The sequence below is a fragment of the Lepus europaeus genome, chromosome 1 (assembly GCF_033115175.1).
Source record: "Lepus europaeus isolate LE1 chromosome 1, mLepTim1.pri, whole genome shotgun sequence".
Taxonomy (NCBI): domain Eukaryota; kingdom Metazoa; phylum Chordata; class Mammalia; order Lagomorpha; family Leporidae; genus Lepus; species Lepus europaeus.
Genome location: NC_084827.1, coordinates 24,947,807 through 25,087,070, shown reverse-complemented (window position 1 = coordinate 25,087,070; position 139,264 = coordinate 24,947,807). Strand labels below are relative to the sequence as shown.

Sequence of the window (139,264 nt, the reverse complement as noted above, 5' to 3'; positions counted from 1 at the left end):
GTGAGTAGTAATAAGTTTCTAAATTAAACATTAAGCCTGAATTTGGTGTCATATGATATATAAATATTATATATAATTAAAATTAAATATGCTCATATAAAATGTTCAGTTAGCGCTATTTTGTGATTACAAATAGAAGTACCTATACAAACATCCTGAAATACGAATAATTCCTGAAATTACCTAAGTCCTTCTGAGATCTGGGGATAATTAAAGTAAGAAAACAATTGGTGGGGTTTCTCAAGTCTCTTGAATATGAATTGCCAAAAGTATACAAGTCATAAGCAATGTCACTACTTTTAGGAAGTGGGATCTCCCTCTATTACAAAGTGTTGGGCTGAAGTAGGGGCCAGGTACAGGTATACTTAGGGGTCTGTGATGCCCATGAACAGTACTAACAAGTATCTGCCTTCTGGCACAGCTGCTTCTGTGATTTTGGGAGATACTGATGAGTTTTGCTCACTCTCAGGTTGGCTATCTATTAATACAGGACTGGTATATTTGTCTGTTTTTAAGAAGGCAAAGTACGGCTGTGAGGGAATGTCAGCGATGTCCTCTTAACACTAGATGATAATAAAGTCCCAGACTCCTTGATAGAGCCCTTCAAATGAAAGATATTCATCAACTATAATAACCTGCCAAATATTATGCTAGTGGCTTTAAAAAAATGGGGAGAGCAAGATAGCAAAACAATTTCTTTAAAATAATAAATGAGTCAGGCCATTTTGTCTCATCTCCGCTGACTCCCTACCTTAATTCCAAAAGAGTTCAGCATTGGCTTTGGTTCCCACACTCCTGTGTGTTTGCTCTGCCTGGAAAGCTCTTCATCCACTTCTGCACCTTCTCAGACTCCACCCATATTTTCATCTGTGCGCCACAGCTCTTCTCTCCTTGGCGCCTGGTTGGAGTTATCACAGCACTGTCTTGTTGTCAGCTGCCTGCCTCTCTCCCATGAGCATGAACTCTTGGAGGGCAGAGACGGACTGCGCTGATTTCTATTTCTGTTTGTAATCCTAGCTTCTAGCACAGACCTAGCCTGGAGTTGGTAACTGGTAAATGTGTGTTGAAAAAACAAACACACACATAATAATATCTTCAAAAAGAAACAGAAAGGCAAAAAAAGATTGAAAAAGGAAGTTCTATTTTCACTTAAAAATCAATGGTCAATATATTAGGAGATGGTGTCTGAATCAAGAATTAAGAAAAAAAATTCCCTAAGATAGACTTTTTCTTAAACAAAAAGTGCTAATGTTCAAAAGGCTTGTTGTATTTGTGACTCAAAAAAAAAAAAAAAAAAAAAACAAAAAAAACAACAAAGCTCCAATTCTGCTCTATAACAAAATATGACACGAATTAGAAATTTCAAAATAAAAATACTGATGGTTGAATACATATGTTTGGATATTTTCAATATAGAGAAGGTTCCAAGACAATTTAAATTATTCACCACACTTATGTCCAGCCAGAAGATAGCTTTGTTCACACAGCAGAACTGTCTTGCATAAATATAAAGTTTCTGGAGGGAACTTACAGGAAGATCCCTTGAACTGAGGTCATCCATGAGTTGTGGTCATTGTCACAATCAGTAACTTGTATCAAATATACTGTGATTTGTATCAAATCTACTAATATACAGACATAAGGAATCTCCAAAAAGCTCATGGGAAATGTATATTATGAAAATAAAACTATGCATTGATTTAAATTTTTTGGCGCTAAAATAAACTTCTATTTGAACTTCATTTTTCCAAGAACTTTTGATATTCTTACAAATGGCTGTTATTCTTAAGTTCTTAAGATAGTGTCCTTGGAAGGCCATAATTTTTTCTGTGATTTTGCTGCAAACACCTCAATGCCTCCTCAGGAGTCATTTTCAGAATCTCTATGGAACACCCAAGATTTGACAGAAGAAAATCACAAGATTATAGTTATTATGGGTTGTTACAGTAATCAAAACAAAAACTATGAGCTTATTTTTTACAAGATCACTTTAATCAGTTTTAACACAGTAAGAAGTAAAATTTTCTAAGGATTGGAGCCATCCAAAAGTAAGAAGGAGCTTTGGAAATGGACTATTTTCACTGGTGATGTTCAAGTAAATACTAAATAATAAAGTGAGTATTAATATTTTAAAAAGTCCTTTGGAATCTGAGAATCTGTGATTCTAAGAATATTTGAATGTTTTATAGTCAAACTAAATGTGTACTATAATTTGTAAGTACCAAGCCCTTTGTTCTCCACGTCTGTGTTCCAGTGTTAGAGATCTTCCTGCATTAAAGAGTAGCTCCTACAATCTTTCTTTCCTCTTCTTTAGCTCTGTTTTTCTCCATAGAATTTATGTCTGATGGGTTCTGCATTTGCATGTTCATTTATATATTGTCTTTCTCTTTACAAGCTCCAGGAAGGAAGGGACTTTGTGGGTTTTTTTCTCTACTTTAATACCAGTAGCTAAATTAGAATTTGGCATGAAATAGTCAAATAAGAAATAGACCAAAAAATTACAGACAAATCATAAACTTGAGAGAGAAAAATAAAACATAATTCCACTATTATTTGTACAAAATGACATACCCCAAAACTTTCACTATGGTCACTATATCATATATGCCAAACACTTTAATTGTTGGAAAAATAAACTTGTGCCATGACTACATGCATTTTCGTCTCCTCTTTTTCTCAACGAACACATAAATTTTACATAGCTATAAGCATTGTTCATCTTTTTACCTAAAATGTCTTTATACAGCTAAATAACTCATCTCAGCTACAGATTTGGTTGTCATGGCTTGACGGCATTGCCAAAAATCAAATACATTTTCAAATAAAAAAGATGTGTTTCTACTGAGGCTATGTGGAAATAGATGCTAAGGCTATAAAAAAACCAATGAACTCATCATTTCCAATTTCAACATCATCTCTCTCATTAGCATCAGTGAAAAGTGCCATGATTATTCTTGGAGGCAGAAAATCATAATGAGTCCAGATCAAAATAACCAAAACATTCTTGCAAAAGAACAAAATTAGAGAATTCACACTTGTTTTGTACAATTTTTTTTTTTTTTTTGGACAGGCAGAGTGGACAGTAGAGGGAGACAGAGAGAAAGGTCTTCCTTTTTGCCGTTGGTTCACCCTCCAATGGCCGCTGCAGTAGGCGCGCTGCCGCCGGCACACCGCGCTGATCCGAAGGCAGGAGCCAGGTGCTTCTCCTGGTCTCCCATGGGGTGCAGGGCCCAAGCACTTGGGCCATCCTCCACTGCACTCCCTGGCCACAGCAGAGAGCTGGCCTGGAAGAGGGGCAACCGGGACAGGATCGGTGCCCCGACCGGGACTAGAACCCGGTGTGCCGGCGCCGCAAGGCAGAGGATTAGCCTACTGAGCCATGGCGCCGGCCTGTTTTGTACAATTTTTAAACTATTTATTTGAGAGGCAAAGAGACACACACACAAAGAGTGAGACTGAGAGAACACTTTCATCCGCTGGCCCACTCCTCAAATGCCCACAAAGAAGTCAGCAGCCAGGAACTCAATCCTGGTCTCCCCAGTGGGTGGCAAGAACTCAACCACTTGAGCCATCACCACCACCTTCCAGGGTGTGCATGAACAGGAAGCTGGATCCAGGTCTCAAACTCACGTTCTCTGGTGTGGGACACAGGCAATCGAATCAGCATCTTAACTGCTAGGCCAAACACCCAATCCCAGAAGATTTAAACTTCTTAATTTCAAAATGTACTAACACAGTACAGTAATTAACACCATGTGGCATTGGCATAAAATTGACAAATAGATCAATAGAATAGAATTTAAATAAAACAATCCCTTGCATTTAGTCAATTTTCCACAAATGTGCCAACACAATTCAAAAGGGGGAATCTTTTAAAAAAATAATGCCAAGAAAATTGGGTATCTGCATACAAAAAGATGAATTTATAGCCTTACCTTACATATACACAAACATTAAGTCAAAATGTATAAGCCCAAATATAAAGCTCTAAAACTATAAAGCTCTATGAAGAAAATGTGAGTATACCTCTGCGGCCTTAGGTTAGGAAATGATTTCTTTCTTTTTTCTTTCTTTTCTTTTTTTTTTTTTTTTTTTTTTTTTTTTGACAGGCAGAGTGGACAGTGAGAGAGAGAGACAGAGAGAAAGGTCTTCCTTTGCTGTTGGTTCACCCTCCAATGGCACACCGTGCTGATCCGAAGGCAGGAGCCAGGTGCTTATCCTGGTCTCCCATGCGGGTGCAGGGCCCAAGCACTTGGGCCATCCTCCACTGCACTCCCGGGCCATAGCAGAGAGCTGGCCTGGAAGAGGGGCAACCAGGACAGAATCCAGTGCCCCAACTGGGACTAGAACCCGGTGTGCCAGTGCTGCAAGGCAGAGGATTAGCCTATTGAGCCGCGGCGCCAGCCAATGATTTCTTTCTTTTTTTTTTTTTAAGATTTTTAAAATTTATTTGAAACACAGAGTTACAGAGAGGCAGAGGCTGAGAGATAGAGAGATCTTCCATCCACTGGTTCACTCCCCAGATGGCTACAATGACAAGAGCTGTACCAATCTGAAGCCAGGAATCAGGTGCTTCTTCCAGGTCTCCCAAGAGGGTGCAGGGATCCAAGGACTTGGGCCATCTTCTACTGCTTTCCCAGGCCATAGCAGAGAGCTGGATTTGAAGTGGAGTGGCAGGGACTTGAACCTGTTATGCCTCAAAGAGAAAAACTGATAAACTGGACATTGTAAATTACTGATACTTACTCTTTGACAGATGCAAAAAAAAAAAAAAAAAAAAAAAACAGCCACAGAATGGGAGAAAATTTCTGGAAGTCATGTATGATAGAGTACTTGTTTTCAGAATATAGAAAGACGTCTCAAAACTCAGTAATAAGACAACTCAATTTAAAACTGGACATAAACCTTGAACAGATATTTTACCAAAGGAGGCCTAAAATGCCAACGATCACATCAGTAGCTATTAGGGAAATGAAGAGTAAAGCTATCAACCCACACCCACTAAAATGACTATTGCCAGATAAACAATCATAGATCAGGACTGGAGAAACTGGAACTCTCATCCATCTTTGCTCATGGGAATGTAAATCGGCACAGCTATTTTGGAAAACAGTTTTGCAGTTTCCAAAAAGCCCATGTACACGGACAAGGGTTGTTACAGCTGTTAAGGTGCCCCTTGGAACACCTGCATCCCATATTGGAGTACCAGTCCAGCTCCTTCATTTCTGGCCCAGCTTCCTGCTAATGCTCCCCCTGGGAGGCAGAGATAATCGCCCTTGTGGGAGGCCGAAACTGTGTTCTTGGCTCCAGGCTTCAGCCTGCCCAGTCCTGGCTTTTGCAGGCATTTGGATAGTGAACCAGCAGATGGAAGACCTCTCTCTCTCCTCCCCCCTTTCAAATAAAATTAAGATACAATGACAATTTTTTTAAAAAAGCAAATGTACCATAGATCCCAATAATTCCACTCCTATATATCTGCCCTGGAGAGAGGGAAAATGTATATGTTCTCCAAGACTTGCACATAAATATTCATAGCACCATTATTGATAACTAAATCCTAGAAATAATCCAAATATTCACCAACTATTGAATGTATAAACACAATATATTTTATATATGTATTGATAAATGTATATTTCTATGCATACATATTTTAACATATTTTATATATCCATGTTAAAATTACATTTTAATGAAGTTTTGTAAACTATGAGGATATTTTTAAAAGTTCATGGAAAATGGCATTAAAAGATAAGATTATTTTGGTACAAAAAATTTACAAAATCTAAATATAGTTTTTTATAGTATGCATTTCTATCAACTTTTGGAAGACCCTTTGTATGTATTTTAACACATTTTAAAAAATGTGTTAAACATTTTAACACATACCCTTTTATGTATTTTAACACATTCATTTAACATTCAATTTGTGTGCATATTTATATATATATATATATATATAAATGATTTCAAATTAGCACCTCTTCAATTTTCAGTGTAGATACACATCTACATTTAAATTCTGGCTCTACCACTCTTAGCTCTATGCTCCTGGGCTATGTAACCTCTCTGCACCAGTTAAAACATGGACACAAATACACACCTTTCAAGACGGTGGGATTAAATGAGATAAAGCATGGGAAATGCTTAGCACTGGGCTGACACAGTGTCTGTCCTTAGTAAATCATACCTAGCATTACTGTTTGTATTTTGGAGATTTTTTTGTTTGCTTGTTTGTTTTTGCAAATCTAGTTATTCCCCTAATACTCTGGTACGGAGAAGCCATTTGTGTGGTGGAGCACTTGCAGCTACTAGCCTGACTTGAAATTTTTCACTTAATTTCTCAGTTGCAAAAATCTGTAAATGAGGAGCAGGTTATTCACCTCAAAGGAGTTACAACTAGGGGAAGTATAAGAAAGTGCTTTGTAAACAGCCAGGCACAATACAATTGCAAAGCACCATATTATAATGGTCCTCTGTGTCCATTCCTGCCAGCCCACCCACGATATGTTTATGGGAGAACCTGAATAACCACCCAGAGAATACTGTGGAGTCTACTTCTCAACCCCTAAGACTACAATGAAAGAAACTTTTCATGGTCATGGTAGCAGTGGTGACAAGTCATTTTCAAATTAAATCGTACTGCCCGTTTGAACACGAAGTGAAAAGAACTGTGCTGCTCCCTGTCTGAAACATCCTCTGCCTGTCCTCAAGAGCTATCAGGCTCTGCTAAATATGGCCCTGGCCAGTGTGTTAATAATCCCCGCTGGTTCTGAGACCTCCATCCACCACTGATGTGACATTCTTTGTGTTCAAATGTCTAGCTGACGTCTGATGCTTAAAACAGCCCATGCTTTCACCCTCTCTGCATTGTCACAGCCCTGCATCACCAGTCTTAAAAGGCTACGGCAGCCACTCCTAGCACCAGTTGCTGACCTGCCTGCCCACTTGCCTCCCTGCCTGCGTCTGGCTGCCTTGAATGCCTGGATCTTCAAGTTCCTTGTGGGTCTGACAAAGCAGGGACCATGTCTACCTTTGGCTACAGAAGAGGACTTAGTAAATATGAATCCATAGACGAGGATGAACTCCTGGCTTCCCTGACAGCTGAGGAGCTGAAGGAGCTGGAGAGGGAGCTGGACGACATTGAACCTGATCGCAACCTTCCTGTGGGGCTAAGGCAGAAGAGTCTGACGGAGAAAACTCCCACAGGGACGTTCAGCAGAGAGGCTCTGATGGCCTATTGGGAAAAGGAGTCTCAGAAACTCTTGGAGAAGGAAAGGCTGGGGGAGTGTGGAAAGGTAGGCTCTCGGGACTTTTCCTTGGCTGCCCCCACTTCCCCACTCCCACCCCAAACCCTGGCACCTGGGATTTCTCTAACTTCTCAGTCCTTATCACTTTAATTTTCTGTAACTCACCCGTACCTGCTACTGAAAATTTTCCAATGCTTAAATTGCCATGTAACATCCATGGCCAGCCAATCGATCTTAACAGGTAAAATGACTGACTTCAAACGGGAAAATAACTCACAGCCAAAGTATTGGTTTAATCATTTTCCAAATATGTCTTAGCGGAGTGATAAGTAGGTGATGTGGCATAACAGAAATGCTGGTACTTTGAAGAGTTTGTGGAAAATGGAACTAAATGATGGGTTTATTTGGATACAAAAGATTTTTGAAATTATACTTGGCTTTTTCATAATTCGTATTTTCCATGAACTTTCTGAATACTCATTGTGTGCATATACAATATGTTCCTTTCAGTTAAGTACATTTATTTTCTTTCGTAAAGACAAAAAAAGAGAAATCCGGTGGCTTTGAGTGTGATAGCGGTTACCAAAGAATAGCTTTGACTTTCCAACACTGAGAGGTGTGAGCTGCGGGGAGGTCAGGGACTGAGCGTCAAGGAGCCCTATTTCTAGTCCTGCACTGTCCTGAAACTCTTAGGCCTTGAACAATCGCTTCTTCAGGGTTCTTTTCCCATCTGCCCAGGGAGGGAGTCAGATTCGTTGTTTCTTCTGTGAACCAAGAACTCCTTTGAGAGTTAAAGTGCACATGTGCTTGCGCAGATGTCCACAACATTTACATACAATTTCAAAATGACGACACACATCCTAAACCCATCTGAGGACCCGGGTTAACTATGCCTATGCACACGATCCCTACGAGTCCTTTCAGCTTTTCAGTGGTGACTCTGAGGCTAGGACTTGTTTATATCGAAGCTTGGGCTTATTGAGCTGCCGTGTACTGCCAGAAAATGATTACTTTGAATTTGCCATAGGAGTCATTTACCAGAAGGAAATTCAGAAGACTACGCTCTGAGCAAGTAGTTATAGCAATAAAATGTTTGTCTAAGAGAGAAATTCCTGAATTTGTGGGAGAATGTAGGCCAGGAACAAGTTCAAAACTCTTGTGATCTGTTGAAATCGCCTAAAATCAACATGGGCCAAGCCAATGGCAAGGCTACCACAGTACTAACTGGGTGCTGTCGGATGCTTGTGAAGGGAGGAGGTGTAGGCCCATTTGCACCAAGATATATGTGAATTCTGTCCATGTCAATCATTGCAGGAAGAGCCACTGGGATCAGGCCAGGGTGTGCCAAGGCCACAGTGGCTGCCTGGATTGAAGAGCTAGAAGGAGAGGAGAGAAGAAAAGACACACATGAGATCAGCCAGGATCTGAGCCAGTCAACTCCTCCCAACCTTAATTTGAAAAGGCTTTCTTTTCTCTGATGTAGGAATGAACATCAAACATCTGGTGAAATACAATGGCCTTTTTATTTACAGTTATTAAAGAATTTCCTTTATCAAGACAAGAACATTATCTTGAAACATCCAGGACAAATAGCTCATTGTAGCAGTAACCCAACAAAGGCATTTTAATATCACATTGTCAGGAGGTCAGTGAGAATCAAAGGGTGCAGCCTGTTGTCAGCTGTTGATGAAACTCACCTGATCCTGCCAACAGGCTGCTGCTCCTTGCCAATGGCTTATCAGCTCAATTAGAGAGGCTGCTGCGCTGATGAACTCTGAATCCTTTCTCGGCTAGTTCATTTTTTCCCACCACACTTTCCCTGCTGGCCAGTTGTCTCTGTCGTCACAGGGAGGGCTGAGCAGAAGAAGCTGATGGAGGGTGTTAATCCATTTCCACCACAGCGAAAACTCAAAGCAGCTGAGGGCTGGCGTGTGCGTGTGTGGTGGGGGAGCAGCTGCAGAAGGGAAAGGCAATGGTAGCACAGACTGTGAGAAGGAGCTGGGGGTCTGAGTGGTCAGGCTGCTGGCTCTGTAACAGTTTCTGAAAATACTGCAATGGCTGTCAAATGAAAATCTGCCCAACTGGGTTTACACAAACGTAGGCTGTGTTAGAGCACCAAGGGGCCTTGGGAACCCATCGGTCTGCTTCCCTAGCTTGAGTATTTGCTGGATCGTAGGCACTCGTGCCAGTAAGTTTCTCCACATGATTTCATTTCATTCTTACCTTTCTACACATGAGAACTGAGATGAGGAGAAGTTAAGAAACTCGTTGAAGACTAACAGATTGTAAGTAGAACTGAAATTCAAATTAAGCTCTATTGGCACAGAAACCACAGCTCTCAAGTGCGTATTCTAGACCCATAGCCATCAGCAGCACCTAGGAACTTTTTAGAACTGCAAATTCTGGGAATCTTCACAAAATGCTGAATGAGAAACGCTGGGGATGGGACCCCCAATCTGTGGTCTAGCAAACCCTCAAGGTGACTGCGACACATACCAAAACTGTGACGCTCAAAACCACTCAACTATAGTTTCCTTAAGACACAGGCGGGTTTAGTGACTTGTCGAAAGTCAAACACTTCTTTATGGGCAGAACCAGAACGAAAACCAGAACCAAAAAAGACAAGCATCTTGCCACCTTGTTCATGTAATGATGCTAAGGAGAGGACCAGGACAAATGCACCAACATTCCCCTTCTCTTCATTCAGCCTTATTGCCACTTCCCCCTCCACCTTCCCTCCCTATCCCCACCTTCCCACCTCCATTCTCCAAAGAACTGGCCTCAAATCCAAAACAGTGGCCTTTTGGAGATTTATGTAATTTTTAAAAGAAGCGAGGTTTGGTTTTTGCAACATCCTACCTCCTTTCTCTAGACCCATTTCTCCCTTCTTGGTGCTTTTCTTCCAAATGTCCACCTCTTAAGTGATTGACCATCTCAGATGGTCCAGGACCATCTACAGATGTTAGCCCCAAAAACCCTGCATACTGAGAAATTCCTTGAGCTCAGGCAAATAGGGTAACCATCTGTCCCCCAGTGCCCACCTGCCCCTATCAATACTTTTTCGTAGGTCTAGATTCTACTCTCTGTGGTTATTGATCAATGTCAGCTTAGACCCATTTGGTCAACAAGTATTTATTGAAGCCCTACTACATGCTAAGCATTGTGCTAGGTGAGCAAAGCAGACAGGGCCCTTGCTCTCACCCAACTGTCTATTGGAGAAATGACAAATAAAGTGCAATAGATACTGGGGGTGGGAGAGGGGATAATGATGTGCGAAAATATGTTACAGGGATAATGTGAAGGCTTTCTGGATGAAGTGTAATTTAAATGTCACAGAACAGCTCATATTGCTGGAGAGCAGTTTTTGATATTATTTTTCCAGGTACAATTTGATGGGAAAACAGCTCTTGCAGGCAGAGCCTAAGGGGCATTAAACAACCAAAGGGGATGAAAGTTAACAGTGGCATAAAAGATAGTACACCTTGGATTTTGAGATACTTTTCCTTCAAATACTAAAACAACTAAAAATGTACATTGACAGACACACATATACTCAGCTGACACAGACTAAAATTATAGGGAAAGGGATTGGGGGTGGTGTGGGGGTGAGGTGAACTCTGCCTACAATTCTTCTTTCCGTCAATTAATCCATTTGCTCCACTTCTGGGCACATATAAAGCTTCCTGACCCTCCTCATATAGGATGAGAGGCCTGGTTATAGCCCAGCTTTTTCTTTTGTGCTGCTGGGTTATGACTTGCAGCCATCTGCCACCAAACATCACACACACACACACACACACATGCAGTGGTCCTCTCCCTGTTGCTCCTAAAGAAGTGAGTAAATTAAGACTGGACTAGTCATCCTAGGAGTGGCTGACCCCTTCCCCAGGCCATCACTTGGTGCCTGCCACTCCAAACAAGTGGATAACTCAAAGCTATTTTGTGATTGCAACTGGGCAAACAAACCTGGAGACAAGTGTGGTTTTCCAAAGCTCATCCACGTGCCCCGGGCAGCAGCAGGCCTTCGGGTCAAAAAGAATTTTCTATATAGGGAGAAGAAAGAATATGCTTCCAGGACAGAGAATGCCCCAGGGCTTTAGGGAAGATAAGGAGAACTAAAAAGACTGCATGAGGAAAAATTGGATTTTGGCAATAATCTCAAGACTTTTTAAATTACAGAAGATAACAAGAAAAAAAGAGTCACTTGGGCTTCATTACACAGCGAGTCCTATATCCAGGAAGGACAAAGATACAATGAAATTCTGTTTACTTGAAAGCCTTCCATAATTGATACATGTTAAGTAATTGAAGCCCATCAGACTGAGCGGTGGCTTTCTTCAAGATTTTTTTTTTAAGATTTATTTATTTGAAAGGCAGAGACACAGAAGGAGAGAGGAAGACACACACACACACACACACACAGATCTTCTATCCCCTGGTTCTCTCCCCAAATGGCTGCAACGGCCGGAGCTGCACAACAGCCAGAGCTTGGCTGATCTAAAGTCAGGAGCTAGGAGCTTCTCCCAGGTCTCACACGTAAGTGCAGGGAACCAAGTATTTGGGCCATCTTCCACTGCTTTCCCACGTACATTAGCAGGGAGCTGGATTAGAAGTGGAGCAGCTGGGAGGGATATGGGCACTGCAAGCAGTGACTTAACCCACTACACCACAGCAGCCAGCCCCTGCTTCAAGATTTTCTACCATTCTCTGCTGTTCCGCATTACTGGCTAGATCTAGTGCTTTCCAAGGATGGTTCTCTTTCCCACTTGGTCTCCTGCAGTCCATCTCATTTAAACCTGAGCTAGCCAAAAGTTTCAAGTTGCTGAGCCCAAAAGAGTGACATGAGTATTTTTCTGCTTAGACCCGGAGTTTGACTTCCTGCTGTCCAGAGCAGCAGCAACCCCTTTTCCAGATCAGGAACAGGTAGAGAAGCATCTCTATGGTCTGTGGAGCCTCTGAGTCCCTGTGCCCAGCTCTATTGCTGAGTAAATAAATGCTATAGGGAGCGAATGACACCCCTGCTTTGTCTTCACTGAGACAAGGCAGACAAAGAACGCATGGCTCCTATCATAACTGCTATTGACACAAATTTGGGGAAGAATTTTTGAACATTAAATAGGGGAACTCATTTACACGTTACATATTTTTGTTGTCATTTGTTTGTTTGGTATGGAGAAATAAGGAAGAACAGGGGCGTGATTCCAGAAGGAAAGGTTAAATTTGCCAAATGTAAGGAGCAAAGAGTTAAAAAGGTCAACTCTGGGAGTCAAGAGAGAGAAAAATTTATTAAGTGTTTTCAAAGTCAGGGTTCCAACTGATTTATTCAAATTGGCAAAACGATAACATATTTCTATTCAGGAAGTTGAACTTTGGATATCTGTAGGACACAAAAGAGATGTTTGTAGAAACAGCTATTGATGGTTATGCAACAGAACGTTAACCTTGGTCACACGTACTGGAGAGATCAGAAGCAGAGTATTGTTAACTGTTTTCATTGTAGACTTTCCTATTTCTTGCCAGGAATTACTTTTTTAAAAAAGATGTATTTAGGCCGGTGCCGTGACTTAACAGGCTAATCCTCTGCCTTGTGGCGCCGGCATACCGGGTTCTAGTCCCGGTTGGGGCGCCGGATTCTATCCAGGTTGCCCCTCTTCCAGGCCAGCTCTCTGCTGTGGCCCGGGAAGGCAGTGGAAGATGGCCCAAGTCCTTGGGCCCTGCACCTGCATGGGAGACCAGGAAAAGCACCTGGCTCCTGGCTTCGGATCAGCGAGATGTGCAGGCCGCAGCGGCCATTGGAGGGTGAACCAACGGCAAAAAGGAAGACCTTTCTCTCTGTCTCTCTCACTATCCACTCTGCCTGTCAAAAAAATAAAAATAAAATAAATAAATTAATTAATTAATCTGCCTGATATAAAAAAAAGATTTATTTATTTATTTGAAAGTCAGAGTCATGCAGAGAGAGAAGGAGAGGCAAAGAGAGAGAAAGACCTTCCATATGCTGGTTCACTCCCCAATTGGCTGCAGTGGCCGGAGTTGCAGTGATTTGAAGCGAGGGGCCAGGAGCTTCTTCCAGGTCTCCCACTTGGTTGCAGGGGCCCTAGGAACCTGGGCCATCAGCTACCACTTTCTGAGAGAGCTGGATGGGAAGAGGAGCAGCTGGGTCTCAAATGGGTACCCATATGGGATGCCGGCAGTGCAGGAGGTGGCTTAACCCACTATGCCTCAGCGCTGGCTCCCTTGAATTACTTTTGCAAATTAAATGAATGTGTTTAAAAATGCTAATAAAGACAACATGTTCTTTAGGTTGCAGAAGAAGACAAAGAGGAGAGTGAGGAGGAGCTTATCTTCACTGAGAGCAACAGTGAAGTTTCTGAAGAGGTGTACACGGAAGAGGAAGAGGAGCAGGAGGAGTCCCAGGAGGAAGAAGACAGTGAGGAAGAGGACAGTGAGGAAGAAGAAGAGGCCATCGAAACTGCAAAAGGTATCAATGGAACTGTCAATTGTGATGGTGTCTGTGCTGACAATGCTAAGCCAAAGATATTTAAAAGTCAAATAGAAAACATCAACCTGACCAATGGCAACAGTGGAAGGAGGGCAGAGTCACCAGCTGCCACACACCCGAGTGGACGGAGGACAGAGTCGCCGGCTGCCACACACCCGAGTGGACGGAGGACAGAGTCGCCGGCTGCCATACACCCTAGTGGGAATCCTACAGTCATCGAAGATGCTTTGGAAAAGATTAAAAACAACGACCCCGACACCGTCGAAGTGAACTTGAACAATATAGAGAACATCACAACGGAAACCCTCACCCGCTTTGCTGACGCCCTCAAGGACAACACGGTGGTGAAAACATTCAGTCTGGCCAACACGCACGCGGACGACAGCGCAGCAATAGCCATTGCGGAAATGCTCAAAGTCAATGAGCACATCACCAACGTTAACGTCGAGTCCAACTTCATCACGGGAAAGGGCATCCTGGCTATCATGAGAGCTCTGCAGCACAACACGGTGCTCACGGAGCTGCGCTTCCACAATCAGAGGCACATCATGGGCAGCCAGGTGGAGATGGAGATCGTCAAGCTGCTGAAAGAGAACACGACGCTGCTGCGGCTGGGGTACCACTTCGAGCTCCCAGGACCAAGAATGAGCATGACGAGCATTCTGACAAGAAACATGGATAAGCAGAGGCAAAAGCGGATGCAAGAGCAGAAGCAGCAAGAAGGGTCTGATGGAGGAGCCAATCTTAGGACCAAAGTCTGGCAAAGAGGAACGCCTGGCTCCTCCCCGTATGCCTCTCCCAGACACTCGCCCTGGTCATCCCCAAAACTCCCCAAGAAAGTCCAGACAGGGAGGGGCCGGCCTCCATCTCCTGTGGCCACACCCCCTCCTCCTCCTCCACCCCCTCCCCCACAGAGGCTGCCACCTCCTCCTCCACCCCCTCCCCCTCCTCCTCCTCCTGAGAAAAAGCTCATCACTAGAAACATTGCAGAGGTCATCAAACAGCAAGAGAGTGCCCAAAGGGCATTACAAAATGGACAGAAAAAGAAAAAAGGGAAGAAGGTCAAGAAACAGCCAAACAATATCCTAAAGGAAATAAAGAATTCTCTGAGGTCCGTGCAAGAGAAGAAAATGGAAGACAGTTCCCGACCTTCTACCCCACAGAGATCAGCTCATGAGAATCTCATGGAAGCAATTAGAGGAAGCAGCATAAGACAGCTAAGGCGGGTAAGTAACCCGAGAGCAAACATCCAGGCACAGAGTTAGTCAGTGGGTCGGCGGCCAATGCGTGGTGGCACCAAAGTTGCCTTTCAGATGCTGGTTAGTATTTCAGCTGTCTGGGTATGTGAGAGCAAGTGTACCCAGTCTGAAACATTAGGGCAGGAACACAAGTGAGCACATTTCCATTTGACAGCTCCTGGGCCTCCTTCTTGGTGTCTCAGTCCTCTACCGTCCAGGACCATTTAAGACACTCCCAACATCTAAAAACCCCAATTTCCCTAAAGAAAAATCAGACAGTCTAACATTGCAAAAGGATTCATTCACCACTTGTTAAACATTTTCCCAGAGTTGCATGTGACTTCAGACTTAATAATGTAAACTTTGGAAACCATGCAGCAAATCATCAGTCTGTGTTGAGTTCTTCTCCGCGAATACTGCTAGAGACATACCCTACAGATATTTTCCACTGTATCATTTGTGTTGTTTCATTGAAGAAAACTCCCTGTTTTGTAGGTGGAAGTTCCAGAAGCTCTACGATAAACACAGGATCTGTGGAAGAGGATGCAGAACTGTTTTTGGTGGCATCAAATAAAACGCATTGTGAGATGTTTCTAAGATAGCTTCTTCAATTTGAAGTGTTCCTCGACTTTACAAAGAATTTTAAGAAACAATCAGCATGTTTCTTCTGTAAATATGAAAATAAACTTTTTTTATTTTACAAGATTTGTATTGGCAAGAAGCAGTTAAAGATGCTCTTCATATCTCTGAATGTGTTGGGAACTCTGAGCTGTAACAAGGTAATGAAATGTGCTGTTATTTTTATAATCCCAATAAATTTAGATTGAGGGTTTTTTCCTTTTTTTTAAAGCTAAACTAATATTTTCCTGTGCATTTATACATCTGTCAGGAATGTATGCAACCTTGCAGATTATTAAAAATATTACATTCTCACCCAGAAAGAATTTGGGTCCTTAGCATTTGCCTTTCTTTGTGTCTTCATGTACAAAAAATCTGATCAGATTTTTTTTCTAAAGGACTGGAATAAAGAACGTCCTTAAAATACTCTTTTAAAAAGCTGAGGAAAAATATTCTTTTAAAAGGCCTAGGAAAGAACCTCCAGTGTAGCTGTTACCATTCTGGATTCACTGATGTTGGACCCAGATGAAAAGCCCCCCTATTTCCAGAAGGCTAACAGGGATCCATAAGTCAATTCATTCATTTATTACTAAAATCAACTAATGGAAAGAAAAAAAGTTGGAAATTAGGAATTTTCTTGGGAGAGAGGAAATCCATGCTGGAAGAATGACAGGAAGATAAACCCTCTAAATCCAGAGTTACCTTGTAGCAGATGATAGAGATGCACTGTGAAGTCTACCCTTGAAGTCTACTGGGATAAGCCTTAGTCCAGTGGATCTCAGCCATTTTTTTAAGTCCCATACAAATTGTGGTGATGCTAACCTCCACAAAATCACCTACAGGTGATTCCCAGCAATCATTCCACTCTATCCTGTCACTCAAGAAGTGTTAGAATCCAATGAGAGAAAGACATATCAGACATTACCTTCACTCCACTCTAGTGCTCCATTCTCAATTATGAAAGCTATAAATCTTCTGTAAAGTCCTTTGTATTAACTGTGATTAGTGATGTATCCTTTGTATCCTGCAGATTAGAGCAATGGTCTTGGCAGGCTCCCTGGGCCGCCCATTCAACAATTGTTTGCATTGTGTAAAGAGCTTTGGATTTTCTCCAATTAAGAGGATTGTACTTTGCTAGAAATTTCTCCAATCGTTCTTGGATCCATTTCTTTTTGTCTGTTTCTATGGTTGAGCCATTCTCTTTATCAATAATAATAACTACTGATGTAGCCACTTAAAGAGTTCCGGAGGTCCAGGAGCTGTCAGTGACCTGGCTTGGTGTGAGGGGGCTGGCAGGTGACTTTCAGTTTCTGAACCAAGTTGGCTACTGCACTTTTCCTAATGACATTAAATAGATGAGGAAACTGAGGTGCAGAAATGTTAAGTTGGCAGGGAGTTGAAGGTGGGTGTCTCTGACTCTAAACCCATGGCCCCTTCTGCATCGCTGCACCTTGCTGCTTCCATCCAGACTCAAATCTCCAACAGCCACCCCACCACCCCACCACCACCACTGTTAAAACAGCAGTGGGGATTCTCTTTCCTTTTGGAGTGAATTCTGTTTCTATTAGTGTTGGCAGTTTGTTAAGGAAGTAAAACCTACAGTTTAGGTTTTTAAAAGGTGTATGTGTATGTGAATTTAGAACAGAAACCCAGACAGACCATATTTTACCCTGATTCTTGCTTGTGTGCAAGCATACTGAAGGGGAGGAATGAGAGGTGAACAGCTTCCAGCTCCATTCTGATGATGCAGAGCAAATGTTTGCTCATCCTCCTGGTCGCTGAGGAAACAGTGCAGGAATCCCAAAAGCGGACTGGGTGGCAGCTCTCCTGAGAGAGCAGGGAAAGGCCAGTACTTTTCTTGCCAGCAGCTGGTTAGGGTGGAGAGCTAGGCCTGGTTTCTGACCAGAAGCGAGTGATAATAAGACATATTTTCTCCTATGCATTTTATTTTATTATTTTTTGAGATAGCACATTTTAAATTTACATTATAGCCAAAGGCTTATTGGCATCACTAAATAAACAGTTTAAAAAATAAAAAGCAAAAAGAAAATAGTCCAGCAGAAAAACAGGCACCAGCTATACACAATAATCAAAGGAAAAGATATTTAACTTCATTCATATAAAGTAAATTTAAAAATAGTCATAAAATAAAAGGCTGCCCTGGTAGAGTATTTTGTGCCTTGGGAGACAGCTGAATGCACTTACTAAGCACTTCCCAAAATAAAGATAAGGATGACAGATCAGAGACTAAATGAATCCATTTATCATTAGGGAAAAACATTGCTAGCGTGTGCTGTTCCAGAATCCAGCACTGCAAACGTGCAAGATACCATGATGGTCATTATTCAGCACAGCATGGATATCCTAGTTCATACTCTCAGCAAACTCATAGAGTTGGTATGAAAGCTCATTAGCTCATCCTCTATAAAGAGCTTTTAACTCACTGGGAAAGAGGGTGTCCAAGACCAGACAAAGTGTTTAGGCTATGATTTATACGTACTTGTCAATCTCTGAAAATATACCTCATCCTAATTTGCAATGGCGCCAGAATGCTGAGTCTCATTTGCTTCACAGGCCCTGCTGCTGTTGGTATTTAATAACTCAGTGTCAGCAGGATCTTGATTTAATAAATGCCCTGAGGCAGTTGCTACCAGTGAGTGAAAGGAAGAGGCAATAATGGTTGCAGTATCCATAATGACATGCACTAAAGACGAGGGTAAACTGATATACTCTTGAAATGACCTCACAACTACTTCCTTTCATGACAAAGTTCTGCCCTTTTGTTTCTGAGAGGTTCTTCAGGTGGACTCTTATTTCCATTAATCACCAATTAGTATTATATTGAAAGCTAAGAACATGCACAAAACTCAGAAACATGCTACTACAATGCATGTACTTAGCTTCCACAAATATTTTCTGAGTAACTGAATGTTCCAGATCCCCTTCTGGACACTTGAGATGCACAGTGAACCAAGGAGATGAAACCCCTGTCCTTGGGGAACTTACATGCTAGGGCAAGGAGGGAACAGCACCACTGCTTCACGAATCCATGTATTTACTTATCCATTGGCCCCTATCTATGAGGCACTATGTTCTGTGTTGGGGAGACCAGCTCAAATTAGAAAGTGTCCTCCAGCTCAAAGAAGAAGGAACCCTAGGGAAACCAACTCCTCTAGAAGAGTTAAAACACTCTTCTTAGTTCACAGTTTTGCAAAAACAGCTGTAGGATGGATTTGGTCTGTGAGTCACAATTACCCATAGCCCTTTGACTTAACAGACATAATAGGGTCAAGGGAAGCTTCTCAATGGTGGTGACACTTAATATGATTTTTAAAGAAAAGACAAGACCATCACTTGTGTGTGTGTGTGTGAGAGAGAGAGAGAGAGAGAGAGAATATCTAAAGATAGAAGTGGAGAATGGGGAAGGATATTTCACTTTGAAGAAACAGGGCAGCACAGAGAATGGCTGAAACTATGGGATTTAATGTAATTCTGTAAAAACAATTTGGCAAAAAGTTAATATTTCATTTTTTTCTAGTGTTGACACTTTTGGTGGGTTAAGAATACTAAAAAGATATATGTTGTATAGTTTCTGCATGAGCTTTTCTTTTTAATAAAAATATTAGATGTGATCATTAAGAAAAATAAGAACATAAATGTACATCTAAGCAAAAGAACATATAGAATCTCCATAACTCACATACACAAAATGGCTGTTGACCCTTTAGTGTATGTCTTTTTAAATCCTTAATGCATATCTGAACATGTACACAACTACTTTTTCCACAAATAGGAGAAGATAGTTTACATATCATTATGCAACCCACATTTTATTTAAGCAATTACAGTAACTGTTGAATATGTAGATTATTTTGATTGTTCCAGCTCATCCCTTATTACTTAGTTATTCCAACTTGTAGCTTTTCCAAAAATCCCTAGGAAAAAAGATTGGAAGATTAGAGCTAAAAAACTGCCTTCCAGACAGGTGAGAGTTGTGAGGCATCGATGTTGTATACGAAACTAGAAATTAGAGGTTAACCACATTGTCATGTTTACCAAGTTTCTCTAAGCCAGATGCTAAGCCTATTTGGCCCACAGATGCGTATATTAGCAAAATGCTTTTCAGAAAGTCAGGAAAATATTCTACATCTGCATAAAAAGACTGGCATGGAACACATCCTGAGCTACTCAATTATGAAAGCCACGAGGAACAGTGAAAGACTGCAAGAGGAGGAGTAGCATGATGTTTATATAGATTTTTAAAATACAATTTGTGTAACTGAGAAATGGAAGGGTGGAATCAATGAGGCCTAGGCTGGGAGCAGAAGAGCAATTAGACTGCTGTAATGATCTAAGAATGAAGGGATGCCAACTTGAAGCATGGATGCTACCCAGGTTTAGAGATCAGAACAGATAGAACAGCGATTAGGAAAGCATAAACTCCATAGAACCTAGTTGCTAGTTGAATGTAGGGAGCAGGGGGCAAAAAACAAAGGAGTCTAGATTGACATCTGCATTCCTGGCTGAGCCATATGGGTGGTCCCAAATTCCACAAAATGGGATAAGGAATATAGTACAGGCAGGTTCTGGAGTTCAGTTTAAAATACATTGCATCTGCATTACCTGTCCATTTGAATGGATGAGTCTGGAATCTTGGGGTAATTTTGCTGGAAGTAAGGATTTGGAGGTCATGTAGAGTGTCACTTGAAGAGATGGGTTTGGGAGTGGGAATTTGGCACAGCAGTCAAATCACCATTTGAGACACCTACATTCCTATATTACAGTACCTTGTTTGAGTCCTGTCTACACTGCTTCTGACTCTGTCCTACAGACGTGCACCTTGGGAATAAGCAGATGATGCCTCAAGCACTTGGGTCCCTGCCACCCACAGGGGAGACCCAGATGGAGTTCTGGGATTCCAGCTTTGGCCTGGCTTAGCCTTGGCTGTTGCAGCCATTTGGGGAATGAACCAGCAGATGGAGGGTTTTTCTCTGTCTCTCCAATAAAATGAAAATAAAAGTCCTCCCCCGCTTAAAAAGCAGGAGTTTGGATGTGAGAGAGAGAGTGTGTGTGAAGAACAGCAGAGACAGTATGGCCAAAGAGGACAGAGAAACCAGAGGAGAGTCATGTAGCAAAGCAGAGAGCTACATAAGCAAGGAGCCATTAACAGAACAAACAAACAAACAAACAAAAAAACAAACAAAACAAAAAAAAAAAAACCAACAACAGGGAGTTATAGATACCGAAAGTGTCCACTTTATTGGCCTTGGTGAGAGCAAGTTTATAGGATGGTGGAGATGGAAATTAGATCATAGGGGTCAAGTGCCATGACTCACCAAGATGAAGAGTGTTGTGCATAGCTTCAAACAATGAGTATGCTGCTGCCATAGAGAATCAGAGGGCCACAAAATCTCAGAATAAAAAGTCACATCCTCCTGGTATGTCATTTTTACTTGACAAGAGAAAAATATTTAATATATAAAAAGTATTTTATGTATGAACTTATATCTAAGATAGAGTCAACTGGAAACTTCATCCAGAAGTGACAGCTCAATGTCTTCAAGATTCCGGAGAATTCCTTGATGGATGGAAGGATGGAGCTGGAGGTTTATCAACATAGGATCATCTTTGGGTCCATTTTCTACATGTGCATCTGGTGAACCTGTGATTAATGCTTGTATCCCAAAGCACATGGACCACATCATCCCCTTTTCTTGATTTCCACACTCAATATTGCATGGAAATTTGGGAAACAAAGTTGGGATTGACATTACAGTGATACAAATGACTTCAAATTGAACATGAGATACTCTGTTGTTAAAATCCTCTATCAGAGGTATTTTTCCCACCAGCTATTTTATCCCATATAAGTCTGTGTTTTCTTGCTAGTAAGTTATTCCATCCTTCCTTTTCTCACCCTCCTAGATGACTCTTGGGAATTTCACACAGTAAATTCATTTCTCTACCTCTTCCCAAAGGCAGTTCTAGTTCTATCTTTGCAAATCCAAATTGCTCAATGTGGTCAGCAGATCAAAAGGGCTTTTTATTTAACAAGAGTCACTCTAAAGAAACAGCTGTCAATAGAATTTTTTACTCATTGGAAAATGGTACATCTTCTCATTGACAACCACAAAAACCCTTGCTAAGTCACACAATCTGTTATCTGGATTAGTGCATTGATGTTGCTTTATAATTGGTTTCTCCATCTCCATTCTCATTCACCCTCAATATGTCTTCAACATGCCAGAGTGATAATTTCCCAAAATGCAACCCTGATTACATCAGTTTCCTGCTTACAATGTTTCAGTGGTAATCCATTTTCTGTAAAGTCCAAATTCTCTTTTAGTGCCTACTACATTTTGTCTTGCCTTAAATTATCTAAGTACATGTCTTAATATTCCTCATATTCTACTGGGTTGATATCTGGGAGATCAGATACTATATCATATTTTGGTATCTTATAAATAGCAATAATACGATACAGATACCTAACTATATAGAGATAATTAGCTCAACAACAATGGCACGACTGTATCTTCTCACTACTCCCAAGGTGGCCAAATGGTATGGTATCCTTTATTTGTTTGTTTTTGAGCAATTATTAGGTGTTTCATGGTGTTGTTCAGCTATGAAAAAAGTCCTAATCAGTCATTCATCTTGGAACTTCATTATAGAAAAGATGTTATTTTGAAAAGTTTATAATTAGATATGTTGCCATACTACAATGTTTCTAAGCCAAAAAGGGAGGATGAATGTTAGGCATTTTACCCTCAAATACTTGTAATATATACTATTGTTCTCCAGGGAAATATGGTGAACTCCCTAACAAAGCAAATTAGAATACTTATAATTGCAGTATTCCATGATTTCCACCTCTTGAGGATGAATATTGAGATTTATAGATCAATCCATAGATTGCTGTTGGGCAAATCAGACCAAAAATACCCCAGAATCAGAAAATGAATAGCCCATTTGGATGGCCAGATGTGGGGACACATCCACAGAACCAAAGAAAAATTCTTCTTTATGCAGATACAGTCATTATCACCTCCCCCTAGTGGTGGTGCTGGTGAGCAGATGTGGGACATATGTAACCATGAGGTCCAATCAGAGCAAGAAGTGACCCAGACTTTGGCAACAAGGCTGGCTTACGGCTACTGAATACCATCCTTGAAAGGACAGGAGAAGGACAAGGTAAGCGGAACTGAATATCTGAACTAGCAGACTAGTAAAGAGAGTAGTTCAGACAGGTTGGGTAGACTCTAGGCATAAAAGAAGACTATTAATCACTGGTTCTGTTTGGATAGTTCAAGAGTAAATGGCCTAGAATTCCTTATAGAAAATGGTTCTCCACCATGGAGGTTGGCATTGGAGAATGGTGCACTAGGAAAGGGAACATTAAAGTCTTGGCACATTGTGTATAAACTGAAAACAATCCATAAGCCTTCAATATTGCTATTACCCACAAATACATATTTCAAATTGAAAATTTAAATGTTCATCCAGAAGGCTCACGGTTGAAAAATGAAGTTTAGAGAGGCAAGACTGGTCCTCAAGCCTAGGACACAGCAGGACCTAACCTTGGAGGCTAAGGGGTTCCAAGGAGTACATCATTAAGAAGCAGCCAATAGTGCACAGTTAGGAAACATGCTAGGCCCTGAGTTCTTTTCTTTTTTTTTTTTTTAAGATTTATTTATTTATTTATTTGAACATCAGAGATACACAGAGAGAGGAGAGGCAGAGAAAGAGAGAGAGAGGTTTTCCATCTGTTGGTTCACTCCCCAATTGGTTGCAATGGCCGGAGCTGTGCTGATCTGAAGCTAGGAGCCAGGAGTTTCTTTCAGGTCTCCCATGTGGGTGCAGGGATCTAAGGGCTTGGGCCATCTTCTACTGCTTTCCCAGGCCATCGCAGAGAGCTGGATCAGAAGTGAAGCAGCTGTGTCTCAAACCTGTGCCCATATGGGATGCCGGCACTGCAGGTGGCGGCTTTGTCTGCTAGCCATAGCATTGACCCCAGGGCCTGAGTACTAAGAATATTTGCATCTACTCTCTCTGATCCTGCTTCCTCATATCCCAGGGGGCACTGGCTGGGCTGAGTGGGAAAAAGGGGCTGTGTAGGCTTCAGTCAGGAAATTATTTGGCAAGCCAAGACTGACAATTGGAAAATGGAACTACCATTCTTGAAATTCAACTGTCTCAGGAGGTGAAATTGTAATGGTCTTTAAAACCCTAACTCTTTAGTTCATTAGGCAAATTTGTACTCTAAAGCTTAGGGTTTTACTTCGACCTGTAGTCTATCCGCATACTGGCTAATTTGCACTATTTTTCTGACAACAAATCAGTCTTTACAACAAATTGAGCAGGCTGTTAGCAATACAACCTTTTGGTGTCATATATTTAGAATTTTTAAAAATTAGACATATGACTGAAAACTACACTGGTCTCTCATCGAAATACTGTAATCATAAGTACAAACTGCTAAATTTCTCTCTTCCTGAATGAAATCCAAGATGATCTATTATTCACTGTATATACATACACACACACACACACACACAAAACAAATGATCTAGTCATTCTAGGTTACACTTTGCAAGTTGGGTTCTGAATTTATCATGGAATAGTCCCCCTTCATGCTGGAAAGGGTTGGTGGGAGTGGGAACACCCCAGCTTAAAAACCGATACATTCATGTGAACAAGTAAGTCAGCAAATAGCAGTTCAAAGGAATGCTTTACATTGAAGTAAAACTGGAAAAATGAAATAATTTTTTTAAAAAAATTATTTTCAGTTTATTTGATAGGCAGAGAGACAGAAATGGAGAGAGAGATCTTTCATCTGCTGGTTCATTCCCCCATTGCCCACAACAAGTGACAGGTCAGGTCAAAGCCAGGAGGGTAGGCTGGCGCCGCAGCTCACTAGGCTAATCCTCTACCTGTGGCGCTGGCACTCCGGGTTCTGGTCCCGGTTGGGGTGCTGGTTCTGTCCCGGTTGCTACGCTTCTGGTCCAGCTCTCTGCTGTGGCCTGGGAGGGCAGTGGAGGATGGCCCAAGTGCTTGGGCCCTGCACCCTCATGGGAGACCAGGAGGAAGCACCTGGCTCCTGGCTTAGGATCGGCACAGTGCGCTGGTCATGGCGGCCATTTGGGGGGTGAACCAACGGAAAGAGGACCTTACTCTTTGTCTCTCTTTCTAAACAAACAAACAAACAAACAAGCAAGCCAGGAGGGTAGAACTCAATGCAGGTCTCCCACATGGGTTGCACGGACCCCGTTAACTTGTGCCATCACCCGGTCTCTCCAAGGTGGCTCACAGCAGGAAGCTTGATTGGAAGTGGAGGCAGAACTTGAACTGGCACTCTGATAAGGGATGTTGGTGTTCCAAGAGGCATAGTAACCACCTTGCTGGTTGCTCATTCCAGTTTTTAAATGTTTTTTTTAAATTACGTTTAAGGGAAGAAATGAGAGAACACACTTACTTACACCTATTTGTGAAAGAGTCTCTAGAAGCTAAGCTTCCATCTCCTGCAGCTCTTGCTTTTTCAACATGTTGCCAACTGAGAGTTGTGGAGACCAGGCAGGAGACTAGCAGGCAGCTGAAAAGATCCTATTCAAGAGCAGCAAGGTAATATTCAACAACATCTTTATTTTTTTCTAAACGCTGCCAAGAATTTTTGATGATTCTTTGCAGAAACACTCAAGAAAATTTAACAGAAACCTTGACCTGTCAGAACTTGAAGTGGATTACAATTCTTTTACTCCAGAAGTTGTCACTATAAAAGCTGTTTTTAAAGAAATGAAAACTTTTTAAAAACATAAGCAAAAACCAAAACCAAAAAATGGCCATCAAATCCAAGTCATTCTTGACATCCATATATTAAAAGCCACCACTGGGTTGACAAAAGATAGCAAATGCTTAAGTTACACAAGCAGAGATTAAATTCACGAAGACTCTGAGATAATTCCAAATATATTCTTGTGTAATCAAATTTTTGAGCATTTGGGATTACACAAACATACTAGTTACCTAATCTGCTATTTCAAATGGAAAAAATGTTTTAATGGTGATGAAGTAGAGAATGAGGATGAGGAATAAGCAAAAACAAAAATTATAAAAACACTTTACTCACATATTCCAAGATTTGGAGGCAATTCTAATCTCAAAACTTGGCCTTGGCTTGCCTTAGTGACTGCTGGCTTAGCTGCCTCATGCTAACATATTTTCCTTCCTGTTGCATTTTTTTTTTTTTTTAAACAGAGAATGACAGCATTTCCCTTTGAGTCTTTGCTTCTGCACAAACAGAAAAATCTCAAGCCTTCCACATTTAAGATAAAACTACTGGAGTTACATTTTTATTTTTCATCCAGACCATCACTGGTGTTTCAATTGCCACCATATAGGCAGGATACTAAGGTGGTTAAAGGTTTCTATTTAGACAGACTGGAGTTTGAAACCCAACTCTGCCACTTATTAGCTATTTAACTTTGGGTAAATTATTTGACATTTGTTTCATTTGCTTTGGCTGAAAAGTTGGAATATCTTGCTCATACAACACATTTCATGTAGTGCCCAACACTTAAAGTGTTCCCACGAATACTGGTTAGTATTATGATGGGTGTTTTTCAACACGATCTAGGAACAAGGTGAGCACGGCCATGAGACTTTGGGAAGTCCTTTCCTTTTGATGGCTTCCTTGTTAGCAGCAAGCGGTCCAACCTGAAAAGATGTATTACAGGACCTCTGCAGAGGAGGATTTGCCTCATGATGCCTCCCCAAGGAAGTCAGAAAGCAGTCTGTAGTGGAAATGACAAATTAGGTGGGCCTGTGTCTACTGTGTCCTCCGGGGAGTGTTTATCAGAAAAACACTTCTGCTGGCTGGTAAATGCACGGCCACTACAAAGCAGGAGCAGTCTTTGAAGCTGTCCTTGCTCTTAGGAGAAGGTCATGCAATGTTCTCTGTGCTCTCCATTCTCCAGTGTCAATGCACTTACATGTTATAGAACAGACACATCCAATACCACATATACCCTGGCCCTCTTAAATTACCTTTCAATTACTACTAATTTCTGGGATGGAACAGGGGAACAAGAAGGATGAGTAGGAACTATAAAACACTGTATTGGATAATTTCTATCACAAGTGGTGTGGAAATTATGGTCCCAATATTCTGAGAAAGTGAAGCTGGAGAACAATTTGAAGCAGCAATTCTTCAAGAGAAGCAGTAACTGGAGCCTGGGAACCCATCTGCCTAATTCTGAAACCTGTTGTTCCTTGTGGTTTCCTGTTCAACCCTGTGCAGCAGTTTCTATATTTTGAGACGATTTGGCTGTGAGGGGAAGGCAGGATGCCAACGGGAATTTAGGTCTTGAAACCAACACCAGAGGAAAGCTGTTTGCTGGATTCTGAAGTTTACATAGTGTTACTTGTGTTCGTTCAGAAACCAGAACAACTCTGGTAAGTCAATTAATACCATTGTCAAGGTGTCAGGCCAGTTGTTCCAGAGGAAATAGTCAAATGTAATACCCACACACATATTTCTCAGAAGAGCATGTTGGATACTGAGATTTTGCATGTCCAAAATTCCACGTAAAGGTCCTTCCCCAAATTAAAAGAAAATGAACAACTATAAGAAGTGCTTAGGGCTGGTGCTGTGGCATAGTGGGTAATGCCACTGTCTGCTCTGCCAGCATCCTACATGGATGCCGGTTCAAGTCCCGGCTGCTCCACTTCCGATCCAGCTCTCTGCTTGTGGCCTGGGAAAGCAGCAGAAGATGGCTTAAGTCCTTGGGCCCCTGCACCCAGGAAGCTGCTCCTGGCTCCTTGCTTCGGACTGCTGCAGCTCCAGCCATTGAGGCCATTTGGTGAGTGAATCAGCAAATGGAAGACCTTTCTCTCTGCCTCTGCCTCTTTGTAGCTCTGCCTTTCAAATAAATAAATACATTTTTTTTAAAGAAGTATTGATTTAGCTTTGCATATATGTCCTGTGTTACATCAGTGATTTAAACTCTGGCCATATTTAGAGGTAAATTAGGCAGCAATTTGATATTGCCAAGCCTGTATAACCCTGTGGTCAACAATCTTCCCACTAGCCTGTTTTCACCAAGGCTCATTTGCCAGCATTGTGCATAACAAATACAAATAGAAAACTATTCCTTATCCTTTTCTGTTTTACCAAAATTCTCTGTTTGATTAGATGCTGAGTACAGTTAAGTAAATTTCCTAACAATCATGTCCCTTGGCTAAGAAGCAATTTGTCAACCTAAATGGAGCCAGCCACAGAACCTGTGTATGAATATCTCCTACTCCTACCAGGCGAGCTGTTTTTAATTTCTACAGAGCAGCGTGGTTCTATAGATATATTTTATAGACATAACAATACATAAATGTTCCTGCCCAGGTATATATTTTTTTAAAGATTTATTTTATTTATCTGAAAGTCAGAGTTACAGAGAGGTAGAGATAAGAGAGAGAGGTCTTCCATCTGCTGGTTCACTCCCCAGATGGCTGCAACGGCCGGAGCTGTGCCGATCCAAAGCCAGGAGCTTCTCCCGGGTCTCCCATGCGGGTGCAGGGGCCCAAGCACTTGGGCCATCTTCTACTGCTTTCCCAGGCTATCCCAGAGAGCTGGATCAGAAGAGGAGCAGCCGGGATTAGAACCAGCGCCCATATGGGATGCCAGAGCTTCAGGCCAGGGAGTTAACCTGCTGTACCAAAGCGCCAGCCCCGCCGCCCAGGTATATTAACACAGACATAATTCTTAAATAAAATTACATAGCTCCATGGATGGCATCTCCCTTGACCTAACAGAGAAGACCTTTTGTTTGTGCACAGGTTTGGAAGTCGTTCACTGGGGCTGAGCCACTAGTGGCCACATGAGTGTATCTACAACAGTTATTTGCAAGGCGCTTCCAGCCACCCTTTCCTTCTTCACCGTGCATGCCTTTTGGCCATTCTTTCACAACTGGTCATACATTCTATTCTATTACAAAGAAGTTTAAAACCACATTCACCTGCTAAAGTGCTGGCAGAATGGAAAAAAATGTTGTAGTTCTCAATGCGACTCTGTACTCTGTGGTCACACGAATACCCCCTCCGTGATCTTAGAGATACATTAGTACACAAAGTAAGAGATTTGTTTTATTCTGCAGTTTACTTTCAATTTGCAGTAACAATAATCATTTAAAAATAGTGTTTTAGTATAGGACATTAGGATAGCTAATCACTGCATTAGTGCATTTATCTTTGGCTTTGAAAACACATCAGATGTTTGGTAATTTTTTGAAGACTCATGAAGATGATTTAGGAGTTCAAGGTATGTTCAAGTTCCTTCTTGCTTTACTCACAGTTACATTAACAATTAAGAAACTTGGATATTTGAAAGCTTTCTGGTCTGGACAAAATTCTAAAAAAATTCCTTTATGGTTTTTATAACATGTATCTATTTTATCCTAAATTTTGTGGAAAATATTATCAAAATGAAGATAAAGCCATGGCTTTTAAAGCTGAAATTTATTATAATCCCAATAATCCACACATAGGATTACTTACTGCAATCCCAACATCACAAACCAAGACATGAAGACAATGCTTCATCTACGTGTTAACCAGCCATGCAGTGCAAAGGGCAACCATTTGTTTTCTGCATGTTATCCTATCTTCCTCCAGCCCACCAAACCTCATTTGAATTAAAAGTACATGTTTAGTGAAATAGGCTTTGCAAAGTTTTACACAATCAAAATTAACTCAAATGAACATTTTATTTGTTTCTCTTCAACTGGTGACACGAGGGTGCATTTAATAAAATTTAGATATGGGACAGATGTCTGGGGCAGCAGTTGCCACCTGGGTTCCATTCTTGCCTCCAGCTTCTTGCTAATGCAGGCCTGAGGCAATAATGTTGGCTCAAGGAACTGGGTTCCTGCTAGTGATTTGGGAACCTGGACTGGATATCTGGCTCCTGGCTTCTGCCTCAGTCTCAGAAAATGCCGGCATCTGGGGAGTAAACCAGCATTCAGGAGCTGTCTCTATGCTTCTCAAATAAAACAACTTGCATTTTAATGGTGAAGTGCAGACTGAGCTTTAATTGGTAACACAACTAAGGAAAATTTGGTGTTTAAAAAAAAAAAAAAAAAACCCTTATTAGGGCCAGCACAGTGGTGCAGCTGGTTAAGCCAACACCTGCAGTGCTGACATCCCAAAGGGGTGCCGCCAGTTCATGTCCTGGCTTCTCCACTTCTGATCCAACTCCCTGCTATTGTGCCTGTGAAAGAAACAGCAGATAGCTTAAGTGACTGGGCCCCTGCACCCAGAAGATCCTGGCTCCTAGCTTTGGCCTTGCTTTGTCCAGGCCGTGCAGCCATTTGAGGAGTGAACTAGCTGATGGAAGTTCTCTGTCTCTCCTCTCTCTGTAACTCTGTTTCAAATAAATACATCTCTTTTTCAAAGAAAAGCCAGGTGCCACATCAGGGTCTCCCATGTGGGAGGCAGGGCCCAAACACTTGGGCCATCTTCCACTGCTTTCCCAGGCCACTAGCAGGGAGCTGGATTGGAAGTAGTGGAGCTGGAACAGGAACTTGCACCCTCAAGGGAGTGGCTTTACCGGCTGCGCCACAACGCCGGCCCCAAAACTTGGTGCTTTTACATTCACACTCTTGCACAAAAAATAAACAATAAATACATGATTTAATCAATTTCCCCATTTTGTTTTCCTCCTCCAAAATGGAGACTTGGAATATATTTCTTAATTTTACTCACTAAGCATGCTCCCAATCACCAATCTTTAAAAAATGCTCACAAAGTCTCATTTCAAACATTCTCTGCCTCCAGACTACCATCTGGCTAAAAAAAAGAAAATAAATTCTTTTTAGGCCAGAAGCACTTTTAGGGCTCCAGACAACCACAGAACTGAGACACAAACAGCCTTGTTTCCCTATGATTAACTGGACATTATGCCATTTTCTTCCTTTTGTTTCAACACTACAAACAAGAAAGGCATCTTTTATTTTCCTGCCCCCTTTCCAGGAAGGTTGAAGTACAAGCATCTAGTTAAAACCTCACTTCTCTCACCAACAATAAAACTAGGACATCAGATCTGAAGAGTTCTGCTTGTCCTTATACACCTTGGAAGAACTCCTAGTCTTTGTCAGTGCAGCTGTTACCTGAAATTATTCAGAAAGATGAATATATTCTCAAATATTCTGTCAGGCAGGTTGTTATAAAGGGCTTACAAAATAATGTGTCTAAGTAAAGACAGTGCCTGCCTATTTACATATCCATAAGAAACTAATGAAAATAATTTGGATGTAGAATAAAAACCTCAATCTCATTTTAACCCAGTACCCAATGACAAAAGTACCCTGTGATGACCAAATACTTGGGCAATGCAGGTGACGGTCATCACTGGGCCAAAATAAGATCACATGCTTGTCAGAAGCTGGTTCTTCAAAGCCAGCCAGCCTTCCTGGACAGACAGGGGAACAGGATGCTGGTGGCTTCTATCAATACCCAGATGATATGTGCAGCTGCAAATCTTCAGAAACAAACAAAATCTGCAGTTTATCTTTAAGAATGGAAAACAAAGATATAGTGTTATGGTCTGAAATCAGCAGATTTGGCTTCTACATGAGACCCTTCTGACTGTGGGAACGCCAGAAGCTCTCTGAATACGGGTATTCCCACTGCAAACAGAGAGAATGGGCTTGACATTGTCCCTATGCCTATCCTGTTGAACAGGACGGCCTCCCAACGCCTTTCACTCGTGACATAAGTATTTTAAATGTAAAGGATGAAAGTATAGGTGGGACTTACCTTCCTCCACTGTTGTATCTTAATGCATACCACATACTTAGTTCTTAATAGCTGTTTGAATATCATGATATTGATGCTTAAAAACCCTTAGAAGTAGGCCTTTGTGACTATCCATTCACACACCTAGCAATAACCAAGATAAAATTAAATTTAGGTCATGATAGGCCAAAGATTCCAAGAGAGTGAAATTTGTTTTGTTCAAGTTCCATAATGCAATTTGATACTGTTAAAACCGAACTCCCTTTTAAATAGAGAAACAATTTTAAATCTCTACTAGAGTAACAGATTTTGTGGTGGTTGAAGAACTCAGGGGCCACTTCAAATTTTCTAGAAACTCCCAATACACAATTATCTTATTAGTTAGTTATACTAACTAGGGGTTGGCATTGTGATGCAGTGGGTAAACTGCCACCTGCAATGCCAGCACCCCATACTGCTCCTCTTCCAATCCAGCTCTTGCTAGTGCACCTGGGAAAGCAGTGGAAGATGGCCTAAGTACTCAGGCCCCTATATCTACATGAGAGACCAGACAGAATTCCAGGCTCCTGGCTTCAGGCTGGGCCAGCCTCAATCACTGGAGCCACATAGGGAGTGAACTACTGGATAGATCTGTCTGTCTCTTCCTCTCTGTAATTCTTTCACATAAATATTAAAACAAACAAACAAACAAAAAACTGTGTGCTACTCGTATCTTGTCAATCTTAATGGTGGTACAGATGGCCAATTTAGAGTTACACTAGAATTGTGTGAAATTAAATACTGTGTTGACAGACAGTATAATCATCAATGTATTTTTAAAAATAAAAAAGCTGGTGCTAGCTGCTGCCTGCAACACCAGCATCCCCTCCGAGTGCTCCATTTCCAAACCAGCTCTGTTAATGTGCCTGGTAAAACGGATGATGGTCCAAGTAATTGGGCCCCTGCCAGCCATGTGCAAGACCTGGATGGAATTCCTGGCTTCCAGCTTTGGCCTGGCCCAACCCCAGCCATTGTGGTCATCTGGGAAGTGAACCAGTGGATGAAGATCTCTTTCAAACAAATAAACAACAAACCTTTATATCCTAAAGCAGATGCATCTAAACATGTTTTGCTGTAAATTTTTTGATGGGTTATACATGGCAATGGAGGGTAACATGTAATACAGACACAAGGAAAAGTAGTCTTAGCATTAGTTGCAAAGTATGTTCCCCATCACACTCATTAATAGCCAGTTTATTATACTTTTTCCAGGTGGTTTTCCTAAAATAGCAAAGTTAAAAAAACCATAAATGATCAAGAGATAAGAGAACACTGTTTTGGAAGTGAGATGTGACAATGTCATTAAAATGAATGTGCAAGGTAACATCCTTCACCTTTTTCCACAGAGGATTTTCTGTGGGACTATAAATAGGCCTTATCTCTACACTTGGCCTCTAGAACTCTGTTCCAAAACCAGAGTCATTTCAGGAATCTCTCCATTGATTAGATAAACATGTGACAGCAACAATTCTGAGGTCACTTTAAAAATTATTTGGAAAGTTTGTTAATACATTCCTAATGGCTATACAAAAGAAACAGCTTTTTAATGGAACATATTTCTTGAAGTGTTTGTTAAATGTTGCTAAAGGTTTCAGAAAGCATTCTGTACCATCCTACACTCTGAATTCCATAACTCAGTTCAATCTTCAGACACCCACTTGTACCAGGGTCAGGAAAACAGAAAGTTCTATTTATCAAAAACTGAGCTCCGGTTTAAAATGAGCACCATATTTGATACTGTTTATTAAAAGCTATTAATTTACCAAACTTCTATATTGCCTATTTACTGGAACTACCAGTAAACTGTACTATCACTGTGATTTAGAAAACGTCAACATTTTTGGTATATGCAAGAGTTCCAAGCAGTGTGACCTTGCTAAGTGAAAGCTCTGCACAGCACAGCAGTGAAATCGAAGGGAGCTGCTGAGCAGCTGTCCTGTCTCCCCACAGAACAGAGTGTAACATTCCTGTGTTCACCATGTTTACTTAATGGCACACTCGCTGTGGGACTTGCAGTCTGCTGAAAACTTCAACCATGATCATTCACTGCTATGTACCCTTTGTTGTACACTGCTGTTCAAAATTATTTTTACCTATTTCTAATCTATTAACACATGAATAAAAAGCACACTATTTTATACTGTTTGGGTCAAATTAATTTTATTATGCTCCATGATGAATTGCCACCAGTGCAACATCCTATTCACTATACATTTCAAAAAAAATTCACATACTAAAACAAAATTTCAGTTGATAAATGGAAATGAATGATTGAAAGTCTTTATGAATCTCATACATACAATATGTGGCTAGCTGAAATTGTCTATCACGTAGCACTTAGATATAAAAAGCCTCATGCTAGTTTGTTAAAACGTGAAGGCTACCAGACAATCATTTAGCTGGAGTATATACGCGAGGCTTTCAGACAATGCACAGGTATAGTGCTGCTCACAATGCGAGATGGTGGAGGACTGAAACATGCAACCTTGTATCTTACTTGGTAAAGCAGATTTAATACTCATGCCTGGACTGAACTCCACAGCTGTTGTTTCAACCAATAATAGTTTAGATTGTGCAACAACAGTCTTTTTTTAATTAAAGGAAAAAAACAACACTACTCAATTACCTTTGGCAAGTTATATGCTCATTTTAATTGTTTAAAATTCTGTTTTCAACTCAAAGAGTTCTGCTCAGAGCAGAGTCTGATGAATATTTACCAAACGAAAGCTAGCTAGAAAAACTGAATTGGCCAAAAGTTAAGTGATCTAAAATTTGGCATTATCTTAAAGACATTTCTAGGAAAGTTTTTTATACTGTCAAAAATTTTAAATAGGAAGAGGTTTGATGTTATTTAAAATAATCATAATATTCTATTTACCATTTGCACAAATTCCTAATTTCATTGGTTCCTAGATGTCCAGCCACATCCACACCGACTCACTGAGCTCAAGCCACAATAAAAATGATAGTAAGCAGAAGAAGGTTTCAAGCAGCAGAGGGCACTGTTTTTGCAGGAAACAAAAAAGCCTAGAATCTTTCCCATGTGCTTAAATTACTCTTGCAAGGAAGGTAACATTCTTTGAATAACTTAACTATTTTACTGCACCACTTACTGCTTTCAGCAACAAAACCTTTTAAATTACTTCTTATGATAACTAGATGCATGATCACTAAAGATTATGTAATAACTGGTTAAAATTCAAGCCACATCTTGCAGGTCCAGCCTGTCAAGATCATGCCAATACTAGATTTTGGTCGGTACAATTCTGGATACCATAACTTTTAGTTGGATATTGTGACTACAGTAATGAAATACATTTGGAACTACATTCTGCACATGACTCAATGTGAGAAAAATATGTCTGTATTTAAATCAAATAATTTTCTACCTAAAGTTTAAAGTAGGTAGGCATGATAATTAGTGCTATAAATATGAAACAACCGCCTTTAGGCAAATTAGTGTATTACTGTAGAAAGGCAAGGAAATCCTAATTGCAACACACCATTTAGTATGCATAACAAATGTGCAGGTTGTAAAGTTTCATTTTTAAAAAGCTATCATTTAGGTATGTATTCCAAGAAATTTGACATTAGGTTAACAAATCTTTAAGGAAAATGTAACCTTTCACCTGACATTTGATGAAAATCTCAAGAAATTATTAAAATAAAACTATACAGAATGTTAGGTTCAGCATTACAGTACATACTTTTGCCAATCAGGTAAGATTTTATGTTTGGAACTTCTCAATACTCAATCTATACAAATTGCAAAATAAAATACTTAATTTCATATCATTTTAATAATATTTTGATCTCTATAGCATTTCAGACCAAATGTTGGAGTAACCATAATGCATGACCCTCTTCAGTTCATGTAGAAGAAAATTACTTTCCAAATCTCAACTTAAATCTTTTTTTTTTCAGAATAATACCAAAAATATTTTATGAATTTTTGCCAAAAAGAGTCTGCCACATTTGTTACAGCACAAACATAGCCTCAGTCAGTCGAGTACAGGCATGGAAGGGCTCCATATGATCCCAGCCTGTAAATACCATTGTACCAACAAAAGGCAACACTGCTGTCACAGGCGTGTTATTGATTCTCCCCACCAGTGTCTCTGTAGTGATTTTATGTAGAGTGTATTGCTAAAATTTGAGAAACTGTATCAGTGTGGTGATGTCTAGAGAACTGTGCAATGTATCAGCTTCAACATTCATATGTAGCATTGTATTCAAAATGAAGGGTCTAAAGAAACTAAGGTTTGCATCACTTAAAAAACAATGTAGTGCTATACTAGGTTTTTATAAGAAAATTTAGGTACAGAAAAAGTAGGGTATGAAAATAGTGTTTTCCTTCTGGCATTATAACTAAATTACATTAAGGTTTTTGTCAGTCTCACATACAATATTTAAACTCCCTTGTTGATGGAATGAAAAAATATTCACAAATCAAGTGAGCATCCTGGTGTAAACTTGCACACAAGTAACAGGGAGTAGCTTTGTAGAGTATTATGACAAACCTTTACAGATTACATGAGGTATTGCACAGATTAATTAAAAAAAAAGCAAAAAAACAAGGCAACAAAAATATACAGCAAATTGGTAGAACATTTACATGATAATTTTACAGAATCCATAGACAGAAAGTAGTGTTTAGTATTTCACCTTAAAAATATATATATAACATATAGATCAGTCTTCCCATTCATCATCATCCTCAAAGTCTTCTTCATCATCTTCTTCATCATCCTCATCTACAAGAAAACCATTAAGACAAACAATTTAAATATATGAATAAATAAAATGATGTTACATAATTCTGGGGTGGTTCCTCCAAGTATTCAATTCCTGGAACATAAAACATTGTTTTAGATTTTTATTATTTATTTTTAAATATTTGATTGAAATACAGTATACATACCAAGAAATGCCCCAAAGTATACAGATATGTGAGGTTTTTTAGGGTCATTTGATCATACTCAAAACCAACAGTCAAATTAGAACAAAGCGTTACTAGTACCCCAAGAGTCCTCATTAGTTCACACTTCCATTTCTTTTTTCAAACATGTGAAGTATGAGTGAACTGTCATTTACATAATATGATTCAGTTAAGCACTATTTATAACTATATACCAAATTATATGACATCCACACAAGTTTTATACTCTCTGCATATATTAATTACCACAAAAAAGAGAAAACACGTGCTTTTTGTCTTTTTGTCTCTGGCTGATTTTACTTATCATTATATTCTCTATTTGCATCCATTTTGTTGCAATTGTCAGGATTTCATTCTTTTTTATGGCTGAGTAATATTCTGCTGTGTATTTGTACTACATTTTCTTTATGTAGTCATTAGCTGATGGACATCTAGATTGATTCCATGTCTTAGCTAATGGGAATGGAGCTGCTATAAACATGGAAGTGCAAGTAACTCTTTTGTATGTTGGTTGATTTCATTTCCTTTGGATGTATTCCTAGGAGTGAGATAAGTGGGTCATACAATAGACCCATTTTTAGTTTTCTGAGGAATCTCCATAACCATCTTCCTTAATGGCTGCACCAGTTTGCTAAAGGCAGAGTGAGAGTGAGATCTGAGAATGAGAGAGTCAGAGAGAGAGAAAGAGAGAGAGAGGGAGAGAGAATCTTCAGCTGGCTCATTCCCCAAATGCTACAATGGCCAGAGTTGGGCCAGGCTGAAGCCAGGAGCCCAGAACTCCATCCTGGTCTCCCATGTGGGTACAGCGGTCTTTATCCAATTCTTTCCCAGGTGCATTAGTAGGGAGCTGGAATGGAAGCAGAACAGCCAGGACTTGAACCAGTACTATGATATGGGATGCCAGTGTTGCAGGCAGTAACATAACCCACTGTGCCACAATGCCAGCCTCAATCATTTGATTTCTGGAGAAATCTGTTACTAAGACAGTCTAAAACTCCAACCGGTGTCTCAATGTGTTAAAATGGTAGGTCTTTCTGAATTTCAGACTCATATATCATGAATCCAGAAGCTTTCTTGCACCTTTTCTCTTTGAAAAAAGATTCATTTTATTATGTATTTGAAAGGCAGAGTACAGAGAGAGAGAGAGAGAGAGAGAGAGAAGGAGATATCTTCCATCTGCTGGGTCACTTCCCAAATGGCCCCAACAGCCAGGACTGGGTCAGGCTGAAGCCAGGAGCCACGAACTCCATCCAGGTCTCTTACATGTGTGGCAGGGTCCCAGGTGCTTTGGCCATCTTCTATAGCTTTCCCAGGTACATTATTAGGGAGCTGGATAGGAAGTAGAGCAGCTGGGACTCAAACTTGCACTCTGATATGGGATGCCAGCATCACAGGTGGCAGCTTACCCAACTGCACCACAATGGGAGATCCAGAAAGTCATTATTCAAGAGGAATATCTGGCCACTTGCTAATGAGAATAATGTAAACTAGTAGATGGGTGTTTTCTAATAAACATTCAAAGAAATAAAAAAATAGGCCATAAAAACAACAAAAATAAAACTGGTATATTGTTCACCTATAAATTCCAGCAGTAATTTCAGTGATAAGCAGGAACTCCGTCAACACATTTTTCTTTTATTGATTTTATTATCTGAGAGGCAGAAGACAGACTGAAAGAGACATCTTCATCTACTGGTCCACTCCCCAAATGTCTGCCAACAACTGCAGCTGGATCATCACTACACCTCCAACAACCCTCCAATGACTGGGAGCCAGGAACTCAATCCAGGTCTCTGATATGGGTGGCAGGGACTCTATTACTTTAGCCATCACCTGCTGCCTCCAAGGGTGTGCATTAGCAGGAAGTTGGGATGAGGACCTGAGCCAGGACTTGAACCCAGGTACTCTGAGATATAAGTATGCAATCCTAACTACTGGCCAAATGCAAATCCCTAGTCTCTTCTCTTTTAAATCCACTGACACCACTTCTGTTGGTAAACCTAAATAAAGCCTGTCCTCATTTTTGATCAGAAGCAGATGATCACCCTGTCCTCCATCAAACATTGTCTCATTTGGCTTTACACACTCTCCAGTCCTAAGACATATTAGGCCTTCTCTTCTCTATATCCATTCTGCTGATCTCTAGTTGCATCACATTAAACACAACTGACCCAAATTTACTTAACAATTCAGACTTCCGCCTTTAATTCCAGACTCAGAACCAAATTAACATTGACATTGGAATTCCCAATAAACATCTCAAACTTAGTATGTACAAAGGCAAAACTCCTAATCTTCATCTCAAACTTGCCCCTCTTTTCTGTTTTCTTTTTCTTTTTTCTGTTAAAAACATTACAACCTTCTAGGTGCTCAGGTACAAAAACTTGGGAGTAATCCTTCACTCCTCTCTTTTGTCACACCCCATCTAGAATCCATCAGCAAAACCACTGATCTCCACATTTAAAATAAAACTAGTATCTAACCACTTCTCATTGGTGCAATAAACTTGGCTCAAACCTCCATCATCTATGGCTTGGATCATCACTACTCCTCTAACAATTGTACATCACGTTGAGAATAAAACCAACATACTTCAATCACCTCCAAAGCCTTATAAACTGGTCTCCTACTTCCTTCCTTACTACCCTTTTCTAGTCATACTGACTTCCTCATTGCTCCTCAACCTCAGGGACTCTGCACTTGATCTCCATCTGGCACACTCTTCCCCAGTTTTCTTTCTTTTTTTTTTTTAGAGATAGAGAGAGAGAAAGGCCTTCCCTCCATTGGTTCACCCTCTAAATGGCCGCTATGGCCAGCATGCTGCACAGATCTGAAGCCAGGAGCCAGGTGCTTCCTCCTGGTCTCCCATGTGGGTGCAGGGCCCAAGCACTTGGGCCAACCTCCACTGCCCTCCCAGGCCACAGCAGAGAGCTGGACCAGAAGCGTAGCAACCGGGACAGAACCGGCACCCCAACCGGGACCAGAACCCGGAGTGCCAGCGCCACAGGTAGAGGATTAGCCTAGTGAGCTGCAGCGCTGGCCCCCAGTTTTCTATACTATTCTTCCCTCACCTCTTTTTGGTCTTTTAGCAACACCTCAATTAGGCCTCATGATACCATGTCAAAACGAACCTCCCTCCTGTATCCTGAAACTCCCTATCTCCCATTTCTGCTGTATTTTTGTCCTGAGTACTTCTCACTATTTAATTAACATTTTATATATATATATAAAATTTGTTTTGTTTATGGTTTGTTTCTTTCTCACTAGAATGCATGTTTCCTTGAAGGCATGGGTTTTTGTTTTGTTAAAATTTTATTACTATTTCATAATAAATATTTATAGAATGAATTAGCCTATTCTATCCCTGTAATGTAGTAAAGGAATAAATATGTCTACTTAAAACAAATATTGCTCAAGGATCATAGATATCTACATTGCTACAGAGAAAGAAAAGGAAAATAACATTTACTTAGCACCTATCAGGTTGCTAGGTAATCTGTTGTTTATATACTATTTAATCTCACATCAATCATATGATTTGTGAATTCTCTCCATGTAACAAATAAGAAAACTGAGGTCCACAGAGATTAAATAAAAGTGCTAATAAGAATAAGATCTGATTCTAGCACATCATGCTTGAGAAGCTAGTAAACCCTTCAACCAATGTAATCAGCCAAATCTATACTCTTGTCTATTTTTAGAAACATTATTCATTTATGGGGCAGTATGTATATAGTTTAATAATATGTTTAAAATAGGTACTGGCTTAATAAAACAAGTCTTTTAGGAAACGCAAAAAAAAAAAACAACAACAAACAAACAAAAAAACAAAAACAAAAAAACCACACAACCCAAGACCAAAACATAACACCAAACTTTGAAGCAGTAGTGGAGTATGGTTCAGCCTACTGGTTAAGATGCCCACATCCTACACTGGAGTGAGTACCTGGATTTGATATCTGATTCCAGCTCCCTACTGGTAGACTCTGGGAGGCAGCAGTGATGGATGGAATCATCAGGTCCTTGCCACCCATGTGGGAAACCCATTTTCAGTTTCCAGCCCCTGGTTTGGGCCCTGGCCACTGCAGGCATTTGGAGAGTCAACCAGTGGATGACATCCTCCACTTACCTATTTCTGTCTCTCCAATAAATAAATAAATAAATAAATAAATAAATTTAGAATAAGTAAGTTAATATTCTTTACAAACTCCTTGAATGTAGAAGTCACCCAATTTCTTAGTCCTAATTCCCACAGATCAAGAAATCTGAATTTTTTATCTTGAAATGTCATAAGAATGAGGCCCAGAAATCTCAAGCCTTGTTTAAAGGTGGCTTGTCAGGAATTCTATTAGTGCTTCCTTATTTTTTTTTCCAAAGTTGTTGCTCCAATTTATGGTTATGGTTGCAGTGTCCTGGCATTCATTAGGTTTCAGGCAGACTAGTCAGAGGCAGACTGTTTAAAATATGCCCCAGTCCGGCACTGTGGTGTAGTGGGGAAGATGTCGCCTGCAGTGCTCGCATCCTATATGGGTGCCAGTTCGAGTCCTGGCTGCTCCACTTCCAATCCAGCTCTCTGCTATGGCTTGGGAAAGCAATAGAAGATGGCCCAAGTCCTTAGGCCCCTGCACCCACGTGGGAGACCCAGAAGAAGCTCCTGGCTTTGGATCTGCACAGCTCCAGCTGTTGCGGTCACCTGGGCAGTGAAACAGTGGATGGAAGACCTGTCTCTCTGCCTCTGCCTCTCTGTAACTCTGCCTTTCAAATAAATAAATCTTAAAAAAAAAAAAAAAGCCCTAGAATCTCGAACAGTAAGTTACTCAATTAGCAGAAAGAAAGCTAGCCATGACAGTGATAAAATATAAATTAAAAACAAAAACAAAACAGAACTCAAATAGTCAAGGTTTTAAAAAACACACATACCTGAGGAATGAATGGCTTTGCTCCTTTTCTGCATCACTTCCATTAATGCACCTACAATTCCCGAAGTGGGTGCAGGTGTTGGTGGTGTAGACTCTTGGCCATCAGATACCTTGGAAAGGAAAGTAAGCACAACTCAGTGAATCCTTTTCCAGAAAGTTTTATTTTCTTAGACTCACTTATCTTATAAAATAAACAAAAAATTTAAAGGGAAAACAAACTGACAATCCCAGAACAGGATTAATTAAATTAAGAAAACCTGCTGCCTTAGAAGAAGTATTTTCTTTCCTTAATGCATATGCAATCAACACTTTTCTAATTAAATCCTTTCCTGAGTAATACCTGCCCTTGCAACTGGGTTACTTCTGTTTATTCCAGCACACAAACCTTAGGTGAGGAATTTAAAGCTATTATCAAGGGACAGCATTCTTAAACCCAGAATCATACTGAAATTCCAAGAGTTGCTATACAGGTGGGAAGCTCAGGTAATATGATCTGTATGATTGGCAATTGCAGAATTTACGCCTTACTAGAAAAACTGAGCTTGTACCTTTGTATATTTATATCTCATGTGATATAATATTATAATTTTAAAAAAAGATTTATTTATTTATCTGAAAGGCAGAGTTACAGAGGGAGGGAGAAACAGAGAGGAAGGTCTTCCATCAGCTGGTTCACTCCCTGAATGGCTGTAACTGCCAGAGCTTGGCCCATCTAAAGCCTGCAACTTCTTCCAGGTCTCCAACATGAGTGAAAGGGGCCCAAGCACTTGGACCATCTTCTATTGCTTTCTCAGGCCATAGTAGAGAGCTGGATTGGAAGAGGAGTACCCAGGACAGAAACCAGCACCTATATGGGATGCCAGCACTGCAGGCAGAGACTTAGCCTACTATCCTACAGTGCTGACCCCATAATGTTATAATTAATATGTATATATTACAACTCAAAATGAACCTCTCTTCTCATAGCATATAACTTGCAAAATGTACCTTCTTTGCAAGGCACCTAACTATTCCTAAGTGAAGTACTTTGTTCTGCTCCGAACACTCAGGGAAACAAAAATATCAAAGACTCTAAGATCTAATTTCTCAGAATGACAGTCCACACAAAATTATCTCCGCTTCTAACATTCATACTTAAAAGGGAGAATACAGGAAGTCTGTTCGTGTTCAGAGAAAAAAATGCAATTCTGAAAGGACTATCCTAAATGCATTTAACTAAAATGAGTAGTTGTTTTTATATATTCATTGTAAACTTTGTCTATGGACTTACTGGTATAATTTAAAATTATAATTAACAATTTAGAAAAACTAGCACTTACACAAGTTCTTTTTTGTGTGTGTGTGTGCATGTGCGTGTGTGTGTGTATTTAACATCTATTTAAATTCTAAGTCATTTCAAAGAGAAAAGTCATTTTATTAAGACAAACTTTTTATTATGGTCTTTGTAACTCTTCCTCTGGTATTATTTGTGATTTTGGACAAAAGACCTTTTTGTAAAAAAAAAAGTGTTCAAAGGAGACCCCAGTAAGAAACAGATTCAGTCATTCATTAGTATTTATTTATTTATTTTTTTTTTTTTGACAGGCAGAGTAGACAGTGAGAGAGAGAGAGACAGAGAGAAAGGTCTTCCTTTGCCGTTGGTTCACCCTCCAATAGCTGCCACAGTCGGCGCGCTGCGACCGGCGCATCTCGCTGATCTGAAGGCAGGAGCCAGGCGCTTATCCTGGTCTCCCATGGGGTGCAGGGCCCAAGCACTTGGGCCATCCTCCACTGCACTCCCTGGCCACAGCAGAGAGCTGGCCTGGAAGAGGGGCAACCGGGACAGAATCCGGCGCCCCGACCGGGACTAGAACCTGGTGTGCCGGCGCCACAGGCAGAGGATTAGCCTATTGAGCTGGCCCAGTATTTAAGTTTTTAAAGATCATATGCTAACTATTACCAGGATAGAAGTAGCACAAATGGAAAAAATAAATTGTTTCAGAGCTTTCTATTTCTGTACAAGGTTCTCAAAGAAGTTTAACAGCAGCCAGGACATTTAGATTACCTTTAAGCATCCGATAATAAAAAGCAGATAGTACAAAGCAGGAGTACAACATTGTCATCAAACATTCTTTTTGGAGTATTTATTTGGACAAGGTGCTATTTGAGGAACTAAATACATGGAATAAAAAAAGAATTGAAGGAATTCAAAATACATGTAACCAAACACTTATATATCTCCTGCCTATACTTTAAAGTACATCTGTGGTTTTATATTGTCATTTATCACAAAATAAACTGATTAATTTATATAGAAAATTTAAAGAAATACAGCCAAATAAATTTGAACCACAAAATGGTTATTTTTAAAAGTAAAGTAAAATTATAGACTCAGATCCCATGTGTATAACAGAATCATTTATCAACTATGTAGTCTATGATAACAAACTAAATGTAATTAGAAGGAAAGTGAGTACTTGGATTAAAAAAAGGCATAGTATACTATATTTAGAACGGAAAATATTTTTCTAAAATGAATTCAGAGATCAAGGCTGTTTTTTTTTTTTTTTTTTTTTTCTGGAGACAGGAGCTTGGATGGGAAGACATGAGGAAAGTAAATAGGAAATTGAATGCTGCTACTTCTTTAGTTATATGAGGACAACATTTTCTTCATTAAAAATAAACCACCACCTTATTATAGTTAAATGAGAGAAAGTTTGTTGTGGAGAAAAGAAGAAATGGAAAAGGGAACACAACAAGTTCTGTTAGGAATGGGAGGTAGGGGAATGACACAGGAACTAGTGGTGATTCTAAGGTAAAAGCTAAAAGTAACCATATTAAAACTTGCTATTCACCTGGCTTATAGTCATTCTGACATTAACTCTCCCCACTAACCAGTATGTAAAGTTCTCCAACTGCTCTTGAGAAATGTTTAGTCTGAACTAAATGGGAGAAGGGAGCCAAGATGAATGCCCACAGGCTGATTTAAGTGTGTCCTCCTGAACACATGTCAAGGAAAGATCTAGCGGCAGGATGTTTGGCCTAGCAGTTCAGACACGTCCCTTATGAGAATGCCTGGGTTCCACTCTGGCCTCCTACTCCTAAACCCAGCTTCCTAACGCAGGCTTTGGGAAGTAGCAGTGATAGCTCAAGTGACTGCATTCCTGCTATCCATATGGGAGATCTGGATTGAGTTCTCAGTTTATAGTTCTGACCTTCAGCGAACGGTGTTACAGGACTTGCAGAACGAACTGCAATTGGAGCTGTTTGTCCCTCAAAATAAATTTTAAAAAGGAAAAGTTTCGGTTATATTTTAAAGGTCAGATGTTCTAAATCTATGCTATGCTAATGTTTGAATATTTTCATTTAATCAGTTGTTTCCTATACATCACTTTTCCTTCTACTGAGATCTAAAAATTTATCTTTAACCCCAACATCACAAATTAATTTTCAGTTAACATGTCCTCAGGCCAAGCATTTGGCATAGTGGTTAAGGTGCTGATCTGATGCCTGTATTTCACATTGGAGTGCTTGGTTTTTAGTCCTGGTTCTGCTCATGAATCTAGTTTCCTGCTAATATGTACCCTAGGAGGCAACAGGTCACGGCCAAAGTAGATGGGTCCCTGCCACCTACAGAGAGACCTAAATTGCGTTTCTGGCTTCTGTCTTTGGCCTCGCCTGGCCTGGCCCTGGCTATTGAGGGCATCTGGGGAGTGAACCAGTGATAGGATATCTCTATCCCTCAAATAAATAAAAATAAACCCAAAAGTTAAAAAAAAAAGTCCTCTGTCATTTACATTTACCTTATAGAAAAATCTAATATCTACTACCTGTCTCAAGTCCTATAGAACACATTAATTATGAAGGCTCAGAAAACACAGAGGTTAGGCCCCAGTATTGTGATTGGCAAACTATAACACCTAAGCCAAATTTATCCTATCTCCTGTTTTTGTTCTTTTAATAGCATCACCAACCAACCCTGAAAGTTAAAAATGGTTTTTATACTTTCTAATGACTGAACGAAAATCAAAAGAATATTTATGATGTGAAAGCTGTACCACCTCTCCTAATTCCGAGAATCTAAAATTATCTGGGGGCTGGCACTGTGGCATAATGGGTAAGGCCGTCTGTAGTGCTGTCATCCCATATGGGTGCTGGTTAGAGTCGTGGCTGCTCCACTTCCAATCTAGCTCTCTGTTATGGCCTGGGAAAGCAGTAAACAATGGCCGAAGTCCTTGGGCCCCTGCAACAATGTGAGACATGGAAGAAACTCCTAGCTCCTGGCTTTGGATCGAATTGGCTCAGCTCTGGTCGTTGTGGCCATTTTAGGAGTAAACCAACAGATGGAAGACCTCTGCCTCTCTGTAACTCTGCCTTTCGAATAAATAAATCTTTAAATAAAAAAACAAACAAAATCAACTGTTATCAATGTTAGAAATTCTATTAGAAGCCTTTCAAATTTCTGTGGGGTCTAATTTTCTACTAATCTAAATTTCAGAACTTGGAACTTCAGAATATGATTTAGTTTTCATAAACTTATTGGTCTGGATTTACCAAGGTAACTACAAATGAGCTATTTTTAATTCCCTATAGTTTAATAAGGATTTTCTTTGTTAAAATGCTTTTTATTTAAAAGTCTAGAACAAAAAATTGCAAAAACATTGCAAAATTCCATTTATATGAAGCTCTAGAATAGGCAAAACTAATCTGTGGCAGTCAAGAGTTTTGTTTTGCCTGCAGAACTAACTGGGAAGAGGTGTGAGAACTTTCTGGGATGACAGAAATGTTCTACACTGTGATATAGGAGCTTACCAAACTGAACTAAAAATTGCTGCTCTTCATAATTTATAACATTTTACAAATCACAGAGCTAAAAAACTAAATAGCAAGAGAGAAGTAAAAGAGTAAACTTTTCAAAGAACTAACGAATTACTTCAAATTCCACTGTGATGGATGATCTACAACGAAAAGAACAGATTACTTACAGACTTCAGCTGAATACCCTGTCGAATCTGGTCTAAAAGTGCATCCCTTCCAGAGCAGGACACCGGTCGACTGTTCTGTTCCACTTTCTTTAGCTGAGCACCCTCTCTAATTTGATCTAAAAGAGCTGCTTTGCTTCCTGCAGGAGCTGGAACTTGATGGTCCCCATCAGAAGGCAGGCCAGGGGGAGGTGGTGGCCCTGGTGGAGGAGGTGGTGGTGGTGGGGGCGGTGCCAGAATGCCTGACAGAGGTGGAGGTGGTGGTGGTGGTGGAGGCCCTGTAGGTGCTGAGGAGGGAAGGGCTGGAGGCGGAGGAGGGTACATCCTATTTGGCGGTGGTGGAGGGACTCCTACACCTGGCCTCGAAGGAGGCGGAGGTGGAGGTGCAGCTGTGGGGGCTCTTGAAGGTGGTGGTGGAGGGGCACCTCTTCCCCTGGCAGGAGGAGGGGGAGGGCCTGAGCTATGCGGAGGGGGTGGAGGAGGAGGTGGCCCTGCCCTTGATGGTGGTGGAGGTGGTGGTGCTGAAATGAAAACAGAAAAAAACAAAGTATGCTTTTCTCCCCCCTATTGAAAAGGCAATTCACTTTCACATGTAAAAAAACAAAATAATATTAAGAACAAAAAGTCTCTTCTTTGCATTTTTTTTTTTTGCAAAGCTAGCTGTGCATAGATGTTATCATAATTTTATTTGGAAATATTCAGCTTGATGATTCCCCTCCTGTTTCTCGAAAAGCAGTCCTAGCTTTTACAAATCAGTACCAATTTTGGAGGTGTGGAGAATTCTTTATGTAATAACAAAAACAACAGTGAAATCGAACATTTGTTAGTATTATTTTTCATTTAAAAAGTAATGAGTATTTTCCCTATTCGAAGAATTAAGTACATTTAGTATTTTTTTTTAAATCAATTCACACTTGTACACTTAAGAACAGAATGGTTCCTGCAGAGGCCTAAGTCAGCTGGACTACTATCCTTGCTCAGAAGGAGCCCTGTTAGTCACTTCCTGGGCACCATGGCTTTTCAACAAACCCAGGATATTCGTTTTACCTTAAAAGAAGTAAGCTTCACCTCTTAGGGTCATTATAGTAAAAATGATTAACAACCCCACTGTTTGCCTCTCTCTGTGTATAGATAACATCAGAGTAAGGGAATGTAATGTACCTACTTAATCAATATTCAAGATGGTAAACATTACCAAATATCCTCCTTGATTTTTAATGTGACTGATAATCACACATTAATCTGTCTTATTTAAACCTGATTCAGAGCACATACCAACCCTGTAGGAAAGTTATAAACTGCAGCCAAACAGAAGCCTGGGAAGCAGCCATTTCAGAAGCTTCTGAATTTAAATCCTGTTTGACTTGCTGAACAAACTCTAACAAAACTGATTATTTCAGCTGACACATTTAGAATTAATGTAATTAATGTGGTATTATCTGTTAGAATTTATTCACATTAAACTGAGCCAAAACTCAACTATGCTTTCTCTTTTAAAATACAAAGCTTTGTCATCTAATTTACATTGGTGCTTCTGATATAGTCTGATGTCCTAGATTTCTAAAAGAAAATCAGTAATTCCAGGAATGGCATAGGGAGCTTGTTTGCTCACCGGAAATGCTCATTTATCAGATGTGTATTGATTATTAACAAATTAACAAATCAACAGAATTTTTATGAACTGCAAAATTAAACTAAACTTATTAATCAAAAATTACCATTATTCTGATATCAACAATGTTTATTTACATTCTAATGTTTACATTCTCTTGTTCTATTCAAGAGAAGATTGCGGAAAACAAAGTAAAGCAACCATGTTGGAGAATAACTAAAATCTTAAAGTATTATATTTTATCTTTATTATATTTCTGTAGACATGGCTTTGTCATAACAATGTGCAGGTTGAACACCCTGATAAAAAAATCTGAAGCCTGAAATGCTTCAAAAATCTAAATTTTTTTTATGATGATACAAGTGAAAATACCACAACTGACCTCATGTGACACAGACACCCTAAAAACACTGTTATAAACCACCTTCAGTAAATATGTGTAAGGTATATTTGAAATGTAAGTAAATTTAGCGTTTAGACCCAGGTCTCAATCTAAAATATCTCACTATGTATATGCAAATATTCCAAAATCCAAAACACCACAAAATCTGAAATACTTCTGGGCTCAAGCATTTCAGACACAGGATGCTCATTTTTGCTTTATTATTTCTCCTTTTAAAGACTAAATAGAAAAATTAACTATCTTTAGGAGAAGAGAAATCCTAGTATCCATAATAGCTGTTTGCATTACTGACACAAAGTGTAAATGGTAATAATGGATATTCCTATACAATGTACTCAATCATAAATAGGTAACTCAGCTACAAATAACAACAGGTTTAGAAATTCAGTAATGCATGATAGCAGCAGGAAAAAACAAACTTACTCCAAGGGAATAAAATGGTATCTTCCAACTTCACTTGTGAAACTCATGGAAATCATGTTATAAATATTTACTACCAAATATAATTATAAATATTAACTGAAACATGCAGCAAGGCCAGTATTCACATGGGTATTGCTTCTTGGCATATAAACTTTTCAAATTGGAAATAACATATATTTGGAAGCAGGAGAATTATCCTGCTTAGTTACAGGCCATCACAATGGATGTTCCTAGGATTTATACAAGATATACTGAAAGTGTGGACACTATAGCTAAGGTTCACTGAATTCTCTAACTAGACCAAAAATAACATATTTTGCAATTAAAGGACCAAAGAGAGGCTATGGCATATATATCGTATGTATACTCCTGATAAAAAGACAATACAATAAACCTTCAAACAGATATTAAATTTCATGTTAATGTTTTAGGTTTTTTATTTTAAATCACAATATTTGTCTAGACTGGCATTTTAAAAATTTGGGCATCTGTTAATCAAGGGAAAAGGATTCAGCCTATTCTACTACATTTTGTATTAAACAAATAATTATTCCATGTGTTTTCATCAAACACTAGAACTTATAATAAGTGTATTTATTGGAATACTTTGGGGTCCAGTTAACACCCATTCAGATAGACACTAAATCATTGCCCCAGAAAAGGGAGAGCCTTAACTTATAATTAATCAATTACTAGTTACATCAAATTTGAGTACAGTATAAGTTCAGTATGTCTATTATTTTGTGACAGCAAACTTATCTATGTTTTTAGCAACTTTCAATTTTTTATAGTCTGTATTATATTTACATAAAAAGCAAAGTATGCAAAAGACATGCTATATTCCAAGGTAAAAATGTGAAAGAACTGACAGGAAAGGAAAGGAGACATGGTAGACAAAAAAGTCTTCTAAGCAGGCACTACACTCTGCAAGGAGGACATCTGACCATCTATATATTTTCAGAATTCTAAGAGCCACCAAAGGCACTAGACCCAGAATGGCAATAGTATTTTTAAGAGTTTTCAAAAATGAAATAAAGTAAAGCAAACATTAGAAAACTGCTCTTACTATCAAAGCTTAGTTAAAAAAGCTTAGTTTCTGAAGCTACAGAAAAAAAAAAACCCACACCTTATCTTGATGGCATACTATAAAGTAAGTTTGATATATTTAAACCCAATTATTATTTCAGATAAATGCTGATAGTGACTACTGACAGACAACTCTACACATTTATAAGAATTATAAGCTGCGTAACACTTAAAAGATGGACTATTATAGACTTCAGGAAACTAATTAAAGAACTATCATATACTCTCAAGATTCAAAAAAACCAGAAAAATTTTATTTGACCCAAATTTACATTTATGGGAATACTGACAACTCTCTGAGTGGGTATCTGTAACACTGTTTTTTTGTGTGTTTCTTTCTTCCTCTCTGATGCAAATTACTGTAAGAATGTAAATTGATTTTATATAGGTTATTGAAAAACTGTCAAATGTGAAAAGCAATCATTAAAAAATACTAAGAATAATTAGTAATAAACACAGGGATGCTTTGGAGGACAAGAGGTGTTTTTTTCTTTTTTAAATCCATAGAATTTCAATAAAATTATTTAGATGATAATCAAAGAATAAGCTCTGATTCATACAGAATTAATTTTTTAAAATTTTGGCATATACATTTCCAAAATATTAGTTTCACTACCAGGCAGAAAGTCTCACTGGAAATGATACAAGCAGGATATATGAGCTCTAGCTCCTCTGAAAAGGAACACATCACAACATGCATAATTTAGAGCACCAGGTTAAATAATATCCCAATACATACCACTCCATTGTGGTGGACCTACAGAACAGATTATTGTAAGTTAATGGACTTCAAACAATTGTATACACACAGAAAGGTATGTTGGAAATCGCAAGTCAAATTACTTTTTATAAATCTCATTACATACAAAGCATATTTTAAGACAATTTCTTTAACTTTTCCTTTCCTAATTTTTTCCATACTTTTGAATCTTAAATTATGTGCCCTTTCTAGATGATTTTGTGGGCCTTACACAGCCTGCAGGCCAAATGTTTCCCACCTCTAATCTGAAATGTTCCTGAGAGGGTCTTAAATACAATAAAAAATTGCTCTATCTTATACTTTATTCTCAAAAGACATTTTTAATGCCTTTGTCTTTTTTTGGTTGGTTTTATGGAATTCAATCAAGAACCCTATCTAATTTAATGTTTTAAAAGCAGGTGAAATAAAAGCAGCACCAACAAAGCTTTAAACTAATATAATCAACTAAAATATTGTCAGCTAATAGTTCAGACATTCAGGTGAGAGGTCAGCAGTATGGATGGTTCAGTAATGTCAAGATTAATTTGTAAACTTGTAAATCCAGACAGCTGAGAGAGCCTGAGAACATTTGCTGCTGTGCATTTAGAGGCAAAGTCGAGAGACACACTACCATTCTTAAGACCTTCCATCGCTGCAAACCAACAGTAACTAGGACTGACATGGAGCATTTAAAAAAATCAATGGTGCTGTGCCCAAAGAATGTGCAAATGTAATTTGTTCACATAGTAAGATAAATCAACTTCTGCTAGCTTCAGTAGAAAAAGTGCTGTTTTTCTACAACAGTAATTATGAGCTTCAACTTGTTTACATATCTACTTTCACAGCAGACTGACAGCAGAAACCATATCTTCACTTCTAAATATCCTAAATCCAGTGCTGGCATAATATTAATGAATACATCAAGGAATGCATGCATGAATGAGTAAATCAAACAAATGAATTTAACAATCAAGACTGAATAGATAGCAGAGGCAAAAAAGCTCAGTCAAATATCTAATTTAAAACGATAGCTAAATTCTTCAGAAGAAGGTTTTAACTGAAGTTTTTGCTCTGCTATGGTATGAGAATGTAAATACTAGGAAGAAAAGCAATCTCATATGAACAAGGTGGCAAAGATGACTATCAACAAACAACATAATTTATCTGCATTTTACTGTGATAATTAAGATACAACTAAAATATAAGATACTTCAAATGAATCATCAGATCTTAAAACACTGCAAACTGTATTCCTAGGAACTAAACTGAACTTTTATATTTTATACAAGAAAAAAGTTTGCATTTCAAAATAAAAAGATTTACGTTTATATTCTGAAAATACCTTAATGATTAAATAACTACTAAAGTACAACCAACCTTAACAGTGGTTTCCAGGATTCATGGAGTAAATTATTTACTTAACTATAATTTTTTTTCTAAATACGACAACTGGAAAATTTTGTGTGGATTTTCATAAATTTAATATAAAACTTTAAAAACACTTTAAAAAATCATACCAAGTTTTCAGTTGCAAAATAATATAATATATAATATGATGGGCCAAATTAACTATCAATAAATTCAAATATTTTGCTCAAAACTGAAGCTGACATCAAAAGATAAAAAGAAAAATAGAAATAAAAGTTACCTTGCCTTCGCAGTTCATTTTTAACAGCTTCCACACCTCCCGTTTTTTCAATAAAGTCATATATAACTTTTGATGTTTCTCTGTCTTTAAGTTGTGCCTCTGAGATTCCACACATATCAAAAAGATTCTTCAATTCTGGATCCAAATTATTCAACTACAACAGATAAAATAACCACAAACTATAAAAATCTACCCTTGTTTATTAAAAATAAGTATGGCAAAATATAATTCTCATATGTCTTTTGAAAATATTTAAGTTAATTCTTTTTTCCTTTTTAAAAAAATATTTCTTTATTTCAAAGGCAGAAATACAGAGAGAAGGAGTAAGGGAGAAAGAGGGATAGAGGGAGAAAGATCAAGAGATCTTCGGGGGCTAGCACTGTGGCATAAGTGGGTAAAGCTGCCGCCTGCAGTGCCAGCATCCCATATGGGCACTGGTTCAAGTCCTGGCTGCTCCACTTCTGATCTAGCTCTCTGCTATGGCTGGGAAAGCAGTAGAAGATGGCCCAAGTGCTTGGGCCCCTGCACCCGCGTGGGAGACCTGGAAGAAGCTACTGGCTCTTGGCTTTGGATCGGCACAGCTCCGCTGTTGCGGCCAATTGGGGAGTACACCAGACCTCTCTCTCTTTCTCTCCTTCTCTCTCTGTGTAACTCTTTCAAATAAATAAATAAATCTTTAAAAAAAAAGAGAGAGAGAGATCTTCCATTCATTGGTTCACTATCCAAAATGCCGGGACTGGGCCAGGCTGGAGCCGGGAGCCAGGAGCTACTTCTGAGTTTTTCAGAAATGGATGCAGGGGCTGAAATACTCGAGCCATCTTCCGCTGCTTTCCCAGACACATTAGCAAGCAGGGAGCTAGATTGGCTGACACATTAGCAGGGAGCTAGATTGGCTGTGGAACAGCCGGGACTTGAACCGGTGCCCATAGGGCTGCTAGCACTACAGGCAGAGGCTTAACCTTCTATGCCACAAGTCCAGGCACAAGTTAAATAAACTTTTAATGCAGTTACAGTATTTATATGCTAACAAAATAAATGTTAATGGGGCCACCGCTGTGGTGCATCAGGTTAACGCCCTGGCCTAAAGCACTGGCTTGAGACCCAGCTGCTCCACTTCTGATCTAGCTCCCTGCTATGGCCTGGGAAAGCAGTAGAAGATGGTTCAAGTTCTTGGGCCCTTGCACCTGCATGGGAGACCCGGAAGAAGCTCCTGGATCCTGGCTTTGGATCAGTGTATCTCCAGCCATTGCAGCCAATTGGGGAGGGAACCATCGGATGGAAGGCCTCTTTCTCTCTCTCTGCCTCTCCTCTCTCTGTGTAACTCTTTCAAATAAATAAATAAATCTTTAAAAAAATAAACATTAATAAATCTAAAAGGAGACATATACTCCGATACAATAGTAATGGGGGACTAAAAGCACATTTTCATCAATGTACAGATCAACTAGACAGAAAACCAACACAGAAAAAACAGCCAAACGACACTATAGACCAAAAGGACCTAACAGATATCTACAGAACCTTTCATCCCACAGCTGCAGAATACAAATATGGAATCAACCCAGATATCCATGAACTGATGAATAGATAAAGAAATTATGGTATATATACACTATGGAATACTACTCAGCTGTAAAAAAGAATGAAATCTTGTCTCTGGCAACAAAATGGATGCAACTGGAAACCACTATACTTAGTGAAATAAACCAGTCCCAAGAAGACCAATACCATATGTTTTCCCTGATCTGTGGTAACTAACAGAGCACCAAAAATGTAATGTGTAAGAGTGAAACTGACATTTTGAGATCCATGATTGTTCTCTACTGTTGAGGAACAGTGTTTTTTTCTTCTTACTATTTGTTGACACTTTACTTAGTGTAGGGTTAGTCTTCTGAATATATAACAAACTGAAAATAGATTACTGCAAAAATGGAGAGAGAATAAGAAAGGAAGGAGGAAAAAGGGTGAGAGTGTTTATTGGAGGGAGGGTAGGATGGTAAGTGTCACTATGTTCCTAAATTTGTATATATGAAATACATGGAATTTGTTTACCTTAAATAATAATAAAAACAGAATAAATATGAACAAAGAATAGATCTTATGTTTTACCACATCTCTTTTTTGTTCCCTGACTTCAGAAGAAGGGAATTCTTGATTTCTATTAACCCATTCATGATTCAAACATCAACAATGTTAATCTATTCCACCTTGTCCCAGGTTAAGATTTAAGTATAATCAAAATAAAGACAAAAACACCAAATCAATTTGAAAATGCAAGGGTAAGGACACTCTTGTAATTTTTAGCCCTTGAATAATGCTCAACAGAAAAAGACACTCAATATGTATGAGATTAATGTGGTAATTATAACAAAAATATTGAAAATGATTTTTGAACCAAGTCACAAAAATAACTTTGTTTTTAAAGATCTAATAAGAAAGGACAGTACTATGGTTCCAAATCTCAGTAGTATACACACATAAGCACAACTCTTCCAAACAGACACTAGAAGCTGCAAACATAAATAATAATAAAGAAATAAGCCCTTTGAAAAATCTAAATGCAAGTCATAACATTCTTACATATTTATATCAATAATGTATACAGCTTGAAAAGACACTCACATCAAAGCCTGTATTTGGATCCCAACCAACATGTCCAATGTGCCTAAAGTAACAAGTAGAAAAATAAAATGCATGAAGGGCAATAAAAACATATATGTAGGAAATCCAATTCTCCCATGGAATTTTGGGTCTGAACGAACAGTTCTCACAGACATACCGGTATCCTAGGAAAAATTATATACAAGGAATTGAAAGATCAGGATTCTAGCCCTGGTCTTGCTACCAACGGAATCTTAACGTTTTTGTACAATCTCTCCAAAAACTATTTACCAAGTTAGCTTAAGAATACACAAGCATTTCATATATATGCATATATACACATTTTATAATTATGTATATATAAGCATGTATATGCATCTGAGATGACAAAAGTTTTATAAATAGCTAACGAAATAATGCATAGAAAATTATTTGAAATGTCATATAAATACCAAATGCTTTTACTGCCTTAAGGCAATACCAAGAGGCAATTTTCAAATATCCTTTACATGGTGGAGTGAGAAATTTTTTATTATTTTTGAATTTTCAAAATTTATTTGAGAGGCAGAGAGAGAGATAATAGAGCTCCCAATCAATAGTTCACTTCCCAAATGTCTGCCAGGGCTGGGCCAAAATGAAGGTAGGAGCAAAGAACTTAATCTAGATTTTCCACATGGATGGCAGGTACCCAACTACTTGAGTCTTCACTTGCTTCCTCCCAGAATGCACATCAGGGAAGCTGGAATCAGGAGCAGAGTCAGGACTCACAGTCACTCTGATATAGGATGCATACAGGTGATATGAACATCCTAACTAGTGGCTTAATTGCTAGGCCAAACACCCATTCTAAGAAATTGTTTTTATATCTATTAGTTGAAAAAGCAATTTTCTCTAATTTTTATTTTCTGATGGTTGAAAAGTAAACAAACCATTAAATTTACAGAATGACTACTGAGCAATTGCCTTTAAAAACAAAATATTCCAACAAAACCTTGCAACAACAAAAAGTATGTAAATGATAAATGTAAGCACCTTCCTCCAAAAAAGAAAACAAAACACTCCTAGTAAGTTAAAAATCAAGGAGCAGGCACTGGTGTAGCAGTTAAGATGCTGCTTAGGATGAATGCATCCCATATTAAGAGTGCCTGGATTTGAGTCCTGGTTCTACTCCAGGTTCTAGCTTCTTCAAGTGATGGCTCAAGTACTTGAGTTCCAGACAACCAAGTGGAGCTCCTAGCTCCTGGCTTTGGCCTGGCCCAGTCCTGGCTGTTATGAACACCTGGGGAGTGAACCAGAGGATGGGAGCTCTATGTGGATGGCAGCTCTGAGTATTTGCACTGCTGGCCCTCCTCAACACACGCCCCCGTCTTCTCTGCCTTCCAAATAAATAGAAATTAAAAGAAAAAAATCAAGAGCAGCAATGAATAAGTCAAAAGTGAAGATAAAAATAAAAGAACTGTCTTACTGGAAATTACTTGGAGTTCCAATATCTGCCTTGGTTAATCTCTTCTTTTTAGCTTTTCCTTTCTTCTTTTCTTTGGTATGGGATATATTGTTGACTTGTGAACCATAAAATCTATTTGTTGTGATTTCTGGGTTTTTTATGTCAACTGTAGCCATGGGTAGATTAGGACCTGCAAGCCAAGATAAAATAATATGAAAGGGATATAATTTAAGATAATAACTATATATAATTCATATTAAATCTTTTTCTGAAGTAGAATCACTTCAATACTATGAATTAAGTTTAAACTTAAACCTGAATGTTATTTTTGTAAATAATAAAGTACTGCTTAAAATTTAAAACCTACACTAAATTCTTAAACACATTAGTATAGATCAAATATGTATTTTTATCACACTAAATCTCATGAACTTCCAACTAGAATTTAAATTTAAATGATCTGACCCTTTAAATCTGTACTTTGATTGCTTCATAACCAACACACTGCTCTTTGGTGGATATCATATAATAGTAAGAGAAAACACAGCAAAAGAAAATCTACATTAGTTTTAAATTTAACAAAAATTTAGTCTTACCTCTTTGTTTCAACTTTATTAGTCCATGAAGGAAAAAGTACTTATAAAATTACTACCACCTTTTTTTCCAAAACTGCCATATATGACTCCAGTAATATTTCCTCATCAGTACACAACCTCAACTATCATACTGATGAGTTCAAAAAACTTCAAATGGAAAACATTCTTAAAACACTTATCTTTCACAAAGATCGACAGTAAAAGTAGGCATTTTTAGATATTAACAGTCTTCAGTAACACTAAATGTAGCACAAAAAGAGTGAAAGTGTGAATGCAATGTATTCACCCTAAATTTTTTTTTACAAATTTAACTGACAGGAAACATATGTTCCTTAGAGAGTTATTTACTGATTCCTTGACAAAATCCCCCAGAAGACCAAGTTCCTCTGAAATGATTACATTCACAACTTTAAAAATGCTGTATAAAATACAATCAGCATTGTGTAGAAAATGTGTTAACAAGCACATTCGAGACTATGACAGCCCTCCTTACAAGGTTAGCCTTCAGCTGGCAACTGGGAACTTGTATCTTGAAAGAGTGGGTTCACTAAGCCTAAACTGTGCTAACAAGGTGTTTATGCAAACAAGCGTTCTCCTCCTGGAAAGTTTAGAATCTTAGAATGTGCTAGGCAAAGGATGCCTGTATGATTCGCCCCTAGAAAAGACCCAGCACTAACCCAGCACTAAACTTTTTCTTTAGAGGACATTTCACATGTGTTCACAATCAATTACTGGATAAACTGATTCCACTGGGAGAACTCTAGGAAGCTTACATGTGATTTCCTAAAGACTCCATCCAACAGTCTTTCCCTTTGTTAATTTTGCTTTTTTCTTTCCACTGTAATAAATCTTTGCAATTACAACTATATACTGAGTCCTCTCAGTAAATCCCCAACCATGAGGGTAGTCTTGGAGGTTCCTAACACAACAGCAAAATGGCAAATATCTTGAAAAATCTCAAGATATTAAACACTAATACAAATTAGGTAACCACTAAATGACAATTTGAATCTAATTCTTTAACTATGCTGAAAATTCTAAACGTATTCCATTCATTAAAGCTAACAGAAAATGTTTACCCACATGGGTGAGTTATAGAATCTGCTTTCTCTCAACTTCCTTACTAAAGATGAAATTGAGATAAAATAAAATTATGAAAGCCATGTGCCACCTCAGTAGACACATAAACAAGCTAGAAAGATGTATGCTTTGAATGTCATCAAAATTTGGCTATTTTCATTCAATATTCAGTCTATTTACATGAAATGATCTATAAATGATCTGAACATTTTATTTACAATTTTATTAAAAATTCCATTGGAAAAAATAAAATTATTTCTTCTTGAAAAAAATGGAAGCTAGTGAACGTAAATAAAGTCATTAAAAGCTTTTTCGAGTTGAGGAATAACCTGAACATAACTGGATCAAGAAGTAAAGGTTAAACAATACAGAATGAATGAAAGACTGATTAAACAGTAGATAAAGACCTGGATGTTCAGATAGCACATTTCAATGTTTACTGTAGTTTCACAAAATAAGGAATTTATTGAGAATACCCAGAATCCAGGGTTACAGAGTCGAATTAGAGTCACACTCATACTTTCATACCCTTATCTAGTGATAATCAGTTTTTACTTCTCATTCTTCCCATTTTCTTATTATAATTTATCTTTACCAGTTACAGTAATACCGTCCAAAATATGATGCTACAAATTTACTCTTATGTTTATATTTAATAGAATTTAAGAATGTAATGACAGATTTAGGAGTATGAGATTTAAGCATTCTCTTGATTCATATCACTTTCCTGAAACAGGTGTTCAAAAAGCAATTATAAGGGGAAAAATCATTAAAAACAAAAAACAACCATTATTAGTTTTTAGGACAAAACTACAAAAATATTTTCCTGTTGCTTTAGTTTATTGCACTATACATGACCTAAATGGTAACAGAATTGGTTTAAGTTATTTTAAGTTATCCAAGCTAATTATTCTTTTCAAGGAAATAAATCAAGGTTCTCATAAGCCTGATTTATAATTCACTAGACAAAGTTAACTTAGCTGTCTCTGAAGAAGGTTCAAAACCTGGGCGTGCAGTGGAGGATGGCCTAGGTCCTTGGGCCCTGCACCCACATGGGAGACCAGGAGGAAGCACCTGGCTCCTGGCTTCAGATTGTCGCAGTGTGCTGGCCGCAACGCACTGGCTGTAGTAGCCACTTGGGGGGTGAACCAACGGAAAAAGGAAGACCTTTCTCTCTGTCTCTCTCTCCCTCTCACTAACTCTGCGTGTCAAAAAAAAAAAAAAAAAAAAAAAAGAAGAGGACAATAAATAATAACCTTTAACTCATAGCATAGTCAAACTGTATTTGCTCTCCTCCCTCTACCTCAAAAGCAGGCATGGATATGTTACTATGCATCTGCCATGCAGTTAAAAAGTCTGAGCATTATCTTTTTAGAGTTAATATAGATGAATTTCACTAGTACTGGTTGAAACATTATGTAAATAAGCCTATAAGGGAAAATGCAGATTGTAGGGATATATAGAAAATAAGTATTAAATGGGAAATTAGTGTTTGTTTTTTAAATCTTTCATTTTATACATGAAAACTAAGGCCTAGAGTCAGGTGACCTCAGAAGTCATATAAAGGCAAAATTGGGTACCTTGGTTCTTAGCCCACTATCCTTTCTATTAGATATTCCATGTTTTACAAAAGAGTAAAACTACAGAGTAATCACAACGCTAATTTTACAAATGTCATCACCCTTTATTTCTTCACCAGTTTATCACTTCTCTCAATTTCCAGTTTGATAACTCATCACTCAACAAATATTTACTAACAACTTGCAGGATTTATAAAAAATATTTTATATACATATAAGAAGCTAAGGTACTTGGTTATTTCTGCTGAAAGTATTTATTTTAGAATTTGAGGGTGTTGAAATAAGTTTAAAATGGTATTCTAAAGCCTAATTAAGTGTGTTTCAAAAGTGACAAATAACCTGTATGAAGTACACAGAGTAATTTTTCATTAAAGTAGTTAATGGAAGCTTTGTTAACAGATATTCTTAAGTCATCTAGTAAAATTTAATTATTCTATTTATGAAATTATTTATCTTAAGAACATATACTAATATATTAATGGAGGAGGATTCTTTCCTGCTTTTGCATAAAACAATCAAAAGACAAATTATTTCCTTTTGATTATATACAACTGTCACAGGAAAAGATTTTAAAATATTTTTGTGAACGGACATTTCTAGTTAATTTTAAATCTAAAAGAACAAACTAATACTTCCCTTTAATTACATAAAAAGCAGAGAGCTCTCACCAAGATAAAACAGTTGAGAAACAGGCGGCCCAGAGGCCTCTGATGTCAAGCAGTCATGAAGCTGAGAACAAATCATGGGAAAGCGTATAAGCTAAAATGTGGGATTGACCAATAAAGAAATCAGGAGTTAGTAAGGAAGATACCAAGATGCACTTTAGGAATATATGTAATTTCTATATGAAGTGTCTTTTCAATGATTACAGTTTGAAAAGGTCTGGTAAATTGATTCTTTAAATGAGGATCTGAGACAGAATACCCGCATGGATATTGCAGGAGAAGGTTACGGTGCCCACTGCCACCCAGTGGTGGTGCACCAAATGCAATAACACAATAATGCTACTCTAAAACAATGGTCTCCACCAAGTGGCGAAAAAAAGTCGTTGTAGAGCAGGAAAAAATATTAAAATTCCTGTTACTACTTATTTCATTCTTTATTGTACATATATGTTTCATGTTATACGTATATTTTATAAATAAATACCTATACAAATACTGGCAATACATGTTTTATAATTGTCTTTTTAATGGTTCTTAAAAAAATTACTCCATTTATTTAACGAAAAAAAGTTTGGGACTATTGCACCAAAAGTGAAAACTATAAAACTAAAGATCTAAAACAAATAGCAATGTCATAGAAAGGAATCACATTTAATTGTAAATGATTCTCTTACTAGGGATAAGAAAAATCATGAGACACCACTGCTTCACAAAGAATTTTCAAATCCTTATTCACAGAAATTAGATGTCGTTTCAGAAACACATTTTGTATGTACTGAAAAACTTGGACATTTTTAAATACTAAAGTACTGATATCCTTAATTTTAATTATATTTGTACCTCTACACTACGAAATCTCAAACTACCTTCCACAAAGTTTTTACACGCAACTACTAGGAAGCCTTCCCTTTTGGTACTGAATATATATGCTCATCAAACATAAAACAAATTCAAAGCGGTTAAAATTCTAGGGACACATCAAGCAAAAAAATTCTACCACTGCATTAAAAGGTTATAGATGAATACTTGAGACTTAGTTGCTCCTGCTTTCCTTTGCCTCCGCCACATACTATGTGTCTTGAGACATATTTTTACCCTCCCTAGGTCTCAGTTTCTCCTTCAAAATCATATTGACTTGCAAAGCAGTTAAGGGGCCAAGTCTAGAGTCATATATATGTCTTAAAACTGAATACTCCTCCTTGAGGCAGAATCCTGATATACCACCTTACTAGTTATGTGATCTTGAGCAAGTTACCTATCTGTGCCCCCAGTTTCTTCACCTACAAAATGGAGATAAAAGGAATTAATTTGGAGGACTACTGAACAGTTTCCGGAAGATAGTAAATAATCATTAAATAGTAGCTGCCAGGGTCAGAGTTATGGCATAGCAGATTAAGCTTCTACCTGTGATGCCAGAGACCCAGCTGTTCCACTTCAGATCCAGCTTCCTATTAATATGTCTGGGAAAACAGCAGAAGATGGCCCCTGCACCCATGTGGAGACCCAGAAGATGCTCCTGACTCCTGGCATTGGTTTGGCACAGCTCCAGCTGTTGCAGCCATTTGAGGAGCAGCTGCCAATATTACTGCTGTCATCATCTTCAAAACTAATATTTATTAAGCACTATGCCAAGCTCTTTAATCAATTGATTTAATCTCCACAGCCACCCTGGAAGGATTAATATTTCTTTTTAAAAGAGAAAGTCAATGTATACAATACTTGGCACACGATAAGCACTATTCAAGGTAGTTAGCCATTTCAAAAAAATTAACAAGGTAAAAAAACCCCAAGTTTAATACAGTAATATTTGGTTTATGTTTGTATATCAAGAGTACAAATTTAAGGACATCAGAGGCAATACATAATTTTAACATGCAAGCCTCAATAATCATAAACAGTTGTCATATATTAAGAAGTCTGCATGATATAACTTTTCCTTGAATAATCATTCTAAGTTATGATGAAAATATTTGAGATTCTTTTTTTTAGAGCAGCAATATTCCCTATTATAATGAAGGTTCCTGGAGCAGTGGTTCTTTATCTTCATACCCATGGACCCTATTTACATGTGATGAAAACCAGGATCCTCTCTTCAAAGAGAGAAAAGAACATAGATTAATTATAAAATGTAGCACATGGGGCTGGTGCTGTGGCGCAGCAGGTTAATGCCCTGGCCTGAAGAGTCAGCATCCCATATGGGCGCTGGTTTGAGACCCAGTTGCTCCTCTTCCAATCCAGCTCTCTGCTGTGGCCTGGGAAAGCAGTAGAGGATGGCCCAAGTCCTTGGGCCCCTGCACCCACGTGGGAGACCCCGAGGAGGCTCCTGGCTTCGGATCAGCACAGCTCTGGAAGTTGTGGCCAATTGGGGAGTGAACCATCGGATGGAAGGCTTCTCTCCCTCCCTCTGCCTCTCCTCTCTCTGTGTAGCTCTTTCAAATAAAAAATAAATCTTTAAAAAATGCAATGCAGGATGAGCATCTCTGGAATAGGTATATGGAACCCTATCTTTTATATCTTGGTATTCTGCTTTAATTCTGCTTTAATTCTGAGATATCCAACAATCAAAAAAAAAAAAAAAAAAGATCCGCAATACTTCAAGTGTTCATTATCAATCTAAGGAAGGTTATATGCAACTACAGTTAGTTTTTTATTTGTTTAAAGATTTATTTATTTAAACAAATAGTTCTAAACATACCACCAGAATGATAGGGGTTTCATGTAATTATAAATCCATTTACATGAAATATTTTGAAACAAGAATACAAACTAAAATTTTAAAATACGAAACTAGTAAAATATGCTAGGTAAAATTTATTCTTTTCAGAAAAGATTTTAAGATCAGATTGTATAGTCTACATTTAATCAACTGTGAACACAGAACTAAGATAAAATAGTGACTTTCACTCTTGGTACTCTTCCTTCACATTAGAAAGATACCAAAGATAGTACGTTTCCTAAGTCTTACCTGTGATTCATTAATTTAAAATAAGAATACAATAAATTATAGTATTTGATCACATATATGCCACTACAAGAACTGAACAACAATCTAAAATCCTTTTGATCAATAATTATCAAAGAGCTTACCATTTGGGGGATCTCGTCTTTTTTCTGTGAGAAAATAAATTAGGATAATATTATTAGACTTATGTAATACTGCATCAACATAAAAGTTAATTCACTTAAATGCCATCTTATTCCTAAATGTATGTGCAGATGATTAAGAAGGGTTTTTCTAAAGAACTGTCATATAAGCAGACATCTAAACAAACTGAGGATGAGAACAATATGTTCGAAGGCCTTAACCAGCGTACAACATAAAAGAACTATATGAAGACTGGGCTAAAGTGAGCAAAAGAAAGAGTGGAAGGAGGTAGGACAGGGAGAGTCAGGGTTTAGATTACAACAGGTCTCACAGTCCACAGTTAAGGAGTATAAGTTTTGTTCTATGTATGATACGAAGTATGAACACGGTTTTGAATAGGGCAAGTGACACAATCTAATTGATGTTTTAAAAGTTTACCCTGGCCACTATATAGAAAAGATAGTAGGGGATAGAGAGCAGAGACACTAGTCAGTAAGCAAGGACAGTTCTACAGTTGGCACATGATGGTGGCTTGGATTAGGACAGTAGCAGCAGTAGAGGTGTGAGAAATAGACTCAAGGCATATTTTTAAAGGCAAAACCGAGATTCACTGATAGGATTTATGAGGTACCATAATGTGCCTGAGTGAGGAAGTAGAGCAAACACCAGTAGAGAAGCAAAGACAAGTCTGAGTAAAAGCTGGGGATGGTAATAGTGTACATGGACCAAATGTTTTGCTCAGAGACTTAAGTCTAAAGGTTATTTTCACACTCAGTTTGAGTGGACAGTCTGAGATTCAAGGGAGAGGTCAATGCTGAAATGAATTTTTGAGAGTCATTATCACATAGATGCTTTTCAAAGTTATGGAACTAGATGAAAGCAAAAAGGGAAAGAGGATATTCAGAATTGTGAGCACTGAGACCAGAAAAACACTGAAAATCTACAGTCAATTATGAAGGAAGAAAACTGGGAGAATTTTTATCCATTTTTTTGCATTCATACTTCCATATATCACAATTGCTTAGAACAAGACATTATTTTAGCTTTCAGACAGTTCAAAAGTGACTGAATAACTTTAAATTAATTTCCAAGTATTTTCTAATACAAAACTTTTTGAAATTATAAAAATATCCATAAATAGCTGATACTATAAAGTAAGTCTATAATTAAGCACAACTCAAAACCATTAGGATTTAGTTAGTGTATTATCAATGGGAAATATAAAGGTATTCATCCATCTGATGACCACATGAAATAACAACTACCTGAAGCATTTGAAGTAAACAAGTCCTATCTATGTATATGCATGTCAATCTTCAAATTGGTGGATGACACTAATATGGAAATATACTGAGATGAATATGAAAGCTCACAGTATAAATTCTAAGAAGCAATTACTTAGATATATGATATCACCCATGCTTGAAAGACAAACACACACAAAAAAATTGGGGGGGGGGGGTGGTTAGTCACATGAATGATTACCCAACAGAGACTCAGAGTTTCTCTAATGTTACCTTTTTGCTTCTAAAACATTTTGGCTAAACATCCAGGAACTATCTAAAACAGAATTTTTGTGCCAGGTAAAATATAGCTTTAACTTACATACCAACTTCAAAATTAACTTTTTTTTTTTTTCAGTAAGGGATTTTACTTTTCAAAATACTCAACATATCACATGTTTTAACTGAAAGGAGCCCCAGAAAACCCCTGGGCTAATACTATAGCATGCCAATGAAGCAGGCACTGGATCGTAACAGTTTCAATACCATAGCATGAAATCCTTTCCTAGGACAGAATCAAGTGATAAACTTCCTTGGTTCCAAAAAGTTAAAAGAAAGTAACAGGGCTGTAACAATTCTTCTATTCAATCACTAGAAGTAGAAAATAGTAAGATCATTAAGTGAAGCAGTAACTCAAGTTTATTCTCATTTTTATGTCACCCCCTTCTTGGAAATTCTCTAAGATAACAATCAAAATGTATAAAATAGAATATATGCTTTTACATTGTTGTTTGCAACTCTTGCTTTTTGGTTTCTAAGCTTGCCAAAAGAATTTGCTTACAATGTATAAAATAATTTCAAAAATTTAGCTGACGTTGTGGCATAGGTGGTAGACGCTGCCTGCAACGTCATATCCCATATGGGCAAAAGTTCGAGTATCAGCTGCTCCACTTCTGATCCATGTGTTTGGGAAAGCATTGGAAGATGGTCCAAGTTCTTGGGTCCCTGCCACCCACATGGGAGACCAAGAAGAAGCTCCTGGCTCTGAGCTTTGGCCTGATGCAGCCCTGGCTGTTGAGGATGTTTGGGGAGTGAACCAGCAGATGGAAAGATACCGCTCTTGCTCTCTCTCTGTAATTCTTTCAAATCAGTAAATAAAAACCTTAAAAATAAATAAATAAATTACAATGCTATTAAAAATGCAAGTTTAAGAGTCAAGCTTGGTTACTAAAATGGGTCATTCAGTAAAATTGAAAAATTAGTTCTCAATAAAAATACCATTTCGTTTAAGGTAGGAACTGACAAGCTCTTTGGTAAAGGGCCAGAGAGTAAATATTTTAGGTTTTGATGGTCATACAGCTTCTGTGGAAAGTATTCAACTCTGTTATGGCTAAAAACTAGCCATAGAAAACAGGTAAACTGATATAGCAGGGTCTGGATAAAATTTTATCTATAAAATAGGCAGCGGGCCACATTTGTCCCATGAGTCAGTTTGCTGGACCATTTTAAGTAATTAAAGAAAGAAAAAAATGGTTACCAGATTTCCTTTGTCGTCGACCCAACAAATCTGTAACTGCTTTTCGGAATTTTTTTGCTTCTTCTTCATTGGCAAAATTAAGAGCTACTTGACAAGTCTGAAATATTTTAATAAAACAGGACAAACAACAAAATGCACAAATTTAGCTTTATATAAGAAAAACAATAAGGATCAACAGAAGTACATTTCTAAAAAAGGACAGATGGACTTAACTAGCAGAAAAAAAATTATTTTATGATCTGAGCTAACCCATGAAAGTAAAAAACATGGAGAAGGTAAAGCAAAACACTGCTATTAGAAAAAAATTACTGATCACAGTAGACACTCAAATTGTAAAATGAATACTTCATCAGAATAGTAAATGGAATCTGAACTTTCAATAAGTTTCCAAAAATAAAATCTGGATTAGAAAAGGCAACCAATGGAGAAATCAAACATGGTAATAAAGGAAAATATGACTTACATCTCCAGCAAAGGTATGAAAATATCCTCTAGGACTATTATATACAAAGTTATTATATAACTCTTGTTCCCACAACAGTTTCCCATCCTAGAAAAAAAGTAAAAATTCAAGTAAGAGCTACCAATACAAGCTCTAGAAATAAAGCAGATGACTCATATTAAGGTAATGGTTTGTATTAACAATAACTTTTACATACATAAGCATCATCTCATAATAACCTAATCAGCAATTTCATAATAACTATAAGCTCTGCATAGCATTTCTTTCATAAAACCTACACATCAAGTGAGATTAATTCAATATACTAAAATATAATCTCATTAGCCAAGCATTTCCACATACAGTTTCTTGGTCAGATATATAACTAGAATAATTATTTGATCATCAATGTTACATGGAAGGAGTAGGATGTTTTTGTACATACACTGACATAGTTCCATCAGCAATACTTAGACTGTGTACTATCAAATTTTACAGAAATATTTTGTTCTTCTCAATTTTGTACATGTATACTCTATACAGCTCATTAATAACTTCAAATTCTTAACTTTTACAGAATGTTTTCCTAACTAAATATAGGTTTATCTGACTTTTCATGCTGCAGAAAAAGATTGATGATTAAAACACATCAATGTTAAACTACAGATAAGAGAGTTGGGGATGACCACTGTATCTATCACCACAATGTAAGAAACATATTTAACCTTAATATAAAATGTGCCTAATTCTGAGTATTCACAACAATGTGAATATAACTGAAAATAAGTGAGAGAAACATAATCACTTATTGCTCTATTCTGAAATGCAAGGTTCCAATTAGACCACCATTTAAAACTGTAAAATACACTGCATAGACATTATGACCAGTTAATGGAATTTCTTTCTTCTTATATAGTTGTATGTGTATTCCATTCCTAATTAGTGCTTCTCATTATGGATGAGAAATACGAAAGCACTTAGGAATTTCTTTCAAACTATGCATGTGTTTCCCATCTGCCAGAATCACTGCCATAGCAGCCACTGTCATGGGAACACATGCATCTCTCAGCTGTCTTAGGGTATAGAGAAGTAAATGCTGAAAGAATTCACTTGGGGAGGGTGTTGTGATGTAGTGGATAAACTTGCCACTTGTGATGCTGGCATCCCCGATATAGGTACCAATTTGAGTCCCTGCTGCTCCGTTTTCAATCCAACTCCCTGCTAGTGTGCCTGGACAAGCAGTGAAGATGGCTCCAGTACTTGGGTCTCTGCCACCCATGTGGGAGATTGTGATGGAGTTTCAGGCTCCTGGCTAAGTCTGGCCCAGCCCTGGCTATTGCAGCCATTTGGGGAGTGAACCACTGGATGGAAGATCAATTTCTCTCTCTCTCCTTTTCTAATTCTGACTTTCAAATAAATAATTATATCTTTTTAAAAAATTCCCTTTTATTACTATGTTAATAAATTAAATCTCACTTAACCTCAATGAAATATATTGTAACAGATCCAGCCAGTCATTCCATTTTATAAATACTTAATAAGCTAAGGCCCAGAGCTGAAGAATGTTTGACCACAGCCTATCTGATCAAATTAATAACCAGGAGTTTAGTTTTTGTAATTAAAATCTCATTTTACTTATTGCCCTATGTAAATATGAACCATGAAAGATGACCTAAGGACTCAAGGGCAAATGTTGTGGTGCAGCAGGTTAAGCCACAGCATCAGCATCCCATACTGGAGTGCTGGTTGTGTCCCTGCTGCTATACTTCTGATTCAGCTTCCTGCTAATGCACTTAGGGAAGGCAGTGGAAGGCTGCCAAAGTACTTGGGCCTGACACCCATGTGCAAAAACCATGATAGAAATCCTGGCTCCAGCTTCAGCCTGGCCCAGGCCTGGCAACTGTGGTCATTTAGGGAGTTAATCAGTAGATGGAAGATTCTCTCTCTGTCACTCTGCCTTTCAAATAAATAAGTGCACATTAAAAAAAAGTAATAATATAGAAAAATCTCTGTTGTTAACAAAACCATTCTTTCAAAAAGAAAAAACAAAGGTTTTTAAAGAAGTAATTGACACCTGATCTTATCCAAAACAATAATTTCTTGTATGGCCACTACAAGAGATAAACACCTGGTAAAGAGCATCTAATCTATGACAAAGTGGATTTATGATTGAGAATGAATACAGAGCTGTAAAAATCTGAATATACCTATGATGAGAAATAATATAAGGGAAAATCAGTAATACATGTTTATAGATATTATGTAATGTTTTAAAGCTAGGCTGAAGTAAATAATAATATATACCAAGCTAAAATATTCTTTTGTTATTCCATGAGAGGACTATGTATGCTACTCTATAATGGACAAGATGAAACAGTAACTATCATAAGAAAAAGAAAAATGTTGGGAAAGCTCAAGACTCAAATGCAAAATTTTTTAAAAAGTAGCTTCAAAATGTGGTGGCTGTGGAAAAATAAAATGGTGAACTGCAGTATTCCCTTCCTGTGGGGGTTGTGTTCCAAGATATTCAGAATCCTCTATATGCTACATTTTTCTCCATACATATATACCTATGGCAAATTTAAATCATAAATTAGACATAGTGAGAGATTAACAATTGCTAATAAAACACAACAATTGTAACAATATACTGTAACAGAGTTAATTAAAATTCATGAATAGTTTATTCAGGAATTCTCCATTTAACATTTTTGGATCATGATTAATTGAAACCACAGAAAGCAAAGCTGAGGATAGAGGGAATATAGTATTCATATGGGTTAGGACATGTTCCCATTTGGTCACAATATCCATTTATCAGTAACTAAAACCAAGCTTCACCCTTCTAATGAGTTTAAATATAATTTAATTATTACATACAGATTCCATAAACCCATATTAAATTATACTTGAGTCCGACCATCTAATCTAATCTAAACCTACAGTTTAAAGATAAAGTAAAACAGAACTTACCTTAATGTCAAATATTCTTAAAAAATAAGATCTCTGTGGATTGTCCTTAACTAGACAAGCAACCCCACTGCATTTCTTTGACCACATACAGTTCCGATCTGCAGCATATAACTGTACCACTGCTGAAGACATTGTCTGCAAAACAAAATTTATAGCCGTTAGGTTAAAAAAAACAGACCGATGATCACAGAGCTTGTTGCCATCTTAACTGCAGCCCCTTGAGAGAAAGTGCGTCAGGACCACCAAGCTTCACTGCTCCTGAATTCCTGACCCACAGAAACAAGGCGATATATAAACAGTCAATGTTATTTTAAGCCACTAGCTTTTGAAGTAATTTTTAAAATTATTCTAAAGTTATTTATACAATGATTAATAACTAATACAACAACTTTATAACAATGATTAGTAAAACTAACATTTATTGATCTTTAGATGTGTCAGGAATACAACATCATTTAATTTTTATTACTATCATCACTTCATTTTATACTTAAGAACCACTGCTACAGAGCATAAGCAATTTGCCCAGAATCATCAGCTGAAAAAATTCCAAGCAATTTATGACTTTAGATTCTGTATTCTTACGCTGTTTTATACTGCTTCCCAATAAAGAGAATATTTAAACAATGTAGTTGTTTAATAATTTAAACAATGTAATTGTTTACTAATAAACAATTGTTAGTAAAGGTTGGCATCCACAAACCAATTAAATACTTTGTAGCAAAGGTACAAAGCAGAACTTGAAAGCAGGATTGGTGATTACCCTTTATGGTGCTAGATACTTCAAATATTTCACCTGGAAGATAGATTTTAATATCTCATTTTCTAAACAGTAAAATGGAAAGAAAAAGGATTCTAAGTGACTTGCACTAGTGGCCACACAATTGAAAGCTACAATGAGAGTATGAAAAAAATGACCTGAGTGCCTCCTGTCTCAATTTTCCCAAGGATAGGAGCTAACTAGAATGCTTTTAGATGCACTACCTCATCACATGCAATTTTAGGACATTAAGGTATTCCATTAATGATACTATGTTGGGGGGTTAGCACTGTGGCACAGTAGGTTAATCCTCTGCCTGTAGTGCCAGCATCCCATATGGGGCGCTGGGTTCTAGTTCCGGCTGTTCCTCTTCCGATCCAGCTCTCTGCTATGATCTGGGAAAGCAGTAGAAGATGGTTCAAGTCCTTGGGCTCCTGCACCCGCATGGGAGACTGAGAAGAAGCACCTGGCTCCTGGCTTCGGATAGGCGCAGCTCTGGCCATTGCGGCCATCTGGGGAGTGAACCAACAGAAGGAAGACCTTTCTCTCTCTCTCTTCCTCTCACTGTCTGTAACTCTACCTCTCAAATAAATAAATAAAAATCTTAAAAAAAATACTATGTTGTCATCTATCTTATGAGTCTATAAAACACTAAAACATACCAATTTTTGTCCTAAACTAGGTTTTCTTTTTACATTAAAATACAGAATATAAATATTTAATTGTTTTTAAAAAGTGAAACACACATATTCTAAGATAGCATTTACAAATCTTCAGAAAGCAATAATTATGTGTTCTGATTCAGAAATTTCATTCCTAAACTGGAATTTAATAACTTAGATAATGAAAAATGTATATCCTTAATGTAACTAAAATATTTCATTTTTAATAAAAACAACTTACTTAGTGAAATATAAAAATTGACTAAATAATTATGGTACTTTAGTTCAATGGAATTTGGACACTATAATAAAAAAAGACTACATTAAACTTTAAGGATACACTGTTTTGGATTTACTTGATAATGCCTGGATACTGCCCTCCTTTGATAAAAGGACAGCAATGAACTATTGTATACACGTAGGTTCTAACCGTTTCAAAGCTTGAAATGCCAGATCATCACTATTAGGAATCAAAAGTTCCCAATAATTTTTCCAGGTAACTGTGCTCAATGTTAGCTTTTTAACTTTTACAGACCAAATTCATCTTTGAACTTTATACATGGTGGTTATGAGCAGGCCACAAATCAGCAGGAAATTTTCCACAAAAAGACCAATGAAAAATTATGAAGATAATTCAGAAACATGAAAAATATACTAGTGCACTGGATTTAAAGGAGACTATATAATGTGGGTATACCTTTGGCTTGTTTGAAATTTATCTGTGTGTTTTTAGAAGTGTACAATCTGAGGCTGACAACTCCATAAACTTCCTATTCCACAAAGCTATAGCACACAAAACTTCAGAAAAAAGGGATTTCACATAGAGATGATCAAACAGAAGGCTGAAGAAATCAAGTTTTCATTTAAATTACAGCCCTTTTACTTTGATACTATTCCTGACCCACTGTTGTGGGCATCAGGGGATTAATAAGATTGGTTCTGTCTCTCAAGTAAGCAAATAAAAATTAAAACAACAACAACAAAATCTTAAATAAATATGGGGTGGGCATTCGGCTTAAAAGTTAAATTGCCCCTTGAACACCTGCATTCCACTGCAGTGCCTGGTTCAATCTCCAGCTCCTTCAATTCCTATCTATCTTCCTGTTAATGTGCATCTTGGGAAGCAGCAAATTGATGCAAATACTTTGGTCCCTGCCACCCATATAGGAGACCCTGATGAAGCTCTAGGCTCCTGGCTTCAGCCTGGCCCAGATCTGGCAATTGCAGGCATTTGGATAGCAAACCTGGGAATGGAAGATTTCTCTGGGTCTCTCTGCCTTTCAAATAAAATGAAAATAATGTTTTAAATGGTAAAATTTCAAAAAATACATTCACTAAAAATATTCTATAATCTTCCATAGATATAATTTTCCAAAATGTGTTACAATCTTACATGTGTAGGTGTACCTATCTCACTTCTTCTTACCTTAAACTCCTAAGTATATAAATGACATATCATTGTACATTATAAAGCCTTTTTTGAATGGCTCAGAAAAATTACAGTCAATACAAAGGTGGCTTTCTTCATTTTCTTTTTTTTTATTTGATAGGTAGAGTTATAGACATAGAGAGAGACAGAGTGAAAGGTCATCCTTCCGTTGGTTCACTCCCCAAATGGCCGCCACGGCCGGTGCTGCTTCCTCCTGGTCTCCCACGTGGGTGCCCAAGCACTTGGGCCATCCTCCACTGCCCTCCCAGGCCACAGCAGAGAGCCGGACTGGAAGAGCAGCAACCAGGATTAGAACCCAGCACCCAAGTGGGATGCCGGCGCCGCAGGCGGAGGATTAACCAAGTGAGCCATGGCACCGGCCCCTCAAAGGTAGCTTTCAAACATAACATTAAACATATAAACACTAGACAATATAAAAACAGCAACTATCCCTTAAATTTTAGACTGACAGTGGCTTAATTAAGTTTTTAAAAACATTCCTTCCATTCCTTAAAGTAATTGCAGCTAATCAAGTCCATTACTTTTTGCCTTTCACAATCAAGACAATATTAATGAAAAATACCCTGAGGACAAGTGCTTAGAAAGGGAAATCTACGGGGTAAGTGCAGTGGCACAGGGGGTTAAACCTCTGCTCGCAGCACCACATCCTGCCAGATTATGGTGAGTCTTTGGTGGGAGAATAGTGGTATTGCTGACACTTTACAAAAGGTTAAGGAGGATGATGGCCCAAAGAAATCAGAGTCTACACATGAATAACTTGTTTTAAGAAGGAACAAGGTGATGTTTAAGATGAAGTCTACAGCAGCAGACCATTCAATCAATCTGTGAGGAAAAAAAACCCATCTTGTTTGTGTCCTAATTGTAGAGGACTATCAAAACAGCAGAAACAATGGCCCACACCATAGCAACTCAAATGACCCCACTTACATAATTCTGACTGAACACTTAAGTGGATAAAACTTTCTGCTCCCTGAGTATCAATACTGTTACATCCAGATCAGCTTTGTACATAAGAACAGAACTTTCAATGAATATTTTAAATAAGTGGGATCAAGATCCTGAATCATTTCTTCAAGGAATTGTTAATAGGAGAGGAAATGTGGATTTTCCAGTATAAGCCTACAGACAAAGTATGATCATAGTAATGGTTATCAAGAGGTGAGTGAAAGTAGTACAAAGGAAAAGCAGACTGTTCATGGCCAAAACTGCTACCAATAGTTTTTTTTTTTCCCTCCAATTCTCAGGCATTATACATTGCTGATTTTCTCACAAGGCAAAGAATGATAACATGCTTATTAGGAGAATGTTTCAACAAAGGTAGCCAGCTTTAGCACAATGACACTCAGAAAGCTTCCCACAGAGTTCCTCTCCATCACAAGAATGCTCCTGCTAATTCCTCTCTTAAACAATGTCAATTTTCTAAGAGTTGTGAGGGAAGAGCATTAGGCACCCACATTACAGTCTTGAACTGGCTCTTTCTGACTTCTTTTTGGTTCCTAATCTTAAAATATCCTTAAAGAGCACCCATCTTTCTTCAGTTAAAAATGTACAATACTGCACCGCTGTGCTTAAATTTCCAACACCCTCAGTTCTAAGGGATGGATCAAATGCCTGATATTGCTGCTTACAAAAGTGTTGTAAATTTGACAGTGCTTACATTAAGAAATGCTTTTTTAAAAAATCTTATCTTTTAATTCCATTTCACCCACAAACCTTTTGAAGACCCTTTGTATAACATATCAGAGTAAGAATTTTAAATCAGGAAAATAGGTGTTTCTCTAATTACAAAATCAGTTAATGACAGGGGAAAGAAAATACCAGGACTCACAGATCCTTGCTTTCAACAATCAACTACCTACAACAAATACTAAGATAAGTAGAATAACTGTACACAACAATTAGTACTCTAATAATCTAACATAGTGTTGTTAAATAAAGATTTTTTCAACAAATAGGCAAAATAAACTGACGGAGGGGAAAAATCAAATCATTGAATAAAACCAAGTCTTTTCTATGATCACATTGGCCGAGATTAATAGACAAATACTTCAACTTTTGTATATATGTATGGATGTATTATGTGTGTATTTGGTCCCAAATATCTAAAAACTAATCTGGGGAAATCCATCTTAAGTTTCTTATTATATACAGGGAAGCTTTAAATATGTTTTTAGATGCCCTGATGAATAATATTCACATGAAATAATCTACTACCCTGAATATGAAAATTTATATAATATAAAAGAAATACAAAGAAGTTGGTTGAAATCTTGTAATTATTTAATTATGCCATGATCCCAAGGAACTATCTTCTAAATAATTAAAGTTTGAAAACACCTGGTTATATGCTGACTTCGTAAATCTAATACTGAAACTACTAATTTTAAAAATAAAAGCAATGCGTCTGATAGTGACAAGCAATTCCAAAGTGATGAGTACCAGTGAAAAACTTTCCAGGAAAACAAAACAAAAAATCATTCTGGATGGACTGGATATTATCACCTGGTAACTTCTACAATCAGGAAACTGGAGAAGCAGAGAGAAAAGAAAATGGTAGCAACTTAAAAAGATTACATCAAAGAAAGAAGACTTCCTTCACAAGAAACAGTTTTTGCTTACTTGTTTTTAATTCAAGGTTGGAGGAATGCATGAGGAGGCAGGAAGAGTACAAAAGCAAAAAGTAACCAACAGAATAACAAAATGAAGAAAAAGGGAGCCAAATAAAAACAGCTGCTGTCTTAGGGACCAAACATGGTCTTTTTTAGGTCTTAGTAGCTATTTATGAAAACTGCAGTAGTAGACATATCCAGTTACCAAGAATTTATTAGGTAACTACTATGTACAAGACATTGTGATAAATGTGGGTCAGGGTAGAAATGAAAGCGGGATTGAGCGCAAAAATAAATTAGTCAGATGTGGGCCCTGTAAAAACCCAGCCTAATAGGAAGACAGGCATTAATAACAACTACAAATGCTACTAAGGAAAAATTTGGTACACAAGGAAAACAAAATACAGCTGGTGTAGAAAGGCTTCCCGGGGCTGGCGCTGTGGTGCAGTGGGTAAAGCCTCCCTCTACGGTGCCTGTAAGGCCGCCAAGAAACACAAACACTGGAGTTAAGGGAAAGGTTTATTGTCAAGTGAGGGAATCCCAACGGCGGCGGGGTGGGGTGGGGGATGTGGGGGGTGAGAGACTAAGCAAGAGAGGAATCAGGAGAGTGAGAGGGCATGTGTGCTGGAAGCAAGTCCTGTTATATTTTGTGGGGGGGGGGGGGAGGCAGGGAAGTAGGAACAGCAAATCCCATTGGGTGGGGGTGGAGCTGACACCTGTGGTTGGGACATGGGGTTAAGGAATGAAACTTACTGTGCAAGGTGGCCACTGGGGCCAGAGCCTAAGATGGTATCTGGGGCACAGATGGCGCCACAGATAAGATGGCCCCATTTTACTAACAGCACTGGCATCAATATGGGTGCTAGTTCAAGTCCTGGCTGCTTCACTTTCAATCCAGCTCTCTGCTATGGCCTGGGAAAGCAGCAGCAGATGGCCCATGTCCTTGGGCCACTTCACCCACGTGAGAGACCTGGAGGAAGCTCCTGGCTCCGGGTTGGCCCAGCTCCGGCTGTTGCAGCCGTCTAGGGAGTGAACCAATGGATGGAAGACCTCTCTCTCTCTTGCTTGCTCGCTCTCTCTCTCTGTGCCCCTGCCTCTCTGTCCTACAAATAAATAAATAAATCTAAAAAAAGGCTTCCCACAAGTAGCATTTATCTGAAGGATGAAAAGCAAGAGTCACGTGAACAAAGTGGGGGAAATGGGGAGGAAACAGTATTCTATGTAGACAAGACAACAAAATCCCTACCATGGGAAAGTGCTGGCAAAGCCTGAGGATCTGCATAGGGCAGGGGATAAGAAACAGAAGATAGACATGTCATGAAATTGCAAACTTAATACTAAAGTAATAAACATGAACTCTGTGCTTCAGGGAGATGAATGGTCACATACAGCTAGGAAACCTTGACTGCGGATGTTGGTACAATGGTGTATCACTCGGTAATTGCCCTTGATAGCTCTCAACACCCAAGTTCTTAGAAGATACTCTCTTCCCCTATGGCCTTTGGATGTCCACAGGACTTGTTTTGGCCAAAAGCACACCAGGAAATGAAAGAAGTCTGAAAAGTATATGTACATTTTGGACTGCCCTCTTGGATATATTGCCCTTAAAACTAGGATGAAAGACCATATATAAAAGCAAGGCCCAATCCATTACACCTCTCCTAAGTCCAGCCCCTCATTAGGCCTGCCAGCCAAATCCAACTGTATGCATAAGCCTCAGTGGCACCAGAAGACCAATCACCCAGTCATTCCAGAGAATCATGAGAAATAACCTGACAGTTCTTTGAGTTACTAGTCATGAGGCAGTTTGTTTGCAGCAACATATAACAAATACAGGGGACTGCTTTAGTATACAGGAAAACATATGACCAATAATAGGTACCTTTAACTTCTTCCTCCATTCCATTTATTATGGACATAAGTATATTTTTTTCAAAAAAGATTTACTGATTTGAAAGGAAGAGTGACAGAGAGAGACAGACAGGCAGAGACAGACAGAAAGCTCACCTATCCACTGCCTCATTCACTCCCCAAATGTTCACCAACAACTAGGCCAGACCAGGCCCAACTCTGGACCCAGAGACTCCATTCAGTCTGCCATGTAGATGGGAGGGGCACAAGCACTTTAGCCATCATCTGCTGCCTCCCAGGATACTTTAGCATAAAGCTGTATCAAAAGCTAGCAGCCAGGACTCCAACCATTCACTGTGATATGGGATGTAGGTGTCCCAAGCAGAATAACCCACTGCAATATGATGCCCACCCCTAGTTGTGTGTTTAACCAATAAAATTATTAAAAATTTTAATTACAAATCATAAAAGTTTTAGACCTGACATTTACTACAATCACACATTCTCTTTCAAAAGCCATTTTAAAAATCACCTGACTGTATATACAACAGCCAAAGTGAAGGATGAGCTGGAAAGTACACTAGGCTAAGTCACTCATAACTATACCAATCTTGTATGTTTTAAATTCATACATCCAGAAAAGTGTAAATTACAATGTGGCAAAGACTTTTAGCATTACCTGCAAGCAATCAAAATTATAGATGCTAAAACTTCAAATGACAAGGCTTACTGTATTCTCCTTAATTTTCTACTTTGAGGATTGTCATTTACAGATAATGGTGAGAGGGATAATGATATCATAACAGACTGGGTCATATTGGCAAACAGGTGTGGACACTGTTAAAAGGGCAACTCACAGGCATGGCTTGTTCTCTTCTGCTTCTCTCTTCCCTGTAGCTCAAGTGGACCTGCCTAAAAGGAATTCTTCTTCTGTCTCCTTTTCTCTTTCATAAAATCAACTGGATTATGGTAAAACCTGAAACTTGGGTTTGGATCTTTTTAAAAAAAAAAAAAAAAACATTTATTTATTCACTTGAAAGGCAAAATTATGAGAGAAGGAGAGAGAGGAAGAGGGAGAGAGAGGTGGGGAGAGAAAGGGAGTTAGGGAGAGAGAGTTCTTTCATCTACCAGTTCCCTCCCCAAAATGGTCCCAATGCTACGTCTGGGCTGGACTGAAGCCAGGAGCCAGCTTTATCTGGGTCTCCCACTGGGGTGGAGAGAGGCTCAAGCACTTGAGCCATCCTCCACTGCCCTCCCAGGAACACCAACATGGAGCTGGATCAGGAGTGGAGCAGCCAGGACAGGAATTGGTGTCCATATGGGATGCCCACAACACATGTGGGGCCCCTGGATTTGGATTTTTAAGGAAAGAAGTTATAAAGGAGGTCTTTCCGTGTCAGCTTACCAAAGTTTAACATGACCATCTGAGACTGAAGTCCTGACAACATGGGAAAGGAGGAGGAATGGGAGTGGAGGGTGATTTTTTCTGAAACTAATGTAATAGAGCAGTATTCCAAAAATTCATGAAACGTGTCTTATGGGGGAAAAAAAGGGCATGGATTTCAAAAATTTTTGCATCAAAAAAAACTTATCTTTTCAAATTTCCATGAACTTTCTGAAGTACTCTCTACTCTGATCATTGCAAAATATTAACAAAAAGATGAGGGAAACAATCTGCATAGCCTAATTTTCATCACATTACATGCTGAGGATACCCAAAACTGCCTCAGAAGTCACTGTCCTCTCTCAAATCTTGATCCTCCACTTCAACTTTATGCTCCCAAAAGTGAGACTCTTTGTCATCCTCCTTTTATGTAGCCAACTCTGCTCATCTTTCAACCTTCTGTATAAATATCACCATGGGGCCCAGCCCCTGGCTCCCTGATCCCACTTTCCCTTAGGAACAAAGGCCTAGCCACAGAATTCCCAGTGCTTAGGTATACTCATTATAGCAGTTACTGCATTATAATCGGTTCACTGACGTTTCCACACCAGATTGTCATTTTCCTGAAGACAGGATCCTGTCTTATTTCTATATTCTTCTAGCACTATGCCAGACATATGGTAAGCAACTGTAGAATTGTTAAAACACACAGAGAGTGTTAACACTTAACCTACATATCTGAACATTTATGAGGATAAGCAAGATAAGCTTGCCTGTTTGCTCAGCTTCAATCATCAGAAATCAGAAGGAAACAGCAGTTCCTCCTATCACTGGACCCTGCCAACAAGATTCTCTTCAGTAACTCAGTGAACTGGTTATGTGACTAGGCCCTTTCAGACTACACAAATGACCGTGTTAAACATTTTTTAGTAGAGAGGAAACACTAAATAATACCGATAAAATTCACAGTTAATAAGCTATTAAAAAAAAATGCTGAGAAATTAAAGTAATTTCATGGAAGGGGGTATTTTGAACAGCAGAAATCTGATATAGATATTATAATGGTTTTCACACTAGGAGGAACAGATATTAATAATTCTCTTGAAAAGATGCCCAATTAAATGCATCCTCAACAGCAGAGCTGCTAAAAATCCTCCACAGTCTATTCCACATTCTTAGAAAATATGGGCATCATTCAAATCATATTGTTTATGTGAGCCAGTAGCAAATCTACAAAACACTAAAAGTTTCTGACAATTAGGAGGTCAGACAAGTATTACAAAATCAAAGATAATGTAATATCCAGTATGAAATAAAGAGCCATAATTGGCTAGCAACAACCCTGATAAGCCAAGCTTCCTTGACTCAAAGTCTTAACAGAGTCAGAAATGAACAAACTCAGATAATGCAATAGGATAAGACAATCTGCGTCTTATAGTAACAAAGATTCTAAAGCCAGGAAATGCAGCACACTATAACAGATAGTACCAAAAATGCTCACACAGACCATCTAGTTCATCCTCTAAGAGTTAAAAAAAAAAGTTATGTTGAACTCAATCAGGTAAAGTAACAGCACATTTGAGAAAGACTTCTATCAAAATTGTAAAAATTTCAAATTTTACACTTAATTCAAATCTTCAGAACCTTAAGATTATCGAAAATTACTCAGACACCTGGAATCTTCTAGATTATCAAGAAAAACACCCACTTTGCTTGTTAAATATACTGCAGTTGAGCTATACAACAGGATACCATATTGCTGCTTAAAAAAATGAAAATGATATAAAGAAAAATTGACAAGATACATCATTACATGGGAAAAAAATCAAGGCTATAAAAGGAAGTTGTGTATGCTAACATTTGTACACAATAGCAGGAACCAGAATAACTTGTATTTGCTTAACTAAGCACAGAACTGTCTGAAAAGAGAAAGTAGTTATAGTTCCTATTGTTTGGAGCTTCTGTGTGTACCCCTAAGTTTTGTCAGAGAAGGAATGACTGTGCAAATATAGGATGAGCAGAAGATAAGCTTTACACTTCCTTTCCATGTTTTGTTACTTTTAAGTCATGTGAATATTCTAGTTTACCCAAAATTAAATCTTTGACAAATACACACACAAAATAAGAAGGCTGATTTAAGTCAAATTATCATGTAAGTCTGGAACAAAACACACACAAAAAACACATCTTTCTGACCTAGTAACAGTAACTCAGGAAGAATTCTGATTGGCTTTTATGTCTTCCTATTAAAAATTAAAAGTGAGCACTGCTGAGTGACATATTGTTGCTACAGAGGCTTAAAGGAAGAAAGAGAAAATTTTGGCACAGTGGCACTTATCCCATTTCTTTGGGCCCCTGCACCCAACATGGGAGACTCTAATGGAGTTCCTAACTTCTGCCTTTGGCCAAGCCTGTTGCAGCCATTTGGGGAGTGAACTTGCAGATGCAAGATCCCTCCCAGTCTTCTCTTCCTTTCTCTGTAATTCTACCTTTTAAAAACATAAACTAATTAAAAAAAGATGCGGTATGGAATTTGTAAGGACAAGGGAAGGTCTGACTTGAGATCATTATGCAAAGGAATGTGCACAATAAAAAAAAGTAACAAAATCATATTATTCACAAAGGATCTAGATAACACAGAAACTAAATATGTACATGGGACTAATTCAGTTTGGTAAATATTTATTTTATGTGGACAATAGGAAACTAAGAGTTGGTCCATGTATTTAAGGAGTAAGCAACTTTAACAAAGGAAAATATAAGTTCCAAAATGAAAGCAGGGATAAAAGTGCTCTGGGAACACTAAGGGAGCCTGAATTATAACTGGGTACAAGGTCAAAAGAGAGAATCAATGATGTCCCAGGGAGAATAGTGTGGTGATTGAAAGCACAGACTCTAGTAGGGTAGATTCAACCACTTATTAGCTTATATGATGTTAAGCAATTGCCTAACTACCTTATCCATGTTTTCTCATCTGCAAAATGGGGATAATATTCCTAACCTCATGTAAATTGCTCCAAACAATCCCTTCAATGTGGGGCTATTAAAGGAAATAATATATACAAAGTTTGCTTAGAATATTGCTTGGCATTGTTTGTACTTATTAAATTAATATTATCAGATTTATCAGTTGCTATATTGTTAACAAGATCATGTTAAAGCTCTACTACTAGTTTACAGTAACAATTAGGAGACTAGTGTCTGCAAATTTTCAAAAACAAGAAAGATACCCCCACAACTTTACTGTCTACAAATCTGGGATTGGAGTTGTATTAAAAATGCACTTCAGTGCAGTAAAATACTTTGAACAAGGGCATCTGAAGCAGGTTTAGTTCAGTGATAATTCATCTTAATAGTCATATCCTGTATCTTAACAGAATTTTCAGGAGCTTGTATACTGTTCACAAACCTACTATGCGGCTACTGGATAATTCCAAAGTTAGACACTCATTGTCTCTGTCTCTAGGAACAAGCACTTGTGTTGACAAATTAACTTGTGTTGTGATAACTTGTGTTGTGTTGTAAATTAAGGTCCTCTCCCAGGAATTTAGAATTCCAAACTGATACACAGGACTGATGGGATGAGAGAGGAGGAGCCTAAAAGTTCCACCAACTCCTGCTGTTTTTCTCAGAGCTTCTCAGCCTCTTGCAGTTCCTAAAGTTTTGTTGTTCAATTCCCATTTGGATTCCATGGGATTCTTTAGTAGCCAACAGATTCCTTTTTGCTTCATCCAGTCAAAAGTAGTTTCTATCAACTGTGCAAAAAGAATCTTAATAATATACTTCTTAGGGGCCAGAGCTGTGGCTCACTTGGTTAATCCTCCGCCTGCGGCGCCAGCATCCCATGCAGGCACCGGGTTCTAGTCCCAGTTGCTCCTCTTCCAGTCCAGCTATCTGCTGTGGCCCCGGGAGGTCAGTGGAGGATGGCCCAAGTGCTTGGGCCCCTGCACCCGCATGGGAGACCAGGAGGAAGCACCTGGCTCCTGGCTTTGGATCGGCATAGTTCCAGCCGTGGCGGCCATTTTGGTGGGTGAACCAACAGAAGGAGGACCTTTCTCTCTGTCGCTCTCTCACTGTCTAACTCTTATCTGTCAAAAAAAATAATAATAATAAAGTATATACCGCATTTATTCTCACACTCCAGAAATCATAAGTGTCAGTGAGAAATGACAGTTTTTCATATATGTATATGCTATGCTATATAATGGTAAAAATATATCAAAATATTTACCTTGCTTTGGCCTAAAGTACTGGAATAGCTCCTAACAAGATACTCTGCTCCTATTTTATTTTCCTTCATGAATTCTTCTTGCTAATTATGCTTTTTTTTTCCCTAAAGATTTATTTATTTTTTGTTTATCTGAAAGGCAGAGTTCGAGAGTGAGAGTGAGAGAGTGAAAAAGATCTTCCATCCACTGGTTCACTCTCCAAATGGCTGCAATGGCCAGGGTTGGGCCAGGCTGAAGCCAAGATCTTCCAGGTCTCCCATGTGAGTACAGGGGACAAGCACTTGGGCCATCTTCTTCTGATTCCCCAGATACACTAGCAGGGTACTGGATCAGAAGTGGAGCAGCCAGGACTTCAACTGGCATTCATATGGGATGTCAACGTCACAGGCGGAAAGCTTAACCCTGCTACACCGCAACGCTGACCCTACCAATTATCTTTTAATAAACAGATTCATGCTTAAAAAAAAAAATAACTGCAGTTAGTTCCTATTTGATAAAAATAAGATTTGAACTCTTCAAAGCCTCAGCTCTTTCTTGGTCCAAGGCAAATCAGTTCTTTTATACTCACATCTGGCTTTTAATGCAATATGCATCAGGAAGAGAGCAGCCAAATAACTAGCAGATCCCCAACATACCATTCTCATCTTTACTGGTGGGGTTGGTTCTGGTGGGATATCATGGCAAACTCTGCAAACTTCATGTAAGTATTTCAGATGTCATGCTCTTGACCAAGTTATGCCTGATTCCCTCAGCAAATACTTTCCCCTCCCTCTATACTCATCATGTTTTATGTAAAAATCAAATAAAGCATTCATCATTGAATGACTTGTTACATGTTCCTACGTGAATTCTGCTTCACACAATGCACTGTTCTCCCTCTAAAGACAAGGGTCATGTACACTTTATGCATACACAGCTTCCAGTATAGTATATTATATGCATTTAGTATTCATTCACATGCTAAACTGAATCAAGAGAGGCTTCTTAGCATCCTATTTATCATTGCTACATTATCAAATTATCTTAAATAATTTTCCATGAGTAGAAATTACTTATCTGTGGCACTAAAATTATTCTTACTAGGGTGACAACAATTTTCTTCCTGCAATTCAATTAATCACAAATGTCAGTATGACATGGTGAAAAGCCTCAGTTAATACATTTCCATTTCTAATATTTCAAATGCCACAAACCACAGAAGAGAAGGGACTAAGCATATGAGGACCAAAAATAAAAGTATCAAAGTCAATGATGTACATTTCTAAAAAGAATGTATGTTCCCCACTGATTTTAAAAGCACATCAAAGCCAATAAGTCAGATGAGCATAGAAACAGGAAATAATTTCCAGTACATTTGGTTTTTCAAGTCAATCTTAAAAACAAACAATGATCCGGGGTTGGCACTGTGGTGAAGCAGGTAAAGCCACAGCCTACAACGCTGTCATCCCATATGGGCACTAGTTCGAGTCCTGGCTACTCCACTTCTGATCTAGCTCTCTGTTGTGGCCTGGGAAAGCAGTAGAAGATGGCCCAGCATTTGGATGTGGCTAAAAAGCCCATGAAAGCAATTCAAGCATGGAAAGCCAAGACACTGTGGCAAAAAATATCCTACATGAAGGATCTCTGTGAATGAGACCCCAGTGGAAGGGGTCACCAAAGAAGGATGTGCTTTTCTCTGAAGGGATGAGAGAACTTCCACTTTGCTTAAGGCCTTGTCAAAACATTGCTGGAGATTGTGGTCACAAAAGGCTTCCACAGCATTGGCAGCACATGGCAGAATCTTGAGTGATGACTGACATCATAAATAAGAATGTTAATTGTTAAATTAACAACAGAAGTCATTGTGCACTTACTTCCCATGTAGGACCTCTGTCCTTAATGAGAATTAACTGCAAAACTTGTTCTCAAAACAGTACTTTTTACATTTTGTGTGTGTGTGTGTGCAAAGTGCTGAAATCTTTACTTAATAGAGTTGGTCTTCTGTATATAAAGTTAATTAAGAATGAATCTTAAGAAGAATGGGAAGGGAGAGGGAGTAGGTGGTGGGATGGGAGTGAAGGTGAGAGGGTGGGCATGGGGGGAAAAACCACTATATTCCTGAACTTGAACCTATGAAAATTATATTCATTAAATAGAAACTTTAAAATAAAAAAAAAAAAAAAAGGCCGGCGCCGTGGCTTAACAGGCTAATCCTCCGCCTTGCGGCCCCGGCACACCGGGTTCTAGTCCCGGTTGGGGCACCGATCCTGTCCCGGTTGCCCCTCTTCCAGGCCAGCTCTCTGCTATGGCCCGGGAAGGCAGTGGAGAATGGCCCAAGCACCAGCATGGGAGACCAAGAGAAGCACCTGGCTCCTGGCTTTGGATCAGCGCGATGAGCCGGCCGCAGCAGCCATTGCAGAGTGAACCAACGGCAAAAAGGAAGACCTTTCTCTCTCTCTCTCACTATCCACTCTGCCTGTCAAAAAAAAAAAAAAAAAAAAGAAGATGGCCCAAGTCCTTGGGCCCCTGAACCCGCGTGGAAGACACAGAGAAAGCTCCTGGCTCCTGATTGGCCCAGCTCTGGTCATTGAGACCATTTGGGGAGTGAACCAGCAGATTCTGTATCTCTCTTTAACTTTGCCTTTCAAATAAGTAAATAAATCTTTTTTTAAAAAAGAGGGGACTATATGAAAATATATGAAAAAGGGAACTCCCTTAATCTGATAAAGGACATCTATTAAAAATCCTGTTTCCCCGGCCGGCGCCGCAGCTCAATAGGCTAATCCTCTGCCTGCGGCACCGGCACCCAGGTTCTAATCCTAGTCGGGGCGCCGGATTCTGTCCTGGTCGCTCCTCTTCCAGGCCAGCTCTCTGCTGTGCCCGGGAGTGCAGTGGAGGATGGCCCAAGTCCTTGGGCCCTGCACCCGCATGGGAGACCAGGAGAAGCACCTGGTTCCTGGCTTAGGATCAGCACGGTGCGCTGGCTGCACTGTCCACTCTGCCTGTCAAAAAAAAAAAAAAAAATCCTGCTTTCCCCATGAATATCAAGAACAAGGATATGATGTCCATTCTTATCACTTCTATTCAATATTATATTACAAGTCCAAGCCAAGGAAATAAAAACAAATAAAAGGCATAAAGATAGGAAGAAAGAAATAAAGTTGCCATCATTCATAGAAAACACAATTAGGTACACAAAAAACATAGAATCCAAAAATATTATTTAACCTAGCAAGTTAGGAAGACAGAAGGTAAGTATATAGTATATTTCTGTATGTTAGCAATTAATAATTAGAAGTAAAATTTTAAAGTACTACTTACAATAGGACAAAAATACATATATAGAAATAAATAGATACTGATATGTCAGATTCATAGATTGGAAAACTCAATATGCATCTCCCCACACTGACATATATTAACATAATCCAATCAAAATCCCAGCTTATTTTCTGGAAACAGTTTGAAACATTCATTTTAAAATTCAGATGAAAATTCAAAGGACTTACAATAATCAGAAATAATCTTGAAAGGAGAAAAAAAAAGATGGTTTACCATACCTAATTTTAAGATCTATGATGAATCTACAATACTCAAATCAATATATACTGGCCAAAGGATAGAAAAACAAATTAATGAAATGAGTTGGAATCCAAAAATAGATATAAATATATATAGCCAACTAACTTATAAAAATAGTTCCAAACCAATTCAAAGATGAAAAATAAGGCTTTTTAACAAATGATACTGTATCAAATGGGTAACTGAATGAAAAATCTGTAAAGAAAAAAACCTTATGACCCTTGTGACCTTTTCTGTACTCCATATACAAAAATAAATTAGAAATTAATTATAAGCCTAAAGATAATGAGTTAGAACAACCACAACACTTCAATGAAAGGTTGAAGAATCTCATCTTGGCATAGGTCAACATTTTTTAGAATTCAAAATGCGTTTTCAAGAAAAGAAAAAAAAATGATATATTAGTCCTTATCAAAAAATCTCCCATCAAAAGACATAATTCAAAAAATAGGCCGGCGCCGTGGCTCAACAGGCTAATCCTCCGCCTTGCGGCGCCGGCACACCGGGTTCTAGTCCCGGTCGGGGCACCGATCCTGTCCCGGTTGCCCCTCTTCCAGGCCAGCTCTCTGCTGTGGCCAGGGAGTGCAGTGGAGGATGGCCCAAGTGTTTGGGCTCTGCACCCCATGGGAGACCAGGATAAGCACCTGGCTCCTGCCATCGGAACAGCGCGGTGCGCCGGCCGCAGCGCGCTACCGCGGCGGCCATTAGAGGGTGAACCAACGGCAAAGGAAGACCTTTCTCTCTGTCTCTCTCTCTCTCACTGTCCACTCTGCCTGTCAAAAAAAAAAAAAAAAATTAGGAAAGCCACATATTGAGAGACAAATAGTTTAAATTTATCTCTAACAAAAACATGTCTCCAGAATATATAAAGCACTCCTAACAAATCATTAACAGCAAACAACTCACTGAATGAACAAAAGAACTGAAAACTACATAAAAAAAGGAAAGATATACAAATGACTAGTGAGCACAAAAAAGCTGCTGCACAGCACTAGATACAAAAGGAATGTGAACAAAAGCCACACTGAGATATCATTTCACGTTTACCAGAATGACCAAAATCAAAAAGACTGACTACATCCACTGCTGGAGAAAACATGGAGCAACTACAACGGTCATGCATTGTTGGTGAAGTGCACAAATGGTAGACAGCCACTTCCAGGACTATCTGAAAGTTTCTTTAAAAAGGAAGTATACCCCTTCACATGACAATGTAATTCCTCTCCTAGGTAGGTATTTACCTTGTGAAATAAAAGCATGTGACACACACACATATAAAGAAATTTCCACAACAATATTCACAGGAGCCTTATTTATAAAAGCCAAAACCTGGAAACAATTCAAATACCCATCAACAGGAGACAAAGTGCAAGTATGTTTATCAGTGGAACAGTATTGACCAATTAAATAGGATGAATATTTGTGAAATAACTTACACGGTGCTCAAAAACATGTTGAGTCAGAGACCAAAGCTGACAAGACTCGGCCTAATAACAAATGAAAAAGTGATTGCTAAGAGTGGGCTAGAAGATGGGCGCCGGTGCCGCGGCTCAATAGGCTAATCCTCCTCCTTGAGGCACCGGCACACCGGGTTCTAGTCCCGGTCAGGGCACCGATCCTGTCCCGGTTGCCCCTCTTCCAGGCCAGCTCTCTGCTGTGGCCAAGGAGTGCAGTGGAGGATGGCCCAAGTGCTTGGGCCCTGCACCCCATGGGAGACCAGGAGAAGCACCTGGCTCCTGCCATCGGAACAGCGCGGTGCGCCGGCCGCAGCGCGCCTACCGCGGCGGCCATTGGAGGGTGAACCAATGGCAAAAGGAAGACCTTTCTCTCTGTCTCTCTCTCCACTGTCCACTCTGCCTGTCAAAAATAAAAAAATAAAAAAAAAAAAAAAAAAGAAGATGGGGAAGAAGCAGAATTCCAAAGTAACTGACTGGATAAAGACACAATAGTACTTTTTGAGAGGTCAGAGTTATTAATTAGCTTCACAATGTATCATTTTTGTTAAAATTCAACAAATTTAGTAAATCTGTATCTATTACTGTATATAAATTATACCCTAATTTTGAGAAAATTATCTTAATGTGCAATAGAACTGTTATAGCAAACCAACAAATACTACTAATTTCTTATGTTGAACATTCTTGTTTCAAAGCAGCTAATTAGAAAGTCCCTATTAACATAAATATTAACGCAACCTTTCTATTATGAAAGATAACACTTCACTTTAAAAGGGAGACACATAACTTGATTATGAAGTACAATGCTGTATTCGTGTTCTCATTTTTCAGGATCCAGTATGATATGACTGTAGCCATCTGGGTTAGAACTGCCCTCTTGTCTTTTTTAGCTATCCCAAACCCTATAGGATAAACCAAGTTGTTCAGGAGAGGTGGATGAGAAGGAGGCTGGCTAATGGATACCAAAATACAGTTAAACACAAATAGTAACTTCTAGTGTTACAGCACAGTGGAATGACTATAGTTCACAATAATATACTATATACTGCAGGAAGAACTAGAATACAGGAGAGTTCATGGGTGTCAAACTTAAAGAAAAGACAAAAAAATGGAAATGCTAACAAACTGATTTGATCAATTTATGCTGCACACATGTGAAGGATTGCACTGTACCCCATAAAAAGAAGTAAACATTATAGTACTATATGCTAATTAAAAAAAGTATGAGTAAGATACCCTGCAACTCATATCTGACACCTGGAACTATCTTATGTGCTGCCTGGAATGTATACTATTTCTTGAGAAAACCAGGTGTACTCATTAGCCACAGACTACCTTTTCACAGAAAACTTTTTTTATCCTGCCTTGTGCCATGGTGACCAATTGTCCTATGGCCACCCAAAACTTTGCTTTTGTACATAAATCCCTAATAAATTACACTCTGTCTGCCTCTTTCTTCAATTTCAGTTCCTTCTGCTTTGGTGACCAGTTCCTGTATGCTGGGTTTTCTAAAAGCAGCATTCATTACCTTTTATGTGAAAACAAAGATGTGTCTAGAATACTTAGAAAAATGATGTTCAACATTCAGAAAAAATGGGGCTGGCGCTGTGGCTCAGTGGGTTAACGCCCTGGCCTGAAGCGCCGCCATCCCATATGGGCGCCAGGTTCTAGTCCTGGCTGCTCCTCTTCCGATCCAGCTCTCTGCTATGGCCTGGGAAAGCAGTAGAAGATGGCCCAAGTCCTTGGGACCCTGCACCCACATGGGAGACCCGGAAGAAGTTCCTGGCTCCTGGCTTTGGATCGGCTCAGCTCTGGCCATTGCAGCCATCTGGGGAGTGAACCAACGGATGGAAGACCTCTCTCTCTAACTTTGCCTGTCAAATAAATAAAATAAATCTTAAAAAAAATTTCAGAAAAAAAATCACATTTAAAAATTCAGAAACTTTTTATAACATTAAATACAACTATTGTTACTTATATTTGTTTATAATCTTACATGCGGATTGAGCACTCTCAAGAATTACAAACAGTATACTAGGTTATCATTACAAAATGTACAAATTCGACAAGGCAAACACAAATTTAAATAGTATTTTTCCTTTAACTGAACAAGCCTATTTCTTGGAAATTATCTTCATAAAATAACAAATCAAGCCTATGAATATAGGTGGAGTGACAAAGGGAAGAGAGAAGAGGTGAGGAGAGGTGAGAGGGGAGTGGGCAGAAAAGAGAGGGAGACAGAACTCTGCAATACTATGTTACAGGTGAAAAAGAAAAACTATCCATCCCTAAAGAGTTGGTAAATCTGTACAGTATGTCTACTGAAAATAATACACTACTAACACTAAACAATGTCCATAGAAAACTGATTTTTATAACTGTGGGGCCTTGCCGAAGAGTAAGTACATATATGTATGGCCATCATTCAACAACCTGCACAAAACAAAATGCTTTTGTCCAGATACTTTTGCACATTAGCAAGTATTGATTCTGGGAAGTACAGTTCATGAATGATTTCTGCTATTAGCACTATTATTCTGTGAACTATCTAAGTCTACATTATCCAAAAGAAACATATGAGCCAAACAATTTCAAACTTTTTACTGGCCAATATGTAAATTAAAAGTGAAATTAATTTTAATAAATTTTAGCTAGGTATCATTTAAACCTATAATATTAGAATATTGATGAAACATTTTTCCTTCCTTTTTGCACTAAATCTTAGAAATCTAGTGTTTATTTCACACTTATTGAACATTTCAATTTGAATTACATTTCGACTGCATAGTAACCACAGGTTACTAGTAACTACCAGATAGTGTACTATACAGTACAGTACTAAATCTCTAATACTAGCAATATATTTTTCATGAAAAAAAAAAGTTACTTTTTAAATAAGTCACTTGACTGCTACACAGAACATTTTCCAAAGTCTCACAGCTGTGTATTACATAATTTTCTGGATTACTTCAAATGTTTTCCTAGCATTCTGTGGAAGATTCTTGTTTTTAGAAATGAACAGGTTGATCTGAGCTTATGGAATAAACAGATACAACAACACTAAAGTTTATTTAAAATGCAGCAGTAAAGTGAATTTTCTGGTATATGCCTGAGTATCTCTATAAAACCAATTCCTTGATTTCTACATTTTCCAATAGTGAGTTTCTGACAAATTCAATAAGAAGTTACATTTAATTACATATTATGATTGAACATTATTTGGAGTCCCTTCACATGAACTATGATCATACAGAATATATTTAATCAAATAAGCAGTTAAAAAGGTTTTTAATGGGGCAGGTGTTTGGTGTAACAGTTAAGACAGCATAATGGATATTATATCCCAGGTAGGAGTATTCAGGTTAGAATCCTAGCTCCACTCCGGATTCTAGCTTCCTACCAATACAGGCCCTGGGAGGCAGCAGTAATGATTCAAGTAGTTAGATCCCTGCCACCTAGGAGACTCAAACTGAGTTCCTGACTCCTGGCCCAGCCCCAGCTATTGCAGGCTTCTGGGGAGTGAAAAACAGATGGAAGCTCAAGCGTGGGTGGGTGCGTGCGTTCTCTCTCTCTCTCTCTCTCTCTCACTCTTTCAAATAAAAAAAAAAAAACTTGCTCTGAATTAAAATCCAATATAATAACAACAATGGCAGTAATTATGTTTAATTTTTTTGTGGGATACAGTAAAAGCATTGTTTAGAGAGAAATTTCTAGCACTTGAATGCACTAGCTAAAAAAAAAATTTAAATCAATTCCTAAGCAAATATCTTAGGAAACTACAAAAAAAGAGTTAAATACAAAGTAAACACAAAAAACTTAAAAAAAATTACAGCAGAAAGCAAAGTAATTTCAATAAAGAATTTTTTTAAAAAACATCAATAAAATTGACAAACTTCTATTCAGCGTAACCAAAGTATGAAAAAAAGGGAAGACACAAAATAACATTAGAAATTAAAGAGGGCTACACAATTTATTTGAAACGCTTGGAACCAAAAGTATTTTACATTTTGGAGGTTTCCCAAATTTGGAATATTTTGCACAAATGTCATTGGTTGAACATCCCTAATCCAAAAGCTAAAATACTCCAAAATCAGAAACTTTTGAGCACAATGGAGCTCAAGATATTTTGGACCTAAAAAGATATATTTTCATTTTATTTGGAAGGGAGAAACAGATATTTTCTATCTGCTGAGTCACTCTCCAAATGCCTACTACATCCAGGGCTGGACATAGCCAAACCCAGAAGCAGTTCTTCCACACAGGTGGTAGGGACTGAAGTACTAGAGCCATCATCTACTATCCTTCCCAGGGCATGTGTCAGCAGAAGTTGGAATCAGAAGCAGAGCAGGGACTAGAACTAGGCACTCTACCATAGAATACAGGTGTCCAAGCAGCAAACTGCTGCACCAAATGCCATCCCAATTTTGGATTTCTGAGCATTTCAGATTTTTGGGTTAGGGATGTTCAACCTGTATCACTATCAATTCCATGGACATTAAAAGGATAAGCAGCGATGTGCATCTGGCTTCGTGGTTTAGATGCTGGTTAAGACATCAGCATCCCATATCGGAGTACCTCAGTTCTATACTTGGCTCCTGACTCCAGCTTCCTGCTAATGTAGAAGTGGTGATGGTTCAAGTGGTTGGGTTACTGCTACAAAGGTCAAATGTAAAGCTATAAAAGTTGTAGCAGAAAACATAGAGAAAAATTCAAGTGATCTTGGAGTTGGCAATGACATTTCAGATACAACACCAAAACCAAGATCCATGCATGAAAAAAAATGATTGGCCTACATTAAAATTTAAAAATTCTGTTCTGTCAAAGACAGTGATAAAGGAATTAAAAAAGGACAAGCCACGGACTGAGAGAAAATATATGCACACAAAAATCGGACAAAAGAAATTGACTCTAAAGTAAACAAAGAACTCTCAAAACTCAACAACAATAAGCAAACAACTCAATTAAAAAGACAGGCAAAGGATCTAGACATCTCACAAAAATGATTAAGAGATGGCAAAGAGGCATACTGTCAAACTGTGGTCTTCCTACTTTTTACTTGTTGAAAATTATAATTACTGGTAAAGTAAGCCTGTGAATATAGAGTGGATTAAAATTATACCTATGCAAAAACTGATGAAGAGAGGAGGAGAGATGAGGGAGACCAGGGGAGTGAGGGAAGTATGGTTGTCTTCTTGGTACTGTACATATGGAATGCAGGAAATTTATTCTCTATATTAGTTAAAAAAAAGCTTTAAAAATAAAAAAGGAAGATGCTCAGCATCATATAGCATTTGGAAATTGCAAATTAAAACGATGAGATATAAGAAATCTATTAGATTGGCTAAAATTTGAAACACTGATAACACCAAATACCAGTGAGGACGTGGAACAAGAACAGGAAGCCAATCTGTAATGGCCACACACCATAAGATTCCAACTATGTAACCACTCTGCAAAAAGTAAAACTATACAGAATGTTTAAAAAAAAAAATCAGTAGATGCCAGAAGGAGGAGGAGGAATGAATAATTGGAGAATAGGGTTATTTTTAGGACAGTTAAACTACTCTATGATACTGTACTGGTAGACACATAATATTGTGCATTTGTGAACACCAAAAGTCATATATCTGTACAACATAAAGAGTTAAATCTAATGTGTACCATGGGTTTTACTTAATACCAATGTACCAATAGTGGCTTATATACTGAAATGAATTTATCACACTAATGCAAAATGTTAAGAACAGAGGAAACTGGGGGAGGAAGCAGGGAGGTGGAGTACATGAGAACCCTTTGTACTTTCTGCACGGTTTTTCTGTAAACCTAAAACTGTTCTAAAAAACAGCCAATTAACTTAAGAAGGCAAATCAGCTACCTATATTGAGCAACCAGTATTTTAAACATAAATATGGACCAGGAACCAAAACTAATCAGGCAACTGAAGAAAACCAGCAACAAAAAGTGGGGCTACTACCTTAATATAAGCACAAATGATTAATACAGGAAAAAAGTTTTTCATTGAGAATCTTTGAAAAATCAGTTAGTATCTTCAAAAATATTTAATTAGGTATTATTGTAATAAAAATAGGAGAGTAGGCTACTATTATAGTAGATCTATCACTAATTACAGAAAATACTCCATCAAAAATAAAGAGTAGCCCCTTATCACTAAAAAATCAAGACTAGTTAAAAATCAAGGGTAAATTTTATAGTATCTGGCATTTGATCAAGAATTACAAGGTATGACAAAAAGCAGCAAAGTATGATCCAAGGTGAAGACAAGGATAAATGACCCAAAAAATCTGACACAGTTGACAAGATCAACAGATAAGGGCATCAGGACAGCTACTGGGCTTGGCATTGTGGCAGTGTTTAAGCCACTATTGAGTTGCCAACATCTCATATCAGAGTGCCAGTTCCAGTCCCAGTTACTCCATACTTCCAATCCAGCTTCCTTCTAATGCATGTGGGAGGCAACAGCTGATGGCCCAAACACTTGGCTTCCTGCCACTCACACAGGAGGCCCACATGGAGATCCTGGCTCCTAGCTTTGGCCTGGCCCAGCCCTGGTTGTCATAGGCATTTGGGGAGTAAACAAGTGGATGGAAGATCTCTCTCTCTCTCTGCTTTCCATATAAAAATAAATAAAAGTTTAAAAAGTGTTTGAAAAAGCCATTAAAAAACTGTAATGTCTGCAGTAAAAACTGTAATGTCTGCAGTGGATGGTATTAGTGGTAGACAAAAAGCAGAAAAAAAAAGCAATGAGCAATGGGACAGTAAGAACAGGGGCAACATCAAGCAAACTAGTATTTGTGTGACTGATGCCCAGGGAAGTGGGGCAGGGAGTAGATGTTTGACAATATTTATGAAAGATTTCCAAACTTCACGCAGACTTCTTATAAGCCCATGGATCCAAGAAGCTCAAAAAGTTTAGCACAAGAAAACAGTAAGATGGTGCCAGTGTTGTGCCATAGTGAGTTAAGCTGCCACCTGTGATGCCAGCATCTCATATTGGCACCAGTTCCTGTTCTGGCTACTCCACTTCCGATCCAGCTGCCTGCTAATGTGCCTGGGAATGCAATGGAAGATGGTCCAAGTAGTTGAGCCTCTATGCCCATGTGGGACACTGGAAGAAACTCTTGGCTCCTGGCTTCGGCTCAGCCCAGCCCCATCCACCACGGCTGTTTGGGGAGTGAAACAGTGAATGGAAGAACTCTGTCTCTCCCTCTCTGTCACTCTACCTTTCAAATAAACAAATAAATCATTTTTTTAAAAAGAAAGTAACAACAGGAAAACTACATAAACGTATATCATATTCAGATCCCTTAATACCAACAATATAAAGAAAAATCTGAAAAGTGGTAAGACAAAAAAGATACAATATACACAGAAAATTAATGAAATGGACAACATCAGATTTCCTGTAAGAAATAATGAAAACCATAACATACTGGAGCAACAACTCTAAGGTACAGAAAGAAAAAGCTATCAGCCTAGAATTTTAAACCAGTGAAAATATCTTTCAACACTAAGGGCAAAATATACTTTTGAGATATACAAAGCTAAAGAATTTGTCAGCAGGCTTGTACTGCAGGAGATATTCATAAAAGAAAAGAAAAGAAAAGGCTGAAGGGAAATAGTACCAGTGAGAAACCTGGACTTACACAAAGAAATTAAGGGCATGAGAAATGATAACCAAGTGGATAAATACAAAGCTTATTGCTTTCTTACTATTTAAATCTCTTTAAAAGATAACTGAATCATTAAAGCAAAAAGAGTAAAAATATACTGTGGAGTTTTAACATACGTAGATGTAAAATATATACCAGCAATATAGCTTGACAGAAAGAAATGGAATTATGCTACTGTTAAGTTCTTACACTAAATGTGAACTGGCATAATAGTCCTTGGAAGCAGACTATTTAGTTAATGTATGTACTATAAACTCTAAAAAAAGTAAAAAGCAAAAGAGCTACAACTAATAAAAAGGACATTAAGGGGAGATAAAATACTAAAGTAAAAAGAAGCATAAAAAAAGGGAAAACAGAAGAAAGTAATGAGAACAAAAAAATGAGCCAAAACAGAAAACAAGTAAAAAGATGATAGATTTAAAGTCAACAATATCGGGGCCCGTGCCGTGGCTCACTTGGTTAATCCTCCGCCTGCGGCGCTGGCATCCCATATGGGCGCCAGGTTCTAGTCCCGGTTGCTCCTCTTCCAGTCCAGCTCTCTGCTGTGGCCCAGGAGGGCAGTGGAGGATGGCCCAGGTGCTTGGGCCCCTGTACCCACCCGCATGGGAGACTGGGAAGAAACACCTGGCTCCTGGCTTCAGGTTGGTGCAGCACCGGCCATAGTGGCCATTTGGGGAGTGAAGAAGCAGAAGACCTTTCTCTCTGTCTCACTCTTTCACTGTCTATAACTCTGTCAAATAAAAAAATAAAAAATAAAAAAATAAAGTCAACAATATCAATAATCACACTGAATATAAATAGTCCAAGCATCCATATCAAAGGACATATAATGTCAGAGTGGTTTTAAAAATGAAATCAAACTTCTGTTTGCCCTCCTTATCTATGAATACAGGATGCACAGATTCAATCATGTATGAATAAAGATTATTCAGAATAAAAAAATTGCATTTGCACTGATCACATATTTTTTGTCATTCCCTAAACAACACAGAATAACAGGAATAACAATAATTACAGACATTTATATTATATTATGCATTATAAATAATCTACAGACGATCAGATGTATATAGGAGGTTGTGGACATTGTGGCACAGAGGGTTAAGTTGCCACTAGGTGCCTGTATCCCTTATCAGAATGCTAGTTCAAGTCCCAGCTACTTCCCTTATGTGCCTGGGAAGTACTTGATGATGGCTCAAGTATTTGAGTTCCTGTCACCCATGCTGGAAACCTGGATGGAAGTCATGGCTCCTGGTTTCAGTGTAAGCCCAGCCCTGATGATGTGGCCAACTGTGGAGTGAACCAGCAGATGGAATATTTCTGCCTCTCTCAGAATAAATGCGTAAATCTTTAAAAAAAAAATAAAGAAAGCTGCACAACATGATCTATGGGACAAAGGAACTCACTTCCTAATGACAAAAGGAAGAGGACAATACAACTGTAAACATTTATACACCTAACAAAGAGATTCAAATTATATAAAGTAAAAACTAATAGAACTGAAGGGAGAAGCAGACTCTTCCTAATTACAGTCAAAGTATTCAACACCTCTTTGTCAACAATCAATAGAACAAGCAGACAAAATAATCAGTAAGGACGAAAGACAACTTGAACAATACTAAGATCCTACCTGACCTAGTCCAACATATGCAATATGTGGGATGCTACTAAAGCACTGCTTAGGGTGAAATGTATAACACCAAATACTTGTGTTAGAAAAAGAGGAAAACAAAAATCTCAAATAACTCAGTAATTACCACCTTAAGAAAAACTAGAAAAAGTTATTAAAACCAAAGTAAAGGACTGGCATTGTAGCATAGCAGGTTAAGCTGCTACCAGCAACGCGTGCATACCACATCAGAGAGCTAGCATGAATCCCAAAAGCTCCACTTCTGATCCAGCTCCCTGGCTAATATGCCTGGGAAGGCTGCAGAAGATGGCCCAAATTTCTTGGGCCACCACCATTCGCTGAGACCAGGATGGACTTACTGGCTCCTGGCTGTGGCCTGACCAGTGCTAGCTACTGCAGCCATTTGGCCTGACCAGTGCTAGCAACTGAAGCAGCGGATGCAAAATCTCTTTCTTTCCATCTGTCATTCTGTTTTTCAAGTAAATAAATCAATCCTCAAAAGCAAAATAAGCAAAAGGAAATAAAGAACATAGGAGAAATCAATATAATAAAAGCAGAAAAAATTATATAAATCAATGAAACTAAAAGTTAACCTGTTTAGATGGTGAATAAAATTGATAAACTTCTATCCAGACTGAGTGGAGGAAAGGTCAAATGGTACTGAAGATCCACTTTAAAAGAATACAAGAGAATTCAAAGTGGGTAGGGATACAGAGCAATCAAGATTGGCCATGAGTTGACACCCACTGAATCTGGGTGACAGGTACATATAAGTTCATTTTGCTATTTTACTATGTATATATTTAAGTTTCCATAATATGATGGTGGGCATTTTGGCACAGCAATTAAGATGCTGCTTAGGATGCCCACATCCCATATCAGAGTGTCTAAGTTTGTGTCCTGTCTTTGCTTCAGATTACAGCTTCCTGCTAATGTACGTCCTGGGGGGGCAACAGCTCATGAGACCTACGTACTTGGGTCTCTGCCTCCACTGTGGGAAACCTGAATTGAGTTCCGGGTTCCTGGCTTCAGCTTGGACCATCACTCACCAGCTTTTGCAGACATTTAGAAAGTGAACCAGCCAACAGAAGATCTCTGTCTGCTGTTTCAAATAAAATGAAAATAAGTAATAAATAAAAATACTCACAAAAGATTTTTAAAAATAAATTTCTATAAAACATATTTTTAAAAAGCATGGAATAAATCTATGTTTCCTTGTATAAACTGTCCAGAATATAATCCCATTCAGATACAATGCTGACATACATATGTGTATGTATACATGTTTATAAAAAGTATGAAAAGAGTCAAACCATTAAGAGCTTTCTGTATTTCTGTATTACTGTATTACTGAAAGAGAAGGGTAAAGAGTAATTTTCACTTTTAAGTTTGTATAATACATCAATGTGCATATGTGTGTGTGTGTATGTATTTTAAACAATGAGTATAACTGGGTCTCACTTTTATACTTTTAAAAACGCTAAAGAAAATGGTAGTACACAAGAAAATCAACAAACCACAGGGAAGGAAATAATACAAACAAAAAATACTTTCTAACATTAAGCCTCAAATATCAATTATTTCTAAATTAATCTACAAATCCAGTGCTATTCCAAATCAAAGTATTTGTTGTTGTTGTTGTTGTTGTTGTTGTTAGAAAGCAGGGGTAGACTTTCTCTGAAAGGAGGAGAGAACTTCCACTTTGATTATGGCCTTATCTAAATAAGGTCAGAGTTTATGAACTCCAAGAGGCTTCCACAGCCTTGGTAACTCATGACAAGAGCCTTGGGTGATTACTGACGCCATAAACAACAGTGTCAATTGTTAAATCAACAACAGGAGTCACTGTGCACTTACTCCCCATGTAGGACCTCTGTTCTTAATGCACTGTACTATGCAAATTAATGATAAACTAGTATTCAAACAGTACTTTATACTTTGTGTATCTGTGTAGGTGCAATCTGTTGAAATCTTTCCTAAGTTGATCTTCTGTATATAATTAAAAATGAATCTTGGCCAGCACTGCAGCTCTCTCGGCTAGTCTTCCGCCTGCGGCGCCGGCACCCTGGGGTTCTAGTCCCGGTAGCTCCTCTTCCATTCCAGCTCTCTGCTGTGGCCCAGGAGGGCAGTGGAGGATGGCCCAAGTGCTTGGGCCCTGCACCAGCCTGGGAGACCAGGAGAAGGCGCCTGGTTTCTGGCTTTGGATAGGCGCAGTGTGCTGGCCGTAGTGGCCATTTGGGGGGTGAACCAACGGCAAAGGAAGACCTTTCTTCTGTCTCTCTCTCACTGTCTAACTCTGCCTATCAAAAAAAAAAAAAAAAAAAGAATCTTAATGAAGAATGGGATGGGAGAGGGAGTAGGAGATGGGATGGTTTGCAGGTGGGAGGGGGTTATGGGGGAAAAAAAACACTATAATCTAAAAGTTGTATCTTCAAAATTTATATTTATTAAATAAAACTTTTAAAAAAAGCAGTGGTAGAGAGTAAATCATTGAGGAAATAAAATAAGTATATTTTAAAAATCCAGAAAATATTAAAAAGAACAGTAATGAGGGACCTATTCTAATCAAATTGTACCATCATTATAAAGCTACACTAATTAAAATTATGTACAAGAAATAAATGAAAGAAACAGGAGAGAATTCAAATCCAATGAAATTGGAAAAAACTTTTGCAAGCTACCTATTTGACACCAGATTAACATCCAGGGTCTGGCACTGTGGCAAATCAGGTTAAGTCACAGCCTGCAGTGCTGGCATCTCATATTGGCTCTAGTTCAAATTCCAGCTGCCCCACTTCTGATCCAGCTTTCTACTAACGCTCCGGGAAAGCAATGGAAGATGGCCCGAGTCCTTGGGCCTCTGCGCTAACACTGAAGACTTGGAAAAAGCTCCTGCCTTTGGTCAGGCACAGTCATAGCCATTGCAGCCATTTAGGGAGTGAACCAGCAGATGGAAGATCTCTGTCTCTCTTCTCTCTCTGTAACTCTAACTTTCAAATAAATAAATAAATCTTAAAAAACAAAGACAATGACTAATATCCAGAATATATATCAGCAACTTAAAAAACTAAACAACCAACTTATCTAGTTAAGAAATGAGTAAAAGACATCAATAGACAGTTCTCAAAAGAAATATAAATGGCCAATAAATACATGAAAAAATGCTCAACATCACTAGCCATCAGGGAAATGCAAGTTGAAACCACAATGATATACCATCTCATCCTTGTCAGAATGGCTAAAATCCAAAACAAAGAAGTAACAAGTGCTGGTTCACCCTAGTCTTTTTAAAGTAAAATGCCTATTAAGTTGCAATAGTCAGAAGAAAGTGAATTCCAAATGGGAATTTTCGATGAAATAATTTGAAATTATCTTTCATGTAGACAGATGCTATCTTTTTCTTCACTGTGTAAAATGCACAGATGCCAGGGTTAAAACAGCAGGGCTGTTCTTTCTGTGCTACAGGGTGTCCTTGGCACTTAGAAGAGTCAGACTGATAGAATGTTTAAACCAGGAAGATGGTAGAGTTATCTCGTCCAACCCCTCATTTTCAGATTCTTGTTCACATTCACAATTAATGGTAGCCAAGCATGGACTAAAGTCCAGAACTCTTAACTCTTATATCAATATACCTTTCTTCTTTTTCAGTAGCTTCCAGGGAGGCGTAGGCTGCCTAGAAACTCCCCCAAAGACTATTCAGCTTAAATCTTAGTTTCCAAAATTTATAATTAACTGACTTCAAGCAAAATTGTTGGATCTGATTTACCTAATTCAAAATATATACAACAGAGTTCAAAAATTACTCTAAAACCTCCACGTCAAAAACAGGAAATATAAACCGAGTAGTGACTATAATATTAATAACAACTTTCTTTCTTAAACTTCTCCAAGCTCCCTTTAAAATTTAAGGCACTCTGGAATACTTTCTGTAATTACTACACTACTCTGAAATCCTTGTCTAATCCCATCTTATATATCTAGAAACTAAAGCTCAGACTGGACAGTCCACCCTGTATTACAAACACTTTTGTGCTTGCCTCTGTTCTCTATATTAGAGGTATCTCCTCATCTAAGTATATTCCAAATCTAATGGATTTTAATCATTACTCAAGGTGAAATAGGGGCTGGGGCTGGCGCTGTGGCACAGTGGGTAAACGCCCTGGCCTGAAGTGCCGGCATTCCATAAGGGCGCTGGTTCAAGTCCCAGATGTTCCACTTCCAATCCAGCTCTCTGCTGTGGCCTGGGAAAGCAGCAGAGGATGGCCCAAGTCCTTGGGCCCCTGCACCGGCGTGGGAGACCCGGAGGAAGCACCAGGCTTCGGAATGGCGCAGCTCCAGCCGTTGCAGTCCATTGGGGAGTGAACTATTGGATGGAAGACCTCTCTCTCTCTCTGCCTCCCCTCTCTCTGTGTAACTCTTACTTTCAAATAAATAAATAAATCTTTTTTTTTTTTTTAAAAAAAAAGGTGAACTATATTCCCAGCCCTAACTTCCCACCAATACTGTCTTAACTCACTCAAGACAAGGATCCCTGTAAGCACATCTTCCCCCTCTATACCTATATAAGAATCACTACCCAAAGGTCTGATTTAAAACAGAAGGGGAGGAATCTGACCCAGCAGTTAAGTTGCCACTAGGGACATCCGCATCTTCCATCAAAAGTGCTTGGCTCACGTCCGAGCTCCTCCACTTTTGATCCGGCATCTTCTAATGCAACATCTTGGGAGGCAGCAGATAATGGCTCAAGTGTTTGAGTCCTAGCCACCCAGATTGGAGATCCAGACTTAACTCTGAGCTCCTGGACTCAGCCTGGCCTAAACCTGGGCTGCTCTGGGCATACAGAGAATGAACCAGAAGACGAAGATCTGTCTGCCTGTCTCTGTCAGCCTTTCAAAAAATTTCAAAAATAAATATATACATACATAAATAAAATAGAAACAAAGCAAAGCAATTGTTAGCTGCTGCTACCACCTGTATTAATTAACCAGAAGTAAACCACTTTGTTCTAACAAATAAAGATTGAAGTCCAGATAGTAACTGCATTAGAAACCGATCAAGCAGTGAGAAATGTTGAATGAACACCTAAGAACTGAGCAAGTGAGCAATTATAATTATTCATTCAATAAGAACTTGCTGATCAGTTTGCTAGGAGCTATAGAAATTATAGAAAACTACCAAGGCATAATGTCCACCTTGCAAAAATTACATATATGAGAAAACAAACAAAATCTAACTGAAGAACATGAGCAAGTTAAAACAAGTGCTGAGGAATTCAAGGAAATCAAGGCTAAAGTTGATTAATAAAAATGGCTTCTTAAATAGCTAGGTGAATACTCAGGTAAAAACAAACGAGGTGAGTGTAGTGAGAAAGGTAGTGGTCAACAACTTTATCAACTCCATCTATTAAGATCAGAGATGGCTGTAAAAGGTTAAAGTTTTATTCCTCCCCCCTTAATCTTAATTTCTTATTTACTCAAAGTATACAATGAATCCTCATTCAAAACTATACAATAAGTCCTCAAAAAGTTCACTGAAAATGCATATTATGAGAAAAAATTACCTCTAGATTTAAACTTCTCTATAAATTTCATTTTCCCATCAACTTTTTGAAGCACATGGTATAAAACTCCATCTGGCAAGATTGCACAGTCTTTATTGAAAGCAATCATGGATAGTAAGATAACTACAATGTTTTAAAAGGAAAAAAACTACTACAAATTAATGAACAGCATCAAAACTATGCAGTTTTGTGAAAGTATATAACATATACTTCATTATAACTTCAAAAGAAAGCTCAATTTTCACAAATTCTATTTTTAAAAACTGTGGCAAAACAATAAAATTTTCTGAAAATTCACTTTCTCCACGAAAGCAATCACCAATCCTGAGTGTCCCTTACATGTAGGCATATGTCCAATGAGACATGTATGTTTCTGCAGTTTTTCTGTAGGTAGTAATACCTATCTTTATCACAATATCCTTCCCTTACTCTATCTAGGTAAGACTAGGTTCTGTTGGAGACCTTCTAATTGTCCTTGAACTTCCACCACTACTGCCTTACTCAGGCACTCAAGGTATTTCATGTGCACAACTGTAAATACCCCTCTAATCTCCTCTGTCTCCACTCTCACAACCCTCAATCCACCTTCTATACTGCCTCCACCATTCCCTTCAAAACTTTCTAAAAATCAAATCTGATCTTGTGGCTTCCCTACTTATTAGTGCAATACTTCCTCTCAAAGCTATGAAATGCACATTTCTGGTACCTTAATGAATCAGAGAAATGCTGTGCTGAAAGAACTTTTTTTTTTTTTTTTTTTTTTTGGACAGGCAGAGTGGATAGTGGGAGAGAGAGATAGAGAGAAAGGTCTTCCTTTTTGCCATTAGTTCATCCGCCAATGGCCGCTGTGGCCGGCGCATCTCGCTGATCCGAAGCCAGGAGCCAGGTGCTTCTTCTGGTCTCCCATGCAGGTGCAGGGCCCAAGGACTTGGGCCATCCTCCACTGCCTTCCCGGGCCATAGCAGAGAGCTGGCCTGGAAGAGGGGCAACCGGGATACAATCCGGCGCCACAACCGGGACTAGAACCCGGTGTGCCAGCGCCACAAGGCGGAGGATTAGCCTGTTAAGCCACGGCGCCGGCCAGAACTTGTTTTAAATTAAACTTAAATCACAAAATATAGGCCAAAGATGGAAGGAAAATTCATTAGCATTTTCACTGTTACTTTTCCAATATGACATCTAACGTTTCTGGGATTACCGTATGTGAAACAGCGGACTTCACCAGTGGGTCTCAAACTGTAATACACATTAGACTTCCCTCAAGCTTTCTAAAAATAGAAATGTCCAACCTCCACCCCAGACTCAGTGAATTTCAATTTTATCTAGAAATTGGCCCCAGCCATAAGCTTTCCTAACCACCTCCACCATGGTTCCAATGCATATCTAAATCTGAGATGCCAAGCAGAAATCCTTATAGCTCCAGCAACAAACTATCAGCAACTATCCTAACTTCCCAAGCTATCTCATGCCTCTCACTGACCTGGAAAACAATCATCTCAAATATTCACGTTTGGCTTTTACTCATCCTTTCTCTCACTATCCTCACTTCTGATCCCCTAAACTTTTATTAGACAGTTTCTATATATTTACATGCAGTGTCCTCCTAATCCACATGCCCTATTCCCATGAAACCTGCAACAGGAAGCTTAAGAAACTTTCTAAAGTGACCAAAGTTTGCTGACTACAAAGTCAAGGTGTTTTCCACTGTGGCATGCAGCTTCTTAAACATCACTCTGAACTACTGACTTACTCATCAGTTTATACGTTTGTTTCCTTTTTAGAACACCAAGCTCCCTGAGGGCAAGCACAACCCCGATTTTGACCTCAACATTTAGTTACCCAACACACGCTTGTTGAATCTAAGAAGCAATGAAGCTCAGAGAGAGAGAGATAGAGAGAGAGAGAGAGAAAATGTCTAGTTCATTTCTTGAATTCTTAGAGCTCTCAATAAACTTCTTGCCTAATACATTTGCTCTGACCTGTAAATCTTATTGCTGGATTTATTGTAAAAATGTATGAAAGTACTGTTTTAAACTACAAAAGACTGTATAATCAGTAAAGGGTGAAAAGACTATTGCAAAAATTTAAACTATTATTCTTGAAGTTACTCCCTAGCACCTGGGGACTTTACATTTTAAAGTTAATCTTCCTGACAATTTCATTCCACAAGAACAGGCAACTGTAACAAGTGTGGTTTTAAATGACAGAAATTCAAAAGGTAACGCTGATTAATAAAAGATGGCATAGAGAAATTGAGCACTGACTACTGACAGCCTATTCGGCAATCAGCTTATGCTACCCAGTGAGCAATACTATCTTTCTCTTATCAGGATATGTTCCACCTATGTCATTTTTTTGAACCCAGTAAACATTATAGGTAAGCACAGGGCAATTTGTCAGTATACTTGTGTATAATATGTGTAATATGCTTCCTACCTGAAGTTTTAATATGTCTGGTATGTAAAACATGTACAACTACTTCCTTTTTAATACAGATTATCCACCATATGTAATAAACCAGCAAAGTGAATTTTTTGTTCATTTACAGGTAACAAAGGGCTGCAGATTGTAAATTGAAAAAAAGTAAAAAAAAAAAAAAAATAGTGCTGCTTTAGAAACCCTACATTTTTTCTTAGTTTTTGACAATAAAAAATGAACTGGTGATTCCTTTAGCATCACTTTTACAAACAAAACAGTAAGGAGAAAAAAAAAAATCCCCTTTTAACTAAAACAACATGATGTAGTGGAAAGTACAATGGGCCTAAGCACCAGAAGTCCTGGTTTTCTAGTTCCAGTTACATTACCAAATGGTTGTGTGACTTGGGCTCAGTGGCTAAGTTTTCCCATTTGTTTACAAAATTGTGTGGGCAAGGAGGAAGTTAATTATATTTAAAGTTGCTTCACAAAAATGTGATTCTGAGCAGCCCTTCTGTCCTTCATTCTGATCATTCGATCAGTGAACTCCACGTTCTTTCAGGTCTACATCCAGAAATATGAAATACACCTAAAACTGAACGGAATGATTCAGTCTCCAACTGTGTGGCACAAGATATAAAGAGGAGCCTCCAATAAAGTTAACAGTTAATCTGGTAACTTTCCAGAAACTGCTTAACCCTAACTTTTTAAACAAACAGGTGCAATCTGGTTTGGCATCTCTAACATGCCTAAAGAGGGTGACAAGAGTGACACTACCCTGTTGAAATTTCCGTGGGTGTTTCCTGGGTTCCAGCGCAAACTCTGCAGGTGCCAGCAAGCAGGGAGAAAGGGTCCCAGCCAGCACTGACTGCAGCTCAAGCCAGGCACCGCAGAAAGATCCCGAGACAAGGCCTATACCACGGAGCAGAACCTCCCCACCCCCAGAAGTGCCGGCAGCCAATGTAATGAATGCTTCCGTCAACAACACACATTCTCCTTCCCACAGCACCCTGCCCCTTCCTTGCTCCCAACCGGCCATCTGGGGTTAGAACCGGCCGCAAAGCACCAGCCTAAGAACCATTCTCGACCCCAAAGGCCAAGAACTACTAGAGATTGAGGTTTCCGTGCGCAAGGCTGCGGGGAGAACAGCACCCGCTCCTACTAGTGCAAAAATAAAAAAATTTTAAAAATCAGTGGGGAGGAGATTAGAAACCAGGCCTAGGCGAGGCTGCTGTGGAAATAAACCCTGCTTCTGCTGCACTGGGGAGCCGCAGCGCTTCCTGCCCCTGTTCTGGTCCTGGAGTTCCCAGGAACCTGCACCCCATCCACTCCCTGCTGGAATCTGCAAGGGGCTCCACTCCCACTCCCCAGACCTCTGGTATTGTTAGGAAAGGGACGCCCGGATTCCGCACAGGAGGTGACGCGAGGGCAGAACAGGGGGGGTCCCGGCTCTGAGCCTCAGGGGCTCGGGCGCGCTGAGAGTAAAGTTGGACCTGGCAGCCAGGGCGCGGGCCGCGGAAGGGCCGCGGAGGTGACACTCCCTTGTTCTCGGGCAGCTCCGGAGACGGCGTCCGGCTGCCCCGGCCCGCACCCGGGGAGCAGGGCGAGGGCGCCGACCGCGGGAGGCCTGGCTCGCGGCGGGACTCTCTCCCCCCCGCGCCACTCGCGCCTCCTGCCCGGTCCCCGCGCCCAGGCCCCCGGCGGGCAACGTCGAGGGTAGCGACGCAGCTCTCGACCACTGACCACACATTTCTTGCCGAGGAACGTGAACAGGGACTCGTTCTCCTGCGGGGTGAGCAGCAGGGACCCCACGTTGGTGACCCTCCGCGGCGGCGGCGGCTGCTGCTGCTGCCCGGAGCTCATGGTTGCGCCGGCGGGGAGGAGAGTCCAGGGCCGTGTCCTCCGGTGAGTGGGCCACGCTCGTCCCCCCTTCTCAGTGACAGGGGCGAGAAGCAGCGGAGTCACCAGCGCAGCATCTCGAAGCTCCTCCGGCGCGGGGAGGAGGAGCTGACGGCGGGCCGCGCGGAGGAAAGGACGCTCCCAGCTCCAGGCCGGCTAGGCTTAGGCCCGATGGTCGTTGTCCTCGCACTCCGGCGACTGCGCTAAACTCCCAACTCCTCCTCCAAGCCTCCTGCGGCGCCGGCGGCGGCCGCACAATCCAACATGGCAGCGGGGGCGGGCGAGACCACAGTACGCAGGGCGCGGGGGAGCGCGCCGGAAGCGCAGGAGGAACCCCCCCACTCCGGGCCAGGCCTCGCCGCTCCGGCCGAAGCCCCGCCCCTTTCCGGCCGCGCGGGTGCTGGTGGGGCTCCGCTCCCGGAGCCGGCTCCGGCCTGTGGCCTTTGGGTACCAGGGACTGAAGAGAGGGTGAGGATCCGCTACCGCGGTGCTCCGCCGCCCTCTCTTCTGAGGGTGCACACCTTGCCAAGCGTCCTTTCTCAGTGGCGGAAGTGGGACGCGCACGCCGCTTGTCAGAAAGGTGTGGAATCTGGAGGGCACAGTTGGGCGCGCGTGCTGCCGGCTTGGGGCCGAGCCGCAGGTGCACACCCCGACCCGACTTCAGCAGAGGGAGCGGAGGCACAGGCCTCTCTCCCTGCGGTCCTGAAACGCATCTTGATGCGGGCAGGTCTCCAGACGCACTTAGAAAACGCTTCCGCCGCCCGCCTGGCTCGCTTGTCACGGGTGATAAATACACTAGGATCTGTACCATTTAAATTCGAGTTCTGTCTTTTAAGGACCCTGAACATACATTCACTCCGGTGAATTGGGAGATAATCCCCCCATCTTTCTCTTTGGAACCCCAAAGTTCTTGTATGGTTTCTCATTTTGAGATGTCACGGCCGGAAAACGCCTTACCTGGTTAAATTCTTAGAGGTAAACCTCGAGGTTTTTGTAGCTGATGTGTGTGCAGAAATGTTGTAAGTTGTCTGGGATAACCCCCTTTGATCAGCAAGCTTATATGCTCAACAAATGTTGTGAAAGGAAATTTTGGAACATGAAAATGGCAAAACTGGCCCACGGGGAACAGTGAATCGTGCATCTGACCTCCACGTTAAACGTATCCACATTTGTGCACAAACTTTAATGTGTTTGCTAATTCTCAGTTTCAATAAAAAAAAGTGGTATGTGAAGACATCTTCCTAAGACAGGCTTTGATAAAGCTATTTGATTTTAGTGGCTCTGGTAACTTCCCATAGAAATCTCCAATGTATTAAGTAGATGAATAAACCATTATCAGTGCACTTTGGAAATATTAGGAAAATTTATGATTAAAGATGGTCTAGTAAAATTGAGCAGTTATAAATCTGCAAAAGGAAATGAGGGCATTACACCTTGGAGATTTTCATATAATATGTGGATATTTCAAACTTGACCTTGATTAATAATGTTATAGAAAAATGGAGGGATAACTGCTCATAAAATAGTTTAAAAGGACAGTAGTAGAAATGTAGATCCGGAGTTACCTCTGAATCACAGAAAATAAACCTGGGTGATAGTTTGATCAAAAGTGCAGCTACAAGTGGAAAGCGCAGTAGCAGCAGCAAGCTGTTTCAGGTTATTGGGAAGTGATAGACACCAAAGCCCTTATGTTTTTGAACCTGTAAACAAGATTAATACTAAAAGTACAGACTTCAGGTATGCTTTAAGTGGCAGTTCCTGTTAAGCCTCTTAGAACTTCATGGAACTTTGGACAAGTTAACTTCTCTAAGTCTATTTCCTCATCCATAAAATGAAAACAATTTGTTTCATAAAGGTGTAGTGTAAATATGGAAATTGCACCTATTTCCAAGTTGCAAAATATGATAGCACATATAAGGAACTTATATGTAGTGACTACTCAAGTATTAGTTGTCACTTACTGTCCTTCCCTATGGTCTGTTCTATTCTCCTTTGGCTAAAGGCTCAAGTTGAATGAAAATATATTGTTTTACCTTTGTTCTGTCTAACCCTAAAAGCTATCCTTAGAATTTACAACTCTGCAAGATCTCCAAATATAAGATGGTAAATTCGGAGCATTTTCTCTTTGTTGGCAGGATAGTATATCCCAGTATGCCAATATAGCAAAACTTTGAAAAACTATAAATCTAGGAATCCTATTCACTTGTAATTAATAAAAACTGAAAGAATTTTTATGCTACAATATCAGCTTTTAAAATGTGTAGATCACAGTATTTTTAGTTTTGGTAATCTTTCAACCTCTTATATGCCCAAACTGCAGTTTCAATTGCTTTATTTCTTCCAAAAATATTTAAGTCTTACCCAAATGCAATTTTCTATTAACCCTTGTTCAATTTTATTTAGATTTCTTGAGATTGAAAATTAAGATCATCATAGACTTTTTTCCTCAAGCCCAGTTTCTTTAATTTTTCCTTAGCCCTTTTTTCTCAGGCCCAGTTTCTTTAATTTTTCCTTAGCCCAAAGTTCATAAAATTGCACTTTAAGCTTTTATTTTCTTCAGTGTTATATTTTGCTTTTCATTGGGCTTTTTCCAACTCCTTGATATTCTGAAAATATGGAAAGTGTAAGCATGAAGGTTTCATTGGAAATAGGACTTCCTTACTTGTTTGAGCATGTGAACAGGCAACATTTAGGGTTTCCCCCTTACCATGCATAAAGGATTCTATTTTTCCACGTTTACCCTGAGATCAAGAAGTACCGGCTATATTTATTTCAAAAGTTCTAGCAAGTCCTTTCTGCTTTTCATTCTTGATAGCATATCCTCTGTTTGGCAGAACACAAGACATCTTTCAACTTTGTTTTCTTTGGCAAGTTACATTCTTATCTCAAATTCTTTTTACCCAGTTTCAGGGGTTGGATTTAATCCAGGAAATAAGCATTTGATTTCTCTTCATCTTGAAGTAGCTTGAAGTTTGTAAGCCAGGTTAAGAAGACTGTGAGGATTTTATCTTCATATACATATAGAACATACATGCTGTATTAAAATATGTACATAACATATACATAAGGCAATTCTTGCATTTAATTTCTTCCACTTAACTCCTTGCCTCAACTAGAACCTGTTCTAAAACTTTATTTCTTTGCTGTGATCCGTTAAGATAGAAGCCTCATTTTCACAGAAAACATCAGCGGTAGTGTTTATGGGAGTGAGGGCATATTTTCAGAGGCATTCCCTGCTACTATCATTATACTTTGCAATTTCTCTCTTGTCCTGATCCTTAGTTATCCATTTTTCTTCTTTACAAGTATCACTGTTTTATGTGTTGCTACAAGTCCTCTGCAACACACTATTCACTTGCTAATGTTAATAATTTAAAGTGTCATGACACCCTTCACTGGGGCGAGGTGGGGGGTATAGTGTGGAAGTAGCAGCGCGTGGCAATCCGTGGCACCCGACAGCCTTGACAGTCACAGTTGTGGGCACTGATGTACTGCTTGAGTGCAGCAGAACTGAGTGAACAGAGACAGAGCAACAGAAAATCTGGATTCTGTAGAAGTGAGGAATGTCATTTCTTTCATGCAATCTCCAAGCATCGAGAATTGAAAATGTTCGTGTTGTAAAATATCTCTGCACATTTAATGTAAATGTTGCATACTGCAGTGCTGAAGAGAATTTGTCCTATTGGATGTTCTGCCAAGTTACATGTTGACTATTTTTCATGAACTAAAATCTTGAGAAGTAAGCTAGCAAAAAAAAAATTTTTTTTTTTTTTTGCTCTCCCTTTAAAGATTATTTTAAGCATAAAGGCTCTTTGGGGTTTACATTTTATTTTATTTTATTTTATTTTTTATTTTTTATTTTTTTGGCAGGCAGAGTGGACAGTGAGAGAGAGAGAGAGAGAGAGAAAGGTCTTCCTTTTCTATTGGTTCACCCCCCCAATGGCCGCTGCGGCCAGCGTTCTGCAGCCGGCGCACCATGCTGATCCGAAGCCAGGAGCCAGGTGCTTCTCCTGGTCTCCCACTCGAGTGCAGGGCCCAAGAACTTGGGCCATCCTCCACTGCACTCCTGGGCCATAGCAGAGAGCTGGACAGGAAGAGGAGCGACCGGGACAGAATCCGGTGCCCCAAGCGGGTCTAAAACCCCGGGGTGCTGGCACCACAGGCAGAGGATTAGCCTGTTGAGCCGCAGTGCCAGCCTGGGGTTTACATTTTAAGGAATTATTAGCTTATTTACAACTCATTCTGATTTTTTATTATTGAAAAACTGAATTGTTATTCATGCTAGTGAATTACCAGTGAGTTCCTAACAATATATGACTAAGTCTCCAGATACTTAATACCTACCTTTATTCAAGAAATGATTTCAAAAATTCTGTATGTCAGATCCCAAGGCTTCCACTTACTGGTATTCTAGCCACAGCTCTTTAATATATATTTGATGGCTCTTAGTTTAATGTTCCAAATGAATACCTTTGACTTTATTATAATGTGTTCAAGGTTACTCTTCAGTGTAGGTGAGCAGATAGCTTGGATACTTGGAATAATTTAAAGATGTCACATGACCTTATTATTTCACTAGTAGTATTGGGGTAAAGAATATGATCTATCATATGTTTTCTAAAGTCAATTTTTATTTTATAAAGTGATAAATATACAGGATTTCAAAAGTTGATTGGTGCTACAAAACATAAAATGTCCATACTCTTTCCTGCATTCCCATTTGCTGTCTTCAGAAACATCTACTTTGAGCTCTTGATCTATTTCTTCTGGTTTTATATGTATATTTATAAATAATATGCCATTTCTGTGTATTTACTAATCAATTTAAAACATAGCTGTTAACTTCCTATTATAAATTGTGAAGATTTATCTTTTAAAAATTATTTATTTGAAAGGCAGAATTAAAGAGAGAGAGATTTTCCATCCCATTGATTCATTCCCCAAATAGCTGCTATGGCCATGGCTTCTTCTGGATCTCCCATATGGGTACAGGGACCTAAGTACTTGTACCAGCTTCCACTTCTCTCCCAAGAGCATTAGCAGGGAGCTAGATTGGAAGTGCAACAGCTAAGACTCGAACTGGCACCCATATGGATGCTGGTGTCGCAGGCAGTGTCAGCTGGCTACACCACAAACCATCCCCAAGATGTATCTTAACTGCCACTTACTTCTCCTTTGATCCTCCTGTAATATAGTTTTAGCTTAAGAAGTGTTTAAAACATTAGCATTCAGAATGTTATTCTCTAATTAGTCAAGTATTGTACTATGATTACATTCTTCAAAGTTTGTGGACCCCCAATAATTCCACCAACATTTCCTTTAATTTTTTTCATTTCTATATAATTTAACAGCTATAAACCCCTCTCCATCTCTCTGTATTATTTAACAGGTATGAAATCCCTCCCCAGTACATAATCAACCTGTCAAACAGATGCACTTTTTTTGTGTGTCTCTCCCAGAGCCCTCTATCAGCCCGTGTTCATCTGAATGGTGGCTACAGTGCTATTGTATGGAATCGTATTTAGTGATTATCCTGGGATTTCCCTTCTCCTGCTTTCTGTTATAAACCTTCTGTTTCTTGGATATGATGTCATTTATCTTTTAGATACTTAGAATATCTACAATTTCTTTTGTATATGTTTGGCAATGACAGTTCTTTAATGATTTCCTAAGAATAATACGCAGGAAATAAAATTTTTGAGAACTTTCCTTATCTAACAATGTTAATTCTAATCTCACCCTTGGCTAATAGTTTGATGTATAGAATTTCATATTGAGAGGCCAGCACTGTGGTGTAGTGGTCAAAGCTACGCCTGGGTTCCAAGCATCCCTTATGGCTCTTGGTTCGTATCCCAGTTGCTCCACTTCCAATCCAGCTCCCTGTTAATGCACCTGAGAAAGCAACAGAAAATGGCCCAAGTGCTTGGGCCCCTTCAGCCATGTGAGGACCCAAAAGAAGCTCCTGGCTCCTGGCTTTGAATTGGCCAAGCTCCAGCCATTGCTGCCATTTGAACTAACAGATGAAAGATCTCTCTGCAACTCTTGACCTAAACAAGAAATCTGGGAATAGGAATCATCAATGAATGTATGCTCTAATAAGCCCTCCTGGTGATTCTGATGGACTGATCTTCAGAGAACATCCAAGGGACTAAATTTACCACTACCTCCAACCTTCCTTTCCTTCCCCAAGCATATAAGGCATATAGCATTACATAGACTATATCTGTACCACCTACCTTGTTTTGGAGGGTACTGGTAGTGAACCCACTGAGATTTATTCTTGTCAGTTTAAAAGCTAGATAGGGTAGATTCTGTAAGCAGAATGTCTTCATTATTCACGACTGGCAAAAGAGCCCCTGGATTGAGCAGCATTTCACTGATCCAATCTAAGTTCTGATAATAACTAGTCATGTAATCTTAGTAAAGTCACTCAACCTCTGCATGCTTCAACTTACTTATTTGTGAAATGAAAGGAATGAATTAATAATTGACTCAGCTCCAAATTACCTACTCATTCCTATGTTTTTTAGACTTAAAAAATCGAGCGTCTTAGGACATAATGAGCAAAAGGCAGTGTATAACATCATAAACAATACTATATTTTTTTGCTATACAAATACTTCCTGGAAATGAATGTAACATAAACTGAACTCTATTGGAAGATGGATTAGTAAGAGCTAAAATTTCTACACATAAAAATTCTGCTTTTAATTACCTCACAGTAAGAAAAAATGGATTAGTCACTAGTTTCATGAAATTATGGATATAATACATATTATTTATATTCAACTCTAGATTGCATAATACTTGATCATTATTAAATCAGTTACAATTCAATTTCTTATGGTTGAGAATGTTATCCATTGCTTTTTGTTTCTTTTTTTAAAGATGAGGAAAAATATTAAACATTCAATTTAGCTAGAGTCAGTGGTCACATTAGAATAAATTCCTTGTTCCTTCTTTAGGAGTCATTCAACTCAATATCTTTATTTAGAATCAGTGTGTTAGAGCTGGCAGGGACCTTAGCAATTATGTAGTTCAAAGTCCTCATTCACCTATGCCTGAAATGGAAAGGCAAAAAGGCATAAAACAATATGTGGATATATTTGGTTTGTTACATAGCAACAGCTGTTGTTTAAATGTGTCTAAAAATTTCGTTGAGAGCCACCATGATATGGTGTAATGAAAATAATGCAAACATGGTTAGACTTTGTTGAACCGCAGCTCTGCAGTGGTCAGATTGCTTACCTTCACTGTACCTCATTTTTTCTCATCTATACAAAGGAGAAAATATGTATCTCATGGGGATATTGTAGGAAGGAAAATTGAAATAATGTATGAAACAATGTACATTACAAACCACATTACAACATATGTTATAGGCTACAAAGCTTGCCAGGCACTGGCTTGTAAGTAAATGGTAGATAGGACATAAAGAAAATTCAAGAATCATAGGTCAAACTACGCAGCCATATTTATATGCACCCTATACATACTAACGTGTAAATAACCTGATCCACAGGAAGTGAGAGTAGGGAGCGTAAATCACTCTACAGAAATATCATCCTGCAGCAAGAAGCTCAGCCCGACTTTTGGGGAGGTAGGGAAATGTTTTGTCAAGTTTCTGGAGAAAGCAGCAGCTGTGAGCCTTTGGCAGGAAGCGCTCTCAGCAGTTAGGAGATGGTACATGAACTGGTCAAGGGGATTGAGCAGACACAGCAATGGTGTGGTTTCTTTAGAAGAGCTCTAAATCCAGGATTTTTTCTTTGTGCTAACAGCATGCCAAATGATAGCTTCTAGAATTGTGTAAGCTGAACCTAGTTTATACTCTTTTAGTCCAATCGTGGGCCCTGGCACCCAGAGGAGACACCTTTTGCTAATTCGTACCATAGTGATAAACAGACTAGTGACAGCCCTGATTCATATACTACAAGTGAAGAGCCTCAGTTACTGCTCAGCTTTGCAGGAAAGGAAATACTAACAAATATTTAACGGAGAACAATACTTAGATCTAAAATATACTTTTATCAAAGTCAAACAATTATTTTTGTTTGCTTGATCTTCACTGAATCTTGACTTGATTTGCAGCCAGAGTAGTTTCTAAGTCCCTGAAGCATTTAGAAGCGTTTTTAGATTTTTGTTCTCAGCTCTAACTCAGTAGTGCCTGAGACTTCAGAGAAACCTCGGCATCAACATCCCTCAAAGGTTGTATTGATCAGAAATGCAATGAATTTAAATCCAGGAAATTGTTTTCAAGACAATAGGAATTCTGAAAAATAGAGGACAGTGAACAAACCCAGAGATTAGGCACAGTAGAAAGTCACTATAACCTTGAGGCTGGAGGAACAGTGGGAGAAGGTGGAATCATAGCTGATCTGTTCAGTGGAAACCGGGACCATGGAGGAGGAAATCCACTTAGGAAAGACATAAGTGGAAACCCTTCATAACTTCTCTATTTAATCCTCCAGTATTCTGCAAAAGCTCATGTGTATTGTGGTAGTCAGGTGCCTAAATATAAAACAGCAGAGGTGGCCGACACTGTGATGTAGTGGGTAAAGCTGCCATCCACAATGCTGACATCCTATATGGATGCCAGTTCATGTTCTGGCCAATCCACTTCCTATTCAGCTCCCTGTTAATGGCCTGTGAAAAGTAACGGAGCATGGCCCAAGTGCTTGGGCCTCTGCCACCCCAACTGGACCAGGAAGAGGCTCCTGGCTCCTGCTTTCAGCCTGGCTCCATGCTGGCCATTGTGGCCACTTAGGGTGTGAACCAACTGATGGAAGATCTCTTTGTCTCTCTGTCTCTCTCCATATATATATATATATATATATATATATATATGGATACACACACACACACACATATATATATATAAAACACTGGCCTTCAAATAATAAATAATAAAAAAAAAAGAAATGAAACTTGGGATAGCACCTTGGGCTTGCTTAAAAAATAAAAACAGCAGAGAAAGAATGAGAAATTGATTTCCTAGCAAATAGTCAAGGACAAGTACTATATTATTTGCTAGAAGGCCCTAAGTTCCTTGTCTCCTTCAGAGATGGCAACACGTATATCATAGTTTCAAATTCTTCTTGTCTGTACTTTTCCTATTCAGTTTCTGTGCATTACTACTTTTCAGATTATTTGCTGATAACTAGATTCCATATGTATCATCTTTACTGCTCTATATTTTCCTGTAATATATACCTACTCTTCTTTAAAACTGATATATATCCCAAGCAAGGATAGCCATGTCCATGTTCATATTTTCTGATCAAGTCCTCTTGCCATAGATTGGACCAGGAGTACATGTCAGTCAAAACTGTATCCTGGAATCTGGGAATCACTCACTATAAATATTAGTGTATACTGAGTGCATCAACTTAGTGTATGTGTACACACACACACACACTCAAGTAATGGGAGGCAACATTTTCTGTGTACGTGGAAGAGAAAGCAGAATGAAGTAGAACCAACATAAAGAAGAGATGAGCTGTGCTCCCTAGAGAAGGGGATACCAACAAGAGTAGCCTGTGAGCCTGATAACTTTACATTCCCTAGTTTTTGTCCTCTGTAAGGCCCACTTTCACTTCTCATCTCTGGATTTGGAGAAATACTTCGCTGGCTTGTATAAATTCATTCCCCTTTTCTGTTTTTTCCATGAGTTTTCTGTTACCTGCAACTAAAATATTCTCAACTAAGATAACATCTTAACTAACTTGAACAAGTGATTTACAAATCAAGTCACGTACTCACTGTCACACATTTCCAGTTTTCCTTCCTTAAGATGGGAAGATATAAATAATGATATCTTGCTACTTCGTTCACCTTGGTACTCTTCATCTAAAGCTATTGTGTGTTTATATTCAATTACTGAGACATTGAATTGATGAAGGAGGAATGCTATCACAAGCATCAGAACTGACTTGCATGTTGATTCAGTTCCTACACAATGATGCTATCTACATGCTTGCACATTACAATGTTATGACACACATAAGTAGAATGTGTCACACTGTCACAGTTTCCTGTTTAAATGTAAGTCTATGAGACAACCCAATCTTCCTTAGACTCTCCAAGCACCATGAGATACATTGTGTTGTGAGGGACAATTGGTAGACCACTTCACCTCCACAAGGCACCTTTTGCTCTCAACTCCAAGATAAAAATTGAATTATCACTGGATACACAGGTTGAAACAAGGGACTCAGTTATGTCCCATAACCATCCAAAAAGGCTCATTGTTACTGAAGTCTTAGAAAGAATAGTAAAATGTCCTTTGTTTGGAAAGAGATATATGCATTAAAACAGACTCCCAGAAATGTCCCTGAGGTATCCTGTATTTGATGGTATTTGTAATTAATGTAATCTGTAAATACTGTAATCTGGAATTAATCACTTGATGAAGTATTTGATATACTTGCATCTACCTGCTGTTTAGATCATTGCAGCATAATTTTATTTTATGCAATGAACTAGCACAATATCAAGTGCAGTAGAGAGATGGTTTAAGAGAGCTGACTGCTTGAGAAATGAGCAACTTGTGAGTCTCACAATATCCTTCCAATAAATTTCTGTTGTGTACAACTGGAAATAAAAAGTGATCCTTTTTCTTTTTAAAAAATTTTATTTGAGAGACAGGGTTATAGACAGAGAGAGGGAGAGACAGACAGGGCTTGCATCCACTGGTTCACTCCCCAAATGGCTGCAGTGGCTGGAGTTGGGCCAGTATGAAGCCAGATGACAGGAGTTTCTTCCAGGTCTCCAACATGGGTGCAGGGGCCCAAGCACTTGAGCCATCCTCCCCTGCTTTCCCAGGCACATTAGCAAGGATCTGGATCAGAAGTGGAATATCCGGGATTTGAACCAGTGCCAATGTGGGATGATGGCACTGTAGGCGGAGGCATAACCTACTGTACCACAGCATCAGCCCCCTAAGTGTTTCTGAAGTTTGTACCATGGAGGTGGTTATAGGCCACAGATCTTCCAGAAAATTGAATTATTTCAAATTGGTTATCAGGCTGTGATGAGGCAAGAGGCAGTGAAATTCTCATTCATATTCCAACATTGGAAACTATACTATCTCTGGTTATTAGAATATAGAATGTACTAAGATTCTATAAATATTTAGGGCCTGGGTAACTAAATATGTCCAGGGGTCAAGTGGTCCTGTTGCCGGTTTTTAAAAAAGTATTCTTGGAACACAGTTATTCACTTTCTTTTATATATTATCTATGACTGCTCTGATGCTACCTTACACCTCACAAAGCCTCAAATACAGAAAACGTGTGGCAACCCTGGCTTTTAGGAAACTTTATAGTTCTGGCCATCAAATAATAAGAAATTTAAGAATTAGAGCCGATGCTGTGGTGGAGTAGGCTAAACCTACGCCTGCGGCACTGGCATCCCATATGGGCACATTTGTGTCCCAGCTGCTCCTCTTCCGATCTAGCTCTCTGCTATGGCCTGGGAAAGCAATAGAAGATGGCCCAAGTGTTTGGGCCCCTGCACCTGCATGGGAGACCTGGAAGAACTCCTGGCTCCTGGCTTTGGATCGACCCAGCTCCAGCCATTGTAGTCATTTGGAGAGTGAACCAGTGGTTGGAGAAACTTTCTCTCTGTCTCTTCCTCTGTCTTCAACTCTACCTTTCAAATAAATAAATGAAGTCTTTAAAAAAAAATCATGAGATGGCATTGAAAATGTTAACCAGGAAGAATGACAAACTTTAGTCTATAAATCCTGCCTCAAAGCACAGCCTGATACTCAGGGACAGTCTACAGTAATTCTGAACGAATCTGTCTTGAATAGTTGGAGGACTACGATACCTGAAAATGAAGTTCATGATTTGTTCCAGTGTTCCTAAACTAATGATTTAAGAGTGGTAGTATCCTTTAAAAATTACGTATTTATTTATTTGAAAGGCAGAGCAACACAGACAGACAGACAGAATGAGAGCTATTCCATCTGCTAGTTCACTCTCCAAATGGCTGCAAAAAAACAGGGCTGGGCCAAGCTGAAGCCAGAAGCCAGGAACTCCATCTTGTTCTCCCACTTAGTGACAGGGACCCAAGCACCTGGGCCATCTTCTGCTGACTTCCCAGGCTCATTAACAGGAGGCTGGATTGGAAGTAGAACATCTGGAACTAGAACCCAGGCACTCTGATATGTGTTGCTGCTGCTGCAAGTGACAACTAAATCCACTGTGTCACAATGCCATCACTGACAGTATCTTAAGCACTTTATAATGACATAGGAAATGACCATGAAAATAATTTGTAACAAGGAAATTCAATAGTTATTTTATTGTAAATTTATTTTATTGTAAATTTATTTTATTGTAAGTTTCTAGAGCCATTGAATTTAGGATGTTAACTTTTTTAAATTTACAAAACAGACAGCTGTTCAAGTTTGCTCATCTTTGTGGTGATGACAAATAGTTGTTAGTAGATATTTTGGGGTAAGGAGAAACAGGCATATTTAGACATTTTTTGTTCATTTATTTCACAGAAGGAAAGGAGAAAGAGAGAGTGAGAGAAATAGAAAGAGAGAGAGAGAGACTCCCATCCACTGGTTTACTCCGCAAATGCCTACAAGAGGAGCCAGGAACTCAATACAGTCCTCTCATGTGGATGGCTGGTACTCAGCAGCCTGGGCCATTATCACTGGGTCCCGGGATTCCCATTAGCAGGAAGCTGGATTCAGCAGCCAATCATATGCAGGTATCTTAACCATTAGGCCACATGCCCACCTTGAGGCACCATTTAATGTTTCTCCAAGTTTTTAACCATGAGTGAGAAAACAACTAATTTTCTAAAGAAACTTAGATTTTCCAAGACATATTTTAAAAAGTCACTCAGTGCTGTGGTACAGCAAGTTAATGCCCTGGCTTGAAGCGTCGCCATCCCATATGGGCACTGGTTTGAGACTTGGCTGTTCCACTTCCAATCCAGCTCTCTGCTATGGCCTGGGAAAGCAGTAGAAGATGGCTCAAGTCCTTAGGCCCCTGCACCTGCATGGGAGACCTGGGAGAAGCTCCTGGCTCCTGGCTTGGGATCAGCGCGGCTCTGGCCATTGCAGCCAGTTGGGGAGTGAACCAGTGGATGAAAGACCTCTCTCTCTCTGGCTCTCCTCTCTGTTTAACTCTTTCAAATAAATAAATAAAATCTTAAAAGGAATTTTGTCCATCATTACGTGATTGTAAGGTTCAAAGATAAAACATAAAAATGTTGTGTGTTTTTTTGTTTGAAATAAATATGGACATGAAGTGTTTTATCAGTTTTCAAGAAATTTTACTGCCAAAATTTCAACAAATTTTTAACAGTTGGAAATCATAAGTAATTAAGGATCATTCTTTTTTTTAAGATGTATTTATTTTTTGAAAAAGTTACAGGGAGAGAGGGAAACACACATACACACATACACAGTCTTCCATCTGACAGTTCACCCTCCAGATGGCTGCAACAGCCAGGGCTGGGCCAGGCCCAAGCCAGAAGCCAGGAGCTTCTTCCAGGTCTGTCATGTGCATGCAGGAGCCTAAACAGTTGAACCTTCTTATGCTGCTTTTCCCAGGCCATTGGCAGGGAGCTGGATCAGAAGTGGAACAACTGAGAAACAAACAAGTGCCCATAGGGATGTCAGTGTCTCAGGTGGCAGCTTTACCCGCTATGCTACAATGCTGGCCCCAGGAACGTTCTTTATTATTATTATTATTTGAAATAATTAGAGAAGAGAGTGGGGGAGAGACAGAGAGAGAGAGAGAGAGACAGAGCTGTCTTTCAACCACTGGTGCATTCCTGAAATGGCTGCAACCAGAGCTGGGCCAGGCTGAAGCCAGGAGCCAGGAGCTTTATCCAGGTCTCACACGTAAGTGCAGGGGCCCAAGAAAGGATAGGAAAGAGAAACCATGTTAGTATAGGTAAGGTGAAAAATTGACAGCACAATATTAACTATGTATTAGGGATTTTTGCACATCAAGTGTTTTAAATGTAATCATTAATTAGGTGGTGAAATCACTGCTCTTGACAATATTGGATATCTATTAATTCTATGGGAAATGTGATAAAGGGACTTAGAGTCTGTTACTGAATAATTTGCCCATAACTTCCTTGTTAGTTTTTATAGATTTCAGAAAACTAATATCTGCTAATGAAATAGTTTGCTCTTTCAAAACAAACCCATTAGAAAGCAAATATTTATGCAATAAAAGAAATAATTTTAATGTATAATTGATCAGAAACTAAGACTTAAGGAAATAACTGTTTTTGTAGTTCAATTGCCTATTGTACGTATTTCAACTCACTCAATACCAAAGGAGTACAAGGCTTTTTCTTATTCTTCATATTTATTTCAACCAAGACTATGACTGAAACTACTTTATTTCTAAAAATAGCAAACAATATACCCTTCCTGCTTCCTTAGTAAGGCGAAAACATTGTCCCAAGGACATTTATTCCCCAGACCTGCATATTGTCTAGAGATTTTCTATCACTCCTGTTAGTTTAGGTTCATTTATTATCAATTTTACTCTTCCTTAAGCTATTTTAACTTCCTAAGATATGCTTTCCAAGGCCAACTCCTATGCTTTCTTTCATTTGTTTTTTGCTGTTGTCCCATTGTGTTACTTCTTTCTTCAACAGCTGGGTTCTTGGTTTCCCACTCTTCAACCTCTATGCCTATAATTCCTAAGTGAAAAGGCCCTTGGATTTCTAACAACTTACATTCTGTCCTTGGGGACATTATGTTGGTATTTAACCTACTATAAAAGGGCTCCCAATTATACTTGCCACTGAACTCTTTCAAATATTAAAAGCTTTTTGCTTTTTATTGTTAATAATTGTTGTCTTTTCTTCTCTTGATTTTCAAAGCATATAAATCTGTCCTCAAATAGCAATATAGAACACCAGTATTCCCAAACCACCACATACAGCATAAACATCAACTGTTTGCCTTCAGTTACTTTCAAAACCCAGTAAGAGATGTGGGGTTTATTAGAATTTTCAATAGAAATGATTTCCATTAAAATCCCCACGAAACCTGAGTTTATTTTTTGATTAAATTATATCCCTGGAAGGTGGCATGGTTGTACCATATTAACTTAAGTCTTTTGTGGGACAAAATTCACTGAGTTATATTTTAAAAACTTTTTAGAAGATGGTTTAAGCAAAAGCTTTAGGTATTTTCTTTTATCTTAATTATTTTCTTTGATTATGAAATTGCTGAGCATATTTTTTCATAAGTGATGAAGTCTTGGTATGAAAATGCTAAGTGAGGAATTTAGAAAAATTAGTTGTACGGGCTGGTGCTGTGGCATAGCGGGTAAAGCCGCCGCCTGCAGTGCCAGCATCCCATATGGGTGCCGGTTCGAGACTCAGCTGCTCCACTTCTGATCCAGCTCTCTGCTATAGCCTGGGAAAGCAGTAGAAGATGGCCCAAATCCTTGGGCCCCTGCACCCGCGTGGGAGACCCAGAAGAAGTTCCTGACTCCTGGCTTCAGACCAGTGCAGCTCCGCCCGTTGCGGCCAATTGGGGAGTGAACCAGCGGATGGAAGACCTCTCTCTCTGCCTCTCCTTCTGTCTCTGTGTGTAACTCTGACTTTCAAATAAATAAATGAATCTTTTAAAAAATTTAAAAAAGAGAAAATAAACAAAGCAAAAATTAAAAAGCAATTTTCATAGATTTTGTTGATACAGTTTAAGTGTATTTTCTGGTTTTTTTTGTTTGTTTGTTTGTTTGTTTTTTTTAATTTCTAGTAATGATCTGTCTTACTAAGGTACTTCCCATTTAGCAATTCTGAGTGTGTGAAACTACAGGGCATTTTGATTACATGTCCTGGGCCATGGCTGCTGCAGTGCTTCCTTGTTTTTCGTTTGTCATCTGAAGAGCGTCTAAGGCAGGCAGAGTCACCAGTGTGTACTGTACATATGCACCGCCCTTATTTTAGTAATGGCACTGCCATTGCCACTTGGGGAGCTACACCCTTTGTTGTATGCAAACTTGGTGGGACTGTCAATCCAGAGGTCCTCTCACCTTTGAGCAGGTGGATATGCAACTCAAGTGAGGCCACGCAAATCTTTACTCCCTGAAATTTGTGTTTCAAAAGGAGTTGCTCTCTAACAAACAAACAAAAAAATGCAAAAGATAATTCATTTCTTACAGTGACTAGCTGAGGAGATTGGCCATTATTTTCTTTTGCTATTATCTTGGCAAATGAGGTTAGCCTTTTCGGTCCTGTGTCCTGTATAAGATTTGTATGACCCTCACATCCTTCTAATAAATTCCTTTTATTGTTTTCTATAATTTCTTTCTGTTTTTAGAGACTTTCTAAGACTCGTATTGATTTTTTTAAAATTTATTCATTTATTTGAAAGACAGAGTTATAGAGAGGCAGAGAAAGAGAGAGAGAAAGAGAGAGAGAGAATCTTCCATCCACTGGTTCACTCTCCAAATGACTACAATGGCTGGAGCTGGGCTGATCCAAAGCCGGGAGCCAGGAGCTTCCTCTGGATCTTCCATGTAGGTGTAAGGGCCCAAGCATTTGGGCCGTGTTCTGCTGCTTGCCCAGGCCATAGCAGAGAGCTGGATCAGAAGTGGAGCAGCGGGGACTCGAACTGTTGCCCATATGAGATGCTGGCACTGCAGGTGGCAGCTTTACCTGCTATGCCACAGTGCCAGCACCCTCCAGAACATTTTGACATTTTAAATTGTGTTTCTTGTGTCAGCTTATAAATCCAATGTAAGAATTTACCAATGTTAAAGTAGAACCTGTATGATATAGTCACAGTAAGAGAAACACGAATACTAAGTTTGTTAGCCATGTCTGTTTAGTCTTTCTTCTTTCCTCAGGAGAATTATGGTTTCCAGCAAGAGGATCTGCCTTAATCAATCTCTCTTATTGCATCAAGTATCTATTATGATTAAGGTACATACAGAGTAAAGATTTTTGGGAGGACAAGAAGATTAAGAACATAGCTATAGGGCTCAGCATGTGGCATAGTGGATAAATCCTGTGGTGCCAGCATTCCATATGGGCACTGGTTTGATTCCCAGATGCTCCACTTCTGATCCAGCTCCCTGCTAAGGCACCTGGGAAAGCATCAGAAGATGGCCCAAGTTCTTGGGCCCCTGTAATCATGTGGGAGACCAGGAAGAGCTCCTGGCTTCTTGCTTCAGATCCATCAAGCCCTGACCATTGCAGCCATTTGGGAAATGAAGCAGCAGATAGAAAACCTCTCTCTCTCTTTCTCTCTCTGTGTGTGTGTGTGTGTGTGTGTGTCTGCCTTTCAAATAAATAATTCTTAAAAAACAAAGAACATGCTTTTAGGTTTCAAAGACCTAACAAAGCGGGTTGGAAACCATAAAATCCAATTTTAAGGGTGGTTTCATGGTTAGACTGTATGCGGATGTGCCCCGGGATCTGTCCCTATTGAGGGAGGAAGAAAGCAGGAGCAGGCAGAAGGAAAGTAGAGTTGTGAAGCAGACGTAGCAATTGTTTTGGTCCATCCAGGAGAACCTCTGGAGCTAGGATGTCCCTGCAGGGTATTCCTAGATGATTTTAATTAGTCTTGGCTGTGAGCTGCCAAGAAAAGGGCATGGCCTCGTTTGAGGTGGTTCTCTGCAATTGCAGCGGCCCTGAAGGGGCTATCTGCCAGCAGCCTTCCCGGCAGCTGGTGTCACAGGCCACTTGGAATGAGGATGTGGGTGATGCCTTGCAGTGTCCACTACAGTTAACCATCAAGTACCAATAGCTACCTCAAATCCAAAAGGAAAGAGGTTTCAAAAGATAAAAACCAAAAACTTGATCACTTACTGATACATAAAAGAAGCTTTTGGATTTCATGACCCAGTAAAATTTCCCTTAAAACCTTTTTTTTTTTTTTTGACATGTAATTATTTTTTAAATCAACTTGCTCATTAAAGAGGCAGGATTTAAAATTCTTTTTTTGAAAAGATTTGTTTATTTATTTTAAAAGCAGAGTTAGAAACAAAGAGGGAAATCTTCATCCACTGGTTCATTCCTCAAATTTCACAATGATCAGGGCTAGGCCAGCTAAAGCCAGGGGCCAGGAGCTTCTTCTGAGCCTCCCATATGGGTACAGGGGCCCAAGGACTTAGTCCATCCTCTATTGCTTGCTCAGGCACATAAGCAGAGAGCTGGAGCAGAAGTGGAGCAGCCCGGACCCAAACCAGCTCCCGTACAGGATGCCAGCGTCTCAGGCAGCGCCTTTACCCAGTACGCCACAATGCTGGCCCCCAGGATATCGTAACACAGAAAGTTAGGCTGGATGTGATGTCAGAACAAAGGGTTAGTGGTTTGATCTGAATGAATATGCCTACCTAAAGAAATTCATTTCATTTTGTCACAGCCAGGAGAAAAATGTTTGTTACTGATTGCTTGTGAACTGGCATTTGGAAATCATTTCCATACTGGGATATTAAGGGGGAAAAAAAAAAAAAAAAAACCCTATCATGGAAGCTCCAGGGAAGACTTTGTGGAAAAGGTGGCATTAAGGCTGGGCAGTCCTGGAAAGGCAGGCAGCATGGTGAGTCATGAAGAGGTTCCTGGTGAGTGAAGCATGTGAAGAAGGTGGCAGTTGGGAAATGCAGGAATGCTGCTTGGGAGGAACATTTGTCATGTGGAGGAGACCAGTGACTAATTCAGAAACTAGAGTACAATGGGGCCAGGTTATTCAAGAGGCAATGGGGAAATAATGGGCTTTGGAGCAAAGAATTTACATAAGCAGAGTTGTGAAAAGACTTACCAGTAAACAGGTTTCATTTATTATATATATGCCTAAGATTATGTGGCAGGGATTCTGTGTCCACTGTGAAGCTACTGTTATGATCCGTGAAATGTTATAAGACATGGATTAGGGATGTTGCATTGAGAGTATGAAGGAATGAATTGATGTCATAAACAGAGCAGGATTAGAATCACCAGGATTTGACAATCCATTGGGGGTCTTAAGGAGAAGGAGTAGCAAAAGATAATAATTCCATTAATAGCAAAATGGAGTGAGGAAGAGATAGATTTTGGAAAAAAGATGGGAAGTCCAGTCGCAGGCACTTTGAATGTAAATATTTGGCCTTGGGAAGAGGAAATCAAAGGAAAAACCTATTTCTAAATAGAAAATGCTTTATAAAACATTAAATGAAAACACTTTCCCTTTCTTGCTATATCACAGTTAAACTTCAGCTGAGAACTGAAGAAAGCCAGTCTTCCTTTAAGTGGTGCCAAGTTAACGGACTCTGATGTATGTGGGAACTGTTTCCTCACTCTTCACTGCGATTAAATCGCAGTCAATGATGAGGTCTGCCCCTATGTAGATTTCAGGAACCAAATACCAGATTGCTGCACCTTGGCACTGTGGACGTTCTGGACTGCCTAATTATTTTGAGGAGATTTCCTGTGCATTGTAGGATGCTCAGCAACATTTCTGATCTATATCCACTAAATGCCAGTAGCACCCCACATTGTGACAATCAAAAGTGTTGTAAGATACCTTACTATCTTCACAGGTGCGGAGGAACTGTGTGAATTCCTGTTTGCTCATGTCTATGGGAAAGAATCAGGGAAAGTGGTCTGTCATATTTGAGCCAGGTTTTGCAAATTTTAAAAATTGAGTATTTACAATTTTAGTCAATACTTGTCTATTTACACATAGTTTGCTTTGTTATTCTCTTTAATATTTCTTTTTTTATGAAAGAGGAAGGTAAGTACACATTGATCACTAGCTGAAACTGGTTTTTAAATTTAATATTAATTTATACTAGTTTGATTTTGTACTAGTTCAAACAAGAAATAACTAATGTGTAGTTATATGTTCTTAGGATAAATCCCATCACATAGAGTGTTTTTACTTAACATGCATTTCTTACATGGTATTTGCTTTCAATGATCCAGTTTTCCTTGATGTGTATGTGTGCATTTTCATCTTCTTTTTTAATATTTTATTTATTTTTATTTGAGAGGTAGAGTTATAGACAGTGAAAGGGAGAGACAGAGAGAAAGGTCTTCCATCCACTGGTTCACTCCCCAAATGGCCTCAGCGACTGGAGCTGTGCCCATCCGAAGCTAGGAGCCAGGAGCTTCTTTCTGGTCTCTCCCATGTGGGTACAGGGGCCAAAGCACTTGGGCCATCCTCTACTGCTTTCCCAGGCTGTAGCAGAGAGCTGGACTGGAAGAGGAGCGGCCAGGACTAGAACCGATGCCCATGTGTGGGACTCTGGCACCGCAGGCAGAGGATTATCCTACTGCACCATGGCGCCGGCCCTGCATTTTCTTTACAGTGAGCAATTCACTGGTACAAAACTTCACTGTTTTATTTAAATCCCTTAAGCTCATGATTCAGAACTCAAAATATTCTCAATCCAGATGGGAATGTTTTAATTATTCAAACTGAGCTTTCTTTTTCTTTACCAATGTTTGTTCTTTACTTTTATCTCTCTTTTCAAGTTCTCTGCTTTCTAATTAATGAATTCATTTAGTCAGTCAGTCAATAAATCCATCTTTATCCTTTCAGTCCCCAAACATTTGCTTCCCACCCTGTCATGCATGAGAGTCTGCTAGGTGGTGGGGAGTCAAGAGTGAATGAGACATGGCCTCACAGGTCCAATCCTTGGCCCTGTATTTAGCTCACTCAGTGTTACATCCCCTGCCTTGACCTTGGTCACCACCACACCCTGTGAATTTTGACCCTTCTTCCTGCTACCCTTCTCCCTTTCTGCTCTCACCAGTCCCCGTGACCACCATTCTAGATCAGATGCCTAACTTGCATCATTGCGATAATTGCAAAACTGCTAATTAGTGGATCTCTCGTCTTTCTCTGATTCATATTCAACACTGCAGTCCCAGGATCTCCCTGCAATGTATACCAGGTTTTGTCACAAGCTACTCAAAACCCCTTCAGTATCTTCCATTCCCCTCCCATGAAATTCATGATCTGCACAGCATGCGTCCACCGCACCTGCCTCAGTTTACAGGGATCCTTCCTGAAACTCATCAGTTCCTTGAATGAATGTTCTCTCACCACTGAGGCCTTTTCCCTTCTGACTCTTCACTTTGACATTTCTTATCTCCCACTTCCTTTACCCCTAGCCAATTGCAAGTCACACTTAATGTCTTGGCTTAGGTATCTCTACTTCCAGGAAGGCTTCTCTAAGTTAGGAATCTCTTCTGTGTGTACTGAGAGAGACTGAGAGAGATCTTCTGTCTGCTACTTCACTTCTCAAATGTCTACAATAACTAGGCCTGGGCCAGAGTGGAGCAAAGAATCAGGAACTAAATGGGTCTCCTACATGAGTGACAGGGACCCAAGTATTTGAAACATCACCAATGTCTCCTACCTCTCAGGCTGTGCATTAGCAAGAAGCTAGAAGTAGAAGTGGGACTCAAAACTAGGCACTCTGATATGGGATGCATCTGCAAAATGGCAAATTTCTCAGGCAACTGGTGTAATGGAAAGCCCACTAAACCAGGAGTTAGGAGACTTGAACTCATAGGAAAAAAATAGAGGCCAACACATGTATCTCAAGTTTGCAGGCTCACGCTCATCAAGCTACTTCACTTATCTGGAAAATAAGAAGAATCGAATCCAAAAGGGTTCTCATTCACATGCAGCACTTTAAATTCTGCCTTTCAAATAAGTAAGTAAACTACCAAAAAAAAAAAAAAAAAAAAAAAAAGGACTGCACTGACATGATTAAATTTTATGACCCTCAGTTTATTAGAAATGGATTAAATGGCTGGTGTCATTGTTTACAAAATTGTCTGGCACTTGGTGGAGATTTTGTTGAGAAATAAAATTTATATTGTTAATTTTTATCTTTTTTAAAAGATTTATTTATTTGAAAGGCAGAATTACAGAGAGAGGTAGAGACAGAGTGAAAGGTCTTCCATCCACTGGTTCACGCCCCAGGTGGCCGGAGCTGTGCCGATCTGAAGCCAGGAGCCAGGAGCTTCTTCTGGGTCTCCCACTCATGTGCAGGGGCCCAAGGACTTGGGCTGTCTTCTACTGCTGACCCAGGCCATAGCAGAGAGCCGAATCGGAAGAGGAGCAGCCGGGACTAGAACCAGTGCCCATGTGGGATGCCAGTGCTTCAAGCCAGGGCATTAACCTGCTGTGCCACAGTGCCCGCCTCAATTTTTATCTTTTTTTTTAAATTAATTTATTTATTTGAAAGACAGATTTACAGAGAGAGAGAGAGAGTCTTCCATACACTGGTTCACTCTCCAAATGGCCACAAAGGCAAGAGCTGGACCAATTTGAAGACAGGATCCAGGAGCTTCTTCCAGGTCTCTAACATGGGTGCAGGGGCCCAGGCACTTGGGCTATATTCCACTGCTTTCCTAGGCCTTAGCAGAGAGATGGATAGGAAGTAGAGCATCTGGGACTTGAACCGCACCCATAGGGGATGCTGGCACTGCAGGTAGTGCCTTTACCCACTATGCCACAGTGCTGGTCCCAATTTTTATCTTTTGATTCCATTTTTCCATGAACATCTTGAAGTCAGCTTGCATTTTGGATATATTGGGTTAAATATAAAATATTACTAAAATTAACTTTATATAATGTATATGTATTTTTTAATGTGGATACCAGAAAATAAGAAATTACACATGCAGCTTCCATTATACTTCCATTAGACAAGGCTTAACATTCAGGCCCTAAATCATATGCCACTTACTTTATAGGAAGGCAAAATTTTTAGCCTTTTGGTGAGTGCTGTACTGCAGCAGGTTAAATAAAAGCTTAGCATGTCCACATCCCATCCTGGAGTGCTGGTTTGAGTCCCCACTATTGTTTTCAATCTTGCTTCCTGTTAACAGGCTGGGAAGGTGGCAGATGATGGCCCAAGTACTTGGGTCCCTGCTACTCATGTGGGAGATCTGGATGGAGTTCTGGGCTCTTGGCTTCAGTGTGATCAAGCCCTGGCTATTGCAGGCATTTGGGGAATGAACCAGTGGCTAGAAGTATTTTCTCTCTCGCAAACAGTGTCTTTTTTTTTTTAATTTGATGGGTAGAGTTATAGACAGTGAGAGAGGGAGACAGAGAGAAAGGTCTTCCTTCCGTTGATTCACTCCCCAAATGGCCGCTATGGCCGGCACTGCACCAGTCTGAAGCCAGGAGCCAGGTGCCTCCCTCTGGTCACCCACGCTGGTGCCGGGGCCCAAGCACTTGGGTAGTCCTCCACTGCTCTCCCAGGCCACAGCAGAGAGCTGGACCGGAAGAGGAGCAGCCGGGACTAGAACCAGTGCCCACATGGGATGCTGGCGCCACAGGCGGAGAATTAACCTAGTGCCCCGACAACAGTAATTCTTTTAAGTTCAGGCCAAGTTTTTTAGTGATGAGATACAGGTTATGAATCTTTTGACAAGAATACAAGATAAGCAATATTGTGCCCTTAGGCACTACACCAGTGGCACAGACTGTCAGTTTACTATTTGGGTGATGTCAGCTTGGCTAAGGTGGAATCCAGTAGAGTTCTTCACTGTAAAATTAAAACTTTTTTACTTTGTAAATCATAAATAATCAGCAGGGAAATCCTTTGACTATCAAAATACTCTATCCCTCTTCAAACTTACACCTGTATTTTTAGCTTATATTGATGGATCTTTTTTAAACTAATTGTACTTCATGAACCAAAACACAATATATTGCAATAAATTGAATTCAAAAGTGGTTAGAAGAATTCAAATGAATTCCATTAAGCAGATCTTAATGAGATTTACAAAATGTAAAACATGCCACTCTTTTCATGAGCTTATTTTTGTTTTGAAAAAATAAAGCTATTTATATACAAGTCTATTATTCATGTTAATATGTAACTGGTTTATATAAGGCCCCAGACTCCACGTTTTAACTACACTTTATTTTTATTTTAAAATTAATATTATTTGAACATTTTAAAGTGTTAATTTTTAATAAAAAATACCAATACATAAGATTCACACACACCAAAACTCTATGAGATCCTTCAATTATTTGAGTTCATAAAGAGATCTTGAGAGGAAAAATTTTGAATACCATTGTCTAAGACCAAATAAAATTCTGGTATCAGTGCTACATCTTGGAAATTTCTTTGGCCTGGCAATTAAGGAGAATTAAAACTGGGATTCCCAGATAAAAGCTTCCTCATGGACAAAAGCACTGTTAGCATAGTTCTGAAATGTTCCACGGGACATCCTTATCTTTCAGAGACACATAATACCATATTTAGAGCTAAAATAATGTGACATCTGGAATTTTCTTTAAAATAATACATTAGAGACAATAATGGTGATAGTGGTGAGGGTTTAGGTGGAAAGGGCATAGATGAAATTAAAATTATACTGTAAATTGTTGAAGCTGCATGATAGCTTCATGAGAATTCATTATGAAATTCTCTCTGTTTTCTGTGTGTTTGAACATTTTCAAAATAGAAAGGTTTTTTTTTTAAAGGTTTCATCTCCACATAAATGTTTTTAAAGAGGCAACCAAACATAATAGTTGAAAATGTCATAATTATTTAAAACAATTATATACTCTTGGATTTACATAATACCTTTCTTCTAAAGAATTAAAATTGATTCACCTAGGTTGGGTTTTACCACATGAGTACTCATTATCTATTGCTTTATCAATAGATAATTTCCAAAGCAAAAACAAACACACTAGATATACATTAAAACTATCAGATAATATTACTATATTATCACATTTTTCAGAATTAACTGCAATACAATATGTATTGCTTGGATGAAAATTCTGTAATTCTCATTGAAAGGGTAGCTCCTAAAATCAGAGAGACTTGAATTTGTTTCCTAGCTCTGCTACTTTATAATACTTATTATAACACTAACAACAACAGAAATACTAACAAAATCAGTAATTATTGAGTCTAATATGTGACAGATCTTGTGTTAAATCTTTACATTATTCAGTAAATCTTTACAATATTATGAATTACTTTTGCTCAGTAAGTAAGCTGCCCAGAATCATGTTTGCTAAACATTTGAGTGGGAATTCAAAGTTAGGGCACCACATCATTATACTGGCTTTTATTCACTATATTACATTGCCCTAGCTTACCAATTAAATGCCTTAGACACATTATTTAATGTTTCTCAGTCTTGCTTCCTTATTTAATAATAGAGATAAGGTTAGTAACTATTGCATAGGCACAAGAATTGCATCAGGTAATATATAGAAAACACTTGTCATGGTGGCTGGTATGTATAAAAACATGAAATATCAGCTACTGTTATTTTCAATATCTAATTTTCTTTAATAAATAGTAAAGCTTTCTTAAAATCATTAAGTAAAAATATCTGAAAGTATTGAACAGCCAAATTAAAATTGTCTAAGAGTAGTTCTGGAACTCTGTCTCCAATATAATAGCCACTAGCCAGCCACATGGATGCTTGGCATAAGAGTAGTCACAGCTCTGAGGGACTATTATCAGACTGCAAATTTTTAAAAAAGCATTATGCATTTATTTGAAAGACAGTTATGAGGGAGGTCGAGGTGGGGGGGGGGTGTCTTCCATCTGCTAGTTTACTCCTCAGAAGGCTGCAATGGCCGGAGGTAGGCCAAGTCAAAACCAGGAGCCAAGAACTCTATCTGGATCTCCCACATGGGTGGCAAGGGCCCAAGTACTTGGGCCATCTTCCAGTGCCTTCCCAACCACATTAACAGGGAGCTGGATTGGAAGTAGAGCAACCGAGACTCGAACTGGTACTCTGATATGGGATGCCAATGTCATAGGCAGCAGCTTAACCTAGTGCACCACAGTGACAGCTCCCAGACTGCAAAGATTTAATATAAAGAAGAAAATTAAAATATGTGACTAATATGTTTACATTGTATGTTAAAATAATAATACTATGGATATACTTTAAATTATCAAAATTATAACTGTCATGTTTTAAAAACTTAAGGTGTCTATTGAAAAATGTAAGATAAATGCATTGTGACTCTCATCATGTTTCTATGAACACTGTTGGTCTAGAGCTTGTGTTACTTCATAAATGGAGGTTTTTTTTTTTTTTAAGATTTATTTATTTATTTGAAAGTCAGAGTTACACAGAGAGAGGGGAGGCAGAGAGAGAGAGAGAGAGGTCTTCCATCCACTGGTTCACTCTCTAATTGGCCGCAAAGGGCGGAGCTGCGCCTATCTGAAGCCAGGAGCCAGGAGCTTATTCCAGGTCTCCCACGTGGGTGCAGGGGCCCAAGGACTTGGGCCATCTTCTACTGCTTTCCCAGGCCATAGTAGAGAGCTGGATCAGAAGTGGAGCTGCCAGGACTCAAACTGGCACCCATATGGGATTGCTGGCACTGTAGGCAACAGCTTTACCTCCTATGCTACATCACTGGCCCCACGGAGGTTGTTTTATGAAGAACCTTTCATCAAAACCAGAGATTCTGCTGCTTTCTGTAAGTGAATTCATTGATAATGTAGCCAATATCTATAACATTTAAAGAAGAGATAGTTGATCTATGCAACTGTAGAACCTTGCACAGAGTGGCTTTCAGGTCAGAAGATAGCATTCTTCAGTTATCATCCCACGTGCTAAGTGAGGATTCCATTGTGTATTGTTCTTCCCAGCAGCATGACCTTGTCATTCAAATTACGCAGCTTCAGGAAAAGAGCTATAAAAATGGCAAGTATCCTTGAGCTAGAAAAATAAAAATGTGTCATTTGCTTAATGGTCTTATGAGCTTCCTGTTGTTATCCTTATCAACACAAATACTAATATTAGATGCACACTAACATAAAATAAGTTTTCCCTTAACCATATTAAATCAGTTTTTTCAAAGTGTTTTCCAAAGAAAATGTGGAGTGATCATACATCATACATTTTATTTTTCCTGGTTCAAATGCAGTTTATATCTGTTGCTGTGGCATAATTCTTCTTCTTCTTTTTTTTTTTTTTTTTTTTTGGACAGGCAGAGTTAGACAGTGAGAGAGAGAGAGAGACAGAGAGAAAGGTCTTCCTTTTTCTGTTGGTTCACCCCCCAAATGGCCCCTATGGCCGGCATACTGCGCCAATCCGAAGCCAGGAGCCAGGTGCTTCCTCCTGGTCTCCCATGTGGGTGCAGGGCCCAAGGACATGGGCCATCCTCCACTGCCTTCCCAGGACTGTAGCATAATTATTAACCTTTCTTCCCTTCACCCTAAAACCCATCTGACTCTGAGCAATCAATTACATCGTCACTTTTCATATGACCCTCCTCGATGAAAGGATTCCTTGGTTAAACAGGTTTTTGGAAATAAATCATACTCTACTTCCCTCTTAGAAATTTACAACACATAATTGCATCAGAGAAGTTGTATAATAGTCTTGTTTAACTTAGTTTAACTCAATGTTTCCTAAATTTCTTTCATCATTAATCTCCTTTTTTTCCTTTAATACATATTAACAGTTCACAGAATGTAGTTTAGAAACACTCAGAAGTTTTTCAGGCTGAGTTTGTGACTAATAGATTTCTACCCTAGGAGTTTTTAAAATCATTAGGTAAATAAATGTATAATCTTGTATAATAAATCTCTTTGACTTGTTCTAGAGTGTAGCAGTGACATGAGCAGAAACCTGCTTAAAGAAATTTTTCTTTTTTAAAAAAGATTTTATTTGAAACACAGAATGACAGAGAGCTTCTATCTGCTGGTTCTATCTCCAAATGTCCACAACAGCCAGGGCTAGGCCAGGCTGCAGCCAGGAGTCAGGAACCCTATCTGGGTCTCCTATGTTGGTGGCAGGGACCCAAGCGCTTCAGTCATCATCTGCTTCCTCCCAGGTGTATTAGGGAGTAGGATCAAAGCACAGAGTAGCTGGTACTCAAGCTGGCACTACTGTTTGGGATGTGGGCATTCCATGAAATGGCATAATCCACTGTGCCATGGTGCCTGTCCCAGAAATGCTTTTCTTTTTTTTTTTTTAAAGATTTTTTATTTTTATTTATTTGAGAGGTTGAGTTACAGACAGTGAGAGAGAAACAGAGAGAAAGGTATTCCTTCTGTTGGTTCATTCCCCAAATGGCCGCTACAGCCAGAACTATGCCAATCTGAAGCCAGGAGCCAGGTGCTTCCCCCTGGTCTCCCACGCCGGTGCAGGAGCCCAAGGACTTGGCCCATCCTCCACTGCCTTCCCGGGCCACAGCAGAGAGCTGGACCAGAAGAGGAGCAACCGGGACTAGAACCCAGTGCCCATAAGGGATGCTGGCACCTCAGGCGGAGGATTAGCCAAGTGAGCCACAGCGCCAGCCCCCAGAAATGCTTTTCTTTAATTGATGATATGGAAATCCAAGTGTTAACTCTGAAAATCATGTCCAAGTCATTTCATTTCAATAAACACTGATACTATGCTTGCTACAATTTACATCGGGGTTAATACTGGTGATGCAAGGATCAATTAGACATTATCACTATCCTTTTGAGGCACATAAATGTGTGCGTTGATTGCCTCCTCTGTGCAGTAATGTTTTTCTATATTTGGTAGATCAGCTGTTTTCCATCATTTCAGTTATAGTTCTTGCCACATTAGTGACATTTCTATAAAAGTCAGTGAATTAATCTGGTAGAATACACATGACTGGGTTAAGTGTTGGAACACAGATACAAAGTAAGTACTTGTAAAACAGAAAGAAAGGACTGTTCAATTTTTCCCATGGTTGATGGAAAGGATTTCATTAAGGAAGTGCTATGTGAGTGACGACTTCAGGAAAATTTAAATGCTGATAGACACAGGGGGCATAATTATTTCCAGGCAGAGAACTGTTTTTACAAAGAAGCAATATCAGAAAAAGTCTATGTAAGCTCCTGTTCCATGCTGTTGGGGATAGGTTAGAATGACAGGGGGCAAATATAAGTTTAAAAGGATAATCAGAACCAAATATAAAGGCTTTTTATTATTCAAGGAGATTAAAGAAATGACTTATGACTTTAACTACAAGAACTTTAGGAGATGAGGGAGTACACTTCAGTGAAGTTTTGCATTTCTAGCCAACGCTTTCTGAACCTAAACAACATTTCATAGGGTATTAAATCTCCACCAAAGAAATTAAGTATGCTGAGTCATCACCAGGCATAGTAACATTTGGTCATTCTCTTTCAATAAAATAATTGTCATAAACTGTGTTTATGAGTGATCTTACTACTTTAGGAAGTTTCCTCCAGAACATACCTGGCCACTGTGTGTGTTTGTGTGTGTGTGTGTGTGTCTCCCTGATAGAAAAATAGAGTATATTTGTAACAGGGAGAGTTTAACTCTGTGGTTTTAATGTTCTATACTATTTCTCATGTTTCATAAATAATTTTCCTAGTGTTTAAAAAACATGTCCAAGTTCATTTCTTTCAGACTCTTTTAATCTATTTATGAAAATAAAATATCAGGTAGGTGAGTTCAAACTACATCTAACCTATATATTAGATATTTAGCAAGGCTGTTTCTTGTGACATAATAATCGGGTTTTAAAACTCTTTGTGAGGCAGATGTTTGGCCTAGTGGATTAAACACCACTTGGAACTCCTGTATACCCCATTGGAGTGCCTGGTTTCTAGTCGCAGCTCCACTCCTGATTCTAGCATCGTTCTAGTACACACCCTGGGAAGCAGCAGACCATGGCTCAAGTACTTGGGTCCCTGCCAACGACATGGCAGCCCAACATTGAGTTCTGGGCTCCTGCCTTTGGCCTGGCCCATTCTCAGCTGCGGTAGACATTTGGAGAGTGATCCGGCAGGTAGGAGCTCTCTTCTCTCTGTCACTGTCTTTATCAATGACAAGCAAATAAATAAAAAATAATAAATTAAAAAATTAAAAATAACTCTTGAGAGATTGGCAATCTAGAACCTCACATTTTTTACCAGTTGAGAATCTGTTTAATTCAACTAGAAAATATGACATAAATCCCACACTGACCTCACTTAATGACTAGCCAAAGGAAAACAGAAGTTTAGAGGTTTTACAGCTGCTGACAGTAAGTCCTTGGAAAGAATTATTTTGGAATATTCTTACTGTTGCCAAAGAAGGGAGTTAGAGAGGTCAGAAATAGGAAACTCAGAAGAAAACAAGCCTGTCAGCATTCAAAACTGATTACTAGGGAATTACTCTGTGGTTAAAAATCCACAGCGTTTCAGCAACTTTATTTAGTAATGTTTATCCCAAAGGACTTTCATTGCATGTATTTTGTTACAAATGAATTTGCCTACCTTGACTCTATAAAGAGCTCTACAAACCACATCTGCTTTGATTTGAATTTTCCAGTTTTCACGATGGCTACCAACCCCATTGAAAACAACAAGCCTTCCAGGATGTGGGCAGGGCCCTGGCAGTCACAGCGTTGACTTCTGCGGCTGTTACTCTTGTTATTGCACATGTCTTAGAACAATGCAGATATGTGGCCTCCATCATTAGCAACTAGAAGTCTGTTATTTGTGTCAGTGTCCCTTATACTGAGTGTAACAAAGGGAGACACATGCTTTTCTAACCTAAACCAGATGGATAATTTACTTATTTTTTTTAAAAAAAACTTTAATACCTGTGACATAATCAATTATTGAAAAATTAAATATGTTGGTTTCTCTGAACAAACTGAAACACTCTTGCTTGGATTAGATAACCACAGTGCTGGTAATGTGAATTTGTGGAGAGTAACTGAGTTGAGTGAGATTCTGAGGACCTACACTCAATCTTCGATTTATTTATCATGTGGTTAATCTTATCTAAGGCAGGTTAACTTCCTCAGTGACAATGTCACCTTCTTTAAAATGGGGATCATGACCCTTATTTCACAATGATGTGAGGATTGAAAGAGATTGCATGTATCACAGTATTTCATTCAAACAATACTGTAGAAGGGGAGATCCAAGATGGCTGAATGGAGAGACCTGTACTGGCCTCCAGCAAAGAGAGGCAGCAGAACAACAAAGCAAGGACTGTGTTTCCAGAGCCTGAGGGAAAACTTCAGTAAAGGAAGCAGGATACACAGCAGACTCATAAAATGGCAGATGTCCTAAACAGCACTCTGGCCTCAGAATCAGCCCTTAAGGCATTCAGATCTGGCTGACGAGCCCATGAGAGTATTTTAGGCATGGAAAGCTAAGACACTCTGGCAAAAAAAGAAAACCTAAATGAAAGATCTCTGGGAGTGAGATCCCAGTGGAAAGAATGGGCCATCAAAGAAGGAGGTACCTTTCTCTGAAGGGAGGAGAGAACTTCCACTTTGACTTTGACCTTGTCTACATAAGATCAGAGTTGGCGAACTCAAAAGGCTTCCATAGCCTTGGCAACTCATGACAAGAGCCTCGGGTGATTGCTGACGCCATAAACAAGAGTGTCAATTGTTAAATCAACAACAGGAGTCACTGTGCACTTACTCCTTATGTAGGATCTCTGTCCTTAATGTGTTGTACAATGTAAATTAATGCTAAAACTAGTACTCAATTAGTATGTTACACTTTGTGTGTCTGTGTGGGTGCAAACTGTTGAAATCTTTACTTAATATGTACTAAATTGATTTTCTATATGCAAAGATAATTGAAAATTAATCCTGATGTGAATGGGATGGGAGAGGTAGTGGGAGATGGGAGGGTTGTGGGTGAGAGGGAAGTTGTGGGGGGGGGGGGAGGAAGCTGCTGTAATCCAAAAGCTGTACTTTGGGAATTTATATTTATTAAATAAAAGTTAAAAAAAAAAAAAAGAAGAGACAAGACATGTAAACAGCAGGGAGATTCTGACAGTCAGCAGAGACACACAGAGAGAAACAAAGGCCACAACAGCCGCTGTCCCAACTCTCCAGCCGGGGAACTCCATCTTGCGAAAAATAAGTGGGAAGCTTCACTACTCCAGCCATCATCACAGACAGACGGTGTAGGAGAATTCCAGTCCTCACTGGCTTAAAATTCAGAAAGCTGACTGGGATCTGAACAACTTCCTTTGCTCTAGAGAAAGATCTTCCCACCCCCAAAGACCAGACCTGAGCTGCTGCCATACAGCCACTGCTAAATACCATTCTGTCCTAAGGGACAGCAAACAGCTCTGCTGCCACTGGAAGACTCACATCCAGAAGCAGGGAGGTTCACAAGACAGAGACCAGATCCCTCTCCACCCAGCAGCTGCGGGATTGCATGGCTCAAGGCTTGGAGCTATACTCACTCGTGTGATTTAGGGCAATTCCCCTATGCTTTTTTGGGATTGGTGCCAGCAGCAGCCAACATACAAGCTTGTATACAGGCCTCACCTGTATACACTTCTTGTCCTGCAGCTTCAGACTGTCACAACTAGTATTATGTTCATTGAATCACAGGAACTCATCCTATAGTACCTAAGGAAGACTGCATTCCACTGCTCCAGGGCTCGCGTGAATTCCATTTCTCCATCCCCACCACCAGTGAATAATCTCCAGCATAACCTGTCTTAATTCTCTGGACTGGAACAAGGACCCCTTCAAATTTCTCAGTGCTGGCACGAAGATTTTTTATTCCATAAGCCCCACTTTCACCCATGCCCAGTGATCCAGACTTGGGAAAATCCTATCTATATCACACAGTCCCAGGACCATCGCCATTGGTGTTATAAGCTCCAGCATCACTCAGAGCTTGCTTGGCCAGAGAAGGGAACTGTCCCCAGTATGATCTACAACACCAGGAACAGGGTTACTGCCATCTCAAACCCTAGTGTGCTTGACAGCCAACTCCTTGGGCCTGTAGACACACACTTTGATCACACAACTACCTCTACAA

General features: G+C 39.0%; 2 protein-coding genes across 2 annotated transcripts; one reads left to right on the top strand and one right to left on the bottom strand.

Moving 5' to 3' along the window:
* The first annotated feature begins 7,025 nt into the window (after window positions 1-7,025).
* On the top strand, window positions 7,026-15,982 carry LMOD2 (leiomodin 2). Its single transcript, XM_062198486.1, has 3 exons — window positions 7,026-7,298; window positions 13,554-14,978; window positions 15,486-15,982. Exons 1-3 carry the CDS (start codon window positions 7,026-7,028, stop codon window positions 15,510-15,512), a joined length of 1,725 nt encoding a protein of 574 aa, XP_062054470.1. The 3' UTR covers window positions 15,513-15,982.
* Window positions 15,983-33,555: 17,573 nt separating this feature from the next.
* Window positions 33,556-106,797, bottom strand: WASL (WASP like actin nucleation promoting factor). Its single transcript, XM_062205487.1, has 11 exons — window positions 106,389-106,797; window positions 69,387-69,521; window positions 66,435-66,521; window positions 65,972-66,068; window positions 63,214-63,237; window positions 56,227-56,395; window positions 54,783-54,825; window positions 52,161-52,314; window positions 46,253-46,770; window positions 41,290-41,398; window positions 33,556-36,184 (listed from the first exon to the last, which is right to left on the bottom strand). The coding sequence occupies exons 1-11, from the start codon at window positions 106,506-106,508 to the stop codon at window positions 36,123-36,125; spliced, it is 1,518 nt and encodes a 505-aa protein (XP_062061471.1). The 5' UTR covers window positions 106,509-106,797; the 3' UTR covers window positions 33,556-36,122.
* Between the last annotated feature and the right edge of the window lie 32,467 nt (window positions 106,798-139,264).

Coding starts and splice junctions, on each gene's coding strand:
- LMOD2 (XM_062198486.1), top strand. CDS start 7,026: ATGTCTACCTTTGGCTACAGAAGAGGACTTAGTAAATATGAATCCATA. Junction 7,299..13,553: donor GGCTGGGGGAGTGTGGAAAG/GTAGGCTCTCGG, acceptor CATGTTCTTTAG/GTTGCAGAAGAAGACAAAGA. Junction 14,979..15,485: donor GCATAAGACAGCTAAGGCGG/GTAAGTAACCCG, acceptor CCTGTTTTGTAG/GTGGAAGTTCCAGAAGCTCT.
- WASL (XM_062205487.1), bottom strand. CDS start 106,508: ATGAGCTCCGGGCAGCAGCAGCAGCCGCCGCCGCCGCGGAGGGTCACC. Junction 56,396..63,213: donor AAGACGAGATCCCCCAAATG/GTAAGCTCTTTG, acceptor CTTGGCTTGCAG/GTCCTAATCTACCCATGGCT. Junction 46,771..52,160: donor AAATGAACTGCGAAGGCAAG/GTAACTTTTATT, acceptor TTTTCATTTCAG/CACCACCACCTCCACCACCA.